General features: G+C 37.4%; 7 protein-coding genes, 1 long non-coding RNA gene and 1 pseudogene across 9 annotated transcripts in view; 5 read left to right on the forward strand and 4 right to left on the reverse strand.

The window, feature by feature from the left end:
• The first annotated feature begins 8,189 nt into the window (after window positions 1–8,189).
• On the forward strand, window positions 8,190–16,798 carry LOC110171594 (melanocortin receptor 5-like). Its single transcript, XM_020937329.1, has 4 exons — window positions 8,190–8,351; window positions 10,127–10,233; window positions 13,880–14,068; window positions 16,228–16,798. Exons 1-4 carry the CDS (start codon window positions 8,190–8,192, stop codon window positions 16,796–16,798), a joined length of 1,029 nt encoding a protein of 342 aa, XP_020792988.1.
• A 6,471-nt stretch (window positions 16,799–23,269) lies between these two features.
• On the reverse strand, window positions 23,270–38,208 carry mc2r (melanocortin 2 receptor). The gene is made up of 3 exons (XM_020937128.2): window positions 38,186–38,208; window positions 28,529–28,887; window positions 23,270–24,184 (listed from the first exon to the last, which is right to left on the reverse strand). The coding sequence occupies exons 2-3, from the start codon at window positions 28,879–28,881 to the stop codon at window positions 23,635–23,637; spliced, it is 903 nt and encodes a 300-aa protein (XP_020792787.2). The 5' UTR covers window positions 28,882–28,887; window positions 38,186–38,208; the 3' UTR covers window positions 23,270–23,634.
• On the forward strand, window positions 38,208–49,766 carry LOC110171609 (palmitoyltransferase ZDHHC3-A-like). The gene is made up of 7 exons (XM_020937350.2): window positions 38,208–38,384; window positions 39,912–40,303; window positions 41,524–41,648; window positions 42,708–42,804; window positions 43,091–43,172; window positions 43,807–43,937; window positions 48,843–49,766. The coding sequence occupies exons 2-7, from the start codon at window positions 39,953–39,955 to the stop codon at window positions 49,047–49,049; spliced, it is 993 nt and encodes a 330-aa protein (XP_020793009.1). The 5' UTR covers window positions 38,208–38,384; window positions 39,912–39,952; the 3' UTR covers window positions 49,050–49,766.
• A 146-nt stretch (window positions 49,767–49,912) lies between these two features.
• On the reverse strand, window positions 49,913–52,773 carry LOC110171421 (transmembrane protein 42-like). Its single transcript, XM_020937129.2, has 3 exons — window positions 52,571–52,773; window positions 51,938–52,084; window positions 49,913–51,734 (listed from the first exon to the last, which is right to left on the reverse strand). Exons 1-3 carry the CDS (start codon window positions 52,724–52,726, stop codon window positions 51,588–51,590), a joined length of 450 nt encoding a protein of 149 aa, XP_020792788.1. The 5' UTR covers window positions 52,727–52,773; the 3' UTR covers window positions 49,913–51,587.
• A 425-nt stretch (window positions 52,774–53,198) lies between these two features.
• Window positions 53,199–55,436, forward strand: kiaa1143 (KIAA1143 ortholog). The gene is made up of 3 exons (XM_020937573.2): window positions 53,199–53,388; window positions 54,077–54,224; window positions 54,558–55,436. The coding sequence occupies exons 1-3, from the start codon at window positions 53,266–53,268 to the stop codon at window positions 54,761–54,763; spliced, it is 477 nt and encodes a 158-aa protein (XP_020793232.2). The 5' UTR covers window positions 53,199–53,265; the 3' UTR covers window positions 54,764–55,436.
• A 186-nt stretch (window positions 55,437–55,622) lies between these two features.
• Window positions 55,623–120,238, reverse strand: stt3b (STT3 oligosaccharyltransferase complex catalytic subunit B). The gene is made up of 16 exons (XM_055163666.1): window positions 119,662–120,238; window positions 79,592–79,700; window positions 76,551–76,838; window positions 74,932–74,997; window positions 72,504–72,603; window positions 66,897–66,995; window positions 65,832–65,978; window positions 63,191–63,239; window positions 61,007–61,161; window positions 60,650–60,861; window positions 59,118–59,305; window positions 58,464–58,635; window positions 57,719–57,892; window positions 57,390–57,503; window positions 56,899–57,108; window positions 55,623–56,798 (listed from the first exon to the last, which is right to left on the reverse strand). The coding sequence occupies exons 1-16, from the start codon at window positions 119,961–119,963 to the stop codon at window positions 56,718–56,720; spliced, it is 2,466 nt and encodes an 821-aa protein (XP_055019641.1). The 5' UTR covers window positions 119,964–120,238; the 3' UTR covers window positions 55,623–56,717.
• On the forward strand, window positions 100,667–100,784 carry LOC129411950 (5S ribosomal RNA; annotated as a pseudogene).
• A 7,923-nt stretch (window positions 120,239–128,161) lies between the features above and the next one.
• Window positions 128,162–129,231, forward strand: LOC129411911 (uncharacterized). The gene is made up of 4 exons (XR_008633499.1): window positions 128,162–128,442; window positions 128,508–128,550; window positions 128,640–128,821; window positions 128,997–129,231. It is a non-coding gene; the product is annotated as an uncharacterized LOC129411911 (long non-coding RNA).
• A 958-nt stretch (window positions 129,232–130,189) lies between these two features.
• ldlrad4b (low density lipoprotein receptor class A domain containing 4b) overlaps window positions 130,190–144,179 on the reverse strand; it is a 332,819-nt gene continuing 318,829 nt past the window's right edge. For both annotated transcript variants that reach the window (XM_055163708.1, XM_055163709.1), the window contains 2 exons: window positions 141,552–141,602; window positions 130,190–136,401 (listed from right to left, as the gene is read on the reverse strand). In XM_055163708.1, the coding sequence (XP_055019683.1) occupies window positions 135,829–136,401; window positions 141,552–141,602 (624 nt within the window). In that variant the 3' untranslated portion in view covers window positions 130,190–135,828. The remainder of the gene's footprint in view (window positions 136,402–141,551; window positions 141,603–144,179) is intronic.

The raw sequence follows: 144,179 nt of genomic DNA on the forward strand, positions 1-144,179 counted from the left end.
AAGAGTTTTTGACTAACTTGAAATTTGACCATGCTGCAGTGTTAACCAGTCTGCACTTTTATCACTTAAAAACCCTGTAGACACCTCATGCATTTTTTATGATACTTGTTAAACTTGGTATTCTGCCAGTGTGATAAAGGCACATTCCAGTTGTCTTTTGAGGTAGTATTTTATGACTTTTTAAAGTGGAAAAAGTTCATAGAATATTACCAAACTTGAGTTAAAAAATCCACACTAGTACATCTTGTCACAGTAAAAAAATATGTAACACTCAGAGAACACTGCAGCAAAGTTTACATTCAAACAAAAGTAAGTTTTGTTGTATCACTCTAGGGTGAATAATTGCATAACGCCCAAACTGAATAAGATGGTGATAAGATAAGTGCAATCCTTTATTCGTCCAGGAGTGGTTCTGTGTAGAGAAGGTTTCAGTGGTGGACATCTGGACACTGTTTTTACAATCAAGACATTTCAGCTCCCATCCAGAAGCAGAGAGAAAAAAAAAGTTGAGTTGAAGCAAGCAAGTAACAGCCAATACAAAACAGTGGCATAACAACCCATAAGGATAGAAAGACAGAAAACAAGGGCAGGTCATTTGGGGCTGGACTTAAACTCAGGCTTGTTTTTAATAAGTCAAATTATAGCTCCTAACGCCTTTTCCTTCGGAGTTACGTCACAGGCTCAACCAAAGGAGTCCTTGGCTGAGAAGAAAAGAAACTTGAACTACGTTTGTAGAATATGACCATCCTAACCAGCGGTGGGAACAACTGAGAAGTCACATGACCCTATATATAAAACTACAACACTTACAAAATGGACAACAATACATCACTCCTCATTCTCCTCTGCAGCTCTGATTTAAATAAATAATTCAACATGGTAGTGTACATTAATGTCATGTTTGTTTGAAAGAAAAGAGTTTCAGTATGATCAAACTGAATATGGCTTCTGTATGGGAGCTGAAATGTCTAGATTAAAAACAGTGTCCAGATGAGCACTTTGGAAATTTTCTTTACAAGCAATAGCATATGTAACAGGAGCAACCAAATTCCTGTCAGCTTGTAAAAGTATCTTTGTAAACTGCCTGAACACCTTTTGCCAAGTTGCTGCTCTCCACAAAACAGGAAGTTGGAGGAAATCCAAGTAATGCACTACTTAGTGAAACCTCTCAAAATTTTAGTGCCACTTGAAAACATTTCTGCATTGAACACTGTGTTATAGTGGCTAAATGTAACTTTTTATATCTAAGGGAATTAGATGGCAGGTAATCTGACCAAATACATCTACATATTTCTATAATGGCATTTGCCCATTTCCATTTGTCATAATTCCCTTAGTTCCTGGACATTTGATTCACTCTTGTTGGTCATAATGTAATAGGTGTTTATATATTTTATTACCCTATGCAACATAAGGCCATCCTCTTTGCTGCAATTGCTAAGATGTTTCTCTCCTACTTTGTGCTGATTCATGCCTACTTGTTCCAGTTTCCATAATTGATTCCACCCTGCTATTAATCAATAATGCTCGGATCACCTTAAGGCACCTTAAAAGGGAAAACTGTGTTGTTAAAAAAAAGTTATCCTGTTTAATCCTTCCATTTTGTGCAAAAAAGTGTTTTATTCCATAATGATTCTCCAACTATAGCACTAGACTACGGGACAAGGTTGTGGTAGTAATGGTAACCTTATAAACATTCAAAGTGCTCAGTTTGCATGATAATGAAGTTACCTATCCATCTAAAACATGTTTTTTGCAAGAATGTATGTAATATTCGACTGTGACCTTTCAATTTCTGAATTGCACAACAGGAAAATCCCCCATATAACCCTAAATCCTCACTTAAGATATGGAGAAGGTCAAACTCTGATTCTGACAGTTTGCCTTTCAGTGGAATTGAGGTATGGTTCAAATGCGTACATAGCACTTTCAGGTTTAAATTCATCTTTTTTAAATACATGAAAATAAAGACACACACATATTGGTATTCTTTAGCTCGACTATGTCATACTAGAGGAAAGTTCAAAGGATCTTATAGAGACATCCCTTCTTTTCAACTCTTCAAAAGTTAACATTGCTCCTGACTCCCAAAGCCCTGTGTGGATCGGAGTGGCATTTGAATTGCATTGCAGAGATGAGAGTGATGGTTTGATGTTGTAGGTGAGCAGAGCCTGCCTCGACATTTTACAAGGAGCAAAACACTGAACAAAAGTCCCTGTCAATAGCAGTCCTCCCTGGGGTATCACCACTGATAGAGGAGTGAGTGAAAGCAGGAGGCGTGCATACACATAAAAGGAGAGTGGTCAGTGCTGATGGGTGCTTAAATAGAACTAAAGCTACAAAGAAACAAACCTTTTTATGCGACAGAAAAGGGTGGATTTTGTTTATTGGTTTATACACCAGACAGAAATGTACAATTAGTTAAAAAGCACAAGCAGTCAAGGACAACTTTATGATGTTTTGGGGATGTTTTTCACTTCAAGAAGAAATTATTGGAACATCTCTTGCTTCTTAGAATGGCAATACAAGACAATTTAGTGCATATATATTAAATAAGAGACAATTATTGTGTTTAAAATACAACATAGTTCACTGATCTCTTATACAATTAAAAGAGTATAGATTCAATTTCATGTCATTAACAACCTTTTTCACTTGCTGACTGAATCTGTGTTTGGAGTCAAGTGCAGCTCTTAGGCATTTATATTCACTGACGGTTTCAAGAGAGGTTTTATTTATCAACACAAGAGGGTTATTTTCGGAAAAAATAATTGTAGAGAAGCATCAGCTGGGATCTCTGCAGCTACTCTGAAACCTTGTTCATTACACATGTGAGATATTTGTGATGTAGTACGCAAATATGATAGTTCACTCCACCCTCCAGCTGGGGCATCACTCAGCTAGTACAAAAGGGAGTTGTGAACTTCCTCTTCCCTCATGTCCTTCTGGGTGTTTTTGTGTTTATTATCTCTAGTGCTGCAGTGCTACAGCCCAGTGCCCTATGACCGGCAGCTCTGGGGTTCTTTATTATATTTGCCATAGAACTGGAATGTAATCCTTTGTTGGGTGGAGTTGGGTGGAATCCTTTGTCGTAGCTGGGTAGGTCATGAAATAATAATAATTTTTGTGATTGTTTCCAGCACACCGGTAAACATTAGTGTTAAATCTCTATCACCTAGTTAATCTAAACAAACCTCACTCTTTTGTCTTATGTAATGTCAGAATAATGACGGTGATAGGGCTGATCCTTGAGGTATGCTCAGCTGATTTCCACATGTTGTTGATGTTCTGTACTTTTATGTTTTTTTGTATTTAATAAAACTGAAATGTGTTTGCATTAGCACCTTCCCCAGACATAACAGAGATTTTTCTGTTAATATTTCTAACCAAACATCCATGACTACAATAATCATTTCATAGAATGGCCTTTAAGGAGGAAACTATTTCTGCATATTCCAATTTTGAGGCAACTTTTATGTTCAAAGAAAGTCTAATATTCACTGTGGACATGATTTCATTTTATTCCTTAAGGTAGAGAGAAAGAGAAACACTTTATTGATCCCAAGGGAAATTAAAGGTAAAGAGGTAAAGGGACACAGAAGCAATTTTTTTCTTTAAATGTGGGCAGACATAGTAATAAAATGTTTTCTCTTTTTGGTAAACGACAGCAAAGAATTGGAGAGTGTTCTAGGAAAGGAAGGTTATATTTAATCAAATAGCTGTCACAACGTTGCATTTCCATGTGTTACTGAATTCACAAATAGAAAAGTATATGTAACCGAGGTACGCAAGCCACTAGTCAGTTGATGGATAATGCTTAGATAAAGGCATATGAATTGCTTGTTAATTAATTAGACTTATTATTGTGATATTTGAAAATGTTAAAGGGATTTATAATCTACAGGGAACAATAGTTGCTTTGACAGATCCATGTTTCAAAAGTCAGGCCTTCCTCTTGTTGTTTATCGTAGCTAATGCAGAGCACACCGTCTTATTAATGAATCACTCAGCGGCAGGCTAATACAAGAAAGCCTGCTTATAGATTTTACAGTTAAGATCCACATGTCTCTGTCAATGGAACGAGCTTAATTAATTGCTGTGTAAAGACAAAATTTATACAGGTCTGTGAGGTCATCTTGCGTCCCAAATCAGTGTAGAAATGTTTAAATGTTCCTCTTTGGTCAGATAATTGCAAATGATAATACATGTATATTGATGGATAACTTTCATTTATTGTTTATATAAATATATATTATACTTAATGGTGCCTCTTGCTAGTGGAATGGAGTTATAAAAGGCTGATGTAGCTGGTGGTTGATTTGAGATGGAGAGATCATTTTCATTTATATCGATTTAGATTTGTATTTGACTTTATATTCTATGAGTTTTAAGTAAAAGTCTAATGGGAATGCCCATGGTTATTTGCCAAGTTTCTCTTATGCAAATAAACACACACTGTTACCATGGTTTTCTTTTTTACAGTGATCTATACAAGACTGAAGTGTTAAGTTTCTCATGGTGGTAGTATTATAGAGAACAATGGTTGTAAGAAGAAAAAACAAGGTGAAGGGGAAAATTCAAAAGATGTAAAGTGTCCTTTTTCTCAGTATGCATTTAGACAGCTAATGAAAGAGATACATTTTTTAATTATTTTTGTCTTTGTCTATATAGAGTTTTCATATCTATAAGCATGTGCATAAATAAAAGTGCTCTGTATCTGCCCCACGAATAAGATGGGTATTAACAGAATAGTTTGGACTAAACTTCAGAAGCTGCGATCTCTTGAGAAACCTGACTCTAGGACAAACATTTGTATAGCTCAGCCCATTAACTTCATCGCTTTTGTTTGGTTTTACATCATTTAACAAAGATTATTTCTTAATGGGTCTATTTGCGACCCTTTCAATTCAAGCCCCATGTTTTCTTGTCTCAGCTATACCTCTTCAAACAATCTTGTGTATTTCAGACCATATAGTATCTAATCTTTTTTTATTAGTCATAATCCAAGCTGCAAAGCACTGCTTCTTGCCACTCCAATAAAAACTTACTTGGGGCAATGGAAGATATAGACAGTCATCTGAATGCATTTCCTGTTTTGGCTTACTATGAGTGGTACATTTTATGTAAAGCTTAATCTAATATTTAGTTTGGGTTTTGAAACCGTATTTCACAGGACTGATGAAACAAGGTCAATCTTGGTGGTTTATGTAAATACTCTAGGCAGGTTTTAAATTTTTTATCTTTTTACGAAAGTTAAATTCAATCAGAATGTTTTATTTGAATAAAAACAGTCAGGAATCTTACTTTAGGATTACATTACATTTTATACATTGCTTCCATGTGTGAACAAGACTGTCCCCGGATAGGAGCTCATAAAAGGCTTACTGGAAGTCTAAATATAGTGTGTTTTGACTCATAATAAGCAGATCTCTTCCAGGCTGGGTTGGTTTAGGCCAGTAAAGGCACAATATAGAAAAGAGAGAAAAAAATGAAGGATGAAATGTCTGGAGAAAATGTTTGGGAAATAGACAAGAACCAGTAATTAAAAGTAATTTATTTATAGCCTATTAAGCAACCATATCCCAATATGTCTTTGCTTCCCCACAGGATCGGCATTGATTTAATCCTCTTACTGAGGTGACTAATGTAACTGATAGATTTGTTTATAACCATATTATTCTAAATAGTCTGTGACTGAATTGGAGGGCGAATGGTTGTTTCCCTGTCTGTGTGTTATGTGTCTGTCCAATGGATATGGCTTATCAAAGGTGATTAGCAAGGGTCCAAGACTAAGCCACATCATTTGCAACAGTACAAATATAATTTTAGCATTTACAGTTATGTAGTACTCACAGACTAGATAGGAGTAAATGAAATTAGCTCCTTGTGTCTGCGTGGGTGCCTCTTTTGAAAGGTTAATTGTGATTAACATGCCCAGTTGCAACATGAAAGACTGATGCAGGGCTGCTGTTTGCCTTAAAGCCCCAAACAATTGAATTCCCATTGGCACAAATAATCCATGCTTCCTCCAATTACTGTCTTCAAAAGTGCATCCTGCATCATAGATTGTAAAAGGAAAAGAAAAAAAACACACTGGCTTTGTGCTTTTTGCCTCGCAGCTAAGGTTAAATATTGTTCCACTCTGCATGGTATAACTCTGTAATGGGATTAAGTTTATAGCATTCAGTCTGAAACAAGACAGAACACTCAAAATACAGTTTGATCTGGACTTTTTAAGCAGGAATTTACTGGTATAACAGGTCCTATCAGGCTATCCTTTCAGATTTCCCCAAAGATTGTAATTTTTTTCTGACATTTCAACCGCATCTACAACTTTCAAAAAGGTCAGGTTTTGGAAGGATATTTCCATTTCACATAATTTTTTTCTATTGGTGTGTTTACCTTGTACCAGAAGTCATCCAATCAGCTTGCATAAAGAGCCTTTAGTGAAGAACCAGGTCAAAGTGACCACACTAAAGTTATTAATTAATTATATAATTAGGGCACGTTTATTTTATTAGACCATGACACGCTCTGGAGATTTCAAGTTCTTGGCCCCAAACTTAAATACCACCTAACTAGCACGTTTATGTATTTACTGAATTATATTTAGGGAATTGTGTTTGAGAATATATTTGTATGAGCTGCCTCATATCAAAAATTTGTGTATTTTTTCATTGTACCATAAAGTTTTATTTCCTGCCAGTCCGTGTGTTAGTGTGTTAGAACCATAAGTCAAATGTCTCCTAAACCCATTATTTATCTGAAGTATAATTCCCATTAGAATACAATCCAGTCAAGTTGGGAATGTAGATGCCCTAAAGTCACTTATCCCCACCTCACTAAGTACATTTTGAAGAATGGGCACATTGTAACACACCCGAGTGTAGTGTCATCGAATGTATACAAATCTGCCTAATGTTTACTGTAAATTACTGTGTGCATAACTTGTGTTCTGTAAACACATAATGTTAGCATTCACTTCCACCAGTCATCATAGAGTTCAAATGTAGAAAGACTTTATGAACATCTGATTTAAAATAACAGGATGTTCCTGCGGCTACCACTTTAACTGCGTGTGAAGTCACTGTAATTAGAGAACATGTGGGGCATCTGATCAAAACAAGTCAAACAAAAAAGCTCTATGTAACCAGGAGAATCTCACTGAGATTAAAACATCTGTTTTTCAAGAGCATCCTGGCCAAGAGGCAACAAGTTTATTATAGGCCCACAGTCACAATCAAAACAGCTTCAAAAGATCAGTTAAACAATTACACAATGGTGTTTCTATTTCCCTATTGTTTAACATTCTTTTGAAAGAAACTAGCTCCTTCAACTTCAAGTCATTATGGTAAAGGTTTCAGCACATGGAGCAGAAAACTGAAAAGCTTTATTTCGAAATTCAGACCTAACCCTAGGGAATGAACAATAAAAACAGGCTATAGGCTGTAGGTTATAGGCACCAGGGTCTTAACAATATGCCTTTGTAGGTAAGAGGGGAGCTGACCAAGAATACATTTGTACATAAGTACAAGTGCTTGAGCCTTCTTGTGTGTTGGTCCACCCCACACTGGTGTACAGCACAAAAGTGTGACACTGAGCACTCAGTGATGAACCACAGCTCCATGAACACAACTGTAAGGCTTTTGCTAAACAAGTCCCTCTCAAATAGAATAACAGTCATAAAGTAGCAATAGTCAACTGTTTTTTCAGTTACTCACACTCACTATTTATGTTGAAAATCAAACTCCGAAGGACAATGAATGCTCGTATTGAATAGAGGCTCCTAAAAATGTGGTGTTTCAATCCATTTGGTATTTTTTCTTGAGTTTACAGAGTATTTTTTAGATGTTTTTTGTCTGGGTTTGTTATTGTGTGTATCGTGTTACCATGGTAACTTATGAACATTCCCCCAATAGAGCTACATGTAGTACACCCCCAGCATGATGTCACTGCAAAGTATCAATAATGAAACAGCACTAACAGCATAGCTCCCACCCAACACACTGACCTCCCTGTACAGGAACTAGATGTACCTCATTTTGTACATAGTTTTGGAGTAATTCTAAAGAAAACAACTAGACAACTGAACTTTATTTTCATTTGCGTTTTCTTCTGTCTTCTCTCAGCCTGTCTGCAGAATGGCCTCTAGTTTACTGCAGCTCTAATCGGGACTGGACCACAGCAGGATGAATGTGTCTGAGGGGTCCCCCTACAGAGAGGAGACGCTGTTGAGTAACTCATCATGGGGAGAGTACTCTCACAACTACACCCTGGTCCCTCCACTTATGTCTGACAAGAGTGGGACATCCAAGCCAGCAGCATGTGAGCAAATGCACATCGCTATAGAGGTAAGTTAAGTCTTATGCACTGAGCAACTTTTTTGGTGGAGGGTCCGCTACTTGCTTGTCTCCATGGAAATGTTATTGCTTTGCCTGGAATGTTCCATGGTATGACATTAAACACATATATTGCATTTATTTATCACAGGTGTTTCTATGTGTGGTTTTCACCCTGGTGACAACCACACAGTGGACCAGCTCTATGTTCTCCATTGGGTGCTCAAGGGTTGATGGGAGTTTGCCCAACCAGTCCACATGTGCTTTGTGGTTCTGGAGAAGGCATTTGACCGTGTCCCTCATGGTGTCCTGTGGGGGGTGCTCTGGGAGTATGAGGTTCGGAGCCCTTTGCTAAGGGCTGTCCGGTCCCTGTATGACTGGAGCAGGAACTGTGTTCTCATTGCCGGCAGTAAGTCAGACCTGTTTCCAGTGCATGTTGGACTCCGCCAAGGATGCCCTTTGTCACTAGTTCTGTTCATTGTATTTGTGCATAGAATTTCTAGGCACAGTTCTAGGCCGGAGGGGGTCCCGTTTGGGGATCACAGGGTCTCATTTCTGCTGTTTGCATCATCAAACCAAGACTTGCAAGATGCACTGGGGCGGTTTGCAGCCGAGTGTGAAGCGGCTTGGATGAAGATCAGTTCCTCCAAATCCAATTCCATGGTTCTCGACCGGAAAAAGGTGGCTTGCCCTCTCAGGGTGGGTGGAGAGTCCCTGCCTCAAGTGAAGGAGTTCAAGTATCTCAGGGTCTTGTTCACCTATGGTCATGAGCTTTGGGTAATGACCGAAAGGACAAGATCGTGGATACAAGCGGCCGAAATGAGTTTCCTCCACAGGGGCCCTGGGTTCTCAGTTAGAGATAGGGTGAGGAGCTCAGTCACCCAGGAGGAACTCGGAGTAGAGCTGCTGCTCCTCCATGTCAAGAGCAGCCAGCTGATGTGGCTCGGGGCTCTGTTCTGGATGCCTCCTGGACACCTCCAGGCATGTCCCACTGGGAGGAGGCCCCGGGGAAGACCCAGGACACACTGGAGGGACACGCTGTCTCTCAGCTGGTCTGGTAACACCTTGGAGTCCCCCACAGGAGCTGGAGGAAGTGTCCAGGGTGAAGAAAGTCTGGAAGTCCCTACTTAGACTGCTGCCCCGGATGCCCCGGAAGCGGAAAAAAATGGATGGATGGAGGTGTTTCTATTGCTCAAAAATAAAATTACTCCTTCTGTGAATAGGGGTGACTCTTCACAGATTTGAATTGTATCAAACCTTAAAGTTTGCGTATTGTAATGTTTTAGAATATATTTACTAGTTATTTGAACAAAACGCAATTGAGATTCAGTGTTTCCTACAGATTTGAATAAATGTGTTTACTACCATTTTTGGAGTTTCAATGTCAGTTAATGCCTCTAATCCACTTTATTTATTTATTTATACTGCCTTATCAAGAAACATTAGTATAAAACATTGCTGCTTTAGATATTTTATTGCTCACCTTTTTTTAGCAGTGCACAGTTAGAACTTTGCCATTTATAAAATACAGTTGAGCAGGGTCTAAGTGAATACTTCATTCTGGAAACTCTTCACCTTAATGAAACCTTTCATTCTTCATGTGCTGTTATCTGTCTGTCTAGACTGTGTAATAGAAATGTTTAAAACTTTCCTTTGTTTAGTTTCTTCTGCACTGTGTGGCTGTGTCTTTTTCCAAAAACTTGAGAAAAGTGCAATATTCTTTCCTGGTATGATTTATTGTTTTCTTGGGATATTATCCACAAAAGTGATTATCTGTGTGTCTGTAGGTTTTCCTGATCCTGGGAATAATCTCTCTGCTGGAAAACATCCTGGTGATCACAGCGATTGTCAAAAACAAAAACCTGCACTCACCAATGTACTTCTTTGTTTGCAGGTAAGCACCAATAACACTGAAACTCTAGGTGACACTCTGACATATTCATAGAAACAAGCAGGTGATGCGCAAAAAGTTACGATGAAAAACAAAGGGTACTCTCAGTACTGAATGACCTTAAATGTATCCTTACTTAAAGCCTCCATACGTAACTTTTTAGCCATAAAAATAGATTTCTATTGCACACATAATTAAATCTATTTTTTGAGATTTCTACCATGTTATAACATTGTTCTCTTATCAAAAAAGTTTTTCGAGTTTTAATTTTAAAGATCTCTCTCAGGCCCTGTTTGAACCCTCCATACAGTTAGCTGTAAGATTCTGTCTAATTAGTGCTCAGCCTACAAGCCTATGTCACCCATGTTCCCACATGACAATTCTCCATAAATATACTGTACATTTAACTGAGGTACACAACAATTTGACAAACCTGATGCAGTGTGCAGCAGTTTCATTAGCGTAATGCACACTGATTGTGTTGTGATAGTGCTCTGAAGGGGGAGTGATTTAACGCAGGGAGCAAAGGAAGGAAATAGCAGTTTTAAAACAATAAAAGGTAACACAATAAAGGTAACTATTTTATTTACATAACAGATAGTAAAATACCCTTCTTTACTGTTGCCTATATACTGTATTATTTCTTAAAGCTATTGCTTTTCTATATACAGTATGTATTTGTATATTTGGACAAATAAAATGGTATATCAACAACTTAAAGTGAGTGATGTTAGTGAAGCATGTCTAAAGCAGCAGAAGACTTGGTTACATAAGCTGTGTGTATAGTAAGGATTTCTGTTTGGGGCTTTAAATAAGACCCACTTACGCTTTTAACCCACTTCCAAGTTTGGTAAACCATCCAAGTATCTTTAAAAGGAAAGATCAAGCTTGTATCCCTGGTTAATACACACCGGACTGCAGATCTAATTTGCCCATCAGCTGTCGTGCAGTAAGCAGTCTGTAACTGCATCGTCAGCTGCCAGTTAAATAGAGGTTTAAATGCTTAAGGTAAACTAAGCTGATGGCCCATCTTCAAGTAGCGGCCGGGCTAAAGGAAATTAGTTTTACATGAACTTATAGTGAACTAGACTTTTCCTTCTCTTTTAATTAATGGGAGCTCTGTAAACAGAATACCAAGGATACGGTTAAATGAAAGCATAATCCTTTTGGTCTTGCAGTCAACATTTTATTTTTTCAGACCAAAGTTTAGTCTTCCTCAGAGGGGTCGCATGGTGTTTCTGGAATGTGAGTTTTTACTGCTGGAGACTTGATGACAGCGCCATCTGCTGTTAGACATCAGGATAGTACCCAAGGTGTGTGAGAGTAAAACGGCCCCCTCTTCCTGGTTTACAGATCGTGCTGTCGTCCAACACTAATAATAATAATCTTTGGGGCTTTATTTATTTGATTTTTGTAGAATCTTATAATAGCATATGTTATCATTATGCCTGTAGTCCACAGTTATAAATTGAAGGATTGTTGCTTAAAATCCCAATCCCCCTCCTTTTTTTATTTTTTTTTTACTGCATATTTCATGAAGATTTCATTTTTGTTCTCCTTGAGGGTTTCCAAGGCCAATTATCTGTACAGTAATGAGTCACTTGACATTTTTTTTGGATTCCTGATTCCTGTCCTGGTGAAGCCTGAGCCATCTAAAGCACATGAGATAATAAAGTCATTAATAAACTACCCAATCAATGTTTTGTTCTCTGTAAAAAGCTCCTGGCCTTTAGACTCGTATACTTCACAACTTTAATTAGTTCTTCTATGGATTATATGTGTAGCGTGTGTGCATGTGCCTGACATAGTCAGTGCAGTAAAGCTGTAAGAGACTGTGTAATGAGTCCCAGAGCCACATTCATTTGCACATTAACAAGTGTCAGCTCTACATGTGAAGGTGGTGACGTCATTCATGCAGGATACAGTATATGAATGTAACATGTGCCATTGTTAATGTTAGTGAGATCTATAGATTCAACTGACAATACGAAGGCATTATTTCTATTGGCAGTGAACAGGATGCACTAACCGGGATTGTGTTTTGGTGATTTATATAAATATCTAACATGTAACATGTATTTTTAAAAATATATAAAATACTATACTAACTAAATGTGAATGCTAATTGTGTTCAAGAGCTCAACTCCAGAGGCAGACAGTTAGTAAGAGTCACCAAAATGTACTAATATTTTTTTTTTAATCTGGAAAAAAATACTTGAGTTAAAAGTTAAACGGTGATTTGTTCACCGTGAGGCAACAAAATTATACATCTGTCTTTCATAACTTTGTGGCTTGTCAACGCCTGATCCTGTCAGATCTCAGAAGCTAAGCAAGGCCGGGCCTGGTTAGTACTTGGATGGGAGACCGCTGGGAAAATCAGGTGCCACAGTGGGGCAGGTGTCCTTAGGCAAGACACTTTATCCACATTAGCTAGTATGGAAGTGGTGTGTGCATCAGTGATGGTGGTGGTCAGAGGAGCTGATGGTGCAGACTGGCAGCCTCGCTTCTGTCAGTCTGTCCCAGGGCAGCTGTGGCTACAGTAGTAGCTTACCATCACTGAATGTGGAGTGAATGAACAATGAACTGGAAAGTGCTTTGGGTATCTTGAAAGGCACTATATAAATGCATTAATTAATTAATACTTGTTTTGAGCTCGAGTGATGCAACAATACAGTTTTGTAACGATTCATTCAATACATATTTCATCTCAATTAATCAATATCCATACAATTTCTATACATTTTAGGCCTCAGAAGAACAACAACATATGTGTCTATATTATCACTTTTTTCTTGCAGTGCTAAAGGTGTCTGGATTTGTACTACAAGTGTATTTAGCCACATGTTGTATTGTGAGGGTTGTATTGAATGACTGAATGCTATATGGGTAATGTTGCATCGATATTACAATTTACATCCATATTACAAGTTACAAGTTATCCAGTTCATTGCTTTACAGACCTTCAGTTAATTTCACATTAGTAGATAATTCTGCTCTGACCACTTCTTATAGAGATCATTTTGCATATCTTTGTGGGTATAGATGCAATGTTTCAGTGTGTGTGTGTGTGTGTGTGTGTGTGTGTGTGTGTGTGTGTGTGTGTGTGTGTGTGTGTGTGTGTGTGTGTGTGTGTGCGAACTTGTGTGCAGATTTCTCGAATAATAAAGCAGTTCTTTTGTGCTGCTGAAGTAATAGAAAATATGTGAAGGCATGACAAAAGGAGAAAATGATTTGAATGGCAGGTCTTTGATGATACCCAAGCCATCCGCTTCTTATATCTTATGTCCTCACATCTAATCAAAGAGTATACCCCCGGGTTTCTTTAACACAGTACCTTTGAACCACCTACATGGCAAACAAAGTTGTCCAGTGTACTTTCTCTCACTTAGTAACCATTAAATGAAGTGCTTTTATGTGTGTAATAGTTAAATTGGCTGTTTTCTGTGTTTTTGTCATGGATTAGCCTTTATACATCCTCAGGGAGTTCATTTTCCTCTAACTCATTTCACCCACCTTGCCTGAGTGAATGTGATTATATTATTAGTGGTGGTTGGAAGGGCTATTCTGAATTTCAATACATGTATTTCTTGAGTAATCTCTTGATCTGTTGAGTAATCGCACTGTCCAAATGTGATCCGTGTGTTTGTAGCCTGGCTGTGGCAGACATGCTGGTGAGTGTGTCCAATGCCTGGGAGAGCATCATTATTTACCTCCTGAACAACAGACAGCTGGTGGTGGAAGACAACTTCATTCGCCAGATGGACAACGTCTTTGACTCCATGATCTGTATCTCTGTGGTGGCCTCTATGTGCAGCCTGCTGGCCATCGCTGTTGACAGGTGAGACTGCTCCAACAAAAGGTTTATGAGAAATCACTACAAATATAAACACAGTCAATCATAATATTTGTCTTTTTCATGCTATTCATAAAAGGGCCGAGGGAAACAAATGCTGTCACATGTTTGTTCTTGTTTCCAGAATAGGAAATCATTTAATTATTGATAAAACAATTTTTAAAATAGTTGAAAATACTGGCAGAATACAATGACAAGGGAACACATTTTTGTTTGTTTTGGTGAAGACTCTTTCTCCTTGGTAATAATTATAATTTACTGGGTTTATAATTTTGTTATTTGGCCCACTTTTTTAAAAATTTCAAAATATTTTTTTTTTCTTTGCCAAGTCTATTTATACCGTAATACGGTGGTGTATTGCTATCACTCCCCAAAAAATATTTTGGCTCAGTATCACGTAATTACGTGATACTGAGCCAAAATATTTTTTGGGGAGTGAGAGCAATACACCACCGTATATTTATTTTTGATTTAACCATAGTAATTAACCATGTTTGAATGTTTAGTGGTTCAGAGTGTTTCAAGATAATGGCTTGCATAATCAAAATCCCAGTTAGTTGTTTCAAATCAGATTAGAGAATATGTATTATTTTGTTGTTGTTGTTTTCAAAGATGTTCACAATTTTGCCTTTTGATATCAACTTTAGATGGGGAAGTAAACAATGGTAATTTTTTAATGAAAGCTACTGTAACCCCTTAATTAAGAACACTGAACCATTCTTAAACAATTTCTTCATTATGAATTAAGTCCTTGTTCATCTGTTAAGGGTTATTAAGGCCATTTTAAAGTGGTGATGAAGTATATATCTGCACCAATGACAGTCTATTCAAATTCATTGCCTTTTACACAACTTCTCCAGGCTCATCACTGCATTCTGTGTATTTGTGTATTTCTGTTTGGAACATTTCTCATCACTCCTCAGGCTCTTTTTAGAACACAGCTCTGATGCAGAAACATCCATGGTCACTGAATTACCTTGTTTTTTCAATACTACAGCCTGTTCTCAAGTGGTTAAGGATGATGGCCCAAACACTGTCACTTTCAATACAGAAATTCAAACAGAATAGCAAAAAACTACAATTTGTGAGCTCCCCAAATCTAACAAAGAAAGGATTTCACACAAGAATGGTCTCAGCAGTGAGTACAAACTGTAGGAATATAGACTAAGTACAGATATCCACACTGTGAGAAGTGTAAATGTTTACATATTTCAGTACACATTTAGAGTTGGTGAATTTGCTATTCCAATATCTTTCAGTTTTCTTCAACATAAACATTTTGGATCAGATACTGCAAAATCTATTTTGTAGTTGATAATGTGTACATTTATATAATGCATTATCAAATGAATGAAAGAGCACAAAAACACTTGACAGTTTTGAATGAAAAACATCTTTTAGCTGAGATGAAATTTTGTTTAGGAAAAGTAAAATTCTGTTTAGGCTTTTGTGTGAGCTGTGTTGCAGATGTCAGTTTTCATTAGATAAATGTGCTTAGATAAATTTGCCAAAGTGATTGAAAAAGAAAAAAAGTATGAACTCAAATGTCAGACTGCATAAACCAGTGATTCTCTTTGGTGACAGAGAGCGGGTCTCAGTCTTCTGAGCTGCACTATCAAGTGAATGAAAGAGCAGAAAAATCACTTGGCAGAAGTTTGAGAGTTTTGATGGTCAATCTGGCTTTTGGGAGATGATTAATCTGTTTTAAAAAAAAATTTAAATGCATTTGCTGAGATAAAATTTTGTTTAGGAAAACTAAAATTCAGTTTGGAGTTTTGGCTTCCAGTTTCTTTTAGAAAAGATTTCAAAATATTATTGTTTGTTTTAAAGTTGTTAATGGCCTTTCCCTCCCTATTTGACTGAACTCCTGTCTGTTCAGAACTCAAACAGGGTCTTGAGGTCAAACAGCCAACAGTGCGCAGAGCTTTGATCTGTTTAAATCCAGGTTACAAACTCATCTTTTCAGACTTTTTTCTTTACACTCAGCAGTGACACTATGCACAGTTTGTTTTATTTCATTGTTCATGTGCATGTTCTTGTGTTGATGTTATTGGAAAGCACTTTAGTTACCTTGTGTGTTGTAAAGAGCTCTATAAATTATATTTGACTGAATAGAGACTGGATCTCTTCTTCTGTTCTCACAGGTACATCACTATCTTCTACGCCCTCCGGTACCACAACATCATGACCGTACGGCGCGCTGGCTGTATCATTGGAGGCATCTGGACTTTTTGCACAGGCTGTGGCATTGTTTTTATCATCTACTCTGACTCCACCCCGGTCATCATCTGCCTGGTGTCCATGTTCTTCGCCATGCTCCTTATCATGGCGTCCCTCTACAGCCACATGTTCATGCTAGCCCGCTCACACGTCAAACGCATCGCTGCTTTACCCGGTTATAACTCCATCCACCAGCGCGCTAGCATGAAAGGAGCCATCACGCTAACCATACTCCTTGGGATTTTCATTGTTTGTTGGGCACCATTTTTCCTCCATTTGATTCTGATGATTTCTTGTCCGCGGAATCTGTACTGCGTTTGCTTCATGTCTCATTTCAACATGTACCTCATTCTGATTATGTGCAACTCTGTGATCGACCCGCTAATCTACGCCTTCAGGAGCCAGGAGATGAGGAAGACCTTTAAGGAAATCATTTGTTGCTATAGTTTGAGAAATGCATGCAACAACGTGTGCGCGCTAACTGGTAAATACTGACAGCGAACGAGAAGGAAAATGGCACTTCAAGTACACTGCAGAACACATGTATCTGTCATGTACTGTATATACTGTACTATAAGTGTGTTGGATATAAGAAGATAAAAAAAAAAAAAAACAAGTGAAGACAAGACTGGACTTTTAAAGGTTCTTGCTGTTCTGTGATTTGTTGTTTATTAAGAACAGCACATTACCATGAAGATCTGACTTCAAGATATGATTTAATTGGGTGTATCTATGAATGTATCATTAGAATGTATTTAATACTTATCTTACCATATTTTTCAATGGCTGGGAAGGAATCTAGTTAACTGCATGTATTCATGTTAGCTTTCTTATGGATTTCAGTTTATATTATGTTTCTTTCAAACAAAACAGTACATGTACAAATAAGTGACAAAAGCATGATTTATGTGGTTAATTAACAAAGCTTTTATGGCAAACTCTGAAATTAGTCATCTTGCATCTTAAAACAAAATTAAATTCAGGTAGAACAAACACCATCATTTAGTACAAAATGCACACTTACTTGAATTATTATGCTTTGATTCTGTTTAAGTGCCAAAGGCCATGAATGTAAATGAGTTGGCAGTTGTCGATGTGCCCTCTGTGCATATTTACAAATCTTATGCAGTGACACACATTAGCATTGAGACTGAGGCCAAATCTGAGTTATCTCTTCTAAACATGATCTATAGTGGGCTTAAGCTGTCTTTGGTGTCTGTAAACACTTGCATCATCCACACAGGGATGTAGTAAATGGCCAACGGGAAAACAATCAATAATTTGCAGATGCTATTTTGGATAATTTATGCACAACTTACATACACATTGTCATTCTGTATTGTTAACACTTAATATCATCACAGCTTCTACAGTTACCATATTTATGTGTATAGTCTATGACAATAACACAAATATTTTTACAATGGTATGATTGGAGGAACATGTAGATTTTAATGTTTTGATATTTGTCAAGAATAAATATAAATGTTAGATAACCAACTTAAAAAATCTAATCTCAAACTTGTGCCAAAAAAGCTACAATTGTTGAGTAGATTCTTGCAAAATGTGTGTGTTTCCAGAATTCTGTTGTTCTGTTCTCCTGTTGTAGCGAGTTCGTTGGCCACACTGTTTACATTCGGGGATAACCTCGTGGCTGGCTCATTTTTCTGTCCATAAAGCACACTTCCTATGAACTTTGGAACACCATCAGCATTACACACTTCATGGACAGACTCATAACTTGTTGTCCTCTTAGCGGGTGGCTAATGAGCTTTTTTGAATGGACTGACACAGAATGGAGTGACACAGTGACCTCTTAAATAACAGCCTCTTTCCCCCAAGCTAAGTATGTCTCGGTCCATGTACAGATGATGTAAACAAACACTTGAACTGTATAAAGAATGTATAACTAGCCTCATGTACAGGTCCATGTTATGTGTTGGTAGCTTCAATCTCGCTTGACTTTTATTTGAATAAGGATGGAAGCTGGCAAAAGTAAGTGAGTGTTATTGGTCATCCATGCATGTCAAAATCCTAACAGTAAACTATAAAGTGGAAGTAAAAATACAGCATTTTATGGCACAAAATAGAGTCTGTAGTTTAAAGTTTTTGTTACTAAAAGCATGCATAGGTAAATGTTTAACCCAAACATCCTCATGGCCAGCGGTAGTTGAGTGCTCAAGCAAAAAATTGGATATACAAGAGTCAACAGTTACTACAGTGCGTGAAAGATTATCTTAATCTATTGCCTACATGTAAAATCATTCTTTTTGGCATGGTGTTTAATCAATCTAAGCAAAATATTTTTAAATCAGCAAAGTTTTCTTGTAGATTGATTGCTGATATATTTTCATGTAGTTTTAAAGCCATTGTGAACATTCATATTGATGCTATTCCTACCTCTCACCTGTGAGCCTGAGAACACTCTGCTTTGATGAAAAAAGTCAGTGTTTATTGACAGGACAAATCAAACCTTTGTGTATTATTTGTACATACAGTATAAAGTGTTAAAGCTGTTGTAGGCAGACCACAGAGATGTTTATTACTTTTGGCAATGGTACAGTTAATCACTTGGTTTTTACTGTAGACTTTGGGCAAATAAGCTATTGGCCGATACTGCTGAGAATCAAGCCCTCTAATGCAAAGTTATGTGGAGTTTATTAGCATAGCTACTTTTGTCGTACGGGCTAGAAATTCAATAAGAATCAATATTGTTAATAATAAGTGTCGGGTGTGCAGATATGTGAATAGGTCTACATGACCTCCCTGTGATCCTTTGGATTCTCACTGTGGAAGAATATAAAGAACTTCATGAGAAATGTGAAGGGTTGACTAATAATAAAACCTCATCACTGTCCTTAAAATTCTGTCTGTGTTGCTATAAAATCAATATGGAGATGGACAAGATACTGCTGTTGAAAAATCAACAATTATATAATAATATATAATGTACAATATGTCTAATAATAATATATATAGTGATAGATAGTGTATTAGAATACATAGAAAATATTGGGCCATTTTGATACCTACTCAAGCTTTAACCCATTATTTTTATGCATATGTAAGTTAATCATGTGATTAATGCTTTACTGTAGCTTCTAAATGAGCTGAGTGTCCAAAAAGTGCTATATAAATAAAATGTATACTTATTATTATTGGCATATATTTTGCTATTGTGAAATTATAAAAAGATTACTAAACAACATGTATCATGCTCTGCTGAAAAAAGTATTTTATTATGAACCTTGCACATTTATTTTTTCTAAGCTGTGGTAAATTGTCCAAATGTTTCATGGTTTTGCTGTACAGTCTGTGCCTCAAACACATGATTTGTCCAAACATATGTCTTGGTACTGCACAGAGAGCTACACCTTGGCTTACATCTGTACATGCTGAAAGTGTTAATATATGTCAGCAAGTGAACTTTAATGTATACAGTGGAAATAACTGTTGTTGCTCCTGTAGCCATTAAATATATACAAAAGTTGACGCTCAAGGTCCTTCTTGTGTTCTTATGAAAATGACCGATTCTGATTCAAGATATATGTTTCTTAGATAAGTGCATTTTAGCCCTTGGAGGTAAAGTGGCTTCTGGTGTGGCATTTTCATTGTTATTGGAATAAAGTATACCAAGTCCTTGAAGTACCTTGGAGATTAAATAAAATATTTCAAATTGCAATAACAGCAGGTTTGGAGTGAATTTATTGACACTGCACTTGTTCAAGTACTAGTATAGTGAAACAAAATGCAGTTTTAGCATCTGATCAGTGAAATATCAGCGAGTACTAAATAAAAATGTACATGAATATTATAAGACAGGTAGGTATAACATAGATGTTTGAGTAACATTTTATTATTGGTCAGTCAACATCTCCAAAGCTCAAAAGGCTCTGTTCCACCTTGTGATGTCATTAGGCAATAGTTTTAACTAACTTTAAGTTAACAGCTACCTTTTATCTATTGTTCAGTGGAGATTGGTAATTTTAAGGCTGAAATCATCCAAATGATTCTGTTGAAGGTGTATGGAGTTTAAAAAGGTGGGACAGAGAGAAGAACTCAGCCTGAACATGTGTGAAAGAAACAAAATAAAACCCCAGGTATGTTTTTGATGAGGAAAGAATATTATAACATAAATCAGAAAATAGCATAATATGGGCCTCCTTAATGAATCTCCATTAAACCTGGAGAAGGACAGTACTAAACCAAGGCTACATCAGATCTAAACTTGGCCAGAACCAAACCAGGACAAGTGAATGTATAAACACCAACTTTGTCTACCCCTAAACCTGCAGATATAAGACCATAATGGATATTTGTTCTCCTAACCTTGATACTGTATATGAATCTCCAACATAACATAAACACAACTTATAAATTGTACCACGGGAAAAGATGAGGTTTCAACAACAATTGAAAAAGCCATTCTGCACGATTTACTGCATGGTTGAATGTAACAAATCATTAAGCAGTAACAGGGAGCTGTCAGTCAAAAGTGTAATCATGTGGACAATATTGTTTTATAGTAGAAAAATCCCAACTACTGGAAGATACAGAATAATAAAGATATGGACTGACAGCAATAAGTACTTCAAATGCAAGAGTGGATTCATTCAAGATCATTACAGGCACATTTACACGTAGTCTATGTGGGGTTCCTGTTATTTTTCCATCTCCAATGAAAGATAGTCATAGAAACAGTAGGAAGTGACCTCATATACTTCCTGTCACTTTCTGAAGTAAGTCACACAGTTGGTTGCTTCCTTTGCACAATTACAGCCTGAGAGGGGGTAAGAGGTGGTCAGGTACAGATTAAAATGACCTTTTCTAGACACGTCATCTTCAAGCGTGAGATTCAATTTTGCCCCCATAGTGGCTAGTGGAAATGAGGTTGTAAAGGAAAGGGGGGTAACCAGATACTAGATTTAATTCATGTTTTTACAATGCCATTTAAGGAACTGTATGTAAGATTTGTTATAATTTGGAGTTTTGGTTCTCAAGAAGGCAGTCCAATCAGAAACAGTATAAGCCTCACATTAGTCTCTCAGTTGGGTTGCCAGATTAAATGCTGATATTAAAAAAACAAACAAAACAAAACAGAGCCTAAACCACAGCACCCGCAAATAATCAATGATGACTGCCTCTACTAGTGCGGCTTATGTGGTCCATATACTAAAAAAAACATGTATGTATGTGTCCTCTATATGTCAATGTTAAAGCACTGGAAACACAAGTTCAGTTGTGATTGTACCTTTTTTTTTAAAAACTGATTACAGGTTGCACACAGTTCTTTAAAAACATTAAACAGCTTATACATGGGTTTCAGAGTATTGTCACCATAGCAATTAACAATTTAAGCAAGATATCTTATTATTTTAATGGTGAAAAGTCTTCAAAATGCATATTACAGGAAGATGAAAGTCATAAATATTGTGCATGTATTTTAGGTGATGTTTAAATCACTTTGAACACTACAATCTTAATATTTCACAACAACAAGAGTATGTGCAGAGAGAATTCCTCCAACCCAAATCAATCAGGACACATATCAGCAGATAGCAGTAAGTGCTGACGTATAGGAATTGAATGTAGTCTATGCACAACAAATTTTACTTGTCCATCCAGAGGCAATTTGATCTCTGCAATGATCAGAATATGTTTAGTGAAAATGTCTGGACTACAAAGATAAGGAACTTCTGAGCTGTTCAGAGGGAGGGAGAGTAAATATGCAGGCTACCTAAAACTTGCAAAAAAAAACTTTTCTGATGAAGATACAACAGCATAATATATTACAATTTAATGATGCATGAGAGAGACCCTCATTCATCATAATTTGTGGTTGACATACATAACAGGTGGTTAAGTTCTCTGTACTTCACCATGTTCTAATTTCTGTACTTGTTATGGAAATTTTATGTCACACTGTTGATGGCTGGGGAAAAAAAATAATGATTTCTTTACACACTGCCACTATGAAAACATTTTTAATATGGACTCTCTTGGCAGCACAGTCAACAGCTAAGGGCAGTATTTAGTCACAGAGTTTAGCCAGAAGCCTCTAATGCCACAAGATCTATATCTTTGACCTTAAGGCCAGAACACACACTCAAATGGAACTGTTGTTACATAACTGTAAAAAATGGGGGAGAAAAAAAAAAACTAAGCTAGACTGCAAGCATAATGCATTTCAATACATTAGCTCTGACCTCAAATTGACATTGACTTTTTATTTCTTTCTTCTGAGGTTTTTTATATGTTCTTATCTAACCCCCCTCTTCTCAAGATGTTCTTACTTGAACATTGAGAGATAATGCCTGAATTATAATGAAATGAATAGAGAAAAGGCATGATGTGCGACTCAACTCCATGAATAAAAAGCAGCTGGGTCCTGCTTACATGTGCAGATAATTCACATTTTAATACTTTTTTTTGTTTGTTTGTTTTTCATTTTGTTCAGATGTACATGGAGCTTGCAACGAAACCATGACAACAGTGAAAGGAGACGATGATAACCAGGACTTTAATTGTAATTTAAATCTCGTAATAGGTCAGCTGCGTGCTGTCTGCATCAATTAGAAAGATTTTTAATTCCAGATAAACAGGGAGTGCACATTACATGGTAGTTGTTGTTAGCTTATACCGTCACTGTAAAACTCACCTCTGACCTCTCAAAGTCGTGATGTTCAGAATGCATTGGTAAGTGAGGAATAACTTTAGTCCCACTGCAAAATGTGTAATTATCCATTTTTATTTTTTCGTGTTTTAAGACTATAATGATATGTCTACTATCTGGCCCTAGTAAAGCAAATACATACTAATACATTCATACATTCATCAACATGTGATAAGGATATTTTTAGCTGTATACATTAGACAGTAAAATAAAAAAGTTGAAATTCTTCCACAAGAAGAATTCATTCATTCCTTAATTCACTGTTTTAGATTTTTATTTTTATCATTCTGGTTACAGCTGTACTGTCAACCTCAACACATTTCCCCCTTTTTTGCTTGTAATTTATGCAGGCTTAAAGGTGCATTATGTAACCTTCTTGTAAGTCATTTCAATGCTTTAAATATTCCACAACATGACATTAAGCAGGTCTAACTTATATTTATTCAATTACAGGTGGTTTTATTGCTCAAAAATACCTGAGCATTAATTGACCTGGTTGTGTCTCCGTGATGATAGAAAGGTTTAAAGCCACACTGTGAAACTTTCCAGACAAAGCAATAACATGTCCATGGAGAAAGCAGGTTGTGGACCTGACCTCTCCACCAGAAATGTTACATAATGCACCTTTAAGTTGAATTTCTTGTCTCTGTCTGGTGAGTCAAAGCAGCGATGAGCAGAGCAGCATCTTCCTGAAGGTGCGCCTGAGTTCGGCACAGCGAAAAGCGTAGATGGCGGGGTCTATGAGCGCGTGAGTCATCAGCAACACCACGTGGAGCTGGAACAAAGATCTATAACATTCACAATATGGGTTGAATGGGCACACCATCATTATAATAAGATGGAGGAAAAATGGAGCCCAGCAAACCAAAAATGCCCCAAACAGAATGGTCAGTGTAAGTACCCCTCTAATGTTACTGCCCCAGCGTCTTTGCCTCCTGCTGGACGTTGTTGCCCCACTTGGAAGGGAGGCAATCTTCTGAGCGTGGATTCGAGCTAACATGAACATATACACGTAAAGGAAACAGATGGCAGAGAGGGAAACCATGAAGAAGACCACAAAACAGATCCTGATGAAGAAGTACTCAAAGAAGCGAATCATCAGCAGCGCAGAGACTCCGCACACTATCCAGATCAAAGCCAAGATGGCCGCCGTCCGTCGCATGGTCATGATGTTGTGATACCGGAGAGCGTGAAAAATTGTGATATAGCTGTAGAAAGAGAAGCTTGATTTAGTTGATTCATATGGGCATGCAGACCAGTGAAAATATGACATTTACTGTTTAAAGGGTTTATATTATGTGTATTTCTGGTCTATGTTATAATGTTGTTTCCTGATCACAAACATACCTGGAGTTGTGTTTAATTCACACATGTTTAACACACAAACCCTGCAAACAAAAAGCACTCTGTTCCTCCTTGTGATGTCATATGATAATACAGCAAGTTCTCCACTGTGTTTTTAAGCTCCATACACTTTCACAAGAATCATTTGGATCAATTCATCCCTGCAAAAAATGGTAAAAGGTAGCTGAAAACTACCACTACATGACTTCACAAGGTGGGGCAAAGCATTTTGAGCTTTGGGGATGTAGACAGACTAATAATAAAGGGTTATTCAAACATTTGTGAATGAAACAAAACACATCTCTTGGTATGTTTTTGATGAGGTAACAATATTATAAAATGGTTTAAAGCATCATAACTGTACATTCCAGTAACAATTAAAAGTGCATATAAACTATAATACATAATCACGTTAAATTTATAAATAAATTCAAATTTAAAGTGTTTTTAAGGGGACACTTTTTAGCAGTTCATTTGAAAACAGTTAGTCAGTGCCACACATCACAGCTCTGCTGTTTTGTGGAGAGATCCCAAAGTTTAAGCACTAAACTGTCACATCTAAAATGAGATTCTGAATCTGCTGCAAAGTGAAGCTGACAAGTGAAGTGAAAGGCTGAGTTTAAAACACGCTTGCTGAGCACTTCTGATTGACAGGCGGAACACATTAAAATACATTTAAGTAACTCAACGGACCTATATAGATAAGAATATTTATTAATCTTAAAGGAGACCTATTGTGCTTGTGTCTGCTATAATCTATGACACCCATGGATCACAATATTTATCTAAGACTATTTAATAAAAGAAACAAGTCTGCTGACTTCCACGTTAGAAAATGATGGTGCCCAGTGGGAGCTAATGTTGCCATAAACATCATCATAACAAAGAGACACCAAGTTATCGTCACCTCCGATGGATAGCTGCATATCACAGAAGCAAATAGTGATGACTACAAGGCATATCACCAATTAAGGAAAAAAAATGGAGAATTGGACAAGTACAAAGCAGTGGGCGTATGCTGGCTGTGGAGGAAACAGGGACTGGTCATCAAAATGGCATCTTGAAAATAAGATAAAATGATTTTAAGATTGCTCAAACATGCAAAAATCACTCCAAACACAACATAAGACGGTAAATGGGAAGGGCAAACAGCTATAACAGTTAAAAGTTCTGAAAAGCTCATTTTTAACGATTGCTTTTTATATGACTTGTATGAACTTTTTAATTTCTTTTTTTCAGTTTGTACGAAGAAGCACAAGGCTTCTACTCTCCCATCTCCGCCACAATTCTTCTTTTATCATCTCAAACCACACTGGCTAAATCAGATTTGTGTGCAATAACTCTCAGTAACACAGGCTCATCTGAGGGAGCAAGCCAAAAATTCTGTTGCAGAAATGTGGGTTTGATTAATTAAATATATAGACTGCGTGCGGGGTTTGAAAACTGTGGACAGGAAGAGAACATCCACCTGAGATAAAAGACTGCATTCCTGTCCCAGAATAGCTCATTAAGAAAAATAAGAAGTGTACATTTTTTCTGTTTATCAACAGTTGAGGTCTACTTTTGTTAAAAGATTATTTAAATACATATTCTGGGATAAAATCATTTTTACATGGCCAGACGCCTTTGTGAACTAAGTCTAAACTTTTTTTTTTTTTTCTTTTCAAATTCAAGTCTAATACTGCTTTTCAATGTATGTACTGTAGTCTCATGGTAAAATCTCCCTTGGAAATCTTGCAGGCTAGTGTGCCCTCTATTATCTTGTTATTTCATCTGAGGCCCATGTGGTTTTGCATAAAGGGATAATAAACACACTGTGGGCTGTGCTACTGATTAATCTCCACTGTTATCGCAGATCATGAACCTGAGGGCAGTTGTTAACCAGCTCCAACTGAAAACAAACAGCATCCCTATGATTTAAAATTTGTTAAATTGTTAAATGAAAAAAATAGCAAAACAGCAATTTGTCCAAAAAGTCCTCTAATTACCTCTAATCAAAGTTCTGCGATTAGATTAGAAACTCCAGACTACAGAGGTAATGCCCTCTTCTACTGTGTACTACAGTCATGGAAGGTCATTGAGAAAAGGAAGTCTATGTACAATAAACAACCAGGCTCACAACTTTTACAGAGTTAAAAGTGTACATTGTATTTAATGAACTGGGAATTGTGAAATAAAACCAGGACATTTAAGACATGTCTGACGGTATAACTTATTTTAAATACTTACTTAATACTTCATTGTTGTATTATGAGACACTGGAACATCAATGCATGTAATTTCACATTGTTCGATTTTACATGTAAGGTTCTTCATTATTTGATGGAAAAATTGACAAAATAAACATTTCTGAAATTGTTCTGTAATATCAATATACACAATTTATTCATTTATTTAACATGCCTTTATTCTTACTGAGGATGACTGTCATTTTGGACTTAAATCACTGGTTGTTTTTACTGTATTCAATCCCAGATATGAGGGTTTATGTATTACTGACATGAGCGGCCTCTTATTGACACAGGTGACAATAATAGCTGAGGTCCATTGTGAATACTGCAGAGCCTTTGGGCAGATTGATTTAATAAAACTTGACTTATCATTTGTGTAATTAAATGTTTGGTCACGCATCCAGATCCAGATCCAGGCAAGTACCACAGACATGAAACTATTCCAAAAACTACTTCATGTGGGTTTAAAAACATCTTTCAATAGCCTACTGATTTTTTCACATGGACCAAAAATCATGTCTCTTTTCCTTTTCATGTGCCAAAGAGGAGTTGCACAGGGGGTGATTATATAGTGATCAATGTTGTACGCGCTCAGCAATTCAATGTCAGAGATGTAGCACCAGTATGGGGAACTACACTATAGTTTATAGGATATAAGATAGTTGAATGCATACAAATACAACTGCAGTCATGGTAACACATAGGTGCAAAGCTCTACATTGGCAGAAAACACAGTGGTGAGCAGGGATAATAATATGTGTGTAATAATGTACCTTCCTGCAAACATACAATTCAGGGAAGTTTAGAAATAGAAATAGAAATAGAAATAGAAATAGAAATCTGAGTCATCTCTTGCTGATGTTAGCCCCACCAATACTTGGTAAATACTGTAAATAATGAATTTAGACCCACTGTTTGAGGTGGTGAGACCAAAACAGTATTCTCTCCTTTTCAGACCTCCATGTATCCTTACACCTTACATATATTTGCAGCTTACATCCTCCGACTTCTCTAAACTACTTCACTTGTACAGTGAGCAGCTCAGTTTTATCTTACTAGTGCGCTGTGTGAAAGATACAGACCTGCATCATAAATTCTATTCTGTCCTCAATAACTAATCAGTTTTACCATAGGATTTGGGGTTCCATTTGAAAAAAAATTTTTAAATTGCACAGAATATAATTGGCTTCAGAGACACAAACAGAGCAGTTCACATTAGCCTTCATTCACTCTGGGAGTTTTCAGTTACATTCTCCTGACACAGGTTTGACATTGGATGGTAGTAGTGAGTCTGCTTGACCGGGTATGTTTTTGAGAAGGATGCCAAACCACATTCTGTGTTTATTCAGACCACATCACATTGTTTTATTGTTTTATTAGGATCCCCATTAGCTGCCTGTGTAGTGGTTGCAAATCACATTAAGTAAACAGCATTTCAGCTACAAATACAGAAAGAAAATGTTGTTAATGCAACAATATATATTTTTATTTCTGTTCTTTGACATTGTAATAAAAGAATAATACTACAACCCCACATGTTTTAACTGCATATCATTATGTAATCATTTTTTATAATACTGCAAGTGGTAGCACTCGAATGTACCAATGGTTCTTTCTTATGGAGGGACATATATATCATATCATATATAAATAACAGTTTGTCTGTTCTGAATAGTGGTTATACCAGCAATAACGAGGACTGAGTGCTCCACATATGAAAGATCTGATGTGAAAGATAAGATCTGAATGAAATATATTTGGGTACCAATTTAAAATGGACATCCGAGTAATAAAGAACCTGCATTGAAAATCTATTATTTTGCTGTCCCTTACATAAGGCTGGTTTAGGGTGGTTTATCAGCCCACATATACTGACTGGTTCACAAGGGAGAAGTACATTCTAGCATGAATAATTCACACAACCACATTCTAACAGAGTAAATGTCCCCGATAAAACTTGTATAAAATTTTACATACCGATCCACAGCAATGGCTAGAAAGCTGAAGATGGAGCCCATGAAGGACATACAGAGCAGAGAGTCCATGAGGTCATCCAGTCTTTTTACAGACAGGCCTGTCCTCTGGAGCTGTCCTGCATCTGCCAGCAGCAGCATCAGATTCTCCCAGCTCTTCGTCAGACTCGCCATCGTATTGAAGGCGGCCAGGCTGCAGATGAAGCAGTACATGGGGGAGTGCAGGTTCCTGTTACTGATCACTGCTATCAATACCAGGAGGTTCTCTGCTAAGCTAACTACTCCAATGATGAAGAACAGGGGCACTGGGACTTTAACTTCAGGACAGTGTGTTTGGTTCAGTGAGGTGGTGTTCATGGTGACCTGAAAGGAGAAAAACTGTTTAGTAAGTGTACATATAGTTGTGTAAGTGTGGTCTCCTGAACTGACTGCCATGCATTTTTACGCATTTCATCTGGGCCTTGAGTCCAGTTCATCTTGGTGAGTCCATATTACATGCTCTTTATATGAAAATTGTATATTACAGACTATGTAATTCTGTCTGACACCCCTGATTGTACCCACCCTGATTTCACTAACCTGAAATCATAGATAAGATCATGGATGAGAGGTCAAATGTCTCTAACATTTTAAATTTAGTTCTGCTGTCTAATATTGAAAGATTTCTGTTATAATCTGCTACAGTCTATTGTTGTATATTTTCTGTATAATTGGTCCATCAATAACCTTAAAATGTAATTAATTTCATTTGTATATTTCTGAACTTGATTAAAAGTAGAGCCTTGTGTTGTAGAAAAGGTATGCCAATGTAATACTGATACTGAAATAGGCCTCTGCCAATCTGTTGTAATGATCACTATAATTATGACAGGCCTTATCCAAATCCCATGCTTCTCCACCAGAGCCTCTGCTCATGTTCAAGGCAAAAGGAGCAGTGTGAAGCCTGTTCATCAAAGTCCAAAGAGTTTTTTAATGTTAGCTTTTGTTAAAGTAATCATTGTGTGTCTGTGTAAAAATGTACTGAGTGAGATTTAATGTTAAATCAAATGTTCACAATAGGCATAATCATTCGCTTATCGCTCTGGCAGACAATGTACTCATACTTGAGAAATGCTAATTTGAAGCTCAGGGTTGTTGCTTACTTGATTATCTTTACAATCAACTGTATGGCTAAATATAGACAGGTACCAGGCACACACAGCTTTAATGCACTATTTCCTTCCTTTACCTAAAAATAAAGAGTTTTGTTTATGTCTTTAAACTGTGTAATGAGCCCCATTACTGCTGTGGTTAGGGGCGTGCCTGAAGAAACTTGTGTTCCTATAGCTCTCTCTATTTGCCAAACCCTCCCTAAGGTCCTCTGCTGTACTACAGTGTACAGAGAGAGATGAGCCAATGCACGCACAAATCTTGAGATGCTCCAGGAACTCAAACCCACCACCTGCTCTGTAGACTCCAATTCCTCCCGTTAGGATAATGAAGGATTAGGTAATTGGCATAATCAGCCCTTGTCTTGTCATAAAAACAAACCAAATGTAATAGACGTAATAGAGACTTGTTTTAAGTTTTCAAACAGTTTACCTCCTACTTCCCAAATGGAGCCATTTCAGTTACTCTTACAGGAACTAAAGCTGGAAATTTTGCTCAAACCCAGCATAAACATATTTTCTCTTTTGTGTCAGTCAGTGTTTTATGTACATTGTCCATGATAAATAAACTAGTCTCTAAGACAACTAAACTTTTTTATATTATTATCTTATTATTTCAGAGTGGCACTTGCTCTCTATTCTTCAGGAATTCCCCAAGGCTCAATTTTGGGTCTGACTCCTTTCTCACTGTGCATGCTGTCCCTGGGACCAATCATTTCCAGACACAACATCCATTTTCACATCTACACTAGTGATGTCCAACTGCACCTGTCCTGAACACAGTATGGGAATCACTTGGGGTGGGACACAACTACTTCCAGCTTACTTTTGCTGTCAGAAACTAGCTGTCACAAACTTCCCTGGTGGTATAGGCCTGGATATGAAAAAATATGCTTTTGGCTTCAGTACACAGTGTTGGGAAGAATACTTTGAAAATGTATTAAGTTACAGAATACTGAGTACCTGCATTATAATGCATGTATTTTGTATTGTATTCTGATACATGGGACAATCAGAGTAATGTATTCTTGAGTTGCATTGAAATTATAGTATGAAGATGCAACATAGTATTAAAAACAGCTTTATATTTGTTTCATTATGTGTTGTGCATTTCCTGTCACTAATGGGAGATGGAAAAATCACACATGCACTCACCACATGAGCAGAGTGTTCTGTTTTTCACACTGATAACTTGCAGTTTGAAACCTAAATTACATGGTGTATTCCAGTGATTTTAGAAACGTCACTGTATTCTGAATATCACCAAATGAAAAAGTAACTGTGCTGAAATACAGGTACTCAAAATTAGTATTCTAAAAACGTATTCTCAATGCATGTATTCAGTTACTTCCCAAAATTGTCAGTACATAGCAGTCAAAAATTGTCCAAACCATTTGCTGATATGGCCTTGTTTGATCCCCACATCTATTTCTCATCTCCTCAGAGCCTCTCTTTAAATGTCAGAGTGATCAAAGAGCAGCTCCTACTCCTGATGACACACTATCCCATCAAGTTTTAATGTGTTAGGTCAAATTATGTCTTTTAAACTCCATCAGAGGTCCTTTGAGTATTGTATGCATTTTAAGTAAGCCTGTTTCAGTTAGAACAGGCTGTGGTAATGTAATTTGCATCTGTCTTGTGTAAGAAATTATGTGATGTGCACTAACAAAAATGTACCAACAGTTCCATTAATTATTAAGCTTTTTCTTTTCATGAGAATATAATCAATACACAAGCAGAAATATTTTATTTTATTTTATCAACTGGACCTAATGTTTTAAAAGTCAATATGTTTTGCCACACTCTAGGTGAGCAGGATCAACAACTGTCTTTACTTTTCAGGCAAATATTCAAATTATTTACCATAACCAGAACTGAAGCAGCTTGAATGAGTGGTGATGTATTCACTTTTAAAGGTCCTATATTACATAAAACTGACTTATGTGAGCTTTAATACATGTTATAATGTTACTGCCTCAAAAAATAACTGTAGTTGTGTTTTGTTTCATTCACACATGATTGGCAATCCTTTATTATTAGTTTGTCTACAAAAGCTCAAAATGCTCTGTTCCATCTTGTGATGTCATGAAGCAGTATAGTTTTCATGTTAACAGCTCATTTTATCTTTAGTTAAGAAGGGACTGGCAACTCCAGGGCTGAAATCATCCAAATTATTCCAGTGAAGGTATATGGAGTTTGAAAACACAATACTTCCTGTATGGATACATGACATCACAAGGTGGAACAGAGTGTTTTCTGTTTGAGAGAACTCGGCCTAAATATGCAGGGTTTGTGTTTCAAACATGTGAATGAAACAGAACAAAATCTCAGGTATGTTTGTGATGAGATCAGAAAATAGTGTAATATGGGTGCTTTAAAAACTTTTGTTTAGTTGATAGAATTCAAATTTAAAATTACTTACTATCTATATTTCAGCTGAAACTATAAAAAAAAAAATCAAACAAACATTTTACATAGTAGTTTGTAATCTTAAACAATTACACAGTTTGATAGATATCTATGTCAGCTATAGTCAGTATTAGATATAAATTATTTATTATGTACATTAATGATGTCTTTGAGGCAGTGGACAAATTAAGTTGCATTTTATTTGCGGATGACACCAATCTTTATTGTTCAGGAAAAGACCTACAGCATCTTCTGTCCACAGTAGAAAATGACCTTACTAAAATAAAGGATTGGTTTGATATTAATAAACATTCAATAAATTTGGAAAAAACTAATATATTATCTTTGAAAAATCAGTAAGCAAAATAATATTAAAATTAATCACATAGAAATTGAAAGAGTATCAGTTAAGAAATTCTTGGGCATTCATATAGATGAAAAACTTAACTGGAAAAAGCAAATAAGTATAGTTCAGACAAAGTTATCTAAAATTGTTGCTATAATGAGTAAAATGAAAAGACTTCCCGAAGAAAAAATCCCTTTATTTACTGTATAACAGTTTATTCCTTCCTTACTGTGTGGAAATATGGGGGAATACTTATGAATCAAATATTAATACAATTGTTCTCCTCCAAAAGAAGGTTATTAGGATTATTAATCATGTGAATTACTATGCACCAACAAATATTTTTTTGTCAAGCTAAAAGCACTTAAATTTTTTGATCTTGTTGACCTGAGTACAACCGTAGTGATGTACGAGGCCTATAATCATCTGCTGTTTACAGGAATTATATGAGCAGAGAGAAAGTCAGTATAACCTTAGAGGAACAGGTATCTTTAAAAAAATGAAGATACGAACTACAAAAAAGTAAAAGTCTAATACTGTAGAAGCCCTTAAAAAAAGAGTATAAAGCATTATGTTTTGAAAGAAATAGAGTTCTGGAATGAATGAATTATGCATTCAATTTTGTTAGTTTTAATTTATATTTTGTTTCTTGTATATACAGTAAGTCGTAAGTGAAATTGTAAATGCAGACTTGCTGTTCATATGCTGCTTTTTTGGAATTTTGTGATTATTTAATAAGGTTAGGCATTGTAAGTACCTTTTACTTCAGCCTAAACCCTTCCGGTCATGATCTATGAGTTTGCACTCTATGTTTTGTTTTGTTTTGTTTTGTAGTGCTGCAAAATGACCAAATAAACTACTACTACTACTAGATGTAATGTAATCAGTGACCAAATACCAAACTTCTTTAAATGTTATCTGTATCCATGATATTTATATGTGAGACTTAAAACAACAAGTTACAGCAAATGGTGTATGTTGTGATTATAAAATTAAATAAGAAAGAAAAAAACAGAAGACACAGGAGCTTTAATAGCTTCACTACCATGCCCTTTTTCCTTTCTGTTGCTGTAACTAATTGCTTTCACTAAAAACGGAACTGTAGGAAAAAGACCAAAGCTGCCCTGTCCAATATCTGTGCCTGTCCATCATCCAGCCTAACTAGCTTTCTTGCAATCAACAGAAAAAGCCCTTCTCTAATACACGCATCTTTAAGAGCCTTGGTCTGTACACAGCCATTTGTGACCCTCTGAAAATGTATTTTTCAACGCAATTTATTCCTGCAAATGTATTTAAGCCTGAATGTTGCCCAGGTAATGTTCATTTACAAAACAAATGTGAGTTTACTGAAAAGAGCTTTTGCCTACCTTTGTCATTACATGAACACCTTCCTGTTAGTCATTTCTAGTTGATGTTTTTCTGAATAGGATCCCAATAGAAATAGAGTAGATCTGTGTCGTAGCTTGTCCGTAATACTGTGAGTTTATTTATACCTCTGCTGTTGTTGTAGCCTTAACCTCACCATGCTAAGGTTACAAAAGGAGGACAGCTTTGTTTTGACTAAATGTTTATAATCTGTGAACAAGGATGGGTCATGAAAATATCTGTTTCATTTTCCAAGACGTTTTCTTAAATTGATTTTTGGTAAAATTCATCTTGTCTTCAGTGAAATAGTTATATTGGATTTCTTGTAGACAGACGGCTCTGTTTGGGAGATGTATTCACCTTGACATGTTTTGGCTGCTAGCTGAGAGCCATCTTCAGAACTGGACAGCTCTAAATGGACCTTGTTGTTTGACTGAGTATAATGGTCTTTGACTTTTTGCAGTTTTTTAGAGATAACAAGAAGAGATGTCTATGATCTATTAACAAGCCTAACTCCCACAGTGGAGCAAGCCTGGCATTAGTACAGCAATGAAACCCTTTAACTCCTCACACACCAGGCGAGTACACAACGACAAAGACAAGATCCAAATCAGGAGGAGTATACTGTAACTGCATATACACTGGTGGAACAGTTATTTGGGAAGCTCCTCTAGCAACACGTCTGCTGGTCTTAACTCTGCAGTACCTGCACATGGGGGAAATGGGCCACACTTACAAAAGTCATTGCTGTTGGACCAAGAACCTCAGTATTTGAAAGAAGGGTGAAGGAGGCCAGACACTGAGCACTGTGTTTTCAGCTCTCAATACTGACAGCTGAAAGCTAATGTACAATAATGATACAAAATAGTGTAAGGGGACATTTCTGAACGAAACAGTGCTCTGCTGCATTTCGAACAATGGGGTATTTTAGGAAAGAATGGTGAGCCTATTTATGGTATTCTGACATGTCCTTATCCGCAAAGTCTTATAAACAATTAATTTCAAGTATGGCTATTGCTCAGTACTATAACATTTATCTTATATGAAAAGTGGGAGGAAAGCCTCCACATAGAGAATACATTCTGACAGGGAGCATCTTAAACTCCAAGTTTTTATTTTGCAAAGTCTGCACAAGATATTGAGAAAAATAATCTATAACAATACATCCGCATCTACTGTCTCGTCCCACCCTAACTCAAATCAATACGCCTAAAAGCACATGAACTCCACACAGAATGAAGAAGAGGAAAGCTCCTTAAGCAAAGAGTTTGTTATAAGCAAAGTCACCACAAGTAATTAACAGTTAACCTGTTTTAGTTGTTCTTGTATTGTGAAGGATACTATTTATTCTGTCTGGTTTTGCAGCTTCTGGTAATTAAAAGATAAATTGGTCATAATATTTGTTCATCTAGCTTCTAATACAGTTGCTCTCTGGCTGCTTCTAGGGCATGGCTCCTAACAAGAAAGTAAATGTTTTGGGAGGCTAAGGCCGAGTACATTAGATTAAAAGATTTCCTGCACATTGGCTATTCTTTGTCTGCTCACTTTCTGCCCTTTGAATACACAATGTTAAAGCACAGCTTATTTACAGCAAATTGCAAGATTGTTAAATCGTTTCTCATGTTAAAATATAATTCTAACATGTGAAATAACTAACCCCATAATGTAAGCAATGGTTATATAAGAGACAATTATGTAGTGTTTCCAAAGTGAAGTGGTGTCTGGGGAACTGAACAAGCACTATCTGATTTATAATGCCATGTGGAGATACCAAGGAGATTGTAAATATTAAACCCAGGGGAAAGAATAACATACAGGGATTAGAACATAAATGCATTTTATAATCTCACAACCAAAGCTCTAAGATTTTTTCTTCTTCATACATTTTTAAATTGGATTTTTGATCACTGGAAAAAAAAAAAAAAAAAAAATAAATAAAACATAATGAATGTAACTCCAATACTTCTGAAGCCACTGTTGTGCATAATATATGCTTTAACACAGTGTGGGATGGGGACATTTTGATGATATCTGATATTACTGAGAATAATGAATTTAATTAACAACAACAAAACCAACAGGAGACAAAGCCTTCAAAATTCTCACTAAGTGTCTATAGGATGTTTGATAATGATGCAGAGGGAGGAATAAAAAAGAAAAGTATCCTGTATTCTGGTAATATACAAATTATACGGATGATTAAATAAGCACACACTCCCATATCCAAGCTTCAAATTAGTTTGACTCATGATGTGACTGTGTTAGCTGTATGTTACTGCCCTCTAGTGAACACTGTAGGGATTAAATTAAGAGAAGCTTCTTTTGAATGGTTTAACTCCCGAGGACTGGGAACTGGGAATGAATTATTTAATTGTACTGTAACTATTTACAAACATGCAGACACATACAACACGGTTTATGTTACATTCACATCTTGGAGACTGATTCTATTGTAGCCTTCTTGCATATATAAAAAGAAATGTAGATGCCACCTCCCCATTGTTGACCCTATTCTAAGCCATACTATAAATGTACAAATGGTACATAAAAGTTTTGTAATAAGTGTTATAATAATAATCTTAAGTTAACTGCCATGACAGTAATGTGTGAAAACGTAACTGAACAACCAAGCTCAAAAGAAATGATTGATTGAGAACAGAATGTCTATTTCTAGTGGTTAGTCTGTGCTACATGTGCTGACAGACCTTTTCACAATTAGAAATTATTGTCTGTTGATTACTAACAGGATTCCACGAGAAAACAGCAATCTCAATGATGTGATAAAACATCTAAGGGCTGACAGACATAATAGACAATTTGCTTTGTTGACAGCTCCTACTTGTATTGTATTGTATTGTATTGACACTGACATGGGTTATTTACACATTTCATAAATCTGTCCATTTGTCTGTGCTTTTGACAGCTGCTTCAGACAGAGCTATGAGCAGTTTTGCCTTCAAACTTTGGAACTTACAGGATGAGGGGAAATTTAAGAAGTATACAATATGCTTTATTAGATTATGTCTAGATTTTTCACTTGTTTGTGTGAGTTTGTCTGTGACCAGATTGGTCCAAAACAGATCAACAGTTTATCAGAAAACATCAGGCCTTTTAAACAGAGAATTCCTTCTTCTGCCTTTCTAACTTACATACAATATGTAATTACAGGCAACAAACTGCATAGGAACCGGCTCATAGGTCAAGTTCCTCAGACCAGTAGGCTACCAGGCAGTCTTGGGGTATTATAACCTACATTTTTGTACAAGCCTATTTTTTTTTTTTAATTGATTCTAAACTCCGTTCACAAAGGAGGGCTAGTCACTCAGCCATCACGAAAACATTACAAAATGATAAATCTCTGTAGTTACTGGGCCAACCCACCTGAAACAAAAACTGTTACACAGTTCAACATCTTCTCTGACAGGATAGCCTAAAAACTAAAAACATTTGATTCAAACATGTATCTGAACAGGAACATTAATAAGTTCACAGAGTTCTCTGCCTCTTTCTTACAACACTTGACACAGTTCTCATTCACAAACACCCATGAGCATTGAATTCACCTAGTTTTAATTATTTTTTTAACACTACAGGTCTGTTCTCATGTAGTAAAGGATGACGGCACAAACTCTTTCAATGTAGAAACTCAAACATGACAGCAAAAAGCAACATCTTTCAGTTTTCTTCAGAACATTTAAGTATTGAATTAAGTATTTTGGATCAAATACTGCAAAATCTACTTTACAATTAGTAATGTGTACATGTATATTGTACATACAATACAGACAGGTCCCAGACAATAAAGTCAGGCTTTTTCAGTCCAAAATTCATGTGTGTAACCATTTGCCAAAGGTACTAAATCAGTGATTTTCAGTGTCATGGACAGGAGGACTGAAACTTCTGAGCTGATCTGTCAAATGAATAAAGGAGCACAGAAAAACACATGAAGAGGGTTTGACGGTAAAACTTTTGGGAGATGACTGATCAGTTTTGAATGTAAAACTGCTGAGATAAAATTTTCTTGAAGAAAACTAAAAGTCTGCTTGAGTGAGCTGTTTTGCAATTGGCAATTTTCAATTGGTAAATGTGCCAAAGCGACTGAAAAAAAAAAAAAAAAAAAAAAAAAAAAAAAAAAACTTGAATAGGCTGTGCCGTGTTTGTGGAGCCAATCCCAAACTCTAGAAGGCAAAAGGGGCCTATTGTGAAGATTTTATGCACTTTAGTTTGAGTGTGGTATTGCTTGTTCTGAAGTCCATTTCATTAGGCACAGTCTATCTGGGCAGAGGCTTTTCATAGCCTACATCACACAAACATACTTAGGAAACAGAGTTCCGTCTCTGATCCACATTCCAGAACAGTAGAAAGCGGTAATGCCCCTAAAAAGCCAACTAACCTTACATGCAACATCAAGAAGAAGCAGACTGCACCGGAAGTGCACGCGCAGGTCTCTCCGCCGAGCCGCGGTGGCATCATGCTCACAGCTAAAGGCGAGATCAGCGGACAATATGTTTGATTGTTTCTTAAATACTTTCTGGGGACCTCCACTATCCACTGACAGAGACCCGACCAGGGTTATTCTTTTATAAAAACAGGTCAGTAAACGTTCACTTTTCACACCCAGCTAAGCTAAGTGGCTAAGCTAATGTCAACTGCAATGAAGGCAATTTGCCGATGTTTCCCTTGTTATTGTGATGCAGCTCATTTAGATTAGGCCGCTTTACATCAGATAAGCTTCAGTGGAGACATTTTTGGTCAGTGTCCATGAAAGGGAGAGGGCTATGAGCAACGTAAAGTTAACCTTCAAAGTACTAAAGGTTCACAATGAAATGAACACATTCTGTGTTTTAAGTGAGGTGTCGAGAGCATTAATGCCACATCGTAGAACTAGTTTAGCTACTTTCAATCATACAGTCAGCCATATCAATGTAGGTAATTAGTTTGAATTAGTTAGTTAATTTCATTAAGTTCATTATTAGTAGGGCGTTCACACTGTAAACGTAAAGAGTACTGACATTTCAGAGAAAGCACTGGGTCTTTTGTTCTTTGAAGGGGACATTATATCACCCAAATAATCACAGCTTTGACCTATGAGCCAATTTAAGCTGTGCTCACTCCTCAAGCTTAAACAAGTCAAGTCCATATCAGGACTAAACACAAAGCTTCATGATTTCAGAATAGTCATTTTATCTGATGATTAAATGCACAATCTTTAGCTTGTATTTGGCGTGTTTCACTCCAATGACCTTTAACCTAACCTCAAATAAGCATTTAATAGATGGTGTACTTGATCCACAAATTGTAAAGCATTTAATAATTAAATAGTTTCTTTAGAGTAAACCATGCAGTCTATGGAATAAACTAATGAAACACAGTCAGGGACATGTGGATGAAGCTACATCACACCCGGGTCGTCCTGGTTGAAGTATATACAGACAAAAAATGTATATTATATGTTATATGTTATATATTATATATTATATATTGATGTACAATATTTATTAGGCCCTATATTGCATCCATCTTGGTTCTGAAGGTGTAAGCATTAATACTGTGACCAGTAAATGAATACAAATTTATATTATACAACAATTTCTCAGATGTTTTATTTGTATATTATATTTGTATGTAACTTTTGTACTTTTGTATCTGCTTATGTCATGTGACAATCTATTGGAATGGGTGCATCTTATCCACTTGGTGGCCCCTTGGTTAATGTGCCTTGGAAGCTCCTTTCCTTATTGAAAAGAATAAGGGAAGGAGCAATTATCCTTCCTTTCATATCTTTATAACCTACTTTTTGCTTGTGCTTATATCATGTTGGAGGTTGCCGATATTTTCACGGCTCATTTAACCAATTCAACAACTGCATTTCATTCTTTCAGTCATTAAGTCATTACCATCTCAGACCTAGAAAATTTACTCAAAAATGTAATCAGTAAAGAAATAATAGCCATAGTTACACCACAATGAATGCAAATCACTCTTCAGGAAGGACTTTAGACCAGAAAAAGTACGGTAATTGTGGTGGCATGGCTGGCAAAAATATAGGTAGTCATGTGTGCTACAACATGGGAATTGAATCTACCATACTTTAAATCTCTTGCACTTAATATTTTCAGCATGCGGTGACTGAGCCTTGCCTGTTGGAGGCCGATGAAGGATGAAGAGCCCAGTGCGCCGATGCAGAGATGTGGAGCACGGCCGCAGCCGGTCCTCCTCCAATGGGACCGGCCATGGGACAGACCTCCTACAGCCCGAGCAGCGCATCCCCATCTCCAAAGATGTGATCACAGCATACTCAGCCCCTGGCATGTGGTTCATCAAAGACGCTTGTGGGATAGTGGGTGCCATCATCACCTGGCTGCTTGTGTTTTACGCCGAGTTTGTAGTGCTGTTCGTGATGTTGCTCCCGGCGAGGAACCTGACTTACAGCATTGTGAATGGACTGCTGTTCAACTCATTGGCCTTCCTCGCCCTCGCCTCACACCTCAGAGCCATGTGCACTGACCCGGTGAGTATTAAAGGTCCTATATTTCACTAAATTGACTCTTGTGAGCTTTAAGCAACGTTAGAATGTTGTCACCTCATCAAAAACATATCTGGAGTTGTGTTTTGTTTTTGTTGCACATGTTTGAGTAATCCTGTATTATTAGTCCACCTTGTGATGTCATAAACTGTTAGTTTTCTAATTAACAGCTACTTTTTACCATTTGTTCAGTAGAGATTGGCAATTCCAGGACTGAAATTCATGTGATTCTAGCGAAGATGTAAGGAGTTTAAAAACACAGTGGAGCACTTCCTGTATTTTCACATGACATCACAAGATGGAACAGAGTGTTTGCTGTTTCAGAGAAAAACACAGCCTAAACATGCTGGGTTTGTGTGTTTAAACATGTGTGAATGACCAACAAAAGACAACTCTGGCTATGTTTTGACAGGAGAACAACATCAACAATACAGAAAATAGCTTAATATGGGCCCTTTAATAACTGGCCAAAATGATGATGTTGGTTCCTTTTGCAATGACCAAAGTAAGACTGGTAGTTTGTCTTATCATAGAGCTTAGGCCTCATTTTCACTGGTCCTCATGTATCAAACTTGCGATGGGTGAAAGTATAGTCTTAAATGCACATTAGAGGTGTTCCATGAAGCAGTCTTAAGCCATAGATTAAATTATTGGGGAAATCCAGGCTCACAAAATTGTCAGGTTTGAGAAGGAAAAAGAAGAACTTAATCTGCAGAAATGGGTGCTCCTGTTTATCCATAAATTTGTTCAATGTCTGGATGAAGCACAGCAGTCTAGCTTCAAGCTGGCCAGACAGATTGCCATACCACACTGTAATGGCATATTTTATTAGACATTCAAGCACAATGTGATAGAAGATCAAGATGATTTCTTTGTGTATGATCAAAGTGCTTAATTTGCCTTTGGGGGATCGTTTAATTGACCAATTTTACGTACTTGAGTGCTTTTGAAAATCTTTCAAAATGACACATCAAGCTTTGGGTATTCTTAAGAATAAAATGGTGCCATAACGAAACTACATATCTTTTTAGAATCTGCTTGGGTACTGCTTGCGGCACAAAACCCATAAAAGTCTAAAAGAACATTTTGAGGACTAACTCTGGTGATCACATCTTTATAAAACAGTCCATTAGCCTTCATTCTAGTTTACCCCAAAGATCATTATGGTGCAGGAAATGCTTAAAGCTCATCTGTTTTGCCTCCAGGGGGCTGTGCCAAAAGGTAATGCAACCAAGGAGTATATCGAGAGCCTTCAGCTGAAGCCTGGACAGGTCGTTTACAAATGTCCCAAGTGCTGCAGTATCAAGCCTGACCGAGCACACCACTGCAGGTACAGCAAGGACACAACTGCCTCACTGTGACTATCAAGCCTGAAAAAAGAGATTTAAACTGACTGTTTTATTGAACTGTATTAACACACATCATGACATCAACAGGAAAATGCACTTAGTGAGCGTTCATGAGTTGACTTTTGAGCAGAATTACGTATTGAGTAAAAATGCAGTTACATGGTTTAAAAGTATTCAATTTTTCTACTAGTACTGCTGCCAAAATTGCTTAATTAAAGGGAAAATTACAAATGAAAAGTACTACTAAAAGTACTAGTTACTTCTTAATCTAGTTTTAGAAGCATTTTAGATCATATTAGGTAATTTGTACAACACTGCTGTTTGTAGATGTAGAAAGAAGCAGATTCACTGGTGAGACAACCGTGCACTCAGACAAGACAGAGACTTGTACAGTAGAAGTTCATGTTTGAAAATCTACTTTGGAAAAAGAGTAGGAGAAAAATTGTAACTCAGAAGTTAATGCATAGATTAATAGGGACTATGCAATAAAATATTGTCAGTTCAGAGTGTAAAATTTGCAGTGAAAAAAATGAGCAGGAAAGATGCAAGATGCTAAGGCCTACGCAATCTATCCAAAGTGATCCAATCTAATTTAGTAACAAGCAGGAAATGGTGAAGTGAACCAATCTGATTCGTTCACTTCACCATTATTGAAAAATTAGCCTCATCAAAACCTCATCTCTTTTACTACTTAAGTGTAAACTCGCCCACAGATGAGAACAACAAATAGGAAACAGCCTCTGTCCTCCTCACTCACACATGAACGATTGCTTCTGCCTTGGCATCTTGGATCTTTGCTGTGAAATTCTCTCCAAATTTTACTCTCCAAATTTAGTTGAATTTGAGAGCTTGGATATATACGTGCAGAATAATTAAAAGGTAAATTTTTTATTTTAAATTTGAAACATATTGAAAAATTGTACTTAAAATTTCAGCAACTAAAATTCAGAATAAAAATAATTAAAAATTTTTTTCTCATCGGTATTTAAAATTCAGAATCTGATTGGAACAATTATCTTACGAATCTGTTTGTCTTTTAGTGTTTGCAAACGGTGTATCCGGAAAATGGACCATCACTGTCCTTGGGTCAATAACTGTGTAGGAGAGAACAACCAAAAGTACTTTGTACTCTTCACAGTAAGTACTTTGTTTGGATTTCATCAAGATGGTTGGGTTTTGGAGATTCCTCAATTTACAATTTGAATAGTTCAATCAATCCCAAGGCTAAAAAACATTTATATATGTAAGCAATGTATTCTTAAATTTAGAGTTCTTTGAAACCACAGAATATAATTTTATGGATATGTTGGGCAATTTACTAATATTATAGAAACTCATGTATTTTTTCCACTATTTTCAAGTAATTAGTTTACCCCACCCCCTCTAATGTGTGTGTTTTTTTGTTGTTGTTATCTTTCACTAGATGTACATTGCACTCATCTCTTTGCACGCTTTAATCATGGTGGTCTTCCATTTTCTTTACTGCTTTGAAGATGATTGGTCCAGTGAGTATCTATCATCTACAGTGATTGATCTAACATCTTTCCCCTTTTCATCCACTGATAGAAATATTACCACTTGTCAACATACCTTTAACAAGACTTTATGTCCAAGGCAGCCACCCACAGTCAAAACAGAACTGTGTGAAAGGCAGACAACAGTGAGCACAATTAAAGTCTTAGACCTGTGTTAAAGAAGTCCCAAGACTCACATAAATAACTCATCAATGCATATGTCATACAAATCCACATATTTTTGCTGAATGTACTCTGCACAATACACTTTTCTAGACAGAATTGCCGTGGATTATCATACATTCAGCACAAAACATGTCATTTTTGTTGTTAGGTTTATTGTATATAGATGGTGACTAGAATTAATATTTAAACATTACATTGATGGATTTATGAAACAAAAAAGTCTGTCAATTGTTCACAAAATATTACTTTCAGCTTTAACTATTTAACTTAAGATTCTATTAGCTCATAATCTTGCATCGCATTATTGACAACAAACTACTATATTGGCTGTTCTTACATTATGTGCTGCTACACAGTCACAGTAGTGTTGTGGTCCAGATTGTAGTTGCTCCTCTCATGCTCTTGTTTTTGCCCTGTCCCTGTATGTCCCATGTCCCAGAGTGCAGCTCCTTCTCTCCTCCAGCCACAGTCATCCTCCTTATCCTCTTGTGCTTCGAGGGCCTTCTCTTCCTCATCTTCACTTCTGTGATGTTTGGCACCCAGGTTCACTCCATCTGCACCGACGAAACTGTAAGTTCCCAACACAAAATCCCTTCCTCTAAACCTCTGATCCCTGTTTCATACTCTGCTTTTCCAACAAACTGAACTAAACCTTTCAGACTACCCTTTCACACTACCGCTGTCAAGATCTATTCAAATTAATAATTTTTTATCCCTGTGCCTTGTTAATAAATTAAGTAAATAAATACATTTTCTGGGTAAGCCCAATGCTAAACACACTGTTAGCACCTTTGAGGGCTGAGCTGCCTCATGGAGAGTGGAGCGATGACACACAAGCCGTGAGCGGAGAGAACTGGCTACAGCTGCTGCTGGATGCTTTAATGTTGTTATATTATTATTTATTTTTATTTGCTTTTTTGCCTTTGCTCTAAGGATTTCAAATCCTTATAGGAGTGTGAAAACATATTGATGTTCACTGTTTTAAGATATGTTGCTGAAAAGGGTTGAAAGAAGACTTTGCGGGAGCAGTCTGGATGGAGTCCAGAGTGGTAATGCCATAAATTAAGAGTTAACTTCTTTTTGTCTGCAACTCCAGTTTAAGTCCTTAAATTCTAGCCCCTTCTTCAACTTCACTTTATTTGTGTTCCCTTTGGGGCAATTGATTTTGTCTACCTGCAGCAAAGAGAAAAAGATACACATACACATATCCTGAAGAGGCTGGGCCTCATTGGACAGGATGCTCACAGCCTGTCTGACAGAAGTCTGCTGGGCTCCAGCCTCCCACTATCTTCTCAGCCACATTCACTGTTGCTAGTGATATTTTTGTGAACTTTTTGACCTAGCAGTGAATAAAGATGAAGATTTCAATTATTCATGTGGTCACTCACTTGCACTGTGAGACTGCTGGATGTCTCAACCACGGGAGAGGAAAGTTCAGAATGTTGTCTCTGTGTTTGACATATTGCTCCAAGAAACTGTATCTGTCTTCTTGGGTTTGTGGTGCCAGATTTATCCAGGCTGAAATTCCTCTACTTGGACAGTAGAGAAGTATAATTGATTGATTAAATCGTGATCTTAATAATGAGCCAAATAATTGTGATAATTTTTGCCATAAACAAGTAGTCCTGTTTGTGGAACCAAATTTAAAGACTCACTCACATTTTAATGAAGTGTCAATTATTTGGCTCCTTATCACATACTACATCATGTGTATATCCTGTTCTATCTAGGCACATTATAGTAAGTTTTAATTCACTCAAAATAGAGACTTATGAATTGTGCTGGTTGAAAATCCAAAATGTGCACGACAGTCGAGTGATTTTTTTGTTTGTTTGTTTTTTGCTTTAGCTGCAGTATTTTACTTTTTTCTAAGTATGGTCATTCATGTTTTTCATACAGTATTCTAAGCAACTGGTAATGTCTAGCTTATCAGCGTCATTTGTCTTTAGAGATACTTTACTGACACACCAACTGAAGCTTGGTTGTCTCTCGTTTGCAGGGCATAGAGCAGTTGAAAAAGGAAGAGAGAAGATGGGCTAAAAAAACTAAGTGGATGAACTTGAGGGTGGTTTTCGGACATCATTTCTCCTTACTATGGTTTAGCCCCTTCTCCCAGGCCTGATCCAGGGGGCAAGGCTGAGACCTATCAGTATGTGGTCTGAGTCTGGCCTACGTATCATTCCAGCGCTTTGTGTTACTTATTCAAAAGACGATCTTATTATTTCTTTGAGTTGCAGAGAAAAAGAAACTTTCATAATATTTGTTTTGCGATCACTGTGAAAGATATGTGAGATTTCAGATGAATGCAATGTTATCTTCTCCTGTTTAACTGACAGTTGTGTTTAAAGGGTTAGCTCATCTAAGCCACACAATAGGTAAAGGCACGGTACATCATTTTTACTCTCTTAAACATGTGGCAAACGGAAAATTCAATTCTGTCAACTGGAGAAAAGTTGAAGACGTTTCACCGCTCATCCAAGTGGCTTCTTCTGCTCAGAAATGTCTTCACTTTAAAACTTTTGTCCAGTTGACAGAATTGAATGTTTTGTTTGCTATAGATCATACCTGGACGACTAATAAACATGAACTAATTCATTGCAGTCCAAACTTAATCCTCTCGTTTCTAACCTATTAATTTATAAGCTTGTTGCACATTTTTATGCAGCTAGAGCATAGTTTAGGTATCACACACCTAACTACAGTCTAGCCTGCTAATGGAGTTGGATTAGTCTTTTTTGAACCTTAGAGCTGCTTTTTTTTATCTGTACTGGGCAAATGTTTATGTTATTGCATGAAATAAAATCTGGTACAGTCCAATAGCTGTCTTATTTTCCAGACATGACCAACATGTGGAAAGTTAGAAAAAAGTCCAAATGTCCTGGAGAATATCTATTTTGTCTATGAAAGCTGATGTGTTATTGGGGAAGTAATAAACTTTCTACCATCACAGTAAATGAGCAGTTGGGATTTTGGAAAACCTCTGAAAAGCCTCTAAAATGCAGGAATTCACACCTCTTTTGTACTTAATGTCTTGGGAGAACCCACAAACCCCCCACCCCATTCTTTTTTGTTTTTAATGACCTTCTGCAGGCATGATTTTGCCCTGATTTATGTTCTCACATGTGCAATGATTTGTTTTTATTTTACTTGATATGCATTAAAAAAAAAAAAAAAGCCTATTGAAAATCACATGCATTTGGACAGCTGTAGTTTTAAAACTGAAAGTTTGTGATCTGATCCCATAATAATTTTTATTACTTTAAAATTTTAAATGAGCAGTTAAACTTCTACCACTTGTGTGCTCTTAGATGTTACTGGCCCTTTGAGTCTTGGATTACCAGACTGGAATCAGCCGTATGTTCCAGACATCAGTCATAGTGTTAAAAAATGAAAAGATATTAAAAGTCCTCTTACATCTTACATCTTACGTCTTACATGTCCACAGAGAGTACAGCCATGGTGAATGATGCTAAACACAGCATCTAGACTTACCAAATTTGGAAAGGGCTTCATACAGCATTACATTACATTTGTTACATGAGAGCCTGACACTATACACTTAATTACATTATGTAACAGGCGGGCTACAACTAAAAATAAAAATATGAATTTTCCTCATATTTGAAATCTACATATTACAAAGGAATAAAATAATTAGTGGCATGAAAGACGTATGTCACTGTTACCATATAGTCATAGCTCACGTAGCATTCTTAGTGGCTGTAAAGTTTGTGTGGAACATGCACTGTTACCTCTCTGATGCTCTCTTCATTCTTTTTTTTTTTTTTTTTTTTGCTACTGAACAAATTTGTATTTTGTTATGGGGAAAAAATGCCATACATTTTGTGTTTTGTGCCAAATGTTTGCAATATATATGTGCCAAAATCATTCCAGAGCCTTGTTTAAGTGGGTTGTACCTGGTCTACTGGCCCTGATATAATGGCAATTACATTCTGTGAGATTTTTTATTTAAAATTTAAACAAAACGTTTGGAATATGCAAAATTAGAACCAGTAGGTATTAAACACAGTGTATTTTATTATTTTGATTTGGGATTTTCAAGCTTTACTTACGATGTTCAAAGTTAAAATGTACTTGTTGGGATTTATGCTTTTAATTGACTATTAATTTAACTTATTTTATATGTCATGTAGCAGTTGACCAAATGTATTTGGTCAACAGGGAAATGACTAGCAACTTTTAATTAATGATGGTATGACCATGGTATGGATAATGCAGGGAAAAGTGCTTGAATTAACTTTGTGTGACTTGCCCATTGCTGTATATTTATTTTAGAAGCATTTATTTTAAATTATTATTTCTGTATTGCAGTTTCATGTTTAAAATCTGCAGGTGTGTTTTTATAGAACTTCCTATGAAAGCTATTTCAGCACATATGTGTAGAATAAATCTCTTGATGCATAAAGATGTGGTTGTGTTGTTGGTCCAGGTTATACTTCCAGTTCTTTCTTTGGCCTCTACTTTTCCCCTTCACATTTACCTTTTTCTTTCTCTCCCTCTACTGTCTTGTCCACACTCATCCATTTGCTTTGGTTGTTAAACTCTTTGCCCAAGTCTCTCTGAAGCCTTGTAGAGTCTCCAGAGGTAAGCCTGCCCCCTAGTGGTTAAAGCATGAACATTTTACTGCCAGCTCAAAGTACATTCAGTACATGGCTTTTCTGTGTTTTTGTACAGTGCAACCAAACATTGTGAATGAATGAGTGAATTCTGACCCACATTGCATGTGTTTTATCTTATGTTTATTATTAACATCATCAGAGCATGATATATTCTGCCATACACGTTTACTGTAGGTTGTTCAATTCAAATATATATTTAGATACACTATTGTATCTACAATGGCATTGCACACATCTAGTTAATTGTTTCAACTCAGTTTCAAAATGATATTTAAAACTATTAAAGCAAACTATAGTGTTGCTTAATTATTTGCTACATGCACATTTAATTTAAGCAATAGAATTTGTGATTACTTTACAGAGACCCTCCAGTTCAGGATTTCTGTTGGGATATGTTTGAATAATGCTTTTTTTTTTTTTTTAAAGAGAACCTTAAAGATGCACTATGTCACTTTTTGGGTGGGGGACCGTCACCTACTTGTTTCCGTGGATATGTCATTGCTCTGCCTGGAATGTTACACAGTATGACAATGAACAGCTCTACCTTACATTTACAGGCGGTTTTATTGCTCAAAAATATCTAGAAAAATAGGCATTCTGACTGTGAGTGGGTTTATCTCTCCTTAAATCGGACCTGTAACTTAGTCTGGTTTAGTGTCCATGAAGATAAAAAGGACTAGTGCCATACATTAATCCAAACATTTCAGACTAAGTAATTACATTTCCACAGAAGAAATGTATTTACAGACCCTCAACTAGAGAAGCCACACAGTGCACCTTTAAGCCCTGATTTAATGCTGGCATAATATCTAAATGTTGTACTTATTTTCTTCAGGGCATCGAGCGCCTGAAAGGAGAGGTGGGAAAATGGGAGAAGGTCCCATGCTGGGAAGCCATGCAGACTGCGTTTGGAGGGCCCCTGTCTTTGTCCTGGTGCAGCCCCTTCTCTGGACTGACCTGTAAACAGACACCACAGGAGCACATCCCCGTCCCACAAGGAGAGATCATCAAACAGGACATTATCGAAATACCACTCTCCTAAACCTAACCTTAACTTGTCTCTAAACGCTACACAAGATGTCAGCCAGGGCTTTCTAACAGACAGGAACCAGCCATAAGAGATGCAATATTTATATTTTTATCTTCTGACTTTAAACCACTGTTCAGGCTCTGTAAATCTTCCAAGACAAATACTGCATATTACTGTAGGTGTTAATTGGTCTGATGAATGAATGCACAGATGAGAATATTTGATAATTGAACAACTTTTGGGCAGTTTGTTTTACTTGATGCTTTATATGTTTGTATCACAAACTGGGAATTAGTTTTGGTTGGTACCTTTTGTCAATGTAGTTAGTATAATAGCATGTGTACAAGGTTTTCGGTATCATAAAGAACAACTATATCTGCAGATAGAAATTTAGAATGATATTTTGATTCCTTAATAAGTCTTGTGAGAATTAGCCACAGTGCAGTTGTAGTGTGATATAGTTACTGTTGCAAATCGACACTTAAGTTTTATGTTACTCATTATTTATTATTACGTTACGGAGAATGCAAGAAGGCATTTCCAACCATCTGGAAGTTATTCCATTGTACTGTATTTTTCACTGTTTACATCTTTAATTAATTAGCACTCAAAATCTTTCTAAAGCATGAACCACTTGCCTATTGCCTTTTTAAGTGTTTTAGATCACACTGTGCCTTAACTCCTTCTGTGTGTGACTTTGTGGGGAAAAATATATTTCCTATATGTTTATTTGATCTGTCATTTTTGTCTTTTTGACTGTTGAGATGTATTGTCATGTATTTAAGCTACAGCAGATCCATTTGAAGGGCTTTTACCACTGAAAGGAGCTGTAGATTCCTGTGTTGCATCTTTATGTGGGTTTATTTTTAATAAATGTAAGGGTTCCCTATACAAATGTGGTGGCTGTTGGCAGAAAATCCAATACATCAAAACATTTATTTGTACAGTTCAGAGAGAATAAAGTTTTACGACTTTTCAAAAGCTAGAGAGATCCCCACAAACCAAAAATAGACATTACATATTAAAAAAAATTATATATATATATATGTGTAATACTTGCATAAATTATGTAAACTGGCATTAAAATATGCAGTTCTCCTGTTGCTCCTCATATACTCTACCAGTCAAAAGTTGAACACATCGTCTTATTCTGTTTTTGTTTTGTTTTTTAACTTATTTTACTTTCTACCTTTTTTAATTGTTATTATTACTAGTTATTAGTTACTAGTTAACTTTTTAACTCTTCATATATCACTATGTATGCAAAATGTAGAAAGTAGTAGGAAAGGAAGTAGAAAAAAAAAACACTAAATGAGATGGTGTGTCCAACTTGTATATGCTCCATTTCTTGAGCCTACCAGACCAGTCACATTCTTTCCAAACTGGAAGAGCTGGTGCTGCTTTGATTAACATTTTTAGTCCTTCAGCTTTGGCAGAAGTTTGCATTGTTCCAGCGTGACTCAACCTTTTTCAGTCATGACCTCCATAATAAGAGCCGTTGGCATTCAAGACACCCAAATGTTAAATCAAAATGATAAAATCAAACAAAAAATGTACTTTATTTTTAGTACATGGTCTATTATTTTATCTTGGCCTAACAAATGGCAATCTATAAATACTGCAAAATGTTGTTTAAGACTAATTCATACACTTTAATTTTCCTAATTCCTGATTTTTTTTCCGTAAAATCATATGGGAATCCCTGAAATCATTTTGTGACCTCCATGGAGGTCCCAGGTAGGCAGGCTGGCGCCCCCTACTGCCTCCGCTCAATTTCATTTCTCTCCAGCGACTAGGTCAGAAATCAGAATACGCTAAACAGTAAAAAAAAAAACTGGAAATGCAAATTTGGGCACCAGCCAATCAGCGAAGAGCCATATATTTAGTGTTGTCAACGATTCCTGAGATCGAATATTTAAAGTCGGAATAAAGAGAATGTTTGGTGAATTTCATCAAGGGGAAAGACGTTATTGCCGTTCTTCTTACAGGATTTGGGAAAAAGCTTAATATACGAGTTAGCCCCGTAAGCGGTGCATTACATACATGACTACCAAATAGCAGCAATTGGTTAAATGATATAAAGTACCCGCCTACCATCGAGCGAACGAATCCTAATGCTGCGAGGTCAGACACTTTCCATGAAGTGAAACCAGCTGATGAATCAGACTAGCTCCCAGGTCCCCAGGTTGAAAATCACTGTTTCTGGGGTTTTTAACTTTTCTCAAAGGGCATGCAAATTTCCATGTTTGTCCTGATGTGTTTGAATTGGTTTCTATCAGTCCTAGCCATCAGAATTCTAGGGGTTTGATGAATTAGAAAAGTCTTGCCAGGCCAGCTGATTCTTCTTTTCACACTCCTTCAGTAAATATTTGGCTTTTTCATTCCAAAATAGCCTACATGAAGTAAACCAAGACTAAACTAGATCTAGTTTAGTCATGTACACGCTTCTGTCTAAATGAAGGCCAACCTGAAGAAGAACTCCACCATTACATATTGGGCCTCTTCTCCAAAACCTTCATACTCGTGAGTAGTATGTGATAGGCATGTGGGTCATTGGTCCTTTTTGTCTTCCTTCTCTCCTTGTAGACTAGGAGATGTAGACCCATGAAGCAGCAGCAGTCCACACAGAGTCAGAGAGAGGCCAATCCACCATAAAGTGTCCTGGGTCTCCTCAAAGATCACATGACCAAACACTGCCTGCAAGTACAAAAGTGTTTAATATAAGTATTGGAGGCAAAACTAAATTGACAATTGAGGTATAAAGAATTACTTTCCTCCATAAAGCCAATGTCATGTTTAATTCCCTGGTTTATCAGGCTATTAATTATTAATTCCAGTGTAGCTGCTTTGTTTTTGATGGTTTCATATAGGATCTTTTTGTCCCATCTGTGTTTTCTTACCGAGGAGATGAAGTTGGATGCTGTTGTGGTGACCGTGACTCGAGCTGAAGAGGAGGAGTGTCTCAGGGCTTTGGAGAAAAATGTCCACATCACTGTGTTACAAACCAATAGCAAGCCTCCACAGAGCACACGCAGGGGGATATCCAGCTACAAATATGGAGAGAGGTGATAAAGCAGTTTAGAATGAATAGGTTATTGAATATACTGTGTTCAGAATTGGAATCACTTTTATTCATTATTCAACGGGAAAATCTATAATAAGGTAAGGTAAGTAAATGTGCAATAAGCATTTACATTTAAGCAATATGGTATTTGATTAAAAAAGGCCGGTAAAGGTCTGAGTTTGTGTGGATATTTGTGATTTTTTTCATGGAAATTATGCCATGCTAGCATTCTGACAATTGAGAGTGTGTGTCTAAAATTTTAGATTTGCATACTAAATGATCTTACAATTTATGGTTTGAGATATCCATAAAAAACCATATTTCCCACAGTGCACAATTAATGTAAAGTAAACTACATAAAAGCAGGTATAGGGGAAATCATGTCAACCCCTCAGTTTCGTGCATATTCTTGTAATTATCAGCTTATTACAGAGAGATGAGTCCATATGTAGACAGTGTGTTTGTTTACCCAGTCACACGCGTCCTCTACCCCAGGTTTCCAGTCCTTGAGTCCAGATGCACACATTTGTTTGAGGACACTAGCGCCCAGAGATAGTTTAGCGGAGAGTGAAGCCGCTGCACCACAAAGACCCGCTAATAACGCGTAAAGAGAGCCAGAAACCATTGTTTACAGAGGGTAAAACTTATCGGGAAGCGCCTTTCATTCACTAATTCAAGTGTGAGGAAAAACCATAACGCCCGAAACACTGACCGGAATAGGTCAAGCTAATGTTTCAAAATAAAAAGCGAAAGAGGGTCAGTCTTAATCACTCGACTCTAAAACGTCACATTGGTGCATATGAGGACAATTACAACATTGAAACCATGTGATGAAGATGCTATTTTAAGTAGTTAGTCGTGTCAGAAATCAAAAGAAACATGTTAAGATTAATTTATGTCTTGTTTCCCCGACATGTAGGTCTGATCACAGCGAAATAACCAATATAACGTCTTATCATTCCTCATTTTATAATTTTACTGCGGACCCAGAACATGAATCTGACTCAAAAACATTACAATTTTGGCAGCTTGACCATAGACAATTTCAACCAATTAGCTCAAGTTTTGAAGTCACATGACTCATTCACGGGCGCATATTGATTACGTCATATTGTTTTGGTACGCGCTGCCTTTTTTCACATTGAGTTTGTAGCCTTCTATTTTATGATCAAAATGAATAAAGGTAAAGTCAGTGGTGTGTCCTGGGTGAAACCATCAGAACCATCGTTTTTGAAAAAGTTTAAGAATGATGTTGGATACAAAGAAGGACCGAACGTAGACACAAAGGTGAGGATTAGCTTTACATTAGGCTAAAAGAGCTAGCAGCGAGTACCTTTTCGTCCTGTTGTATGCGTTTGGGTGTATTTAGGTTTAACATTTAGCCTTAGATTAATCGTAACATTTGAATGAGTTTTTGACGCTTTGAATGTGAAATCAACTTGGAGCCGAGCATGGCCAAAACTGATTCCATTGACTACAAAATGTAGTGTGTAGTGTAATCATTTCAGTTGTGGTGACTTTGGGCTAGATGGACTCAAAATAGAAAAACACAGTTTATTCGTAAAGGTATTAAAATCTTAATTATTATAATATAGCAACAGCTAATCTGATGAATCGTGATCCATTGTTCATTTAAAAACTTCTTAAAATTAAGAGGGCCGAATTTTTCTCTACATATTCCTTTTTGTCCATCATCTGATTAAATTATTCAAGCTCTTGGTTATGTAAAGCACAAAGGGAAATCCACTATGTCATATAGCAATCATCAGGATAGGTTTGCACTCCAAGCTCCAGAAAAACTATCCTAAAAGTTTAACAGGCCTGTGTATAATATAATGATGTATAATAGTTTGAAACTACATACAGACTCTAAAGTATGCTGTTTACCAAGATAGTTTAATTGCCATGCTAATACGGAGATCGAGTTAGGCAAATAGTACACAGTACATGATGTGTTTGATATTGTCCCCTTTAGCGTCAGGTGATGCCGACTCCAGACGATGACAGCAGTGGCAGTGACCGGGAAGACGAGCAGCCACAGGTGGTGGTGTTAAAGAGCGGAGACCTCTCTGCAGAAGAGGCAAAGATCATCAAGGACCAGATACAAGGGGACAAAGACAGTGGTACTAGTTTTTTTTGTTTTTGTTTTTCTAAATAAGATGAACGTCTGAGGCAGCTTCTCCAAATGCTTGTTTTAGATTTATACTGTTATACTGTTGACATTTTTGAATTGGGAGTATTCCAACCACGATTAAATCAAGAATCCCTATTATCATCACAGCCTAATTTATAAATTGTGTCAAGAAAGTACTACTGCCTACCAAGATCTCATATGTTCTCATACGCTGTGAAGTCCAGAAGAAAACATTAGTGTTTAAGTTCAAGCAGATAAACATAACATTGAACATTTTCACAAAAAATATGTTAATCTTCTAATCATTGTTTTTTGTCCACAGATGACAAGCCAGCTGATGGCAAAATCCTATTCAAGAAACCGGCTAAACGCTCCTCATCAGAAAAGTTTCAGGGCATCACTGCGAGCTCCAGCAAAAGGAAGAAAAATGTAGATGAGGAAACAAACAAGAAGGAAGGCTCAGGTAAAAAGGTCAAAAACAACAGTCTGTTGTCATTTGGAGGAGATGAGGATGAAGAGGAAGACTGAGTTTAACCAAGTCAGAGGGGACAGGTGCTATCAAATTCAATCATTTTACACAAAGAAAACAGCACTCACTTCTTCATAATGAAACCTTTGTAGCAAACAAACTGATAAAATTCTGTGAAATGCAAAACTTTAAAAATATACCTTTCATGTCCATATAGCAAGTTGTTGTGCAAATAGTGAGAGGCTGGAGTGGTATCTGTTCTTCAGTTGTGAAATACTGAGGCTGATTTTTAAACATACAGTTGGCACAAAATAATACAGCGTGTATCATCAGTGTTTGCCAGCTCCTACTTTTGTACAGCATTTTGAAGTTTCAAGTCAAGTAAGATTTCTTTTGACCCTGAACTAAATATTGTATAATGCTGTTGTAGATGTTAATGCATTTACATTTTTATGAGGTTATCGAATCATATTTTTGTTTCCTAGTCAATTTGAACTTGTGGTGTGTTAAACTCAGTGTATATGCAAGTTTGCTGATAATTTAACAGTATACTGTACATTCAGTACTATACTGAATGTATAAATATATTTTGGCTTCGTCAAAGGAGCTGTAAAACATGATGTAGACAATGCATTCAGGGCAATGCAGTTTTTATGTGAGTATGATTTGTGTACGTTTTTATACACTGTCCATTGCTTAAACTGAACATATTAAAAAAAAAAAAAAGTAGAATATCTAGTCTGTCAACTTTTTTGTGTTTAGTTTCCCCATGTTTATGCCACTAACACAAGATAATTAGACCAAATGTTCACTTGCTATCTTAATATAATAACAATGTGTTAGTGGGTGGGTTAGAACAGTGATAGACTGAATAAAATGTGCATAAAAAATATTTTGAATTCAAGTCATACAAAGCCATATTATTTTAACCTCTTTATTCAAAAAGGCATATTTCATTCTCACACCTGCATCCAGATCATTACAATTGATGGAAGAACCCTTTACCTAGAAAAATCACAACTTAAAATCTCTGCTTCTTCGCGATCAGACGCTGGTTCACTTTCGTCTGAAATAAATATCCTTGCTGACTGCCCTAATTTTGGAACTGAATTTTATCACACTTAAGGCCAATGCTTTTGGAATAGTACGAGAGAAACAGAATTCACTAATATGTTTTGGATTATTAGAAAAATTTATTGATTATGAGATTTCAACCTAAACTAATAATTAGAAACATTGTTGCAGGTTCACAGGTTCAAGATAGCAATTGGCTTGGCATTCTAATATTGAACAATGAATCAAAAGTATTTTACTGAGAAATTGCAATTTACTATCTATTTGCAACAAGTAAAAGGCAGAAATGCAGTTTAATAGATGACAGTGGGAAGCATTCATGTTCATTTACCAGAAACAATCCAGTATCACATCCAGCATGTTTTTGAAATTGTTTAAACTCATCAGTTAAATTAGCCACTGGGTTGGCTATCCTCCTATATTCTGTTAAACACCAATAATTTCACCTGTTGACAATGTAATGTTCCAAAAGCAGATAAAACAAGGCCATAATTCTGTTTCTCTCAGACCACTTTAATAACAAAAATGCATTCATTAATCTATCAGTGTGAGCAGCATTTCCCTCTGAATTGAAACCTGTTAACCCTCGGTACCTTTAATGACGGATGCAATTTGAAGTGTTCCTCCACTTGGGATGTCCTAACCCCAGCACGTTCAAGTACAAAAAGAAATGCCAGTCAAAGATTGCAGTTCCCCAGGTTTAAACCAACAGTGGGAGCGTCCTGGGACTAGCCCATAAATCTCCCATATATTCTGAGCCCTATCACCCCTTACATCAGGGCAAAGCTGGAGTCCAAAGCACTCTCTGGTTTCCTGGAGTAGGGCTGTTTCAAAGTTTTATGATGCTCTGGTTTATTTTGATTGGTGGATTTAGTTGATCGTTTTATTGGCGTCCTCTCTTCAGTCCAGTGGGCACTTCTGACTGAGGCTGACAAAGGCCTATCGAGATTTCTTAGTGAGTTTTTTGCCCTTTTTCAGGGTGAGCTTGTTCTTGACAAACCCACGCTTCCTCTTGGATGTCTGTGAGAAGAGAAGTTAGCATAGTAAGAAGGACATAATGAGGTTTTATTGACATTGAATAATGAAATGGGATCATTGTAGAAAACTGACTAATTCATACCTTCTTGGAAGTATACTTCTGTCTGTTGGCGTCAGTGCTCCTGAGCTTGTGCTCCAGTCGGTCCCTGTTCTCCAGTTTCTTCACTTTGTAAATGCGGACGAGCCAGTGCTCTGAAGTGAAGGCCTCCTCCAAGTGCTTCAGCTTAATGTCTTTGTTCCCAATCTCTGCATTACGGGTCCGGTCGAAACCAGGTGGTGTCCGGAAATCCAACTTAAAAAATAGGAATGAAAAAAGTTTAAAAGTTATAAAATAAATAACGCAATAACCCAACCCAATAACTAAATGAGGAAAATCTAAGCTTCAGCTGCCACACAGTACTTTGATTTACCTTCAGTCAGGTAAAATACAATGGTTACAAGCAGTCATAAAAAAAAATTACATGCATTTCCATTAGGCAAAACCTTGTAAAATAAAGTGTTACATCAGAGCAAGCATTGCTAGTCTTAGTTTGCTTGTAGTGGCTTGTAGTAATTTGCTTTAAAGTTGCAAACCTGCATCTCTCCAAAGCGATAGTAAGACATCTTGTACATGAGGCAGTTGAGGAGTGTTGGGGATCCTGCTTTGTCCACTCTGAATTCTCCTTGAGGGGTGAAGTAGTCACTTTCCTTTAATAGGAAAAACAGTTGAAATTGAAGCAAGCTTTCAATGACACTTGAAAAAAACTTTTTTTTCCACCCTTAATAATGCCTAAATTAATACTTAAAGATTTTGTATGTGCAAAAAAAAAAAAATTTCATACATTTGAATTAATACAAGTCAGAAGTGGGTTTAGACAACCTTGGTAATCCATTAAGATTGCTAGTAGGTGGTAGTAGCTCACCCTTATGTCTCTCGGATGCTCCCCTTCTGCGATCCGGACCATCCACAGAAACTTGTTGATGTCATCTCCAGAGTAACCAATGACTCCTCCAAAAATGATCAACACATAGTCCACATCCAGAGACCTCATGATCTCATAGGCCGCTGTCTCATTGGATGACATGGCTTTACCCACCTGCAAAGTACATAAGGAAGGATTGTTTTTTTTATTGTAAAAAATTTAAAAGTGTGTACAGTAGTCATTATCGAATAATAGTTTGGCCTTTCACATTACTCACTTCTACTTTCAAATTTCAGGTTAATTTTATCAAAGATATTAATGATAAAATAAAACCCTTTGCGTTGTGAACTTTGCCTGTTTACCTTTTAAATAAAATCTAAGAATATAAATCTAAGAGTGTTAAATATTCCTTTTGAACATAATCTGGATTTAAACTCGGACAGTGCATGTAAAGTAGTGTTTGTCATGTCCACTAAGTGGCGCCATACAACAAAGCAACAGCAGCTAATTCCCCCCATCAATTAAAACATTGGAGTACTTCCAAAGACATTATACTGCTATATTTACTGTATTGTGGTGCCATTTTCATACATTTTTAAGCTTGGATACAAATGTCTTATTTATTTGCTCTAGAGTTTGAAGAGGGAATTATTAATAGTTGTTTCTTTCAAAGACTTGCCACTTCTCATTTGGAGGACCCCTCCCTAAAAGGAGAATTATTAATATTACATTATAAGTCTGTTACCAGAGCGATATGACTGTTGTTCCAAGTGTTATTGTCCACCAATGTGGTCCTGTTGGCCATCCCTGCGATCTGATAACCATAATCCCACCAGGACATGACCCGGGCATGCTCGTCTGTGTTCTGCCTCAGCCAATAGTACGCCTCTCTGAAGTCATCCAAAATGTTACGAGACCTGGGAGGGAATGTGAGACAAGATTTCAGAATCTACACATTGTGTACATCTATGTCTTTAGTATACATTATGAGGTCATTACGAGTAGAGGGCAATTACAAAATGTTCCAACAATTTATAGTTTATGAGTTTATGTTAACTAAAGGCCAATACCACATTTAGTTATTATCCAGTAGATATCAAATTGTACCATAATGTAAATGAGAATAGAAATATGTCCAGTGTTTTTTAAAGCAAGAGCAATCTTGGAATAGAAGAATCAGCATTATGTTGTGAAACTGGTGAATAAATGAAAATTGAATGTAATATACTATACTATATATTTGAATTGTACTATATTAATAATATAAAGGGTAAGGTCAGTTCAACTCATTCACCAACATTCCTTAATTTAGAAAATGCAGTCATAAATCTCTTTCATACATGTCTTTTTTCAGGGCTAAATAACTGGAAAGATTACTTTGTTAGTTGTGTATTCTCACCCGTCGTGGTTGTATGACGCTAGCACCACACTGGGGCTGGAGTAGGCATTACTGGTGACCCATGTGCAGTGAACAGCAAACATCATAAGTAACATCAGCATCAACATCGTCACTATGGACTTGATATTCGGTCCAAGCCCCTCCTCTGCTTTCTCCTGCTCAGACACGTGTTTCCGCACCTTTCCGGCCTGTAAAATAAACAAATATGTCATACCAGTTGTTCTTATTGGCTATTAAACCAAGCTTAAGTTATTCAGTTTATTTTAGGTAGTGCAAAATAAGGTGCATTCTGGCAACTATTTGTCCCCATGGAAATATAATTGTTCTCCCTGGAATGTTCCACAGTATGGCATATAATACTCATCTATGTAAATAAAGACAAACATCAGAGGAGAGGCGTGGCTGCTCACAGTAAGAAAGAATGTTTTAACCAATGTCATTTATATCAGCTATGGTCGACAAGGAGGGACTGACTTGACTATACAGATGAGTTGTTACTGCAGTGTTAATTGTTCCCATTGATAAAATTCACAGGTTCAGAATCAACTGCTAGAGTCATTTTACACAGTTTATTCATTCACCAGCGCCTTTCAAGGAGACCCACAATAGGTTTGTAATTCATTGTTCTCACTGCATAAATTTGAAAGAACAGGCAAAAATATTGCCAATGCACACATTTCTACCATACAAAATTGATATATATTTGTTTACTTGTCATTTCTAGGTAAAGGTGGACTCATTTGAAACCCGGTATGTTATCAAAGTCCATCTTCTTACCTATTTATCCATTATAGGCACTACATGATGGATTTTTTGAGGTAAAGGAGACATTGTGTGTGAAGGTCAGACATGGTCCAACCCTTTGGGCGAGACACTCAAAAAGGAAATACTCTAAACTCAATGGTCCTTTGTGTTTCATAGAGGGTTTGAAATCTGTTGTTAAAATGGCATCTGCTTCATGCTCACTGCCAAATCCCAAACTATAAATATGGAAATCAGGATTATTATTCCTGAACATCAACAGGCTGCAGCCTCACACAGAAGTTCGAACAGCTTTATATGTGCACACAAAATTATAGGACACAATGAAATTATTACTTGGTTTAGTGAAATAGTACATGTTGTTAATATTTATCTTAGTTTTACATCAGTCAACTGACAGTTTGTGGAAAAAATACAGGAAGTAGCACTGAGTTCTTTGCAAGAACAATTCGCTATTTACAATTAAAATGTATGGTTGCTAGATTACAGTACCTTTTTTATAAACAATATGGCCAATTGCTTCAAAACTACATATACTGCCCACCTATAGACCAGAGCCAGATTTCAAGTTTTGATGCTTTTCATGAGAAATATCCAAATGAAAAATCTATAATTTTTGAAGAAGATCATTTACATAAGTAAGAAAGACCTGTCTGTTATATACTGTTTATCCAACCACTCTCTAAAATCTGCACTTTAGACACCAACCTTCTCCCAACCTCAATTAAACACCGTAAGATTAGAAGATTGTGGGTTCTTCTAATTCTCACCTTGTCATAGAGGTTCCCTGCATTTTTCTTGTCGTCTTCGTCACTGCTGTCTTCAGCCGGTGGACTCTGCCGCTTCAGGTCGTCTCCCAGGTAATGCTCAAACACACTGGAGAAGGCCACAGCGGACAGCATGCACACAACCGGGGTAAGGGTCAGCATCAGACGCACCATGACTCCAGCAAAATACACTGCACTGATGGCGTACAGGGCCACTGTAAAAGACAAGTCGGCTGAGGGTTAGGAAAGAAAGTTAAATGGTAAAGGAGGTAATTACAGTTCCATGTCCAAGTTTTTATATTCAAATGTTTTAGTTAAAAAGAAAGAAACCATAATAATCTTTCTGAGTGCAGGCCTCACCGAACACTCTCTCGTCATTGATGTTCTTGATGCAGAACCAGAGTCCCGCGGGGAAGGTGCAGACCAGGATGTGTAGGTCAAAGAAGAAGGAGACCCATGTGGTGGGCTGGTGCTCTGATACTGAAGCAATGATCGGGATATGGATCTTTGCATAACTAAGGACACAAGAGATATGAAAGTTTGAGTAGGTTGGTCAGCAAAAGTTAAAGGTTCAATATTACGCAACTGACACTTGTGAGTTTTAAGACATGTTAGAATGTTGCTACCTCATCAAGAACATACCTGGAGTTGTGTTTTGTTTCAGTCACACATTTGTCTTCATGTACCACACGAAAGTGGTAGTTTTCATGTTAACAGCAACCTTTTTACCTTTAGTTCAGTAGAGATTGGTAATTCAAGGGTTGAAATTATCCAAATGATTGTAGTGAAAATGGATTGAGTTGAGAGGAACACAGTGTAGCATGTATTACCGTATGACATCACCTTGTGATGTAAGAAAAAAAAAAGTGTTTTCTATTTGAGAAAGGAACTCAGCCTAAATATGCAGGGTTTATGTGTTAAACATGTGCGAATGAAACAAAATAAAATCTCAGGTATGTTTTTGAGAGGAAACATTATAACATAGATCAGAAAACAGTGTAACACTGGCCCTTTAACACTTATCCTGTTTAATATAATGAAGTTAGTTTGGAGTCTTTCTAATAACAAATCCAGATACGATTGCAGTTTAACTGAATGACAAATATACAGATTGTAAAAGGCTTGTTATTTTTAGACTTTAATCACACGATCAGTTATTCTTCTTATCTCACAGTGACATCTATAATCCCATTGAAGTGTAAAAACAATGAAACCCTCATAGAGAGGGACATTAATAATGTCCAGAAAAATATAATGAAAACTAGACATAAAGCATAACTTTATATTAACTACTGGTTGACAAAATATATTGCATCTGTATAAAGGTTGTGTGGCCAATGAAATATAGTTGATTACTGTGAAAATTCTTGTGTATAAACAAGACGGCACAGACCTAGATGCAAGGGATGTCTCAGTGATGCATTGTTGATCATTTCTTAAAATCCTTGACCTTGCCACATATTTTCTGAATGTATTCTCATTGTAATTCATTCTCCAACTGATGAAACATGGCATAAAAATATAGCATAGTCTTCAATAAGTTATAAAGCTTGATAAAGCCTGTCTTGTATTTCAGTTTTCCAAAGCATATACTATGCTAGGCACATTTACAAGAAGCTGCATTAGTTTAGTTGATTAGTTTATTTACCAGCAACTATGTGTGTTGCAACACAATCACAAAAAAAAAGATGTTTTACACCAGATTTAGTAAGAGTCTCCATCTGTAGTCCATCTGTGTTTACGGTGAGATTCTAAACAGCGGTTAATATATCTGCTCATTAGTCTCAACCAGCGAGTGTTTATTACATATGATGCCTGAAGCCTATTGACGCTGAAGCTGTGGGAAAATGTGTTTTGGCTGATGTCAGTTATCTGGTGGATGACCCCTTCAGTTTTACTGCACTGCAGCAAAACTCTCCTTTCCTTCAAACCTCTTCAAACACAGACAGTTAAAGATACTGAGGCGTGGCCCTAACACTCACACAGTATGCACAGAGAGGGCACACAGCGTCTTATTTTAGTGCTAAAATTATTGGAACAAAACAGTTTTACAACTGACAAAAAAATGTAGGTGTAAATTGCTGATGTGAATATACTGCCTAAGGACACAAAGCAGCTGTGTTCGGGCAAACAGCCTTCCCAATGGGCAACTTAAACTTAACTTAATTAACCCACTGAACCACCCCCTTATTAAAGTATTTTTTGAGTTATATAAATAAACATGTATGTATACTCATAGATGTCTTCCATACAAGAAAAAATATGAGTCTAGTCTACAAACAATGCCCCTTCACAAAAAGTACAGAGAACAACTTTTTACATAGCGCTGAGTGGCTGTGCAGAGCTGGACTTCACGCTAAATGAACCGGCAGACGGGGGGAAATAAATCTAGCATGGGACAGCGACTGCTCCTCTCCTCAGCGTTTTATCCAATACACTTTTGGAGATTTATGCTACAGCTGTTTCGGAGTAGCTCATTTAAAGCCCATTAATTACCCCTGTCCTGTGGTGAGACGGTCCCAAACACTGGTGGCAAAGACTTACCCAGTGTCCCACAGGGAGTAGAAGCGCCCACTCCACGGTGCAATGTACCCTGAAGGAGAGGTAGACAGATGGGAGTGGTTAGATTCTAAGAGATTACAAGTACATTTAAACAAACATAGATCATTGAGTACTCTTCACTGGTGGCATTCCTGATAAAATGTAACATGATGAACTCAGGTGAGATCCAATATACTAATAAAGCATCCTTCTGACAGGGTGTTGGAATGAGACAAATGCCCTTCTCCAGGCTGCTGGTATGGATGAGTTCAGTCTAGTTGCTATTGGGGCTGTACTCAAAATATAGATACAGCAATATATCATTACACATTTCGTGGCAATACGTGATGGTAGATTGTGATACTGAGATGGTAGATTGTGATACTTTTAAACAGTGGCAATTCATTATAAATTGTCATATACTGCAGTAAGACTGAATTTGCATAGCTGAAAAAGTGGGGCATTGTGAATATGAAATTCCAGAGTATTTTATCATTTTAGATGATAAAAATACACATTTTGTGTATGATTTTTTATTTTTTTTTTAAATTGTATCCTGAAGTACTTGGCAATACATAGCCATAGTTGCTATACAAGTAGCAAGTCAAGAGTGTGATTAATACACACAATACAGTAATTTTATATTAACAAACATTTCATGATACAGTACACTACCATTTTAATAATTTAGTAATTTGATGAATACAGTCATTTAAAATACATTATATAACAATAAATAACCAATACAATATATTTACTCTTCTGTGTATATGTATGTATAGAGGTGAGGATATAATGCAGTCTAATGAGGTTTCTCTGGCCGGCCGCAGTGACAAAGACACAGAAGCTAATGGCCAGTGTGGACATGCAGAAAAGGCCTCCCTGTGGTTTGTGATGGATGTATGATGTCCACGCTGAGCTGTACTAATCATAAACACCAATAGTTTTTACAAGTCACGCTTCAGACACTGTTAAAACACTAATTAATCTTTTAATTACATGCCCATCAGAGCAGCTAAGTGTCTGCCCAGGGCATGCAAGGACAGAGGCCCTGAGGTAAATACATGGAATATATGTTCACTTTGTTCATATTGTTCTTATTTATATTTAAGATCAAACACTATTTAGCTTCTCGATTCAATTTTCCACATCCTTGGTTGTTGCCACCAGTTCAATCAATTGCCTTGTACAAGTGTGCTTTTTCTTTACATCTTGGCGTTGCTACAAATAAAGGCTTAAGAAACAAATCCATAAAATTAATTACAGCTTTTGCATATCTACCCAGTGGGAGAATACTTTTCAATAAATGTGCATTATGTGTGGGTGCATGTGAGATACAAGCTGCATACAGGGTCAACAGCTTTGTGCAGTTGTATATTGTAGTAGTAATGTTCACAAGTAACTCAAATGTGCACATTTAGAGGTGCATAACTAGGATGTAAAACTATGCAAAACACCTGCTTTTTATTTTTAATATCGTATAGGGCATTCATGAGGAAAAACATTTACATATCAGTTTGAATATAGAGAAGCTGGGGAACCAATAAGGGGACCTATTTCATGTCTATCTATGTAAATGCTATGGTGTTAGATCAAACAGTACATTTATGGATAGTAACAAGGGACCGCGGTAAACACATATTTTAGACAAAAGAAACTATAGTATGAGAGTAAAAGCCCACAGTCTCTTTCCTTGTTTGTTGGCTGTGCACTTCTCCATTCCCCTGGCCCCAGTATATAGCTCAATATAGGACAATTCAAACCCTCCAGTATGAAAATGCTATTATCAGTAAGTATGGCTGTCTGTGTCTGCTAGACAGATGTATTTTGCATCATAATACAATTGTCCCTCCACAGCCTCCATTTAAGTAAAGCTGCATCAATTCCCAGCTTATTGCACCACCATCTTAAAAGCTTTCTCATAAACTGAATGTAATGTCCATTGTTTTGTTTTTATTCCTTTTAAAAGCTGCTTGTGTGGACTCTTTGGGGAAATTCAAAGCAAAGAACAGACAAAGTTTAGTAAACAAAAAACTATTTGATGATTTCAATCACGCCAAAACTAACAAATTAGATAAATAGAATTAAAGTCAAACTAGGGGTCTCATTTATGTAGTATCCGTATACATTTTTTTCCATGTTAAAGGTCCTATGCTATGCAAAATTGAGCTTTAAGGCCTGTTAAAATGCTGTTACCTCATCAAACGCATACCTAGAGTTGTGTTTTGTTTCATTCACACATGTCTGAATAATCCTGCATTATTAGTCTGTCTACATTTCCAAAGCTGAAAATGCTCCGTTTCACTTTGTATAAGGTTAACAGAGCTACTTTTACTTTTGGCAATTCCAGGAATTTATCTGAAATTATTCAAATGACGCTAGTGAGAGTGTTTTCTGTATGAGAGAGGAACTTAGCTTAAACATGTGTGAATGAAACAAAAGAACTCCTGGTATGTTTTTGATGAGTAAATAACATTATAACATAAATCAAAAAATAGCTTAGTATAGTATTGTATTTGTAATGGGCTCCTACAGTGTCCTATGGATGCTTTTTTAAATTTGCTATCACTGTCACTAACTATGTTGGTATGAATTAGGCCATCCCAGTCATGTTTTCCTCATATATAAAAACAAAAACGTGTACCTGTGTAAGTCAAGTAAATAACTGAAAGGAAAACGACTCCAGCAGCCAGAGCGACTCCAAGGAAGAAGAGCGTCTGAAACTCCTGCCGTGTAAGCCTGTCCTTCAGATACTGGAGGAAAGCATAGACCTGCAGCAGCACAAATACACCTGCAATATACAACACAGGAACACAATATGTTTTAGGAAGAGTTAATGTCATTTTCAAGGGCAGTGTGTAGGTCTAGAACTCTGTATCTTAAACTTTTTCATGCCTTGCACCATCTAAGATAATATTTGGCTCTACAGTTACCACTAGATGTAAAAACAGATTTAATCAGGCCTACATTAAACTATACTTAAATTAGACTAAACTATGAAACTTTATGTATTTAGATTCTAAGATAGAAACTTCAGGGGTATGAAAGTAAGACAAAAAGTGAGCATTTGTTTTGTAAGAATTCATATTAATTTAAAGTACTGTTTGTTTACACTAACATGTTTTACTTACATATATCTCTTAATGCGTGCCCATATTGCAAGTCAAGGTAATGCACATGGGGGTGCGGGTCTACCTTCAAAATTGTAAACAGCAACTTTACTTTTTACCTTAATATTTTGTTACTAATGTATTTTCATCTAAATAAGTAAGTGAAGTTTAGTTATATAGCACTTTTCACAGACATAAGCCATAAAGTGCTTCACATGCAAAAGTTAAAAACAGCATAAATTACATTTATAATCACATAAAATCATAGCAGCCCTAAACCTAAGGGGGTAGGAATGCTTGCTCAAAGAGTAACTTTTTCAGCTGCTTTTTAAAAGCATCTATACTATGTAGAGTGTAGGTGAGGAGGCAGTTCGTTCCAAAATTTAGAAGAGACGGCATTAAGTTTTGGACAGTAGTAATAGTAGACCTTAGGCTACAAGCGGAGGTACACGAGTATATATTGGAGTGTCATGTGTCAACTAGTCATGTGAAACAGATCTACAATTCAAAACACAGTTTGTAGAGACTTGCACCACTTTTTGGCTTGTCAGTTTAGAATTACTTTGTTTCCCTAAAATTCAAGGTGACAGTTTTCTGACCTGCAGCAGCCATGTGTTCGCTGGTCCTGATTGGCTGAAATCCCACAAAGGGGATTTGCATGGAAAGGACCAGGCCAATGATGTAGAAGGTGCTGTAGGCTGCAAGAGACAGAACAAAATAGGTTACAAAACAATTTGGGTCAAACATTGTGAGTAAATCTGAAAATTAGGTCGTCATGCCCTGTTAAAGCTTTCACCAAAGAGGACAAAACAGCAAAAACTCTCACAGTGCAACTTTTACTGTCCTTGTTGCTTCATACAAGCAGAAAATAGCATTTGAGCTGAAATAAAGATTGACAGTTGAAGCTTCACAGTTCAAATCATTTACACACTCCAGTCCCAAAACGACTAACAAAGCAAAGACCCCAACTAGATTTGACAACCGCTTCTAACAAGTTCATAAGGGTTATTCTGGAAAAAAAAAAACAGGTACACAAAGACTCTCTAACAAAGCTTTAGCAATCCAGTAGTGGTGGTAGCAGAGCAGCCAATCACTGTTGTAAAGCTGCAGCCTCATTAGAAAGCACAGAGACAAGCCTGGGAAATAAAGGCGTACAAAACCTGGCACCGCGAGCTACATTTTCACTTCATTGGTTTGATGAGTTGGCACCAAAAAAGACCATGCATGTCTTTCCCCAGCGTTCACAGCAGGATTCATGGCTGCGGAGGTTCACCATTCTGGTTAATGAGCAGCAAATAACACACTGCGATTGGATGGAAGGAGACCGAAGGGAAAGATATGGCCATGTTCTCCGATTTCAGGCATTTCAGAGCTTTCTAAACAGCGAAATATTGGAATTCAGATGACATCACGAAGTCCCATTGGTCTGGATAAGTTTACTGAAGCTTGAATGTAGCTAAAATGTCCATTGCTCATTAGCAGATTTAGTGGAGTAGTTGGGACAGCTATAATAAGCAGATATAGGATGATTTTTTTCTCATTTCCCATTAAAATATGACAATGATTTGGGCAATGCACTTCTGACAGATTTGTAGGGAGCATTTCAGTGCTGCAAGTGCAATATGAAATTCTGGATGATGGTCCGCCACAGTCTTGTCTCCATGTAGATGTTATTGCTTTGCTTGACATGTATCCATCTTGCACTGATTCAATAATAGGTGCTTTCATAGATAAAAATACAAAGTATTAATATACGGAAGATATGCAAGTGGCAAATAATCCACTAAAAAGTTTGTATAGTGCACCTTTAAAAGCCAATCTCAAATAAAATCTGGTAAGAAGGCACTACAATGGAAGTTTTGAGAAAAAAATACACTTCCAACAAAATAACATTATAAAACTACAAATAGAAAACATAATTTTAAGGCTTTTGTGTTCCTTAGGAATCTTGTTCAACAGAAATTGTGGGATTAATAGAACCAATCATTCTTCTAAAGTCACTCCAACACTCACTGTTTATCTGTGTCTATGCCTAAATCATTTGAAACCTCACCAAACCTCAGTATGAAAACTCTAATGGGAACATGGATTTGCCCATTTTTTCTGGGCAAAATGCCAATGTATCACACTCGTCTGTGCTGCCGCCATTACCACGGACATGATGTGTGTTAATATTCGTCTAAATCATGAGCAGAAAGGCTTGCCATGCAGTTTGGAGCATGGTTATCTCATCTTCTGGTCAATCAAGGAGAAGATTGTGTCATTTTATTTTTCTAAGTTTGTGTATTTGAGGGTGACTTTTTAAACCAGGAAGTGGTTTTATTCACAACTGAAAGAACCAAGATTAGAAGGTCTTTAGCGGTCTTGTTTGTAAGCTGCTAACTCTAGGGTACAACAATGAAATATCATTTAATTCCACAAAAGACAAGTTAACACATGTTTCTAAGTATCCCATATGGGAACGTAATGGCACGGCAGCAATTAATTTGCAAACATAAAAATGAGACACAATAGAGGGTAGGAGAAAAAGGATAATTTCAATAATGGATCAAAGAATATGAGGGATTTTCATAGCCTGGCTCCAAGAAGTCTGGCTACAACAGTATTGACTTCTGTCCTTCAAGTAGAACAGGTAGTAGCAGTGGCACAGCAGTACTGTATAGCGTTCAACAAAACTGAAGGTCAGTAAAACGCATATAACTGAATAAATGTAAGATAGATATGTTTAAAACCCTACTGTGGAACATTCCAGGCAGTTTTAACATCTTAAGAACAAGCTGATGATGCACCCTCCACTCATAGCCTGTATATATAAATGAACATAGCTAATCCAAAAGCCGCCACATTCCAAATAGGAAGTGAGCCTGGGGGCGCTTCCAGCTCCAACGACTTTCAATTGACTTTACATTGAAAAATTGTCACCCCTCTATCTGTTTTGGTTTTAAAATGTTCGTAATAACTCATTCTACATGCTCTTGGTGTTTTTAATTTGCTATTTACGGTAGTCTGTAAATAAATTCCTATTCCATATATGCAACTGGCTCTAAATAGCCTCATAACTTCTAGCATCCTGAGCTTCATTTGACTGGAACCAAAAGCTATGGGTGACGTCACACTCCCTTAGTCCACTTCTTTATACAGTCTATGCCTCCACCAGATGAGTCATTATAGTGCATCTTTAATATTTAAAACTAGAGAACACTTCAGCTTGATAGATCGTAACATATAGTACTTTCAATAACTAAAGCCAGACAAGATCATAAAACAGTGTTACAATAGGGCTTGTAGGGGCTGCAAAACTCAAAGTCAAAGTCTGACGTGTGTCCTTGTGAGAACCCTGTGATGTCGAGCCTAATGAGTTTTGAGCTGGCAGAATGACAGGACCATCCCGTAACAGAAGAGGCAGACCAGAGAAGATGGTTCCCGGCAGGCGTCACGTTAATACACCTGCTTCATACACACTCTGCTATGTGAGGGCCTGGGAATAATACAATCAAGGCAGACATGACCAAAATATGATAAAGGACTCAGAACTTAAAGGTCCTATATTACACTAAACTGACTCTTGTGAGCTTTAAGCCATGTTATAATGTTGGTACCTAATCAAAAATGTACCTGGAGTTGTGCTTCGTTTCATTCACACATTTGAGAATTCCTGTATTATTGGTCCGTCATCTCCAAATCTTAAAATTATGTGATGTCATGGAGCTTAGTTTTTTTTAGTTCAGTACAGATTGGCAATTCCAGGGTTGAAATGATCCAAGTGATTCAAGTTAAGGTGTAAAAACACAGAGGAGCACTTCCTGTATTGCCACATAACATCACAAGGTGGAGTTTTTTTTCTGCTTGAGAACTCTGCCTAAAAATGCAAGGTTCAAAATGTGTCAGTGAAACAAAACACAACTCCATGTACAGTATGTTTGTGATGCGGAAACAACATTATAACAGAGTCCAGTGTAATTATGGGCCCTTTAACCAGAACTAAACCAGACAACAAAGACTCAATATCCAACACTAATTAAACCCCAGAACCATGTTATTTGCAGTACAATAATCCTCCAAAATGCAAATCCACTCAATTTCTGTAAAGGTGTATGGAGTCAGTGTGTCTGCCCAGGTGTTCAAGAGAGACCAAGGTGAATGAGAGAGCACAGCGAAGAGCAGCGCATGCTAAATTATTCATGTAGCCGATAGTGTTATTCAGGACTCTTCTTTTCCGCTGCTTTAGACCGGAGCAGGAGCAGGTTTAGATACTGCACACTCTCTTTGATATAAGACTTCATAGACTTCCTCACTTCAGCCATATTGTAAATTTTAAAGAAAGAAAGAATAAAGAATATTGTACAATTAGAATAATTCTTTGAGAATAATTTTGCTTTAGGGATACTGTGTCAGTTGTATAAATTAGTTTCAATATTATTGTTTATCTTTTATATTTTGTTCAAAATAATGTGCTTCAAAATATGTCATCGTGACAGGCTTATCTCAATATATTGGATGCATATTTTTGCCTATAGGATCCTTAATAAATCTAACTAAAAGATTTTTAGTTATTTCTCTACAAGTTATTTTTTTTACTAATTCAAGAGCAAAGAAATGGACATTTTAAATATCGTCACCATCAAGTACTGGCTGCACTTTGTGTCTACTAGAAAGGAGGTTGTGGGTTTGATTCTGGGTCAGTTTCAATCATCATGAACAAGTAAACATTGTGGCTGAATAAGTCATGGTTCTGAAGTTTATGTTTTAAGCACGAATACAGAATTAAGTGCTAGTAAGAACTTTAAGAAGCCAAATGTCTAATACGCCACACAAAAATTACAGCAGTCTCCAATGGTCAAAAACTCACATCCACATCCTGATTCTACGGAAACATATGCCTTAAAGTTGCATCATATGAAGTCCAGCTTTGTGCCAAACAATCAATGCAGCAATATACAGATTTAATCTTCCAAAACAGCACAGCAATAATACAGCTTGTATAATTGGACAGAAAGAAAAGTATAATTTTGCCAGTAACTACACTTAAAAAGACAGAAGTTTCTTAAATGTCTGCATGGTGGGACCCTGCTGTGGCCCGCTGGCTTACATGAGAAACATGGTGAGGTGTTGCAACATTGGCCCTGAGTCCAGACTTCATGAGTGGAGCACTACAGAATATGTGAAAGCTGAGCTCTTTGAAGGACGGCAGCTTTAATCTTTTCTGCTTCTAGGTTTTTCACCTGCTTTTTCTCACCTTCCCTTTTAGGCTTTTATTGTGTAGTCCAATTTTCCTCTCTCTGGTTAAGGTGTGCAGATATCACACTGAGTACATAATGGACAGTTACAGATAGCGCAAATTATTCAAAGTGAATTATTCCTACTTTTGTTCAGATTTTTAGATAGAACAGCGTCACTGTGTTATTACCTGTTCCCCTCTTAGACAACCTGTAAAAGGGTATCAGTGTCAGATATCAAGTGTTAAAATGGTTCCTGCTTGAGCCAATCTGTAAACATCCTACAACTAATAAGAACACTTAAAGCAACACTTACTAACAATATTGGATATGGTATGTCCTGCATGTTTACATGTAAAAAGACCGCAAGTCATACTTTTTCTATGGTGACAAATACATTTTATGACATACTGTGGAAGATTATAGCCACGGGATTTTCATGGAAACAAGCAGGAGGAGATTCAAGTCCATTCAGAGGAAGAATGCAAGTTTTTCAGTGGATTTTGCATTTTGGTTGTGCTTATGCACAATAAAAATGAAAAAAAATAATAATAATTGGGGGTCTAAAAGTCAAATGTTGGGGTTTCAACTACATTAACAGCAAAATGAGCCTAAAATGTATATGGTTTAATCAAGCAAAGGAAGATGTACTTTTCTCAGATTTAAAATTTGCTGTTATTATCTACCTTCAACAAACATTATTATTATGTATTCACAACATAACCATGCCCAGACACTAACAAAACTTTCGGTTTTATTCCTTTATCTCAGTAAAACAAATACCTTAAAGTGCAAAAACATATCAGAGAAACCCATGGCTGTTGACTAAGCAATTGTTTTGTCCTCTGTACTGGCCCTGCACTTCCTGGAAACAGTATTTGAAATGAGCATCATTGTAAACCTCCAAAGTTGTCCTCTTATGCCTGAGATTTAATGTGGCCATCAAATATTCACATTTGTGCATTTAAGCGTGGGAGAGCAGTGCCTCACCTATGTACACTCTGCGGCTGAACCTCTGCATCAGCAGCAGCACAAACACATGCAGCGGGATCAGGTTGATGATGAAGACATAGCCGCCCCAAGCAGAAACCTGAAAATACACATGAAAAAGTCTTTATGAGAAGCAAAAACCTGAAAATACACATCACAAACTGTTAATGAGAGGAGTTTCTGGAAAGAAAGCTGCAGTTCAAACTTTTCTTTGGTGCAATTACAATAATACATTTTGAAATGGAATAAAGTGTTACATAAATATCATGATAATCTAAAAAAAATACTTTTCCAATTATGTAGCAAAAATGTACATACTTTGGTTCTGTTTGTAAATTATTTGATACTGTGGCTGACATAACAGAGTTCAAAGCTGCAGTCTGCTGTGCAGTGTGTTAAAAAAAATACATTTTAATGTAGGTATTCAGTATTCTGTGACAAAATACATTTTCAAAGTAGTCTTCCCATCACTGCTTGTGCACATTGTTTAGTTATAATTTAATCCACTGCATTTGATACACAACTAACAACACAGTGTTTGTTGTGGTGTGATCACTGGCCCTTTCAGTCTTCCCAGGATTGGAAAAATGACTCCCTGACATTTTTTGGTATTAAATGGCACCCCATTCTCCTCCAAACAAAAAGACATGTGGTCTACTCTGCCGCTTTTCATCCATCACAAGGAGCAACAATTACACCCCTTCAATTCTACTACACTTTACAGCTACAAAAACCTATGTTACTTCTACAGTAATTAATGCTTAGCTGAGATATATTTGTATTACTGTATTTTTACTTCTACGTATATATTTATATAACTATTCCTTATGTGACACCAGTCTCTTATTATTTCTGTTTCTTATTTCTATTACTTATTTTGAATATATTATTGCCATTTATATTTCTGCTCTTCGTTATTATATTATGTTGCAATGTGTGAGCTACTGTGTCCAAATAATTTCCCTCGTGGATTAATAGTTTGTCTACGTCCTATTACAATTAGCAAATCCATAATCTTTCCTGTCATATACCAGTATCATAATCTAAATAACTTCTTGCCATCACAGTAATTTATGAATATCAATATCCAAGCAAATGGTGGTTTTATATTTTTATGCTTTGAGATCATAATGAAATTTTGACGCTGGCTAAAACAGTAGAGTTTCTATGGTGGAGGAGATAATCAGCGTTGTAAAATTCCCGCTGGTCCCTGCTGGCTGGAGCTGGATGCTGCATGTGTTTTGTCACTTATTCAACACACAGCTCTGTAATGAGGCAGTAGGCAGCCGCAGAAGCCCACCTGAGAGCTGTACAATTATTATGAGATGCAATATTCAAACAGCCATTAAGTTTTGTGCTGGAGGAGAAAAGCGTGGAGATTTATGTTATGTTACTGCCATGCCCTGTGTTTTGAGGGAGTACCTTTTGCTCTAAGCTTGTGATTCAAAAATTCACACAGAGTCACTTTGGCAGGCTCCTACTGGTTTGCCAGGGCTGGAAACTAGACCAATCACAGAGCAGCCTTGTGGTTTTGGAGTAATCCAAAGGTGAAACACCCAACTGTTGTAGTCAGTTTCTTTAAGACTAAAGGACATTAAAAGGCTGAAATTAGTGCGTATAGGCTATAACACACCATTAGAGAGGATTCTTAAAAACAGTCCTGGAGCCGACTATAACACGTCTATCCCTGGCCCATTGTTCTCTGTCATCATGTGTGCATTCTTAGCCTATAATAATAACTCAGGGTTTTATAAAGCGTATTGTGTAAGTTGTGTGTACTACTACAACAACTATAAATTGGGATGCACTGTGGGGCATTATGTTACAACAAACCCCACCAACCTCTGTCTCACAAAGAGGTCCTCACAGAAAACACACTGTATGCAAGCTTTGTGCCTATTGTCTCCAAGTGTCTGGGGTTGCCAAGGAGGAGGCGTCATGGCTAACAATGATTCATCCTGGAGCCGTCGGTGGGTGAAGCAAAACTGTCCAAATTATCCATTTGTCTCTTAATACACTACAGCTTTGGTTAGAGCATGTTTAACTAACAACTTCAGCAAATATTTTCATTTGTATTGTGAACTAAAATATGTAATGTTTATCTCTCAAATGTAAATGTATATCAAATGTATGTTTTGTGGTATAAAAAGAGCGAACTCCATAGATGGCTATCCTTAATAATCACTGCTGACTGTAACAATTGGTAGTTGTACTGCAGATTTATCAAGAAGCTTTAGACAATATTGAACTGCACTATCAACTTACCATGTGTTATCACTGTGCTATGAGATTTGGATATTGCTTCATATATGAAGTGTATTATGCATTATTAACAGTTTGTGTGTAAAGCTTGTTTTGGCCAGGAGTGTTGCGCTGTGGAACAAATGTCTTTGGCAAGAATGTAGGGCACAGAAAAATGAAAACCTACCATGTAAAAATAGGAGAGGCAGCATCCAATGGTCCAAAAAATGGAGCCCGTCTTCACTGACTTGACCTGCACAGATAGAAGAAAATCATCTTTTTAGTCTAGTTACTTAAACTGAATTAATCTGAGTTAATTCTTTTTTGTTTAAATATGTGTTTAGTAATGTGTGGAAGTGAAAGATATAACCACCTCCAGTTAATAAGGTAACTCGTCATATCCTATATGACCTATACCAGTGGCTTTCAAACCTTCGTCTTTCAGAGTACCATGAGATCTAAATCAAGTGTAGCAGGACTATTTCAGGTTTAATCTAGGGCTAGGTCAAAGTGGACTACTTCGTCACTGCAGCTGTAAACAAGAAATTATCCTCACAAGGACAAAAAATAGATAAATTCACTCTAAATTAAGCAAACCCACAAACTGAAGAGCTGTCCAAATACCACCTGAAGGAGCTTACATATCACCACCTGACCTATAATATCAGTGAAAACAAAAATCTTTTTGGTTATTTGCTATTTTCTATGGAAATACTAGTTGTAGAAGTTCTTAGTTCATGGTAAAAGTAGGTTGTGCTTTTTTCTATATATCTTGGGACTAGAAAGCTTTATAATTGGGACTGTTGCTGCTTTAAATCTCAGTTGCCTCAGCTGTGTACCAGAAATGTGAATTATCGTTCTCTATGAATAACATTAGCCTATATACTGCACATGCAAAACCACAAAGGATAACAAAACCTAATGCATCTTATATATCTATAGGGGCAACAAAGAGACCAGGGATAATGAAGTATAAACTGCCTCTCACTTGTTCCCTAAGTAGTATTTAGCACCATGTTTTATTCAACCATGCGGCCAGTGAAGTAGCACAAAGGTCAAACACATTACTCACCTTTTCCCAGCTAAAGTACTTTATAAATTAGCACTGAGGTGTCCCGGGTCACATGAATGTCACAGGAGAGGGGAAGTATTATTGCAGCTCACACAATGGTTTTATGTCCAATTTAAGATTTTAAAAAGTGTATTCTTAAAACTGCCTCTAATGAGATAACCACGTTTATTTCCATACTGTGAAATATTCGAAATATTCTCCATGGAGACAAGCAGGTGGCAGACCCTCCACTGGAAAAGTTAAACAGTGCAGCTTTAACCTTTAAAAAGTTGAAAAAAACACTGAGATCAAGATTTTGACGTGGCTATTAAGAGGGTCATGTCTAATACAAAAAAATTATAAATAAAAAAATGGGCAGAGGAAACCAATAATGAGACAATTATGTTTTACAATTTTGCTCTAGTCCCCGTTTTCTGCTTTAAATTAGTTGATGTATTCATGTGAAAAGTTTTTTGGGGGACTATTGCACTACTGAAATTGACTCAAAAATTTAAAAATTAAATATTTCATTATGAAACTGCAACAAAAATATTTGGAATGGACCACTTCATTAATTAAGCTTTAGTAAATAATTTTGTATATCTAATGTTAAAGTTTGTGCGGTGCTTTTGAAGAAAAATAATCAAATAAAATGGATCTTGTTTAGACAACATACAACATACAATCCCTCTACAAAATATAGGGGCAAATTGTGAAATAATAACTGTAAACACTGAACTCTTGAGAAAACTTACCCATAGATAATAAGTGAACTGCAGTGCAAAGATGGCGATGCCTTCATTATCAAAAGACCCAGCCACAGATCTGGAGATGTATCCTGGGACAATGGCGATGAAACAGGCTGCCAGAAGCCCCGCCCCCTGATTCCACAGCTCTCGGGTCAGCAGGAAGGTGGAGATGGACGTGAGCCCACTGAAAACTGGGGCCAAAAACACACACACGTCCCGTATATGGACAGTAATATGGAGGAGGTTTAGGACATAGTGTATGAGCCCTGCTGTCACCATCAACCCGGGGTAAACCTGGAGAAAGACAGAGAAAAAAGATAGTTTTCAGATTCTCATAAAGAGAAAAATCTACAAAAGAAAAAAGTGAAATACACTGTCCTGCTAAATTTATCCAGCTATGCCACAAAATTTGCACATTTGCAATAATTATTACACTATTTTCTGATATGTGTTATAATGTTGTTTCTTCATCAAAAACAGACCTGGAGTTGTGTTTTGTTTTATTCACACATTTTTAAAACACACAAATCCTGCATATTTAGACATTGAGAGTTCTTCTCTCAAACAGAAAACACTCTCTTCTACCTTGTGATGTCATGTGGTCATACATGAAATGCTCCACTGCGTTTTTAAACTCCACGCACCTTCACTAGAATCATTTGGATAATTTTATCCCTGCCAATTGCCAATTTCTACTGAAATAAAGGTAAAAGGTAGCTGTTAAAACTACCACTACATGATATCACAAGGTGAAACTGAGTCTTTTCAGCTTTGGAGATTTAGACAGACTAATAAAAAAGGATTACTCAAACATGTGTGAATGAAACTCTGGTTATGTTTTTGATGAGGTAATAATATTAGAATATGACTTAAAGCTCATATGAATCAATTTTGAGCAATATAAGACCTTTAATTCACATTTTTAAAATACACTATGAGCCTTTTGAGTGTAGAATATAATTTGAACCCCAGTAATAAAGACTTCAACAGCCCAGCATAAAGCTTTGGTAGATTTATTGAAGAAGAAACTAATATTTCTTCCATCACTCACCGCTAGAATATATTTAATATGAAGCAAAAAGCACAGCCAGTATTGACAAGCTGCACAGAGCAGAGTGTGAACAAATGAAAACGCTGTTCTCTGCAGCTTTCTCTGCCACAGGAGCAAGATAAAGTCATCATTGAATGGTCAATTTACTAACATTGTACATTGGTGGTTTGCAGAAAATGGTGTATATTGTGTAAGTTCACTTGATAACAGTGTTTGAAAGAGCACTTTTCGTAGTAATTTTAATCCGCACCAAGTTGCTGTTATTTTGAAATGTCACTGCAATGCTAACATATAGTGCCAGACCCTGACAGCAGATTCTAAATAGTGAGTGAAGAAGAAGAAAACCTAAAATAGAGGCATTGCAAAGTAGAGAATAGTTAGCAATATAGCAAACTTAATAGGTCAAACACTCTGGATGCACTGATCTGATACTGTTTAGATACAATACTGAAAGATTTGCTGGATCAGATATCAGCTTCCAAATATCGGTTCAGTTGGTATCCTGGTCGGACAGAAAAATTTATGTAAATAGGACTTTTTACTGGTAGTTGGCCCAGAAAGTCTCAATGTTTGAACTTTTTTTTTTTTTAACACAAAGCTGCTGTTACCGCAGAAATAAATCACAGCTATAGAATGGATTTGGAGAAGCTTTGTCTTATTTTATTTTTGTTTAAAGGAAATAAATGGTGTTTTTAATAGTCCCGATACCATACTTAAAGCAATAGTATCGAAATCACTAATGGAACTGAAAAAGTTGGATCGAGTGCAACTATCAAGCCATTTTTTTATTTTTTTTTATCACAAAGTATTAATAAATGGATAATCAACAACAATCCATATGACCTATATATGAAATCACACTATCCCACATTATGGGACCCCATCTAACTCTGCATGTTAAACAGTGATAAGTCATTATCTTCAATACACAAGAAGAGAGTCTTCAAAGTCAAACTACTTAAAGCCACTGTTTAGTCCACTGATATTAATGGTTCCAGTAGAGCTCTGGAGAGACGATTAGCCCACAACATTAATTCTCGTCCATCATCCTCTGCATAGAGATAGTGCAGTACAGAGAAGAGGGGAAGCACTGGAGATGAGCTGGTCTAATGACGTGTTAAAATGACCGCTCTATGTGTGTCCTCTGGATAGTATGAAGACAGATCAGTTCAATGCTTCTCATTCACACACTGTTCCCTACGGACTAGTTTAACCGTCCAACAAAGCAGCACTGAGAATGTGTGAGTATCCAGTGAGGGTAGACTTTAACAGTACACAATACAATATCTCTTCAATGACACTGATGAATATTGATTGCATTCAGAACATTTTTACTATTGCAATTGCTACAGAATTTGGTAAATAATGTATCAATTGTCTCCACTTTCACCACAACCAATGTACAGACACAGGTTTGCTTAGTTGCATTAAACCTATCTTTTAATTAAATTTGCTCAAAGCAGTACCAAACTAACTTATATAGAACTTAAAGGTACACTGTGTAACTTTTCTGGAGGGGGTCCGCAACCTGTTCGTCTCCATGGAGATGTTAATGCTTTGGTTTAAATTGTCCACAGTATAGTATTAATCCACCCTGCATTTATTCAACTACAGGTGTTATTTTTTGCTCAAAAAGATCTTAAAACAACAAATTCTTACTATGAGAGGGGTCACCTCTCCACAAATCTAACCTGTAATCTGGCTCGCATGTCTCCATGGAGATTCTAAAGTTTATGGCCATACTGTGTAACATTCTAGGCACATCTCCATGGACACAAGCAGGTGATGAACCCTCCAGCAGACAAGTATAGAACATGGAATACAGCAAGTCAAAATGGTGTTCAGACTAATCATAAAATTTTGGGTAATTTTCCATTATGTTGTAAAGAATAATTATATCAGAAGTAAATGAAAAACACTTGCAGCAGTATAAGGCAGTCCAAGAGCTAAATTCACAGTTATATGGTGCCTTGTCAGACCAGAGAAGCAGACTTACTGTGCCTCCTACGATCCTGCCCAAAGGGTACCATGCTCGCTCATCGAACCAGTTCAGGAATTCGTAGAACCCATTGGTGGTGAGGTGGTGAGTCGACCTGTAGTTGAACCTAAAACAACAAGAAGACAATGTAATCAGTCAAAAGCTTTCAATTACGTGTTGGTACTTAAATGGAGAAGTGAAAATGAGAATCACTAACATTGATTCAAGTTTACACAACTTTTTGGCAGGTAAAATAAACTAGACAATACACAATGCACTCTTGACTGCATTAGCTTACTGTGAATGACTTTGTGGAGTTTGTTTGAGCTAAAATAATGACTAATCCGAAACAATCAAGCCTCAGGACAAATCCATAAAAAATAATCCGGCTACATTTAAATCCTGCAGCAAGACAACTTGAGATCAATGCGCACTGCCTAACTCAATTTTAAAGTGTTGGAACTAAACTAATATGGAGATTAAGAAGGAAGTCACGAAATTACTGAAGCCACAAGAGCTGCCAAAATTAGTCGAAAACCCCATTTAATGAGGGGATCTACTGTGACAATCATGAAATTTGTTAAAAAAGTTAATTATAATTGGTCCTCAAAGGTTTCAAATGGCAGTTTCTATTTTAGAGAATTTGTTCCACTGACTGCTCCTACAGAGTGACAAATCAAAACCCAAGGCACAGCAGGGTGAACTTTAATATTCTGCAAAGATGGTGTCAATTAATATCTTCAATAATATACGTAAATAGAAATTGAGCTATAACAACAGCTATTCTGCAAAACTGTCATGTCCTTAAAGGTCCCATATTATGCTAAATTAACTCTTAATAGCTTTTAGCCATGTTATAATGCTGTCACCTCCTCAATAACAAACCTCGAGTTGTGTTTTGTGTTCACATGTTTGAGGAACCCTACATTATTACAGTATAGTCTGTCTACATCTCCAAACTTCAAAATGCTCTGTTCCACCTTATTGATGTGATGTAGTGGTAGTTTTTCAGTTAACAGCAACCTTTTAGTTTTTGTTCAGTAGAGGTTTGCAATTCAAGGGCTGAAATCATCCAAATGATTCTAGTGAAGGTGTATGGAGTTTAAAAAGAGAATGAAGTACTTCCTCAATTACTACATCACAAACTGGAACAAATTAGGACATATTGTTTTTGTTTGAGAGAAGATCTTCATCTAAATATGCACTATTTGTGTGTTAAACATATGCGAATGAACACAACTCAATGCATATTTTAATGAAGAAACAACATTATAACATAGATCAGAAAATAGCGTAACATAGGCCCTTTAATCCTCATCAAATTTGAACCATTTGCAATACAGCTCAAGACATTTCTAACTAAAGGTAAACAACAGGGGACTAAATATAGACTAGGCACCAGTGTTGTACGGCTGTCACAGATTTCCATTCATCCCTATAGAGAAAACTTGCTTTGTGACGCGGGTGACAGCACCAGCTACATCAATGTTGACAGAGACAGGTAATGTATTGCACAAGCACAACAATCCCACGGGCAAGTAACATCAGAATAGAAACAGCAAGAATCCGTGTCCTACTGAAAGAGTGGAGCGTCCAACCAAACCACAGGGGAGACCCACCTCTATTCTCTCCCATTGCCTTCATCTCAGCGTCCTCTCAACTTGTATACACCTGCTTATTTTTATGGAGGGAAACAATGCAACATGTACAGCTTGTAGTAAACAGACTTTGGTTTTGGCACAAGCTAGCTGTTCTCATTCACAGCAGTTAGTCTTTTGGTCCCCTGCACATTTCTTGACGCTCAACACAAACTAGTGGCCCCCCATAAAAATAAACACAGATTTGATGAGGGTTTGCAGCATATGGCTAGCTCAGGCCCCTAAAGAGATGGAGAGGGATAAAGGCTACATACTAGAAGAGCGATTCTCTGTAACTGTGGCTGTGTGCAGAATTTTGCTGTTAGTGCTTATTTTGCCTTGGTTTAATTCTGGGAAGATTCTTGTTTAGACTTTACAGGCACTTAATAAAATGTATTTATTTAAAGAGGGGGTGTTACACTTGTTTGTATGGGTTATTAACAGTTAGCACATAAAATATTTAGATCACCATGTTTTATTATCATTATTATTATTTTGAAAACTCTATATTAATCAAAATAGCATTAATAGTTTTATTTTGCTAATGAAATTGCTAATTGAAATGACATCGCACCAAGTTTGTGAAGTTGTAGTATATTGTTTTGAAAATTGAAATTGAAAAGATTATTGCAAGATTACCCAAATGTGTATGGATGACCTACAAAACCAATTGGAAGAGGAAATAAAAAAATTATAGTAAAGGTAGAAAGCTCCAGCATGTTGATTTGGCATAATAGTCCCTCTTTAAGATAATGACTGAACATTAACACTTCCACTTAACAATATGGTGAAAGACAACACAAGGGCTGAGTTCAGAAATGACCACTGCATCAAAAATCAAAGAAAGCAAAGAGTATTTTTTATGCATGAAATATTGAATTAAACAAAGACTTTTCCACTTACACTCATCATCAAGTGCCAATTGTGAAAAGTTATGTGGTGTTGTTCTAACGCAAAGCTTTTGTCCAATCTTGTTCACAATAACGGCACACAGACTGCTGAAATCTGGCTATGAAAGTAAATAAGGCAATTCTGAATTCATTTGGCCCAGGCTTATGTGTCTAATAGAATCAAGGCCAGAGCAGAAACTCAAAATGAAGTGAGCAAGGCAGAAAACTCCTCCCTAGTCCACAGATGGCAAACATATTTAAACACTTCAAACTCATTTTAACAGATTAGACATGGACCATAATGACTGCGACCACTTGTAATGCTGCTCATATCCCTGTGCAAACACGCTGAACAAGTGAAACAGCTGTCATCTTTAAATGGAAATTGAGAGATACGGTAGTAGTTGAACACCAAACATGAATGTAGAGCTAAGCGATACAACTATACAATTTATGATCTGATCTGAGGCTGAACCATTTTGGATGAATAAGTAATTGTGATTTTTCAAACAAGCATAGAGATAAAAATGGCAATTTATGGATTGGTTTAATAGTAGGATTCAGTTCACAGTGCACTTTGTAATGGTTTTTTGGTCGGCAGGCTTTATTTGACAAGACAGGACAGCGTGAAAGGAGTGAGGAGCACGGAATTGCATTATTTAAAGTGGGAATCTGATTTTGTCCAAAATGTGAGCAAAATGTCTAACCTGCCCCTGTACCATATATAATAAAAGCAGAGATCAAAACCATAGATATATTGTGATTTTAAATTCTAACATGATGATCCACAGTTGTCAGAGGCTATAATTATTTAGCAGACACAAGAGCAGTACATCTTCTTTACATCAAATATTAGGTTTAATATTAGAAAAGATTGAGGAATTGAAACCCCAATGATCAGAAAGTGAATCTATCAGGTGTTAACAGTCCTAGATAGCCTTCCTCATAGCGCTCCCAGCTCCTCGTGCTTGCTACCTTGCTGACATACCTTTTGCATCGATGTTTGTGGCTAAACTAATAATGATTTATGCTGGTGAGGGTGCCGGTTGAACTGGGCAGATTATGCAAACTCAAAGTTAATATGTTTAGAACCTGCAGGGATTTGTTCATAGTATACATTCAGACCACTAAGGCAGAAAAAATGTTTACCATTTAGCGCAAGTGCTGCTATTGAACACAACATGTTAAATGGTTCCTTTAAAATAAAAATAAAAAGGATACTATGAGCTTGGACTTAATTTTTGTAAGTAAGTTGGGTTTTTTTCTTTCAGCTATACTGTAGAATATAAAACGACACATTGAAATGGAAATGTTAACATCTTAGCAACTGGTCAAGTTAAGACTGAAGAAACCATTACAGTGTGTCATTCACTTACTTGGCATTGCAGACTGAAGTAACTAAATAATCAAAGTCACTGAGATTTATTGTATTGTAAATCCCAGTTGCCTTTTATCAGCTGTGGGGCTTACTGTAAAATCCCCCGAGGTCCAACAGTGATGCATGGAACCAAAACAAATATCAGCATTCAATCTTATATTATAGCGAGTCTGCTTTTCACTGGGGCTGCACAATATATCAAAAAAATACTGATATCACAATACTGGCTCAATATCGCAAAAAATAAATATAACACAAGAACACATGTTCAATTTCATCACAGTGTACGTTTTTTGTTTAAATGGACAAAAAGGCAGATTGTATTCATGATTTCTCTTATCAAGTCCTACAGTAGACTTGGGTTTGTCCTGGTTTGGCTTCTGTTAAGTTTTTTATTGTGACCCAGTTTGACATATACATGAAGGCATGTGTAATTTTTCTGTGTTAAATCAATTGAACTTACTGTGTTAAAAAGTATATGCATTCAAAAATTGTAACAATATCGTTACCACAATACTAAATATAGTTATTGAATATCACATTCATTTCTCATATCATGCAGCCCTACATTTTACATCAAGTAGGAAACTTAAATGAGTGCTAATAATGAGTAACCAGCTCTAAACACAAAAAAGTCAACAAAATCCAAAAAGGACAACTCTTTAAAAATGTGTTTTTGACATTGATGAATACGGTTATTCATATTTCTGTGCATAAGTTCCTCCTGGTGAATATGTTATTTTATTTTGACAGGAACCTTAAGCCTCTGACAGCAAACCTCATGGGACCTGAAAACATCTCAGCATTCACATAGAGGTCGAGGGGCTGGGCTTCCAGAGCTCAATGCAATTTAATATTCACTGATTCAAAAACAAACAACTATCTGCTGCCTTTCAACAAATGTCTACTTTATGTTTGGGGATCAGTGACTCACCAAGAGGTTGTCATAAGAGGTTTCATCTTATTTACAAACATAAGGGGTGGACAGATCAACTGTTTTTTGGCACGATCAAACTTTAAAAGGGCCTGCACATTTTTTCCTCTTTCCGCAGTACAGCTATATTATATAAAACAAGTCTTGAGGTCAAAATAAGTCAGCTACTGTCTGCTTCCAATTAGAAAGTATTTGTCAGAGAACCAAGAAGTGCATGGTTAACATGCTTGTTGTTGTTAGCTTTACCGTGACTGCAAAACTGTACTCTGGCCTATGAAAGTTGGGAACAGGGTTTATAATCTCATCATGGTGAACAATTAGGATGCCTGTAATCCATAGGGTAAGTGAGGAATAACTTTGGACAACTGTAAACTGTTTAAAATAAACCATCTAAAATGACTAATGATGTTTTTTTAAGAGTTTAAAAAAAAAAAAAAAAAAAAAATGGAGAGTGCCTTTAAAGCTTCATCACACATCATTTTAAACAGGCACAAACCTAAATGGTATTAGTAGCATCATTGTTTTCTGATCAAACCACAAGCCTCTAAAATCAAAACAAACCCTGAAATAACAAGAGTGGACTGACAGATTCAAATCCCTACAGCAAACATACCAGATTTTAATCTACAAAAGCTGTAATATGACTTCAAATCCAATATGCCAAAATAAATGTCTGAATAAACAATGACATCACCTAAACGTAGCCTATATCAACAAGCAGCAGCGCTCTTCCAGTCACGACTAGCAACTGTGTAATGTGGGTGAGTAATATCAGCAACACAAATAAATTACTGGCAGACATCTTACAGCAATCCAAGCAATAAACACATCCTTGCTTCTCCTTTAGTAACGCTTTGTCTTTTTGTCCTACATTTGGAACACAGAGGTATAGTTAAATCTGGCGAATGTCCAAACAAGTGAAGCCAAGTGAGTCAACCTTTAAACAGGCCATACAGTGACCCTTTCCAGCTGACACCAACTATAGTGAAGCCTCGTTCAAAAAGAGAGCATCAAATAATCAATTTTTATTTATAGAGCCCTCTGCAACACACAAGGTGACCAAAGTGCTTTCCAATAAAATCAACACAATACAAAAAGATGCAAAAGATACATAAGTGGACAGAACAAAAGAACAAACAACAAGTGGGATAGGGTACAACAAACAACAAACTATGTATGTACGGTATGTATGTATGTATGTACGTATGTATGTATGTATGTATGTATGTATGTATGTATGTATGTATGAGTAACAATATGGCATCAAAAGTTTATCAGATATTAAGGACCCAAAAATGCATTGTTTGGTGATCAAAAGCTGTGCACCATGATGTTTTGCAGCCTTTACTTGCAATGAGTACTTATTATGGATATAAATACACTAAAATACAACTTTTAAAATGCATATGATTTTAAAGCAAGCAAATTGTAAGTACCAGTGCATTTGTCTTATTACTTACACAATTACAACCCCATACAAAAATTAAAGCCGACATTAAAATATCTACTCACTCCAAAAGCGATGAGTGAGACAGAACATTAGTACACTATATTTAGACTAGGCGGTGTAAAGTTAGTAATAAAAACCATCGATCACTTTGTGTTGAATCTAGGCTCACAGTTTATTTAAAGACATGACAAAGCAAACAAACATAAGCCTGATTTATGAACAGTGCACATGCAGCTGTACACGGCTATGGTTTGTAATAGCATTGTGTTATGACTTATGTTTATCCAAAAACACCGTACCAACAACTGCAACCTGAACATAAAAGAGTATCTTTCACAATCATTCAGCATAGGATGACATCTACAGCCGTGTTTCCCGACCAGAGATATGGGAGAACTTGCCAGGGTAAACTAAGAATGTACAGATTAAAAAGAAAGATGGCATCGAATGGTATTTGAATGTAAAATTGTATTACTGTACATTTTTCTTCTGGATAATGTTGGCATACATTTTATTAAATCAAATGAAACAGAAAACGCACACCAGAGTCCTTGTACAGGTAAGGCACAACAACTTAAAAGTGAAAAAATGCATAGTTTTTTTTTTTTTTTTTTTTTTTTTTTTAGATGAGGTTTTGGCAAAAAGCCTTTGTTAGATCATTTCTTTCTTGGTTTGGACCACAGTACAAATTAAATTCTATTAAAACCAGAGAATATATCCGTTATAACTGGCAATGTACTAGTGAACTGGTTTATTTTAAGAAACTCCGGCACTGTTTATAGGGGCTACCCAGAGTGTGAGACAATGCTTAGGGGGTACTTGAGACTAAAAAGGTTGGGAGCCACTGATCTACAGCATAAAGCAATATTTGTGTAAAGTGGCAACAAATAAAGCAGTTGCTATGTGGGAGCTGATGAATTGCTTCCTCAGATAAGAAAATCTATGAGTAATAAGAAGATCCAGATCTAATGCAGTGAATGTTGTGTTAGTGATGCCTGGTCCTGTGTCCAGAATTATATCTCACTGTATTTGTTAATACAGATTGACATCAGTTTGGTCCCCATGTCTCTGTTGCGTCTCAAGCCCGGTCAAATGTGATCGTGGCTTCAGATAAATCTTTTCAGTGACGCAAGTGAAACGAAGCAGCTCATTAGTCACCTATGACTTATAAATACAATCAAATGTATCTGATCTTAAATTAAAGGCTTAGTGCTTCGCTCACTGATTCTGCAGAAATCCACCAGAGTTTTCAGCCCCCTGTGATATATTTTTCCTTTATGGATCAGGTGTGACCCTGATTACCTACACCTGTCAATCACGTCCATTTGAAAACGAGGAGGCTCACCAGTGATCAAACTCACGTCAAGTGTGTATTCTGGTTCACAAGCTAATATTATTTTACTCTTCATGGATCATCGTGGAATTATTATTATCAAAAACTACCACCAAACTAGGGGTGTAGCAATATCCAAGTCTTAAGGTACGATATCATTACGGTATGAATCTCATGGTATGATATTTATTGCGATATTGTGGGAAAGCTCAAGATATGGTGGGGAGGTTCACAATTAGGGATCTAACGATATACAAATATCTCGGTATGATATTTTCACGATATACATCTCACAGTACGATATTAATATGCTACTTTTTCCTCTTAAAATGCCTTAAAAACACAATCCAAAAAACTAAAACTTAAAAGTAGAACTGTCATTTCTTCTTGTAGTCTACACTGAAATGGAGCAAAGGATCATGGTCTATGTAGTTCCCTGTCTTTTTTAGCTATTGCTGCACCATAACTCTTAATTTAACCAAAGAGACTTGTAATTCGATATATTGTGATTAGGGATGGGCATTCGATGAAATTTTCTTAATCGATTGTCGGGAGAATTAACGATCGATTATAGATTAATCATTAATGTTTTTATATTAAAATTATCATCATTATTATTACTATCTGCACTACTAATCTGCATAAATAAATTCAACTTTACGACATATAAACCGTAACGACTCTAGAGCCACATCAGTCCGTTTGAGATTAATGTGTTTAATTCAGTTTTGCGCAACTCTCACAGAAACGAAACTTAAAACCGCACGGCTAATGTGCATAAACTCAGCGAAGATAAAACTACAGCTCTTGTGCGCTGATGCGGTCAGTTTCTGTCGGATTAAAAGACACGACTCAGTGGAATACAGGTTAGTGTGACCATCAACATTGAGCTACTCTCACCTGGTAAAACTTTTTCCCACTGGACACCGAAACACATGTGCTGCTTTGTACACTGTGCACATGGACTCCCACTTGTCCCGAACGCAACGGAAAGCGTGGAATTTCTTGTACAAATCATCACATTAAATACGCATTTGTGCTTCGGTACACTGCAGGCTGACCGAATGTTTGTGTCTCGCTCCTTCTGCAGTGCAGAGAGCTACATGTCCGGACCCCCTGTACGTACAGCGACCTACATTCGGTTTGTCGATTAAAATTAACGTAATCAATGAAATTCTTAATGATCAATTATCGATTAATCGACTAATCACGCCCATCCCTAATTGTAATGGTTCACAATATTATTGTGAGAACTTTAACAATACAATATCACGATATTTCGGTTATTGTTACATCCCTACACCAAACATATAAAAAAATCATGACAAGAGTTTTCAAGTAATATTAGACACAATACTTTCAACTTGCACAATATATATACAGAGTAGAAAGTTGAAAAAGACATGTGAATAAAAAAGTGGGCAAAAGTATAAGATGTGAAGGTCGTATTTGCTTTAATCACCACAGCGAGATTGGTTTGCAGCAGACAGCTTCGCCACTCCAGACCCTGACTTCTTCGACCCCTATGACCCCAACCATGGCTGCCTCGCTGTTGTATGAGGAGATAGAGGTTATAGAGGGCATTTTGTTTCAGAGATTTTGAGTTTCAAAGCCTTTTGGAGACTGGCAGGAGCATGTACACAAGTGGGCTGAGGTCAATGCAGCCTGGGGTGAAGTAGATGGAAACTATAATAGCCTTCGTCCACCTGTCTTTCTGTCTGTCTGTCAGTGGCATTACCATGTGGTGTAACCTAGAAAGTGCTTTTCGATCAGCAAAGTGAAACACATCTCTCACCTCCTACCTTTTCATCTGTGTGCAATGGCAAACAAGCTCCTAAATTACTATCATCATCTCCAAACTGTGCCTCCTGTTTTAGGTACAAATCTAATTTCACAGTCCACGGGAAAGAAAAGAGGCAGCTACTCGTCCTGTGATATTTCATTGTTTGGCTTTGGTTTGAACGCATGGCTGAAATCTGAGAGGCAGTTACAGCAGGAGATGGAGGAGAAGAGGTGGGATGTTAATGGAAATGGCAGCAGGTGAAGTATAGAGGGTTGAGGCTAAAAGGGGGGCAAAGGAGGAAAGATTTTGCAACTTGTACCTGCTCCCAAAATTACATAATTACCTAAAATGTAAAATTAGTTTGAATGATTTCTTCAGTTCTCCAAGCTAATATGAATTTGAATTTGCCTTTCATTTGCATATTACATCCCAGCATTAACAGAATTTTCCATGTATGGTTTTAGTGTGCATGAACCGTGCAATGCAGCTAATACTTTGATAGCTATTAACTGGAGGCTTGAAAAATTACAGCGGGGAGTGGAATTAACTTAAAGGTGCATTATGTAAAACTTTTGTTTTGGGGTCCGTCACCTGCTTGTTTCTATGGATATGTCATTGCTCTGTCTGGAATGACCCACAGTATGACATTATTGAGCTCTATCTTGCATTTATTTAATTAAAGGTGGCTTTATAACTCAAAAGTATGAAAAGTGATGTGTGCAGATTGGCAGCCTCGCTTCCGTCGGTCTGCCCCAGGGCAGCTGTGGCTACAATAGTAGCTTACCACCACTGAGTGTGGAGTGACTGAATAATGAACTGTAAAGTGCTTTGGGGATCTTGAAAGGTGCTATATAAATGCAATCAATCAATCAATCAAACGTACCTAGAAAACAGGCATTCTGACTGTGAGAGGGGGTTGCGTCTCCACAGATCTGACCTGTAACTTGGTCTGGGTTGGTTTCCAGGATGATAGAAAGGTTTAATACCACACTGTGAAACATGGCAGACAGAAAAATAACATCTCCATGTAGAAAAGCATTTGACAGGCCCTCCACCAGAAAAATTACACCTTTAAAGCACAAATATTGCATTATTTTGTATTGTTATTGGCCTTTAAACATGCTCTTGAGCACATTTTAGAACTGGCTATCTACAAACAATAAACACATTGTTTCCACAGACGCATTTTCTATACTGGGTGTGTTAGCAGGACGTTGAGGACTAGCAGCAATTTTACTATTGAAAAAAAAGCATGAGCACAATTTGATGGAAGAAATCCTGGGAAATAAAAAATGCATATTACGTTGTGTGGAGGGTTTAGAAGGACTGGACTTCTAAAAATGATTCATCAAATTAAATGTGATTCTAAATAGATCTCTTGGTATGTTTTTGATGAGGGAGCAATGTTATAAAATGGTTAAAAGCTGTTCCATAGTATGTGTCCTTTAAATATTAGCCTGCTAAAGTAAATGTAGCTGTAAATTTGCCTAAACCTATCACATATTATGATGAGTTATTGGACTATATTAGAAGTATTAAAGCCAAAGGCAGAGCATGGAGAAAAGTACGCTGGTTTGGCTTAGATCAGGACTTGACACAAAAGCTTTTAGTCAGATCTTATCAAATTCCCCTGAACCCACCACCGCTGTGAACTAGAGCCCGACCGATATATCGGCTGGCCGATATTATCGGCCAATATGGGCACCTGGAGACATATCGGCTATCGGCCGATATGCTTGCTGATATGGGCCGATATTTCACGTGGGCATGTTATACCTCGTTATAAAGCTTAGACTCTCTACATTATGTTAATTTAATCCAATTTACAGACAGATAAATGTCCTAATATGTGGCTCCGCATCAGTATTTATCTGCGGTGTAATTTGTCTGTGTCCGTACTGTCCCTGAACACACCACCAGAGTGACGTCACTTCACTCGCGTGTGTTTGTACCCGCAGCCGTGCGCAACATTGAGATTATATTCTTTTTCGGACTATTGGTTTGAGTCTGGATTAAAAGGACATTTTTTAGTGCAGACTTGTGATGTGAGGAGGAGCCTGTGTGAGCGCTGAGTGTTGGAAATACATCGACTTTGAAGCTCCCACACATAAACAGGCTGTTTTCTATTGGTCTATTGTAAAGTGACTACATTGGCCGTATATTTGTTACTGGACCTGCACTGATATGTAAATGAGCTGTGAATAGACGTGTGAATGATCCACATTTATGCATATAATTAACTACCGCGGTGCGCAGCATTTACAGCTAAAGGCTAATAGCGATAGTTTACTAGCTAGGAGTTATGGGTCGGTCGCGATCGAAGCGGCTCTTAGAGCGAACAGCGGGAGCCTACTTCTTATTGGGAGCCGTGTTTTCTCTTTTTCTCACTTTTTCTCTTCATGCTGCATGTAGACCCGTAGTTTGACAGCAGCAGCAGCTGAAAACGAAACTTGCAGAAATCTGCGTGTGCATAGGATTAAAAAAAAAAAAGTACATATTTGGCTGCAGTTCAGCATAAAATAAATAAACCAGGACTAATCTTGAGTGCAGGAGAGAGATAGAAACCGAGTCCTGACACTCAGTCCTGGTTCAGTTCTGGTTTAGTCCTGCTTGCAACAAAACAATCTCAAGAGTCGCTTGGGAGCCGAAAGAGCCAGCTGCTTTTAGTGAGCCGAGCCAAAAGAGCCAGTTCTCCAAAAAAAAAAAAAAAAAACTGGAATACCCATCACTAGTAGCTAGAATGTGATGCAAAAATGCCATTAGGCCAATCTACTGTTTGTAAATATGATGTAAAGAGTCAAAATAACAATAAATGTTGCCTAAATAAACCCAATTTAGAATACACTAGAGCCAAACCTAAGTTTTTTAATCAATTCAAGATTTACAGTGAATTTTTACATCACTAAATATATCGGTGATTATATCGGCTATCGGCAGCTCCAAACTCCCATTATATCGGTTTCATATCAGCCACAACAAAATCCATATCGGTCGGGATCCACTGTGAACCACAACATGCATGGGGGGATGATTAAAAAAAGGTCACAAAAAGAGGTTATGAAGGTGGAACAGACAATTGCATAAAACTATTAATATATATTTGACACTCAAACAAGTTCAAGTCATGTGCACAAAGTCAAAAAGTTCTTAGATACGCATTTAAAAACATACAATAGAACAACAATATGATTCAAATCCTGTTTCTTTACAGCACTTTTGCCTCCAAAACTTTGGATTAAAAACAAAGGCAAAAGATGTCAACGGTAACAGAGAAAGCCGTAAATCAAGCTTGCACTACAATTCAAAGATGACTTCTAAACTCTCTAACGTTATATATTAAAGCTTGTCAGTTGCACAGTACTACACAGAAACAGAATTGTTTAGCTGATGGAAATTTTTTCAGGTACAGTGAGAAATTATCACATCTTCAGTGTCAGTGACATGACAAAAGAGTTAGAGAATATGGAAACACAAAACAAAAAAATAAATAAATACAAATACAGTGGAAACTCAGCTGTGAGGGAGAAGCATGTGTCAGCCCAAAGCGCTTACTTTGCTGATTGCTCAGAGCCAGAAATGTGAAAAGCCTCTTCCCTGGACAGACACTATACATCATCAAATATACATGAACCAGGAGTTTTGAAGCTATAGGGAAAAAAAAATACTGAATAAGCCATCAGCAGCGTTTGGGAGACTGGGAATTTAGCACAACAAAACATACAATTCCTGGACTTGTCTGCCCTGTCAAGATTCTGCTAATGGTACAGATTTACTATCAATGTAATTTTAGGCCACAATGTTAGAGATATTTCAGTTGAATGCAGCGTTTGAGCACTGCAATAATTGACCCTGTTATCCTATTGAAATTAGCGATTTCAGCATTTCCTTCACCACACGAAATCATTTGACCTTTAGTGTCAATTGCTTCACATGCTGAGTTTGGCCATCAGATGTTTTTGCAACCACTTAATTTCTCTGAGCATGGTGCTGGCAAGAAAAAGCAGACTGACATGTGGCAGTATCACCCAGCACATCATTCAAGGCAAACTATACACAAAGTAGATCATCGCCAAGTCTTAATTAAAACTACATTTTGACCTTGTCTGTCTTCACCATAAAAGTTTAAGAGTGCACAGTTAAATGAATGTGTCAAGATCAAACTCCAAACCCCAGGATGAGAATGTAAGCAAAACTTGTACGCTGAAGCAACTGTCCTCCATACAAATGTTCATCTCCAAAAGCCCTGTAAAGTCAAACAGTTAAACTGAAAAGTCAAAAGAATGCTGTTAAAAGAATGGGTCCACAGCACTTTAGGTTGGAGGGTGATACTAACAACCCAACAACAACAGTGCCTCAGCCCATTGCAGGCATGATGATTATTTAATGAGCACTAGCGTTGCCTCTCCAGGCAGCTTACTGAGCATCACAGTGGATAGTAGGGGGAGCGGGGGCCATTCAAAAGGCAATGGGAAATATAATCAAGATTTATGGAGTGTACAGAGATCAGCCAGGCAAAACAAATCACAACCAGATTCAATCCAATGCCTTAATTGGTCAGTTTTATTATTCTATAAGGACAGTGTTTATAAAGCAACTCCCTTTTCCTTTTAGGTGTGTCAATGTGACTATAATAAAATAAAATAAAATAAATATTTATAACCTGCCCCTTAGATGGACACTGTCTGCAACTGGATACATTTCTTTGAAATGTAAGGAGGGCAGTGGTGTGAATGTTACAATAACGTTGAACAGAATATTAGAAATGCAATGAGTCTGAGTTTGTACACAATGTTACATTGCTGATATTGAATGGAATGGTTTTTTTTATTAATTCAATTAACTCCAAATAGTTTAAAGTGGCTTTTGCTAATTGAGCAGCGAGACAGTATATGTTGACTGTTCTTACAGTGGGAAAAGTAAACCGTGTTCACCGTGTAAACAGTGTGGTGCAGAAAGTCTGTAACTCTCTGGTTTTGACAGTAATACAGTCTCTTCTCAAAGCTTCTATTAAATACGTGCATTAACAATGACCTGAAGCCCACCTCCATAAAACCAGAGCAGTTAATGATGACAAAGTACTTTTCCTGCATCTAGCTCTACAGAATCTCCAACAACATTTACTACTTGGGGGAAAAATGCCTAAAATATGGGTCATTTGTAAATTATCACAAACTTTTCAATGATATATTGTGAAGAACATAACAGTACATTTTGATCCCAGATCTTTGCATAATTGATTTGAATGAATCACTGTTTGCTCTTAGGCTCTTTGGCTTTAAGACTCGAATTTTCAAGGACAGCCAATTAATTCATGGTGCAATTTCCATTATGCAATTTTAAGCGCAGATGTACTTGGAGATTTAAACGGCAAATTAGCTAAATGTGAAAATAAGCAAAGCAAGGTATCTGCTTCAGGAAATAGACTGGGAAAATATACCATTTGAAAATCATAATTTTTTAAATGCATATGGCAATGTGGCAATAATATTCTACCAGAAGAACCAGACGAATTTTGTACATTACCTGGAACTGTCCAAATCTAAAACAAGTTGACAGATAACACTTGCCAAAGCAGACCTCCACTTAGCTTGTGGCGAGAGGTAATTTCTCAGCCAAGCTTGTCACTGCAGGTTGTTAGGTGCTTACTTAGAACACAGCGGATGCACAAAGTAGAGAGAAATAACCAGTAATAAAAGTACTTCTCTGAGCTTAAAATTCAACAAAACACAATTTCCTTTGGGCTCTGTGGGTGAACGCTTATCACCTTAACATTTGAGAACATACTTTGAGAAGTTTTCCCCAAGGCAAAAATGGTCACACAAGTTCAATTTCCCCCAAGTTAAATGACACCAAACAACATTTTCTGTTCAAAATGTCAGCAAGATACTCTCTAAACACGCTGCTCCCAGAAAATACAGAGCTTTGGCCATTTGTGTGAGGTAAATTCTGATACATGCTCAGATTGTGTTTACAGTGGTTCCTAGACAGCAGAAGTGGAATGTTATGTTGTTGTTTTTTTTTTACTTCAATAAGCCAATTTCGTTTCAATCTCACAGAATTTGTCAAAGGGCTGCTACTTAGTAAAGTACACTTACAGGCTACAGCTACTGGGAATATATAAGGCAGGCACATCTAGATATTTAGAGCTTGAATCTGAACAGCCTTTTTTGTTGCCATACTAATTTGAGAATATAAAATAGCATGTTACTAGCAAGTGTACTACAAAATGTATTACTCAGTACAAATTCCAGTATCATGATAATAAAAAACAGACTGTCTTTAGACAAGAGAATGTGATTTTCAATATTAAATAATAGGACCTTCTTTTACATTTCTGTGGCTTCATATCTGTGTAATCCCTCAGTTGTCCAGGTATGTTCCATATTGGTCCATGGGTGTATACTTGCTCTTATACTTGTTCTGATATAGAACAGAAGATCATTCTAAAGATTCAGGAAAGGTTCAGTTCTGTTTTGTGAATGTGACTTTTATTGTATTGATTGTATTGCTCAAATAAGTATCTAGTCTCGATATTTATTAGAATCAGATTTTGGATAATTCTGACCCTAATCAAGACTAAAATTACATCATAGATATACAGTCTAAACCAATGCTAAATTGACTCCAAAATTAGAAACAGACCTTCGGGCTCTTAAGTCTTAGGATGGTTGTTGAGTTTTAAATTTGAGGTCACAGAGAGAATATGCATTTGTAGTGAAAATGATGTGTGATAGAAATTTAGATTGTGGAAAGATTTCTCTCATTCTGTCTTTGTGTAAATGAATGTGATTTCTACCTGAGACCAGACCCCCACAGCAAAATATTGATTATGACTGATTACATTAAAATAGTGATTAGTTTATATTTTAGAAAAAACATTTGGTCTTGTAACTAAAACTAATTTGGTTGGTTAGAAAGACCCGTCAATGTAAATACTTCTGTTCTCTTTTGCTTGCTAATCTTGTCAGGAAGTGACAAATGCAGGATGCAAATACGATCAAGCACATCCTGCCACACCTCAGTAGGAGTCGTCACCTTCTCACTTTGAAATGTATGTCTTCTGGTCATCTCAGGCTATATAAACTTGGTGCTTTGTAACATTTGGAGGAGATACTTGGGAAATGGGGCAAGATGTGGTACGGACATACTGCTGGTTGAGAGAGGCTGTTGGGCTCTGGCCAGGCCTAGGCCCTGTCCATATCTGCTGTAACAAGAATAAACTTTGGTCTATATTCCAAAAACTCACCGGGCTTCGCAAATGGATTCATTCTTTATCTTCAAGAGATACATAATTTTTTCTACAACAGATGAAAGGGACAATATGCTGAGGCCAGATATAGTAACAATACAATAAGCAGCCTGTAAAGAGTGGACAATTTACATTGAACAAAACAGTGCTTGTGCTTCCTGGATTACCTGAAAACAAACAATCCAATGTAAAGTAAATTCATGAGCAAAATTTGAATATATATTAAAAAATGAAATAAAAACAAATCACTGCAAAAAAACAGCCATTTTATTACTGTATCCAACTTCTAGCTCCAACACTCCTCACTGTATTTGGATGCAGTTTCTATGGTTACCTTCACAGTTTGTTAGTTGGGACTCTTTTCCCACACATTTCATTTCATTCAGATGTGGCTAGTATTTACTTTAAGCATTAATGTTCCCCATCTTGTCAGCATCTGTCACATCAGGATCCTTGTCCAAGGTAAGTATTGTCCAATCTAGTCCTAAGCAGTGTGTCCACGGTGACGTCCAGTGACTGCATGTTTATGTTATCTGAGATAGTCTGTGTGGGCCTGATGCAAAAAAGTAGACAAAACAACAGAAAGCATACAACCCTCCACCATCTGTAATCTAGTTTTTGATCAGATCGTCTTTTCTGCCCATACCAGTTTAAAGTTGCAAGCCCTGAAGAAACAAACATTCAAAAATAAAAAATACACAAACAAAAATCTGCATAATCTTGAGCACATGAGGCTAGCATGGCATACCTATTACACAATGGATCAGAGATCGATCGAAATGTTTTTTTTGTGTGTGCGCTGTGTTTTTTTTTTTTGGGTTTGTTTTTTTTAAGAATCCAGAGAAATGAATAGTCAATAAACTCTGCTGGTATTTTTGAGCCAATATGCAAGGCTGTCTGTTTTTTTTCCTCCCAAAGTATATAATTTAAAACTCATCCATAAACCTGTTTTACTGCAAAGTGGATAGGAGAGCAGTGTAGTGATGTTTTGTGCAGTGTCCTCTTCACACTGAAGTGAAGTTTATGCAGATTCTATGGGCATCTGGTTAGCCCAAACAAAATATCAGCCTCCGCAAGAGATTTAAGGCTGATAGCAGATATGATAAAAAGTAGAGTTGGCCATTTTTTTGCATCCCCTGGACAATTGCGACTCTAATTTTAACCAAAGTCAGAGCAGGGACTGTTTGTCTTTCAAACAGTGAAGCTCTTTACATTCTTCATTCTTGTCCTATGCTATTATTCAAGAGATTGTAAACAGCCATCAGATATGTTTGTAGAGATATCTAACTGTACAACTGTACCTGCACAATAATCTTCTTTACAAGTGAGGAAATCAGGAGTAACCTTTATAATAATCCTCAGTTTCATGAATTTGCAATTTTTCAAAATCTCATTTATTAAAAACCTAGAATTCCAGCTCTACTAAAAGTACAAATATTGGCACGATATATTATCGTTATAAGCTTTAAAAGATATGGTAAATAATAAAAACTAGTAACTCTCAAAATGATATAGCCGCAACAGCACCGTTTTTTCCATTAGAGTGTAATTTATGCAGCAAATTCTCCGATCTCCATGTTACATCAGTCGACAAACATGCTCTTTTATGTGTTGTGAGTTACAAACTGGGACAAAGGCTGTGTTCTCCTCCTGCTAAATATTTAACACAGATCAGCCCTGTTTGTTGTCACATTAGAAGATTCATCAGCTGTGAAGTGAGAGCACCGCCATTATGTTAATTTCTGCCTTTGTTTGTACATTTAATCAGGATAACAGTGCAGCTTTGATGAGGAGTTAGTGGAGCAGACAGTTTTCTGTTAACAGCTTTAATGTGGATCTGATGAACAAGGAAACCAAGGGGGGATTGGTGAGGACCTCAGTTACTGCTTGTAAGTACTAGTAGGCTAATCCTCCAGCAACGTAGTTTTGACTAAGATCCTGGCTCACAATCTAGAAACAAGGCCTACACTATGCCTTTATTTACTAGTCAAGCTTTGTTACAGTAAAAAACTAAACCAAGACCAACCCAAGCCAAATAAGGAAAATCATGAATACAATCTGCTACTTTTGTGGCTTTACTGTCCTTTCATGTTTTTTCAGATAATTGAAACACAACATTTACACTTTTATACATTTGTTAAGATGATATCGGCTGAATATCATCCACCCTATCATGACCATAGCATGAGCGTCCATATCATGACCACCCTAGCGTGAATAAAACTTATATTTTTTAGCATTAGCATTATGGAACATCCCACAATATCTTCTCCTTAATCCAACAAACTAAAGACCAACAATAAGAACAATAACACGTAATAATCAATAATGAAATGCAAACACAGGAAACTGGGATTTCCTCTGGACTCAGCAGAGCTCAGTTTTATGATGCTCCTCCATGACACCCAAAGTACACACAGTGCCAGAGCATACTGTAGCTGGCTGACCCACTCAAGTGTGGCTAATTTATGAATGCCGTGTTTCTGCTTCAAGTGAACACTCCAGCATTTTGCATAGTGACAGGGAAATATAGAACTCATTCAACTAGCAGATATAGTACATTTTAGGGAAAATAAAATATTGGACAGAGTGTTTTAGAGGCTTAAATGTCCAATAAAATAAAAGAGCTAAGTGTTCAGAGATAAAACAAAGTCTATTCTGCTTTGGGTTATTTTACATTTACTCCAATATATAGTATGTATGATGAATTCCTTCTGTGCAACTGTATTGTGCTTTGTAAATTTGTACAGCAGCAGGCCATACTGTCCTTCCAACAGAGTCGATGGCGTCTACTTAAAACTGTTTTTGTTTTTTAAACAGAAATTCTTGCTTTACTCAGTTTTGTGATCAAAACAATAACTTTTCCACAGTTGAGTTTCTCACATAATTACATCAACACAAAATCAGTTTACCTCAATGCCAGCGACAAGTCCTTAGCACAGTGAGGAAGGAAAAAAAAAAAAAAGAACATACTTTGGCTATGTGACGAATCAAATCTGAATCAGAAAGTGATCAAATTGTTCCCAGATCAGCTTGGGACTTTTAAATGGCCATGTTCCATCAGCCATGTGGCGTACAAGCTTGCTGTGTGACAAAGATTCATTTATTTTTATGTCCAATTTTCCCATGATGTTTGGGTTTCCTGCTCTCAGATAATTTAGCTATTTGTATACAATTTACAGAACCATCTCCTGCATTTGCAATTTATGCGTGTGCTAATACAGTAAACAATAAGAAGTTGACAGTGAGATTGATAACAGGTGGAAATAGTGGGAGCTATAACGGAGGCCTAGAGGCGGGCCGCATATGTTTACTCACCAAATGAACTAGAAAAAATGCTCTCTACACTAACACACAGTAGGCCACTTACCAAGCTCATATGAACAGATAGAAAAAGGTCTGAAATGATTACACATGACACTTAGGTTTAATAAGACAAAGTGCAAGCACAGCAAATAGCAGATGTAAAGCTGGCGTCTGATAGGTCGCTCAGAAATGGGTGTTATTTATGATGGGGAAACTACAGGCATCAGGGAAATTACACGCAAATGAGAATGTACTCAGATAAGTCATTTCTGTATGTAGTACTCTGTAAAATAAACATACCTAACAACAAAGAGACATCTTCATGTAAAACACGTATTTCATGAATAATTAGTACATTTTGAAAATGGCATCGACATCCTATCGTTCTACTGAGGTATTTTGTTTCACCAACCAACACAAAAGTTATCACCTCAGAGTAGGGCGATTTTGGATTTTGGAAGTGTCGATTGTTGGAAAAAGTTAAATTTACCAGCTATCAGCTATCTCAGTGTAAAAAATGTAGAATAAATGAAACGTTTGTGAATGTTTGTGTGTGCGTGTGCGTATGTATGTACGCATGTATGTATGTACACATGTATATAACTGAATATTATCACTGTTTAGTACAAAATAAAAATGTTTTTCTAACTATGTGTTAGAAAATTGGAAGACAGACATGGTGGAACATGCATCTACTGTATGAATCCATTTCAGATTCGCAAAGTTTGCAAGGGAGGTCTCACATTTAGTAAAAAGTTTTGCAAGTGAAAATAAGAAAACATTTGCATTGCATGCAGTGTCACTTATCTTTTACACAAAATTAATTAAAGAATTTGTACGCACACAAGGAAAACCAGAAAACCAGCCAAGTTCAATTTAAAAAGCTGCAAAGTTTTAGTGCGTATGCTAAATTACTACAAGCACCTGAACATCTCGTAGCCACCTGTTCACTCCTATTCGGTCATTTGAGCTGCATGTAAACTGGGACAAGAGTGGTTTGGATGGTTTTGGGGAAAGACTAGGTCTGCCACAAAAACACATTTTGAAGAGTGATACATTGCCTAAAAGGTGCATTGTGTAGCTTGTTTGGTGGAGGGTCCGTCGCCTTACTCGTCTCCATGGAGCTGTGCCTAGAATGTGGCCATTCCAGCTTGTAAAAGCCTGATCCCGTCAGATCTCAGAATCTAAGCAAGGCCGGGCCTGGTTAGAACTTAGATGGGAGACCACTGGGAAAATCAGGTGCCACGGGAGGGCAGGTGTCCTTAGGCAAGACACTTCACCCACACAGCCTCGCTTCCATATGTCTGTCCCAAGGCAACTTTGGCTACAATAGTAATTTACCACCACCAGGTATGGAGTGAAAGAATAATACTTTGTAATGCATCTTTGAGTGTCCAGAAAAGTGCGATAGAAAACCGATGCATTATGACCATCAACTTATGAATTACAGGTTACATTTGTAAAGCGACGTCCCACTCACAGCAGAATAGATGTTTAAGATATTTTTGAGAACTTAACTCTGGACAATTTAAATCAAAGTATTAACATTTCCATGGAGAGTAGTGAGTGCACCTTTAAGTAAATATAGATGATACATAACAATATGGAAACTAACTTCTGCCACCAATACTATAACCCTAAAGCAGTATTATCCCAACAAAAAAATATTCTAATTATAGTTCAAAATTTTTCAATATTGATAAGAAACACAAACTGAAAAAATACAAAATACCTACTAAAGTGTTTCATTCTGGTAACTAGAATGGGTCAAAAATTGTATTTATTCTTATTGTAGCACAGAAAAATAACAACAACAACTCTTGCTCACTAGTGCTAAAAAAAAAAATCCACGATAAATATTAACCCCCAAAAATATTGTTCCAGTATTCATGTATTGAATGATAAGTTGATATAGTAATTATTGTGATAGGCCTAGAAAAGACAAGCATTCGTTTGTTTAGCGCACTCAGATTTCTCTGTGCATGTAAATATATTGAGAACTGTTTACATTTCAATTGTTTTCCTTTCTAAGATGTAAAGAAAATATGCAACAAACTTCTCATTTGAAACGAGATGAGCTACAGTCATATCATCATTTGTAAAAACATATTTACATAAAAAGATCTTTTCTGACTGAATCTTTGATCATATCCACATTATTCCAACATTTGGATTCAACAGTCTGATGTGGACTCAATTAAAGATGATACAAATCCATATAAACATCACTGTAAAGATCTGAAGCAAAAACATGGAATAAGGACGAAGCTGCATTTTTAAGCCGCATTATTACACTGATGTCGAGATATAGCTAGGGAGGCTTTATTTGTGCGTTATGCAGTTAATTAAGATGTCTTAACAGCTCAAATATAATCTTAGACGTTTATGGTTGGAAATAGTCCCAGTGCATTCGAATTAAAGACCTATCCAATTACTTCTTATCTATCAGTGTCCGGTGGTGATATGGTTTGTATGTTTATCTATAAAACACTGTCGCATCTTAATTGAGTTTTATAATGCAAAAGATTCAGCCATAGTCCACAAAAGCACTCTTTAGATAGTTGTTCTTGAGATGTGCAAAAAAAAAAAACTCAAATCCACAACTTGTGTGTGTGGGTTAGGGCTGGGCAATATGGAGCAAAAAAATATATCTTGATATTAGAGCCCGACCGATATATCGGTTGGCTGATATTATCGGCTGATATGAGCACCTGGAGGCATATCGGCTATATGTTTGCTGATATGGGCCAATATTTCCCGTGGGCATGTTATACCTCGTTATAAAGCTTAGACTCTCTACATTATGTTAATTTAATCCAATTTACAGACAGATAAATGTCCTAATATGTGGCTCTGCATCAGTATTTATCTGCGGAGTCATTTGTCTGTGTGTGTAAGTACTGTCTCTGACACACCCCCAGAGTCACGTCACTCACGTGCGGTTGTTTACACTTGCAGACACAAATCCAAACACTGAGATTATTTTCTTTTTACAGACAATCGGTTTGAGTCTGGATTAAAAGGACTTTTATTAGTAGATGTGAGGAGGAGCCTGTATGAGCGGTGAGTGTTGGAAATATGTCGAATTTGAAGCTAGTTTTGTTTTTTCTCATTAGTTAGCTATTAGCTGCTGTAGCTCCCACACATAAAGAGGCTGTTTTCTCTTCTATTGGTCTATTGTAAAGTGATTATATTGGCCGTATATTTGTTACTGGACCTGCATTGATATGTAAATGAGCTGTGAATAGATGTGTGAATGATGATACTTGCGCATATAATTAATTACCACGGCGCGCACGTATTTACGGCTAAAGGCTAATCGTGGTAGTTTCTTTACAAGCTAGTAGTGATGGGTTGGTAGCGAACGAAATGGCTCTTAGAGCCGGCTCTTTATTGGGAGCCATGTTTTCTCTTTCTCTCACTTTTTTTCTCTTTACCCCACGTGCAGACTCGTGGTAGTTTGACAGCGGCAGCGGCTGAAAACGAAACTTTCAGAATTATGCCTATGCATAGGATAGAAAAACGTGCATGTTTGGCTGTAGTTCAGCATAAAATAAACCAGGACTAATCTTGGGCTTGAGAGGGAGAGACATAGAGACCGAGTCCCGATACTCAGTCCTGGTTCAGTTTTGGTTTAGTCCTGTTTTACACATGGGTTAGATCCGTTTTAGTCCTGGTTTAGTCCTTTTTCAGCCCTGGTTCAGTTCTAGTTTAGTCCTGCTTGCAACAAAACAATCTGAAGAGCTGCTTGGGACCCAAAAGAGCCAGCTGCTTTTAGTGACTCAAGCCAAAAGGACCAGTTCTCTAAAAAAGAACTGGAATACCCATCACTAGTAGCTAGAATGTGATGCAAAAATGCCATTAAGTCAACCTACTGTCTGTAAATATGACGTAAAGACGCAGAATAACAATAAATGTTGCCTAAATAAACCCAATTTAAAATCCACTAGAGCCAAACCTAAGTTTTTTAAACAATTCAAGATTTACAGTGAATTTTTAAATCACTAAATATATTGGCGATTATATCGGCTATCGGCAGCTCCAACGCCCATTATATCGGTTTCATATCGGCCACAACAAAATCCATATCAGTCGGGCTCTACTTGATATATGATATATATCTCGATATCTCTACAGGAAAATCCCCTAAAACTACTGCAAAAATAAATACGTCAAATTCCACAAGGTCTTTTTTATTGACGTGCAAGAGGTAGGCTGTTCATATAGGAGCAAGTGCTACAAAAAAAATCCCTAATTACATAAATAATAATTTAACTGTAAAATAAAAGATATAATACATATTGTCTTCTTTTCATTCATAAATAAAACAACTCAACTCAAGGTCATCTTTGCAATAACTCTGTTAACCGTACGATAACCATGAGCTCCTTTAGCAGAGGAACCTAGGGAGGTTCCTTATTTTAACAGATCCATGTTCCTATTCAGCAGTAAGGAGCTGTGAGGTATCCCACAAGCCACTGTGCAGATCAAACCAAATATTTCCAAACACTACTGTATAAGTTACACTGCAGCAGATTATTAATTAAAATCTTCTGCATAAATAAACTTTACATTACTAAACTTTACAACATATAAAGCATAACGACTCTAGAGACACATCAGTTCATCTGAGATTATAATTTTGTTTAATGCAGTTTTGCACACATGTGTTTACTTTTTACAGAAACAAAACTTAAAAGCGCATGGCTCATTTGCATAAACAGACGCTCCTTGTGCTGCTGATGCGGTTCAGTTTCTTTCAGACTAAAGGACACGACTCAGTGGAATATGAGTGTTCTCTCTGTGACAGAGGATGTGCTGTGTGGAAAAGGTTTGTGGTGCTAGAAGCTTTTCACTGTACCAACTTTTGGCATTCACGGCGGTAGTGAGGAGTGAATGAGACACAAGCGAGCAAAATCATGGAGTCAGGGGCGTGTACACAGAGAAGGCAAACAAGTGATGCGGCGAAATCAGAACTGAATATAAGCATTGTATTGATATATAAGATATGTCAAAAGCCATATCTTGTTTAAAAAATATCTCAATATATTTAAAATATCAAGATATCGCCCACCCCCAGTGTGGGTATAGGATTGCTGATTGCTGATGCCAAAATACAATTACATAAAGCCATTTAATTGCGCTGCTTGTGACTACTTGTAAAGATTGTTTTAAAAATAGTAAGATGGAGCTGGTCAAATTCTAATTCATCATAAACAATTAAAGTGCTTATGGTATGGTAGCTTTGCAGGTCCTTTCTGAGAGTAAAATTTGTAATATGGGTGGGTGGCAATACACTATGGAGTTCAAAGACATGATATAAAAAAAATGCATTAAAGGTGCAATGTGTAACTTTTCTGGTGAAGGGTCCATCACCTGCTTATATCGCCATGGAGATGTTATTGCTAGACCCCAAATAAATAAAAGTGCAAGTGCAGAGTAGAGACAGGACAGACCCATAAAGGACACACACACTGAGCTGCTGGCAACATGCAGGATTATGTTATTTTTACGGAAAATCGTTTTGAGTCAGGATTAAAATGACATTATTTGTGATCTAAGAGGTGCCTGTCTGAGCTGCGAGAGTTGCAGATGTGTTTAAAGGTTTTGAAGCTACTTTTCGTTCTTTCTCTTTGTTTAGCGATTATCTGCTGTAAGATACCACACAAACAGCCCAGTTTCGCTTACATTGGCCTATTGTAAAGTGACTATAGTGGCTGTACACATGTTACTGAACACGCATTGATACACACATTTATGATAAACACTAAAGACTAAGTGCTAGTTTACTTATTTTGGTTTCAAAAATGTCATTAGGTCTACTTATTGTCTTAAAATATGACTGTAAAGAGGCAAGATTACAGTAAATTTAGCCTAGATAAACCCAACTTAAAATCTAATAGAACCAAACTTAAGTTTATAATCATTTATAGACTTACAGTGAATTTTTACATCACTAAATATATATCGATTGTTATACCAGCTGTTGGCATTTTTAAAGTCTGTTTTATCGCCATCATATTGAATTTTTAAAAATCCATATTGATCAGGCCTAGTGATTGCTTTGTATAGAATGTTCCACAGACATAAAGCCAAATTACAGGTCAGATCTGTGGAAAGGTGACTCCGCTTACAATAAAGATGCTTTTTTTCCCCTCAAGGTTTAAGCAATAAATATATGAATATTAGAGCCCGACCCGTCACTTCACTCACGTGCTATTGTTTACACCCGCAGCGGTGCGCAACACTGAGATTATATTCTTTTTACGGACAATCGGTTTGAGTCTGGATTAAAAGGACTTTTATTAGTGCAGACTTGTGATGTGAGGAGGAGCCTGTGTGAGCGGTGAGTGTTGGAAATACATCGACTTTGAAGCTAGTTTTGGCTATTTGTTATTAGTGATTAGCTGCTGTAGCTCCAACACATAAACAGGCTGTTTTCTATTGGCATATTGTAAAGTGACTATATTGGCCGTTTATTTGCTATGATTGATATGTAAATGAGCTGTGAATAGACGTGTGAATGATCCACATTTGTGCATATAATTAATTACTAATTACTGCTATTACTAATTAATAGCTGTAGTTTCTTTACTAGCTAGGAGTTATGGAGTTATGGGTCAGTCGCGATCGAAGCGGCTCTTAGAGTCGGCTCTTTGAAGCGAACAACGGGAGCATGTTTCTTATTGGGAGCCGTGTTTTCTTTTTTTGCTCACTTTTTCTCTTCAAGCCGCTTGTAGACCAGTAGTTTGACAGCAGCTGCAGCTGAAAACGAAACTTTCAGATATCTGCGTGTGCAAAGAAAAAAAAAAAAGTGCATATTTGGCTGCAGTTCAGCATAAAATGAATAAACCAGATCTAATCTTGGGCTGGAGTGAGGGAGAGCCCGAGTCCCGACACTCAGTCCTGCTTCAGTTCTGGTTTAGTCCTGTTTTACACATGGTTTAAATCAGTTTTAGTCCTGGTTTAGTCCTTTTTCAGTCCTGGTTCAGTTTTGGTTTAGACCTGCTTGCAACAAAACAATCTCAAGAGTCGCTTGGGAGCCGAAAGAGCCAGCTGCTTTAGTGAGCCAAGCCAAAAGAGCCGGTTCTCAAAAAAAAAAAAACTGGAATACCCATCACTAGTAGCTAGAATGTGATGCAAAAATGCCATTAGGCCAATCTACTGTATGTAAATATGACGTAAAGAGTCAGAATAACAATAAATGTTGCCTAAATAAACCCAATTTAGAATCCACTAGAGCCAAACCTAAGTTTTTTAAACAATTCAAGATTTACAGTGAATTTTTACATCACTAAATATATCAGCTATTGGCAGCTCCAACTCCCATTATATCAGTTTCATATCAGCCACAACAAAATCCATATCGGTCGGGCTCTAATGAATATGAATAAATATGACTCTATATCTGAAAAGTTACAAAATGCACCTTTAATGAATCACTCTTGTAGCATTACTCTATGGATTAGATATTGGACATGCTTAGGAGTAAGTAAAACCATACATTTAGACATTCCCATTAGAAACTACTAACAGCACTGACTGTTTTAAGCACAAACCCATTTCCTCAGTACTGAAAAGTCAAACCTGCTCTGTAAAGGTCTTGGTGTTCACTTCCAGCTGGAGGATTTTTTTTGAACAGCAAGGTTGGACCAGCTCACCTCCACACACAGAGGCAGCCTAAAGAGGGGCCAATTAAGAGCTGACAGAGCACACAGCACAATAGAGGGAGAGTGGGTGGTAAACAAGAGTGCTATAAACTATAAAGTGTCACAACTACTGCTCCTGCCTCCTGATACAACACCTCAGAGGTCAGATAATGCAGGGAAAGAACGTCCAAGTCTGTTAAACACCACTGGATCCATTTTACAGGAAAATTGTAAGGGAGAAGCATGCGGGAATCAAGGCTGCACTGTCATGGAGCGGAATATTCACCTTATTTCGAAAGTTGCCGTGGGCGTCGCCATTGTCATTTGGGGTGTATAATTTTGCATGGGGCTGCTGATCTTGACAGAAAATAAGTTCTATGTTGAGTAGAAAGCAGTTTTGAAGTCTCAGAGAGACAGGGTCCTATAATACACACATTTGACTCTTGTGAGCTTTAAGCCATGTTATAATGTTACCTCATCAAAATCATACCCGGAGTTGTGTTTCATTCATGTTTGAGTAACCCTTTATTATTAGTCTATCTACACCCCAAAAGCTCAAAATGCTCTGTTCCACCTTGTGATGTCATGAAGCGGTAATTTTAGCAGCTACATTTTAACTTTGGTTCAGCAGAGATTGGCAATTCCAGGTCTGAAATCCAAATGATTCTAGTGAAGTTTAAAAACACAGTGGCACACTTTCTGTATTACCACATGGCAGCACAAGGTGGAACGTAGTGTTTTCAGTCAGCCTAAATATTCATGGTTTGTGTGCTAAACATGTGTGAATGAAACAAAACACAACTCCAAGTATGTCTGTCTTGATCGATCAGGAAACAGCGCAATATGGGCCCTTTAACTGCAAATGTCACCACAACAGTCGTGCGGTTTAGTAGCATTTAGAGGGAAAAGTGGGCGGAAATGCAATAAGGCCAATACAGTTTTTAGTTTTCAATACTCTTTTTTGTAAACTGTGCTAATATAAAACAAAACATCTGCATTTGAGAGAGAAACAAGAGAAGTGGGGGAGAACATAAGCCTATTTTCTTCAATAAAAATTCTTCAGTTAATGCTGTACATCAGCTGATTAGCATATTTCTGCATGCAATGAACGAATTATAGCACATAAATGCACTGATAATTCGCTATGAAAAAACATCGACTTTCATGTGTTCTCCACTTGTATATCTTAGCATGGGCTTTTCAAGTACATCGATCCAAAAAGGCAAGGATCTAGATATGTAGGATACTGCATACAGAATGAGGTCATCATGAGACTTTATCTCCCTCAACAACCACAGAAAACTTTCCTCCAATCACTTTGTCAATCAGTCGGAGCAGCACAATGTAAAGGAAAGACTAGAGCCAAAGGGCGTGAAAAGCAATTAGAAAAGACAAGATGCTGAAAGTAAACTACACACAACTATAAACACTGCACTGCCCCAGGTGTCGTTTGCACTAAATAAAGAAGAGGCCCGGTATAGTACAGAATCAATCTGTGACATCAATTAGTGTCCTCATTATATGTGGCACTATTTTAAATCATTAAAGTTATGGCTTGGTCATGGGTTTTCAGTTTACCAAAAGAATCTCACGTGCTATATCACCAGTGTTTAGAAGGAGATTTGTCATCGAACATGGCTTTGTATGCATTTCATTAATTTTGGCCTTAAATGTGCAAAATTAGCTACTTAATAGAAGAGAAATTTGGTAGGAAATTTCTTAGGATAGAGTGCTTCATGTTTACTGGAGACAAAACATTAAAGCCGAAGACAAAGTAGACGTTCAACAGGAGCACAGCAGCAGACAAGAGTATAAAGTGCAGGCTGTACGGTGCTCAAAGTACAGTGCTAATGTGTTGTGCAAGGGACAATGTTGCTGGGATGACAGAGCTTATGCTTTGAGGCACTCTCAGCTTCCTCCCTGATGGCAGCAGAACATATTCTTTGAAGAAGGGAAGTTTCGGTCAGTTGTGCTGCTTCTAGACAGCCTCATGTTGGGCATCTGCATAAATGTCCTATATGGATTTGCATTCTATAAGTGAGAATATTTTCATGGCCATATTGTGGATGCAGGCGAGCTTTGTTTCTCAGTTGGCCTGATAAAACGCACCATATCTGATATGGCTTTCCAGTGTGGCTCAGGGGAACACAAACAGGATGTTGGTGCCCACCTCATAAACAGCCTCAGCTCCTTAGACAAACTCAGTCAAACTCACAGCAGTCAAATGGCACAGTCCATGTGGATCCCAGGTACCACCTATAATGACAGACTCTGGTCCCCAGTGTTCCGCATTTCAAAGACAATTTCCTGAGTCTTCTTTATATTTAAAATGAGACCATTCATGTCACGCCATTGGGAGAAGAGCTTTGTTTTAATAATAGTAGAGGATGAGAGGTCCATGTCTGTGTGGAAGACTCACAATGGCACTGTCATCTGCTTCATAAAATATTAAATTTATGTCCAGGTTTGCTTGAATTCCCTGTTTATGGAATAAAATTATGCATTTTTTTGTTTTTAATATTAACTTCATATTCAAATATTTAAATTTGACCTATGTAACACAAGCTGTGCGGTTTTGGGTAATAATTAAAAGAGTAATATTATGTTAATACTGACTCTTGTATATTGCATGCTGTATTTAAATTGTCATTACATTTGTAAATTTCTAAAAATATATTAAAATGTCAACATTGACACAGACCCTGTGATATTTTGATGCAAGACAGCAGTATCTTCAAAATAGCAATAAGAAAGACAAAACAAAGCAGCCAAACTCAAAGATCATAAATCAGGCTAAAAAGAAAACAGCAGGGGATGGTTGCAGTCCAGTTTCATCATTTCGCTTTGTCAGATTGAGTAAACTCCTGTAATTGCTTTTTGGGACATGGTGATCTGGCCTCGGGGTCGCCATCCCACTGTGTTGTATTGCAACACATTATAAAAATCACTTAAAACACTACAGGCATATTCTTCAACAGGGATTTGTGCTGCAGATGAAAAAGTACCAGGGGAAAGGCGATAATGTCACACACACACACTTCGTGATAAGGTTTCCGTTTCTGTGAGTACACGGTGCACAGATAGAGGCCGATAAACTAGAGAAAGAAATCGTAGTTACTTTCAAGACAAACTATGGTCAAAATATCAAACTGCAGATCAGATGCAACTCCTGCATCTTTTTAGTACATGAAATCCAAAGTTACAGATGATGAAATATGCACTGCTTGGTGTTTTTACTATTGGGAAGGAAAATATCAGGGATGATGAAGGGTTCTCTACTTAGATAGTTTAGCAAAATTCAGAAAGACTTTAGTAAAGTCCTTTAAGCTGCAAAAACTTCTTGAAATAATTCTGCAGTGCTTATATGGAATCATCTTATTTTGCAACGAAAAAAAAAGACTACATTTACACTGACAATGCTTTCTCTCGCTCTCTGTCTGCTATTGTGGTGACAGTGATTTCTTGGCAAAAATGCTAAGCCTTTTTTAACTGAACAGAATTTAGTGAATAAAATGATCAGACTTGGACTAAAGAGAGTTACAGTAGTCAAGTTTAGTACCACCACTGGCTGCTGCATTATGAAAGACTAGATTAAGTATTATGTAAACTGAACATTGGGATGTACCACATGTAATCAGTGGAGCGATTTCCTCAGTGGAGAAACAGACATGCTTCAAAAGTCTTGGGTAGAATTCAATTATCAATTTAAGTTAACAGAAAAAGGAATGTTTGTGTCTTCCAAAACTTCTGAGGGGAGAAAGTGGCCAAACAGGGTTGCACTGACATTGGTGAATATGGCACGTAGATGTGATGAGATAAGAGGTGACAGCTTCCAGAGTGAGTTACAGTTTAATAATAATTGAGAGACAGAATGCAAAACACACACATTTTAAAAAGACAACGTTTTTACTTTAAAAAAAAAAAAAATGCCTTTGACCTGATGAAAACATACTTCTACAGAGAGTCAGATCTGAAAAAGGCTTAGAGCAGGTCTCATTAAATATTGCATTTTTATACGCTATTAAAAAAATAACAGACAAAAACCTCCTTGTGGTAAATTTGACTAGCTTATATAACCAACATGGTTTTAAAGTTTTGGCCAGTTTAGGGTTGCTTCTGGGATTTTCCAGGCATGTCCCACAGGAGGGCAGGCACAGGGCTGATCCATGTTACAGGAGCTAAAGACTAACCTGGCAGTAGTCTGGGCATTTCCACTGAAACGAAAATTGCTGTAATAATTAGCTTTTCACAAAGATTACAGTTGTCACTGTACTGCACTACAGGCTTACTTGGAACTGGGGGCAATAATAAACATAAATATTTGGCTTTGGTTTTGGGTCATCTGCCCCTTCTTCATTCAAGTAGATTTAAAGGTTGTATGGAGTTTTTTTTTTGTTTCAAATTGTCAATGATAGCATTATAGAGATGCAGTAGCCTTGTAATTATGATGACCAAAAAAAAAAAGAATAAAAATTCATCAACTCTGGACGTGGTGGGGCCAGCTAAACATTTGCCAATAGATAACGACACTGCCTCATTATCTGTTAGCTGACAGGCTGTCAATCAAACTCCCTACGTTTCTAGTAGGAGTAACTGACCTGCCTGTGCGCTGCCATTACGTGGTTTACGTACGCCTGTCACGCAGTCCACAGACGCACAGACGCTGTTTACTCCACCAACGTAACAGTTCTTAGCTGCTTTTTTGACCTATATCTTCCTCGCAGTTCGCACAAAGTTTGTTGCAATGGCAGACAAGAATCCAGGAGCAGTTAGCCGCAAAATAAAGTCAGTTTTTGAGGTTGCTGAAAGAAGAAGACAAGGGGAAAAGCAGCGAAGCCACACTAAGCTGACACTAAGGTCAAGACTGACGCATTGGTCGCCAAATTACTCCTGGACAGGTCACTTCTGCTTATTATGAAAACGTACTTTATTTCCAAGAGCTACACAAACGTTTTTCAAGCCACGAATGTGATATCCTATGTCTGAAAACGTAATTTTCAATGCAAAGAAAGAGTCCGCTTGCAGCTGCATGTTGTAGTAGTAGCTTCATTTGCACTAAATCTCTGCACACCCCTTCTCTGCACCCCTTTCCTGCTCCTCTCCCCGCTCCCCGTTTCATTCTTCTCCCTGCTCCTCACTACTTCTCCGCGCACGGAATCTCCGCGCTCCTCCCTCTTCCCCTCTCCTCTCCTCGCTCCCGTTTCGCTCTTCTCGCTGCTCCTCACTACTTTTCCGCGCACGAAATGTCCGCGCACCCCCTCCCCCCCCGCTCATTACTTCTCCGCCTTGCCTAACCAACACTGTAGTTAGTTGTTTACAAGTCATGTGCAGCGATGAGTACTTGTTTTCTAGAAACAAACCTGTTTCTGGCGTAAGGAGGAGGAGGGAGGAGGCGTTTCTACGTAGGGAGCTGTGGGGGAGGGGGGGTGGTTTCACGCATGCGCAACATTTGAAAAAGGACAAACATTCGCTGGATTTCTCGTTCCTTGGAAAATCCTCTATACAACCTTTAAGACTTTAACATGAGCACACCGGTACACCTTATAGTTCAATTACAGGATTGCCTTAGTGGTTTTGCTGGCATATTACAAAATATTCGGTTAATACAGTTTTATTATCAATAGTCAATATGGTTATTTATTAATGTAACATTTTGAAAAAAAATAAAAGGTGAGGACACAAGTGACACATTTTAAGGCCATTCCTGGAGGTTGTATCAAAGTAAAAATATTTTACTGTTCACAGTCTGTATGGATTTTATGCTGTGGGTGCTTGTGTGCAAGTGAGTATTCATAAGAAGTATTTATGGTTTTGGGTGTAAATGTTGTGTGAAAATGCAAAACGAGCAGCGTGTGCGGGAGGAAGAGGATGAGAGGAGGAGCATGTGCTCTGGTTTCCCTGGAAAATCCAGAATGACCTCTCTCTGTATTTCTAAAGAGAGGGATATCAGGCCGATCTCCACGACCTCTGCCGCATCTCGAACCAGTACCAAACATGATCATGCACTCAGATTTGTTTTTTTTGTGGGGCATGTGAAACGAATGGAGCTCACTGGTAAAAACTTAAAAACGCTGAACTTCGTCATAGTTTAGCTTTGCTCATTGAAACCACAGTAATCCACGATGTTTTTCAGTCCCCTGTGACATTATACATTTCTTTCTTTTTCCTCATCCATAGTATCCATGTTTATTTTGATACAGATGGACCACACATGTCACTGATTCATCACTGACCTTACCCCTCTATAGTACAAAGCTGCAGTCTTCGGGCAAGATTAGAAGACACCGTAATGTCACAATAAAATTGTTTTTTAAAGTAAATAAATGTTGTTCATTGTCCTTTTGCTGCATAATTACCTTAGTCAATAAGAGAATTAGTGACACATTTTTCAACTTCAACTGCCAAAAAACTGCTGCTGACTCAGAGACATAAATGGGATTAAATTAGAGCAAGGAAATTCAAGGTGAAACTTTCAAAGTGTGTTGTTTATAATTAAGAGTTTGCGATAAGGCAATTAGGTTTCACACTCTTATAGCAGATCAAAGTGTCTTAGAACAAAACAAGGAGAGGCTGAACTAATGACACGAATTAAGATCAACTACAGCAAGATTTATACTACAGAAAGTGCAGCAGAAAGTAAAGGAGAAAGTTTCTGTCTATATGCATAGCACCACCAGAATGAGAATTTTGAGTTGGCCAAATCAGACACAACACAAAGGTGCATTGTTTAACTTTTCTGGTGGTGGGGGTCCATGATCTGCTTGTTTTTTGGATTTGTCATTGCTCTTCCTGGAATGTTCCGCAGTATGACATTAAATAGCTCTGCCTTACATTTATTAAATTACAGGTGGTTTTATAGTTTTATAGCCTCTCCACAGATCTGACCTGTAACTTAGTCTGCTTTGGTCTCCATGAAGATGGAAAGGTTTAATACCATACCATTCCAGACAAAACAATAACATCTTCATGGAGAAAAGCATTTCACAGATCCTTTACCAGAAAAGTTACAAAATGCATGTTTCAAACTAAACCCTTGTTGCTATAACCAGAGTGACATGCTTGCAGTGTACTGTAGTCCTGTGCTGTGTGGTTACAGTACAGTGGTGGTGCGGAGTAATGTGTGCACTATAGACGTTCCAGTGTTTTTACTGTACATACATTATGGTTTCATCAAAGGACACATAAGAACTGCTTGATTTTATTAAATAAAACTAAACCATCTTAAATGCAATCTCACCCAAGGGTCTAAACAGAAAGTTCAAGGCACTAATAAAGTCATTTTTGATCAGCCCCTATGAAGACTCGAAAAAGTTGTTTACTTGAAAAAATGTGGTATGTTTTGACCAAAAAAATATATATATATACGAACATGGGTTAGACCTGTAGCCCTCAGCAAACCTTGACAAATTAAGCACTTTAGTTTACCAACCAAGTAAAAGTGTGCCAAGGTCGATTCAGATCCAGGTTGGCTCTTTCTCACAGAGACAGGCTGGTAGAAGCTAGGAGATAGGGTGTAGGAGATAGGAAACAGGAGGCATTTGGCAGTGGCTCAGGTCAGGTCCACTACAGCGTCACATTTCAGAGTCCAGCTGAGTGTGTCTGCAGATCTGCCCAAAAGCACAAACCACTGTGACCCCAGTGTCCAGGGCTCACTGCAGCTAATAGCAACTACAAAGAGCTCCCGGCCACTACAACAACACAGCATTTTGTCAAGCTATAGCTATACATTTCAACAATGCACATTTAACTAGAACATATAACACAAGCAAGGGAGAGAATCAATGTATTGACTAAGCTGGCTCCTGTGCCTATTGATTTACTTTGCCACAATATAGGTGAACTTCTTTCTTATTCAGTCTTTGTGAAAAAGGTCAAGACAACCAAGATGCAATTTAGCTTGTGTAATAATGGAATGCACTATACATGGTCAAAAGCACACTGACCAGCTAAGGAAAATATATAGACTGGCATATGAGCCACTTTAACCATGCAAATGCAAAGAAAACACAATGCAAAGGTCCTATATATTACTCAAAATTGACTCTTGTGGGCTTTAAGCAATGTTAGAATACTGTTGCTTACTCAAAAACATACCTGGAGTTCTGTTTTGTTTCATTCTTTATCATTAGTCTGTTTAAGCTTAAAATGCTCTGCTCCACCTTGTGATGTGATGCAATGGTAGTTTTGAAGTTAACAGCTACCTTTTACCTTTAGATCAGTAGAGGTGAAGTCAGGTGAAATCATCAAAATGATTCTAGTGAAGGTGTATGGGGTTTAAAACATACTGGAGCATACCTGTATTACCACATGACACACAGTGGAGCACTTCCTGTATTACCACATGACATCACAAGAAGGAACAGAGTGTTTTCTGTTTTAGAAAGAAACTCAGCCTAAATATGGAGGATTTGAGTGTTTAACATGTGTGAATGAAAAGAACCGACAACTCTGGACATGTTTTTGATGAGGAAACAACATTTTAAAATGGATCAGAAAATAGCCTAATATGGGTCTTTGAATAAAAAAAATAAAAATAAAAACAAAAAATACATGTAGCAGAAGCCTCGAAAGATGTGAAAAAGGATTTAGCTGTTTCAGAAACCGAACGAGACAAAGATTGATCTAAGAAGACAGGCTTTCTAAATGAAGCTCACAAAGCTTGAGATTTGTTTCAACATTAACATTTCCTCTGCAGTTGAGAAGGCTGTGTATCTTTTGAACAGAAGTGGGTGTAATGCCTGTTCAAAGACACATATTTTAGTGTAACTTTTCTACAAACAGATGAAATAAAAAATATTCATCACACAACACTAAGGCAGAACCAGAGCAGAAAATTAGCTCACAATAAAAATCCATGTCAGCAGCCATGAATGAATGAAAGATAAAGTTCAGTGACTATCTACTCACAACCCATGGCAAAGATATCACTGAATATGCCCATTTACTGTTTCCAGAACTTTTATTCCAGAAACTGATCAGCCTGTCATGATAATTTTTTGGGGTCAGTATTTATCATGGGTATTCTTTGTGTTACCAGGAATTTTTCGATGATGTTTCGAATGAGATTTGAGCTGTAGAGAGTAGAATTATGATCTTCTATGACTCATTACAGATACACTGGAGCTCACATTTTTAACAATATTGTACATTTAGAATACTTTTTGAGGGATAATTCTGGTTTGGTTATGGTTTGGTCTCAATATTATCGTTTATCTTCTATATTTACTTCAGCAATATTAGTAACATTGCATTTCAAAATTAGTTATCGTGACGGGTCTAGAAACTGAACTTTCTACCTCTTTGCAAGCCTCTGAGCTGGTTCTGTATTACCTGATTTATCACCAAAAACCTCTAATTTCCCATATTAGCTCCCCCATAGCTCATTCTTCATTCTGGAGACAGCATATTACCCATCAGCCCACTGTAGCCATGCACGGACAGACACCTCCATATTCAACCACTGCTGCCTCTATCCACACAGAGCAGAGGGATTACAGGCTGGAACTATTTTTCAAATATGATGTGAATTTTATGGTGAATTAGTTCCAATGTAACTTGAGGCCAAGATTTTCCAAAGTTGCTGAAGCAGGGTTTTACAGCAAAACACATGGCAGAGTTTTGCTTTAAAATGTGCAGTTTAAATGCATTGAATATTTGTTGCATTGAATAAAATATTATCGTTAGGGAACGCATAAAGTATTAATGGTTTATGGAGTAGTAATTATCTGAGAGTTTTATGCTGATTGCTTGGTTTATATATATTTGGTGTAGGACATTTCTGTAGTATAATTTGGGTTACTGGGTTAGAATGAACAAGGTTTTCATGACACAGAAGGGAAGGACAAAAATATGCAAATTAAAACATTTCTTCATTTGCATTTGTTAGAGAAAGTGTTGCCATGTTTGTTTTTGCTGATGTTTAATCAAACTTATAATGATGACATATTTTTGTCAACATTTTAAGAAAGAAACTGCTTGGTAACAAACTGATTTTGAGAGGCTTTGGGGGTGTAGAAACTGTAATTATTGTAGCAGAAAACAAAAATGGCTTGAGACCCCTTGAGGTTTGTGAAACTAAAAATAAGATCAGAGACAGAAGAGAAAATTGTACAGATTTAGAAGTCCATTCTCTGGAAACATACAATTGTAATGCCTCATTTACACCAACTTGTCATATCACACGAGCATCCGCTGCTAGGCCATTTCATTCCATTTTACACTATGTTCATCGGGTATGCAGCTGATAATTATAGGGCAATAAAAATATTTTTACTAAATGTTTCATAGATAATGCAATGAAATGTGGTTGTGCTGCACCTAGCCTATCTGACTGCACTGTAGAAGAAACACACAATGAATTTTTAAGGCTGGGAATACATGTTGAATGTATTTCATTCCCATTTTCAATTTTTAGTTTACAGAGAGACCCGACGATAACATGAGTAATGTAAAAAGCAGTGGGGTTCTCTTAATCATTAATTACCTCAACCTGAAAATCATTACCCAAAGTAAGCTGCTTGATAAAGTTCGCTGTCTGCACTTTGCTGTCAACCCCAACAGCTGTGTCTCACACTAAATATTTGTGTAGGAGTAATAAGAAATCACATAGAACAGAATAGTGGAGCGATGTGCCCGTTGGACTTACTTTTAGATACAGCCTTAGACCATGACAGTAAATGTGAGTGAGGGTCAGTAGGGTGGACACAAGGGGGCAGTGCTGTGATCAGAAACCTCATAGGGCTTTATAGTTTGACAGCTTTGATGTTTCTATATCATGACCTCTTTTAAGCCTGGCACAGTCCACAGAAGAAAAAAGCTGCACGTCTGGTTTGTATCAGAAGTTACAAGCACAGCAAAGGTTCTGTATCGCTTTCAGCTAGTAGCTACACGTGTTTGTTTTTAAATCTATATGTCAAACTAAACAATATTCCCAGTGTGTCCTTTACAAGATGCACTACAGGCCATCATCTGACATCTACCTATAGCCCATGCAACAACTGGATGCATTTCCAATTTGTTTTCCCTACAGTCTCCAGCCTGACACCACAGGATAAGATGAACCATGAAACTGTGTGTGAATAGATTTTAGTCCTTGTCATGCCATGTTACATTTTCACATCTCGCCAAGCAAAATCGTCCCAGTCTGGTGGCCCTCTTCACAGACGACAGACACGGGGCTGGCAGCTTAATCCTCACTGTTGGTGTCACAATAATCATTAAATGTTTTCACTGATGCAATGCAGGCTTAGGCCAAAGCAATAGTCCCTTTGAGCTTGATCAAAGCTTGGACATCCTTGGGTCCGTGGGGAATTTTGAACAGCAGCCACCTCAAAAAATACTTAATCTAAAGTGTTTTTCTGTCGTTACGATCTTAAAAGTCACAGGAAGCCTAATAGAAATATAAAAAGGTGACACATGGGCCCATCTTCTGATTGCTTTGAGTCCTTATCTTAAACCACCCAGGACAATCTTGAAGCTAAATCTAACTGCTGTTACTGCTGCTGTCATCTGGAAACCTTTTAACGCTTATACAGTCACTATGCACAACATTTAAGATTCAAGATGATTCAAATTAAAGAAACAAGGAAAAAAGAAAAATAGAAGTAGAAACATAAAAACTAGGTTAAAAAATGCAATTAGAGCTAAATCAACAGCATTCACACAACTTGAATAAAACAATAATTATTAATTGGAGGACTGCATTGACAATTAGAAATCTTGACACATGCTTGCAGTGTTTTTGAGAATATTTTTTACAATATTTCTGCAAAACATGCTTCTATCCCCGCCATTATATAGTACTGTGCATCTCACCTATGTGATATTTAGGTGGATGAAACAGAAAGAAGTGGGTTGTCGGAACTATGCTTACTCTGTTGAGTGGTGCAAGGTTGAGGTCAAGGAAGCTGATCCACAGATTTGGCAATAACTCTGGCAGCAGTAATGGAACAATTTAATATGATGAGGACCAAATACATAGGGCACATAAAAATAGACCTTAAAATTAGGCTACATTTTTTTCAAAGGGCTTAAATCTCATTCAATCTCTGAACTTCGGCTGTTCCTTTTACGCGCGCGTCAAAACAAGCTGTCACTATTGTCCTCGTTTATTCTACTTTGACACCCTCCTCCCCCACCCTTTATTTACAACGTGCTACTTCATAATGAGTTAAAAGTGAATGAGAGGTGGTAGCTGCGGCTTTCTGGCGAGTAGCCCGTGACTTTGCCTATTTGAACATGCGCCGAGTTTTGAGTCGGTCACGTTTAAATCGCCAAAACATAACAAGCGACTACAAAAACCTGAGGCAAATCCACTTAGCAACAATAACACAGATTCAGGCTATAAATCATTTGAAAGTACATCTGGCAAGCTACAAAGCACTTGAAGACCAAACTTCCTTAGGGCGCAGAGAGTAGCCATTCGTGACAAGACCACTCTCATTACCGCTGCAGCTTTTACGCACAAGAAAAACACTTACCATGGGTCAAACTCGTGAATGATGCTCTCAAAGCGGATGACAGCAAAAAGCCTGGAGCTGAACCCTGCCAGCCAGGCCAGAAAGAGGATAGTGAATGACAGCAATGACTGCCACCCGGCCGGCTGCGACAGGCCGCCCGACAGCCCGCCTCCTCCCGACGGCCCGCTGCTGCTGCTGCTACAAGCGCTGCTCGCCCTCTCCACCACGGCCGTGTTGCTCCGTCCATTGCCCGAGTACGAGGGCCCTCCAGAGTTCAAAGAAGACTTGTGTTTGTTGTCAGAAACCGGGTGATGCTCCGCCATATTCAATCCTGTCGTGGCACAGCAAGCAAGCGAAGCTATCTGGTATCACACAGGAAAGAAAAGCTCTCCTCTTCTATCCCCAAACACAACACAATCCCCTTCTCTCGCTCCAAAACGTCAGATGGGATTGCTAACTTTCAAACCGTACGTCCCATCGACCGCAAAATAAGAAAAATATCCCCGAGAATCACATAGCAGCACGGTTTTGCAGCATTCAGCCTGGAAGTGACACATGCGACTCGAGCAGTTCCTCCTTCCTTCCTTGGAGCTGGATGAGGGGGTGGGACAAGTGTCCAATCAGGAAGCGCAGCCAGCCTCTCACAACGGGACAGGTACAGCCAAGTCAGGAGGGAACCAATTGGCAAGCAAAAATAATTGACTGACAGCTAAAGCAACTAATCAGAGTAGAGATGCGTGACCGTCGGTAAAAGGCGAAAGAAGGACTTGATGGACGGCGGAGCAAGCGTATAGCGTGTGAACAACACAGGGGCTTCTAGGGTCACACCAACCAATAGAATAAATGAATTTCTCATCGCCTGTACAGTAGTTACAAGGGTAGGACATGTAGGTTGAGGCTTACCAAACATCCTCGTAATGCCATCTTAAGATCTTTATCGGGATTAAACTATTTTTTCTCATCGTAATCATATTTTGAAGGAGGTTCTTTTTTTTTGTCTTCTTCTTCTTATTTTTATGCTTCATTGGCACTTTCTGGTTAGGTTACACACTATAAATTATTCTGAAGTACATGATCATTACACATGTTACTACAGGCACTGCAGCTTTAAATGTAGGCTATAATTTGTCCCAAGGTGCATTTGCAAAAGTCAGTTCTCTCTTACACCTGAAGGCCTGGAGCTGCATATTAGTCTTACAATTGTGTCCATTTTGAAACAGTGTAATGTATTGTAATAAGACCTGTTGAGCTTTACACCTGTGTGGCCATTGTAAGCCCGTGCAGTCCCACTATGCTCTGAGAGAGTTGGAGCCTCTAAATAATATAGAGAGAGAGACTACAGGTGCAGTGTCAGCTCTATAGCTTGACACTAACCAGACTTTTAATAATAAAAGTGTTTATATTCATTTCAAATAATAGTACTTTGCTGCGTCACAGTAACAGAAGGTTGTCAGTGGGCCAGACCTTCAACTCTCCACTAACATATGCAAACTACCCCAGAGACATTTGACTATGAGTTAGATTTTTCCAGAGACAACTTTGACACAGTCTCTTAATATTTTTGCTACTTAACTGGAATTCATTATTACCATTTATATTTTTGGTCTTTGTTATTATATTATACTGTGATGTGTGAGCAACTGTGTCCAATAATTTCCCTTGTAGATCAATGAAGTTTATCTAAGTCTAACTATGTCTCTCTCAGGCATCACAGTGAGCCTCCCATATTCTATATTACTTACTTTTTGAAAGCTGTTCATCTTCATTGATCCACAAAGCTCAATTTTGTTCACAGTGTGCAACCTGACACCATAAATATATGTCTTTATACAGGCAGAGAGAGGCAGAGATGGCTCAGTTATAATCTTATGGGGAGAAAGAAACCAGATGCCTGCAGTGGAGGAACTCTGTACAGCACAAATCAGGGAAAGCCAAGGGGAGGTTTTGATACAACAGCACTAACTTTTGAGGTTGAAGGCAAAATGTAATGAGCTTCACCTTTCGCGATGCACTCTCCGGAGAAACATCACCTCAAAGTTAATAAGGCCAACGTGGCTGCAAGGCACAGAGACAGACAGCATCCTGTAATATCGCTCCCACTGCACCAAGGGAGTATATGCACATGTCTTATTGTCAAAGAGTCTCTGTTTCTTTCTTGTATCTCGGCCTCATTTCAACCCTTTTTGACACTGCATAGAAAACAGCACCCATAGAGCTCCACTGTGCTTGTTTGTATGCATTTCACGCCTGCGTCAAAATAAGCTTCTAAATTTGATTTTGGTTATGAGTCATGAGTTTTAGATTGATTGTATTGAATATATTTGTGTTTGATGAACGCACTCTGCTGTGATTGATGGGAGTTTTTAAAGCTTGTTACAAATAATCTATAAAATTAAAGGATTATATTTGCTTATATTTTCACCCTATTGCATAACATTATGAACTCAGTGGGTTGGTCGATTTAATCTGAGCTGGTACTGGGTGTTTTTTGTGTATTCACAGTTTGTAGGTAAAGATTCCCTTTTGTTTAGCTCTCACTTCAATAGCTAAAGCTGAGTTGCATTTAATGTAAGAATCATTTTTATGTTTTCATTTATTTTTTGTTAGTTCAGTTGCATTAAAATTTGACCTATCAGGTACTCTCAGTGGTGTTAAACTAGTCCTGCTCATTTGACTCATCATTTTATTTCTTTGAGGCAACTTGGAGCAGCGAGTAACTACAATACACAGTGATCACAGTGATGCATCTGAAACAGACTTCAACTAGGTTTGCTTTAAAAATACCTTGGATTTGACTGTGAAGCTGAGTGTCAAAGTTAATGAGGGAAATGGAAAAATCTAGAAACCCACCTATACACAAGAAGGACATGCAAACTCTTCAGTGTAAGTCCCATCCAGGGACTTAGATCAGAGGCATTATTGTTCTGAGCCTTTAGCGACTCAGCTTCTGCCTTGCCAAAGATGTAGCTGCCAATATGTGTATACAGCCTCTCACAGTAACTTTAACAGTTCCAGTTCCAGCTCCAAGGACATAACAATAGCAAACAAACAATTACCAAATAACACAAAAGGGTAAAAGGAGCACTAAGTAACCTTTTCTGGTGGAGGTTTTTTTTTTTTTGTCTCCATGGATATCTTGTTTCTTTGCCTGGAATTTTCCACATTATTGCATTATATTCATTCTATTGTAGGTATTTTTATGGCTCCAAAATATTTTGAAAAGCATGCGTAGATACAGTGAGCAGGCTTGCCTCTCCACAGATCAGCCATGCCAGTCATAGATTAAAGCCATGTACTGTGAAATATTGTAGGCAAAGCAGTCACATCGCTATGGAGACATACAGATATAGGCCCTCCACCAGAAAAAGTTACACTGTGCACCTAAAAGACAAAAAGCCATTGTAATGAAAACTCTTATCACACTAAATTTACCACAGTTATTAGAGCAAGGAGAAAATGCTATGTATTTTTATCTAGTCTTGACATCTTTATTTGGTTTCACAAATCCAAGCTATATCTTTTACAACCACTCAGTAAAACACACGTAAACAGTTAGTGACCTTGGTGTAAAATCTGAATAAATCACTGCGACCATTGCTTTACTGAGAATCATGGCGGTAATAAATGAAGAAGTAGACGCTGACCTTTTGGTGCGTATGTCTCAGATTCATTCATTGTTCACAGTTTTGCTTTACCTGCTCCAGGAAGAGACCACGAGAAAGTGTTTGTGGTTGAACAGTTTCCTGCTTCTAGCAGACGACTGCGTAAGAGGTGAACTAGTCCAAGAGGGTTATAAAACTGTTTTCAGGTCAAATTAGGTTGTTTAAATATCTATGATAGTGATTAAAAACTTTTGTATATACTTAGATGCAGATAAAATACTGTTTCATTAGAATAACATGCAAAAGGGTGGGTAGAATAGAGTCATTTTTTTTTATATATTTGGTGAAAATAACTATTCAAAAAGTTGAGTGATTACAGCTCATCCCTAGAATTGTAAGCGAAACATAACCGTAGCCTTCAGTTGTATAGGTAATAGAGGGCTATTGTTCGGTATAATAAGGTAGTAGATTAAATATTAATCTGGGTTGCTTCCTGTTTTTTGTTTTTTGTTTGTTTTTTTTTGGCCCATGCCCAAAATTGCCAAGGTAGAATGAATATTATGAATATTAAGCCAAAGATGAAAACAACTGAAATATTTTCATCAAAGACAAAAGGTTCAACATCTTAGAATAGTTTGCACTGAGAGTAGTTGAGTAGTAAGTAATATTGCTGCTGACTAATTGTATTAATCTGTGCTGCCATCTACTGGAGAAACACAAAGTTACATAATTTTATATTCAAGCCCAAGACCAGTTTTGTTTAGTGTGTAAATAAAATATATATGTTGCATGATGGAGAACAGAATGATAAACATGCATTATATAATTTTATTTGTGCATCGTGTCATAAAAGGCATGATATAGGTAAAGAAAATTGCTGGTATGTGCTGCCATCTACTGGAGTAGATTTATTTATTTATTTATTTATTTATTTATAGTTTCTGTGTACGCCCATTTAGAAACAAAATGCGATTGCAAATATATGTAAAAAAAAAAAAAAAAAAAGAATCTGTCCTTGTGCATACAGCTTTAATTTGAATGCCATCTCTTCGTGGCTTATTATATTGGTAGATGATTAGCACCGAGATGATAAAGGAGGTGTATATTGTTACTAAGGTTGATTTTTTTTATTGGTTAAAAAAAAAAATCTGTCATTCTCCTAATGTGTTTGTTAATGGTTGCTTCGTTCCTTTTTGCAGTCTATTTATGTATAAATATGTAAATGCTTCAGTACAGTATGCAGATTAGGAGAGCAAGGCTGACCTCTACTGTCCAAACTAATGAACAGATGTTTATGCAGTGCCCTGTACACCTATGGGACTGTCCCACAGGGAGAGGGATGTCCTGTAACATCCTCTGAGAGCATTCAAAACAACAGCTCATGTCAAACACATGCTGCTGTCACTGAGGGAGGAGGTCATGGGCAAGTCACAGTCACTGTCACTGTAGAGCAGTGCTTTTCAAACTAATCTAACGAAACTAGCCTATAGGTAAAAGTTATATGACATTAGGATGACAATGACACTGAGTCATTTAGAAGAAGAAAAAATCTCTACATGGAAAAAACAAAACCATAAAAAATAATAATGTTGATTGTAATTAGAATTAGAACACATTTTAAAAACTAGATATTTGTAATTACTAAACCAAAATGTAGAAATTAAATAAGGTCAAGTCAAGAAAATAAGAATTCAAATTGAACATCAACCAAAACACAGGTTAAACGGGCCTAAACCGTATAACAATAATAGCAAATAGCTGTCACCCTCCAGGGAACTGTCATCACACTACTCATGCTGGAAGACATGATGGCAGAGAGTACAGAGGACTACTGCAGGACTTTATGGACACGTGGAAACACTCCTCATTAACAGGGTGAAGACCAAGGACATGGTGCACTATCATGTGTGTTCACCTAAACAATAATCTGACCAAGACTCACAGATGCACTCTAAGGGCCACTGCAGGACTTTCTGTGGCATCAGCCATCTCCTGAGGACTGTCCACTGGGAAGCTGTGTGATCATAGGGTCCTGTTGTAAATTCAAAGTTTTAAGTATATAGTTTATAAGTTTAAAAACATATATTTATATTAGTTTATATGTAACACATGTTACATATAAGCCTATGTTAGTAGCAGCTGTGGAGTGTATATCTGCATAAGTGAGAGGGGTGTATGAAGTGCGTCTGCGGATCCACAGACAAACACTTCAGACGTGCTTTTATAAACACTCAAGAAAGAAAAAGAAAGTTGCACCAGCAGATGGAGAAAGCACTTTAACATGCCTTAAATCAAGGGCGTCTGCAGCCTTGAGGAGGATATATGAGCTCCAAAGTTGGGTAACTATTTGGATTATTGACATATCTATTCTATATAAGATTTCTAAGAAAAAACTACAAAAGGTTTAATTAAGGCTTTGAAAAAATACAAGGAATAGCAATGTTGGTTCTATTTGTTTTCAATAAAAATACTATACTGCATTATTATTTTATGATGCTTTTCAAGCAGCCAAAGTCGCTTTAGGATACTGTAGCTACATTTAATCTAGGGTGGACTGACGAAGGCTATTAATCTGCACCATCAGCATTTTCTACTTCCACCAATCACTCTCACACACACACACACACACACACACACACACACACACACACGCACACGCACACACACACACACACACACACACACACACACACGCACACACACACACACACACACACACACCACACACACGCACACACACCCCACACACACACACACACGCACACACACACACACACACACACACACACACACACACACACACACACACACACATACACGCACACACACACACACACACACACACACACACACACACACACACACACACACCATGTTCATACATAGCAAGGTGGCTGAAGTGTCTTGCCTAAGGACACATCAACAGTTTGTGCTGCTGTTGTTGTCTAAAAGAATAAATAATGCATAATATAAGGTATTTAATAATGTAACTTCATCATCATTCATCGTTTGTACGTTTGGGTTTGTTTTTGGTGCTGTGAGTTTGATTATATCAGCAAATGTCAAAAGTTATAAATGTCACTGGGTGAGTCAGTGCTCAAAGCCTGGTTTAGGCAAACACTTACATAATGGATCATAAGTCATTGTTCCAAAAAAGTGGAGTTTCTGCTTTTTGCAAAAATGGATGAGGATGACGCTTATGGCTTCCATTTGTTCAGTGTCAGCTTTAGAGTGTCTATAAAGCCTAAATAAATTCAAGTTTAAAGGTGCACTGAGCAACTTTTCACTTGGAGGGTCTGTTACCTACTTGGAGATGTTATTGGTTTGCCTGTCTCATGATAGATAGGTTTAATGTGTACTATGGAACATTCTAGACAAAACAATAATCTTTCCATGGAGATAAATGTTACACAGTGTACCTTTAAATTCAACCAACATTATATTTATATTACACTATATGCTTTCTCTTGCCTCTGTGTCTCTAAAGTCATATAATGTTGTTAAGTATTTCTGTATACAAACCCATTTGACTCTCCTTAAATTATGAACTGCCCCTCACTGATTTATCTGTGTTAAAGCCACCTATTTGAAACACAACACAGTTTAGCTCCTCAAAGTGGAACATAACCAGCACCTGCATGTCTCTTAAACTCACAGTACTGAGAAGTAAAGTTTATTTAGGACTACTGCAGATAGATACAGTTGGCATGGAAACAGCAGGGTCCATTTTTAGATGTTCAAGTCAAAGTTTGGACCTCTGGGTTACTCAGTCCAGACACCAATGTTTCATCTGGTCCTGTGAGTCTGTTCTCTAATTACTGCTCCCCACAGCTACAGTGTGTAGGCAAAGCATTTCCTCAACTTTTAGAGTTCAAGTTAGAGGAGAATGTACACAAAAGTGAAATAACTGAATGCAGTCGTACATTCTCAGACACAGAGATATTTAAGATAGAGACTTTGTTAATTTGCAATTAAACATAGTCAACACACTCATATAAGACTATTTTACATATTTTAAATGAGTTACTGTTTAATATTATATTATGTCTAATATAATATTGAATATTATATTAATTTTATATTAAATTATTATATACAATTTGAATATATTGTGGCTTTCTTTTAGTCTTTTTGCAAAACCTTTAACTTGGCCAGTGTTACAATGTTATATTGCTATAATGAGATAATTGTAAGTTGTTGGGTTTTTTTTTCCTAAACTTAAAGGTTCTTGGCCTTTATTGCCCAAAATGGTTTCTTGTGATCTTTAAGCCTTGTTAAAATGTTGTTACCTCATTAAAAACATACTTGGAGTTGTGTTTTTTTTTCATTCACAGATGTCTGTGTAACCCTTTATCATTAGTTTCCACCTTCTGATGTCATGTAATGATAGTTTTCAAGGTAACAGTTACAGTGAAGGTGTATGGAGTTTAAAAACACAGTGGAGCACTTCCTGTCTTTACACATTTATGTATTTTCACAAGGTGTAACAGTTTAAGAGAAGAACTCCTAAACCCTAAATATGCAGGGTTTGCACACTGAAGATGTGTGAATGAAACAAATTGACAAAGAAACAAAATGATAACATTGATCAGAAAATAGCACAATATAGGCCCTTTAAAACATATTTGATGAGTGAACCTAATTGGGCCAGCAGTGATAGGCCTATAGCTTCCCCAGTCTGATATACAACAACTTACATTTATTATTACTATGAATTCGGTTTTTGTTTATTGTTTTTTATCAATTAAAATAATTTCACTTCCAGTTATGCAGAGCAGTTCCTCCTTTGCTTCTTTGTGATGCTTCCTCTTTAGAGCGCATCACAAAGAGGAGGAAGGAGGAGAGGAAGGGGGTTCAAGTTGCGGGCAGGGGGCGGGGCTTAGATCCCTGTAAGCGAGGCTAAGTGCTTTGAACATTAGCTTTGTCTTCCCGTGTCTCTGGATGTTATGACAGGTTTCCAGATGGGCCCCGTTCGTCTATAAATAAACTGCTGTTCCCGCCGAAAAAACACCGACTCTTATGTTTAATGCATCTCATTAGTTTGCAGCGGATCTGTTCCAAAGACTCTCCAACAAAGAACTGCAGAGGGGAAGACACGTGTGCAACCTGCGTTTGACCCCCGGTGAACAGGTGGGATCTGGGCTAAAAACTTGTTTTCCTTGAAAGCTCCGACACTGATCTGAAGAGAGTGAGATTTCCAGTGAGTTGATCCTGTGCAGATCAGCAGTCCCCAACCTTTTTACTTGTAACATACTACTTTTTCAGGGACCAGTGGCAAAAAATCTTAATAACCATGCTTGCTGTTAAGGTGAATTTGCACTATATTTAGGTGAATAATTTGCAGAGTAGCCTAAATATGGTGATAGACTGAAAGGATTTCTTGTTGTTTTTATAAAGATACATAATATTTTTACCTGGGGTCCAGTGCCAGATGGCTCACTGTCTGCTTTTGGGCCTCGGACCAGTGGTGGGGGACCCCTGGTGTAGATGTATTGTACCCCTGGTGCAGACTGAAACCATCGCTTTTCAGTTACACTGGTGTACAGATTGGCATCACTGTACAAATGAACTGAGCTGAGGTAAAGCCTGTGTGTATGAGAAACCTAAACATGACCATTCCTTGGACTTCTTGCTTGCTTTTAATGTAATAATAATTTTAAAATTGCTTAGATATATTTGCAAATGCTTATGATATCCAAATAAATGTAGCATTTTCAAACATGCAAAAATCAATTCCATTTGTTTTCCCAACAGGTATATTACATTAATTCGGTGGGAAGTCTGTTCTCTCATCCAAATGCCAATGAGGCAACCGGCCAGTAACAGTGGATGACCAGGACCCCTCTTCAGCTGCTGGCAAGGTTCTTGAGCAGAAGTGACTAGGATTGATTAGTCCATAACCATTTAGTATTTGAGGTCAAAACAAAATCAAAAGGATACCCATGAGGAGAACATGAAAACTGCAGACACAAATCTCCACATGATTAAGAAATCACACCCTAACATTCTTGTGTGCTAACCTCTTTAACAGATGATACTGATAATCTATTGTTTATTAGGCACCAAAATTAAATGATACATTAGCATATCCATTATATTATATGCCTAAAATATGCTGGACCACTGGACTGGCCTCTAGTGGCTGGTGGGGCCCTGTGCAGTGGAATATTGTACCTATGCCAGGAAGATACATTATTAACATAGTAGTGGTCAAAGCCTTGGTACAATCTGAACTTTTGCACATAATTACTGTCCTAAAACATTTGTGTTGGATCCTTGGACCTTGGTTAAATGGAGTCTGTATAATAACACAACAAAATACAATGAGTACGATCTTCATTCCTCATTGGAAATGTATGTTGCTATGGGAGTAACTAACAGTGGTTCTCAAGGTGGGGTCCGGGATCCCTGGGCCGGGGGTCCCAACAAAACTGTGATAACACTGAACAATAATTTCTTATGATATACAATTCCAAACATGTATTGTTTTTGATTGAAACAACTACACTAATAGAATAAAATTATGATAAATTACTTTCATCCAAGCATGGTTATAAACATGGTTTAAACGTCTGAATTTTATTATGACATCCTGAGGATCGGTAAGGGGTTCTTGGGCTATTTTCATACCGATAAGAGGTCCCTGAACTAAAAAAAGTTTGAGAATCTCAGAGCTAGATAATCAAAATCTTAAGGGCCTATTGAAGCCATAGACCATTGAAACTTTCTAGCTCTAAAGTGTAGATAGAGGCTAAAATGGCCATTGTGTGATAGAGTGGTGTTATTTAGCCTGATTAGCACTTTACTGCAGTAGTTCTTCCTGATGTGTTTCTCTTATCGTCTGCATCACAGCACTCTGGTAAAGGCCAATGTGCCACTGCGTCCAAATCGCCCCCCAACTCCTCATTATCTACACACTGGGCACAAAACACAGCACACCAAAGCACTTATCACTTTTAAAGTTTTATTTGTTACGCTGCAGTTTGACTACAGCATAAGTACAAGCATAAAATCTTTGACTACAACAGCACTTAGAGCAACATTTTTTCATTTTTTTCTTCTTTTCTGTAAAAGTATTGCAATAACAGACCTTAGGCCTAAAACCTATTACATCACAATTGCTTAAATAAAAAGAGGCAAAAGATACACAACGATTTTTACCTCCGCGTTTTGGATAGCTACAGATTACACGTTTGTATGGTCGTGTAGATATCCAAGGTTTTCACGCAGAGGGGGCAGAAGAGAGGGGGGTTGACGAGAGGGGTTGTAAATAAAGCAAAATAATGTTACAAAATCCATGATGGAAGCAGTCCTATGGTAACTGTCAAGACAAGAAATACCAGACTGTATAGACAATTTTTGTATTATTCATTATTGACAAGAATAAAATCTGGAACAATAAAAACAGCTACTTGTCATCAGCGGTTGATTACGGAGTTTTAGAAAGAGGGAGCGCGCTGTAGAGAGAAAAAAGAAAAGAAATAAACTCAAATTAAATCAGTCTGAGCCCAAGTTAGTTCTTCAAGCTAGTGCAGGAAAACCAAAATAATGTTAAGTAGACTCTCCGAAAGAAAAGTACACAACTTCCACTTATTTGGTGCTTTTGAAGAGAGAATGGCGCATTGCTATGTACATCGTCTATAGTTAAGAATGAACATGCTCTGCGGATATTGTACAGTGGAGTTACTGGGTACATACTGTAAATAAATGACTGCAAGATTAAGTATCAAACATGATGTCCATAATCATATACAGAGCCACAAATAACATCTGAATGTATAGAAAAAAAAAAAAATGATGACAGCGTTACTCATCCTCACTTGGTGCAACTGTCTATTGAAACATATGTATTAAAAAAAAGAGAGAGAAAAAATAATATATAAGGAATGACCAGATTTTTGATTAGGTTTCTAGAGATGAAATGCTTTGAAATCCAGAGTCAGGCTGTGCTAAACATGCTAGACAAGCTTTGGCAGATTAACCAAACTACGACTGGTAGAAATACTAAGTCCTATCCAGGAAGTGCTCTGGAGGGTGGTAGTCATGTGATCACACGGCCAGTTATCATAAGACAGTAGAAAGTAACGGACTAAAGACCAAGTTTCATTGTTGATTTGGCAAAGTCAAGTTATGGGCCATGTTTATAACTATACTAGATAAAACTAGTAAAGCTAATGGCTAAAATAATGCAATTTCATAATGCATTAATGGAGCTTATCATAGGTCTAACTTTAGAAAAGGTTAGAATAATATGGCAGGTTATCAATTGAATTAGTAGCAGGGACTACATAGAAAGGCTGACCTTCACTGTCAAGATGAATAGTAAGAAAAAGGGCTTTTGATAATACACTTCAAACACAATAACTGCTTTAACGTCAACGATTCCTCAGTCTGTTATTTTCTACAGTCTATGACAAAGGCCAAGGCATGTGAGATAGTACGTGACATTTTTACATCACCATGACAACACACCCGTTAGACTCAAATCAGAAAGTCCAGTGAATCCTTTCTCACCAACGTCTTTAAGCCACAGGTTCTCATCTTCTCATAACAGACTCATATTCATAGCAAAATATTATAAGTAGTAATTTGTGTTGCAACCATATTCTAAGCATCCTTTGCAAACCATGTTTTCTCATAAAAAAGACAAAGCACGTTTTTAACTGTAGGCATTTTTACAAATTTGATGCTGCCTTTCTTAAAATTCTTATATTGTCTATACATTATATTACAATATTCACAACTTTTGTGGTGTCTACCCATTGGGTAGGATATGTGCATAATATATTCAAGTTATATACAGCACCTTACAAACAAACGTAAAGAGAGACAGACTACTGAAAAAAGCACCGTTGGAAGTGAGGCACAACGAAGGTGGGAGCTTTGAGTGCAAGTGGGTTCCTATGTCTGCTCCACACATGGACAAAATGTCGGTCGGGAGGGCATCAGGGGCAACTAGGGCCTCTGTCCAACGCATAGAAAAGAATATAACGCAGTACAAGCTAATATAATCAAAATGTAAGTTAGATTCAAATAGCGTCTTTAAGAGCAGGTTAAGAAAAGTGTGACGCTACTGAACTTTTGTTAGCACTGTGTGGAACAGTAAGTGCTAGCCTCTGCAGCGATCCCAAGCAACAGTTTGGCCCCAGTGTGGTCTGCTCAAACATGAACATTAGGCACCTTATTTACTCACATAATAGTAACATGCAAACCTCCTCGTAGAAAACATAAAATTCATCTTTATATCCTCCATTTACAAGCTATGACTGCACAGACAGGACAAGCCAAGGGAACGGAGAGAGAGAGCGAGAAAGAGAGGGGGAGAAAAGGTAAAGCAGGACTGGACGCTGTGATCGAAACTTATTGAGACTTGTAGAAGAATGTCAATGTTGCAAAGTATGGTTGAATTTGAGTCTCAATACATTGGAGTTTGACCCCAGCCAGTTTGGGATTATCTAAAAAATGTACGGTAAATCGGGAGTAAGATGGCGGTTTTTGGAGGGAAGAGCAAAGGAAGCATGAGAGCTTTAACAGTAGCAATAATAGTAGCGATAGCAGCAACAGCATTAGCAGCGATGTAGTAACAAACACACAAACATATAGAGCAGTACGGGATAGGGATGAGGCATACATTCAAATGCACTGATGATCCCCATGCGAGCAGAAAAGTATAAAATGGGTTCTCCTTGTATAAAAAGTAAGGGTGGGAAAAAATGTGACTAGCAACAAAGAAAACCAAAATTGTAAAATAATCAAATTTTACATGAAAAATGAATCCATGACCCAGGATATTGAAAACTGCTATATGCAATAAATGATCGACTTCCTACATCCATAAATATTCTGTGTCTCAGATCTGCAAGATATGCAAAAAGTAAGGTTTTAGGGTAGTCATTAGTCAAAAAAAAGTAGCTAAAGATGCACAATTTCATGGAGATTAAAGTTGCCAAAAGTAAGAAAACTCAGAGACGAATCAATTCTAGCCACCAAATCTAGTATCAAAATTAGATACTCATTCGATTTTGTTGAAAATGGCATTCTGCTGTGTAAAAGAAAGTGATTTTTTATTGTTATTGTTGTGCTATAAAAAGAGGTATGGATGATCAATTTCTTTCTTACTACTGTAAGTGAGTTTTAGTAGAAAATTTAGTATTGTTACATTGGAGAAATATTTTCAAAGGATCTTACTGCACATCACCAAATTAATATATTGAAGGCCAGATTTTTGCTTAGAGATTAGAGGGATGTGTCTGAAATCATCTAAAAGCAAATCAATAAATACTAGGATGCAGAATATGTTGAGTTGGGAAAACTGGAAAAGAAAGATCTAACTATCACTGGGTCTTGGCATTGCACGTAAAGGATAAGAACAATCTCTTATGATGAGTTATGACATGACGGCATAGGCTTTTGTCTTAACAGCAAGGCCAAATACGCATCTCCCCAATGCATCTGTGTGGCTTTTTATACACAGGTCCAATTGTAAAAAGACAGTTTAAGTGTTAACATATAAACGCCATTGAGTCTTCACAAAAGCTAATAATAGCGCACATACAAAAAACACACTCAGACGGTACTCTAGTAGTCTAGCAGAGAGTTAAGTGCTTTTCCATGTCGCTAAAAGGGCTATAACCACCGGTACATAAACAAAGCCAAAATCAGGTCTCCAGTCTCTATACTCTTAAAGGGCTTAGCGGACTCACACATGCACGCTTTGACTGTGCACTGCTAAGAGGCAAGAGCGCAAGGGAAGTGCAAAGATGGCCAACAAGATGGGGAGACAGAGACAGAGCAGTGGAGAAGGCAACAATGAGCAGAGAAGGCTTGTTTTTTCAAAAATTCTTACAAAAAAAGGACCCTCCCATAGCCCTTGACTTCGACCACGTTTTTTATTAAACCTGATTGCTGCGCTGGCGAATGCAGACAGGAATCCAAACTTTTTTGTTGTTTTTGTTGTGGCTTTAGAGATGTGAAGCTTCTAGTTTTGCTTTGTGTTTTTTTTTTTCATGGTGTTTTGCAAGGGGTGCAGTGTTGGCAAAATGCACTGTGCAGATGAGGGATGCAGGATTTTAAGGAGCTTGGAAACAGAAACTTCCTCAACTGGACTGGATGGACCCTAGATACATTTTAAGTATTTTAAGTGAACAGAGAATGAGCTATCAAATTGACCAGTTATTAGCATGTTAACTCTAAACAACAACACCGAAATGAAAGTGTAGTAGATATAAATAGCTATTTGATTTTCTTGTTATCGTGATCAACCATTTTCCTGTTGAATGTTTGGCTGGTCTGCATCTAGATATAATTTTAACCCTGCATAAAGCATGGACACACATTTTGTATGGCGTTATATTAAGATGACTTCAGACCATAAGGCAATTTGTATATTTTTTTAAGAGTTTAGAACAAAAGGGAGTAAAAAATGCATGGTCCACCCAGTCGCCATGTTGGAGGCAGGTCTCCAGTGAAGTGTACACAGGTGAAAGGATATTCTCTTACTAAGTCTTACTGTGCCTGTGGAATAAGCAGACAGGGATCATAGGCTGGGTACAAGTTTTTGTTGCGGTTTCAAAAAAGGAAGGACATAAGCTTATAATACTTGTTTTTTTGTTGTTTTTGCTCCCAACAGTTTAAATAAAGTTTGGAGCCAGAGTTCAGTCAGTCCATTCATTCATGAAAAAGGACCAAAAAGAAAGAAAGAAGAAAAAACTACAAAGACATTTTCATCACAGAGCAACGTTTCCCTCTTCTCTTTTACAACAAAAAGATAGTGCAACTTTAAGATAGCGTTTTCTTGTTTGTGTTGAATGTTGAAGTTCTTCCGTTTATTTTGCTTCCTCATGAACCTTGGCACTAAGATTTGGGTTTGGAGTCAGTTGTTTTAGTTGTGATCTCTAGAAGAAGTAGTCCTTGATTCTCGCTTTGTGCACAGATCCCGGTCCAAAATGAAAAGAAAACAAAATGACAATAAAGTGACCCTCCTCAGTTCTGGTGACAGGAGGACGTTAAGAGGAAAGCATTTCATTCTGTGCTGCAGTTTGTGGCGTGAGGGAAAAGCCTCTCCACCCAGTGCATACGTCCAGCCAGCGCTTTGGACTCCAACACAGGAAACACAAGTCTGCGCTTGCTTCCTTACTGTCCTTTGTTAACTTGTAGCTAATATTTATTTGTGCATGGGAGTGTGGACAGAGGACATGAGAGAGACAGGTGCTGTGTGCCAAAAAACACCCCCACTCACCATACAATGAACAGTACATTTGAAAGAAGTTATTCTAGCCGTTTAATGTCAGGGCCGACAGCTGTGGAATGCTTAATGCTAATATTTAAGCTCAACAATGCAACATGTGGCATTATGAGATTGTTAGCCAAAAACACTAAAAGCCACAATTTACATTTGTTTGAAACAGATGCAAATGTGCATGTTTTGCAGTTAATTGTCTGTAATATTGAAGCTTTTAAAACACAGCACAATAGCGCTGGACTGTAAATTCATTTGCCTGTGAGTACTGCTGTATGAGAGCAGAGGTGATGTTGGCCACAGCAGAGACAGAACAGAGGACAGAGTTCAGTCCGGGCCTCAGGCTCCTCACACCAGGTCTTCCGGTCGGCCGTCCTTGGCCTTGGCAGGTACTATTGTGCTTTCTGATTGGCTCTGCTGCTGGATCGTCCTGCTGCCAGGCCCCCCCACCCTCTGGTTATTGCTGTGCTGGTGAAGAAAGAACGCAGCTCCAGGGTAGTGACCCATCACCTCACTGTAGGCCGGTGGTGGGCCCTCCATGCGCCCGTGGGTGCTGGAGTTGGCTGCGCTGATGCCCGAGTTACTGCTAGGCGGTCTGGGTCCACCTGCCCCGCTGACCCCCCCACCCAAAACCCCACCCCCTCCCATGTCAATCAAGTCACTGTCGTAGATGGTTCGGTTGGGTGGTGCCCGCACCGATTCGCGGTTCAGCTCCATCTGCTGTTCAGGGTCTCGCAGCTGTAAGGTGCATGGGCCCTGGTATGGTGGGGGCTCCTCTCCGTCTGACAGGGAAATGGTCGGGGGCAGGTCGATCTGGTGCTGCAGGTACGGGTACGTGGGCTGGAAGCGGCTGAATCGGTCACGCTGCATGAACGAGGGCGCCGTGAAGCGGTCCCGGTGAGCCTGAGGGGCGTACAGCACCTGGACAACACACAAGGAAGAGATCAGAACAAGGATATATAATATGTTTGTAAACTTATACATAGATTATAGTACATCCTCCATGTTGGTTAAGGGGGTCATAGTACTGTCTCTAGCTACCATCTGTGCAGTTGTACTAAACCTTATGTGAATTTGACCCTGTGACATTTTGAAGCCGGCCACATTATAACTGATCACATCCAAGAGCCAAGGGAGAGACCTGTGAATTGGTCCATCCTCCTGCATATCTCTTCATCCTGTATCTTTTGTGGCACGTCTTCTCCACAATTAGCTCTTCAGACGGTGACAGCATGATCCATTTCGCACATTTTGGTCCCTTTCGACACATTTTGTTCAGTGGCAGCAAGTCGTTATCGCAAGGAACCCATTTCAATTAGTGCAATGTGGCTCTAATGGCCTGCCCCCACTGATGAAGAGCCAGACGAGATGGAGAGAGTGAGAGAGAAAGAGCAATAGAAGAAGAGAATGGACAAAGTGCAGTGGCAGGTGGGGTAACAAGTAATGAACTGAAAACCATTGTTACTCCAAAACAGAGCTAGACCATAGGCCGATATTTGTACTTTTTATCACTATCGGCCTTAAATCTCCTGCACAGGCTGATATTTTGTTTTGTCCAACCTGCTGCCTAAAGAGTATATAAAAAACACACTAGTTTAAATCTTTAGCTTTAACTGCATAAAACATAACTACACAGTTCTCTTAAGGCGGGGTCTCCAACCTATAACTCTCTGGGCAACTTGCTAAGGAATTTCTGAATTATACGTATTGTGCTAGTAACAACAGTTTGATTAATAAAATTTAAGGCTTGCCCTCTTTCTTACATTGACTCAATTTCCTGCGACTGCTAAAACTGTTAGCTCTCTGGTATTTTTGTTTTGTAAAGGTATCTCACCAGTGAAAAAAGGTTGGAGACCCCTGTCTTAAGGCTTTGTGGTAAAAAGGGCTGGGGATGACTTAAAAACTGATGAACATTTTGTGGAAAAAATATTCAAAATTGGCCATACACACAGGTCCAAAAAAGAGCCATTAACAGCCATCAGTTGCTCTGGATCAGCATTGACCATGAAAAAAAAACATTATGGTCGATCTCTGCTTCAGAACAAATACTATACTTCTGCTGCAGCATAGCATTTTTATATTATTAGTATTGCAAATACTACTACTACTATACTGGTAGAACTATCACTATAAAATGCTGATAAAGAAGTTGGGAAGGCAGAAAAAAGGAAGAAAAAAGCGCTGGAATGAGACAGGTGGATGGATAGATGAAGGAGGGAGGAGGAGTGGAGGTGTGTGGCTGCACAGCGCACTGGAGCAGGGCAGCTCTCAGACGGCTGTCTAGACAGTGTCAGGGGAGGCGCAGCTGATTAATGACGCACCAACCCCCCCTCGCCCCCTCCACCGCCACACACACACAGGCAGGTTTCGTGTCTTTATAGGGACACGGGGACCATAATGAATTCAGCCATGATTTGATCTCCAGCTCCGTGACAGGTCTGGAGTATTTCAATATCATTTACAGCAGTGGGGACTAAAGGCTGGACTCAGAGTCACAGGTTAGATCTGGCTAAGAGAGCTCTTAATAGTTTTAAAATGTGTCAGTTAGGGCAGGGCAAAATTATCTAAAAATGTCATCATGATATGAAAGTGAAAATGTGTTACTGACTATACTTATAGGGTTGCATTTATAATATTTGTACATACTTGTTTTGGATTATTTAAGTTATAACTAGAAGTTCTTCTTCTCTTTTATTATTAGGTTTTTATCCTCTGCAGAGCCTCCCCAGTCATACTATCTTTTATAGGTAGCAATTAGCCACAATCTCAATCTGCCTCCCTTTGCAACTGAGGAGAAAATCTACTCCAATGCACTTGTAATTATATATACCCATATAATCAAATTTTAATAATCTCCATAAATACAAGAATATATCACCAACCCAAGTGTCAGTTTCAGTAAAAAGAGAATAACTACTAGAAATCTGTGATGTTTAAATGGGTGAAGAAAGTATTTAGAGGCTAGTCAACTATGTATGGATAATTTAGCACCATCTATACAATATATCTCAAGTACAGACTGCTAATATCACTGAACTTGCTTATGATTGAGAAGTTTGTAATAAAGTATTTCAAAATCACTGGCAGTCTGGCAAAAAGATCATTAGGTAGCTCTAACTAAGACTTCAAAGATTTCTTGACAAATCCAACCATAATTCAAAAGAGAGAAAAAGTTTTAAAAGTCTCTCTAGTGCTTATGTCTCCCAAACTCTCTTCTTAAGTCTCCAGCTCTGGCTTCTCCCCATGAGTCCATCTCCTTGTGGTCTCTCTCTCTCCCTGCAGGTCTCCGCTGCGGTGTTGACACTGCTTTTACCTCTCTCTCTCTCTCTCTCCCCCTTTTCTCCAGCTCTCCTCCTCCCTCCCCTCTACCTGTCTCGCACTTGGCCTCTTTTAGTTCTGTTTACATATAAGAAGACATCTAGAACCCTGCGCTGTCTATGAGGCTGCCAGGGCTCGCTGTCTGAAAGCAGATTCGGTGCATCTGTGTAGGCAAAAGGGCAACAAAACAAACAGTATTAATTGGCTTGGATAAAAGTTCACACAATGCGCTCCGTGCCAAACTTTTTACCTTAACAGACTATTGTGTTTTGTCATGTTTTCCTGAGTGCCCCTTCTATTTTTCCCAAAGAGCACACTTCTTCATAAGATTCACCATCTGCTCTATCTGCCATTATCCAAATCTAGCCTTTTTTCTGTCATTTTTGGTCACTGGGGTGCATCTACGGCACTCTGGGGAACGTAGCCAGATTGTTGTTTTAGTATATAGTGCCAGCCACTCACCAAACGCTCCCTACATAGTTTAATTGTTGTCATTATTGGCTGAATGTGAGGGTGCACATTTGCAGTCTGAGGGGGGTTGCCAGATTTGCCAGACTTTTCTTATTTTACATGGCTTTAATGTTTACAAGCTTATGAATACAAAATGTAATGATGTCTTTGCCTGGTTGCCTTCATATTAGGGATGTAATGATATCCAAGTCTAACGGTACGATTTTTATTGCAATATTTTGTGGAGTATAACAAAATTGTGAATATGCTTCGTTTTCCTTTTAAATCACTTGACAACTTGATGACTTTGGTTCTGTCATTATCCAAAGAATTCAGATTTAAAAGTGCTTAATACTAGTTATTTCTTCATGTAGTCTGCACTGAAACAAACCAAAGGATCATGGTATATGTAGTTCCCTCTGTTTTTTTTTTACTATTGCTGCATCATAGCAATGAATTTAAGCAAAGAGACTTGTAATTCAATATTTTGTAATAGCCCAAGATATTATTGCGATATTTTTGTTGATACGGTATCAGAATATTTCCTACTTCATATTTTTATTTCAACAAATTGATTTATTTAGCTGACATTTGTGCATTTTTCACATGGCATAACTTTTTCGTAGTGCCATCCAGACAGACCCAGCCTTCCCTACATGGTTCAACATTTGATATTTAACAACCTAACAAGATTTTTTCCAATATTTCTTGGCTGCGTTGGTTACTGCCCATTCGCCATCTTTGGAAAGTTGCCATATTTGTGATACCGTGCCAGCCAGCCATACCCATTCCATCTTCCATGGCTCAATTTCTGTCAAGATCAAATATTTACAAGCTTATGAATACAAATGTTATGATCTTTGAGCATTGGACTGTGCAATTGAAACCACATAGCAATTACTGAAGATAATGCACGAGGCACTAAGCTGCAGACAAAGCACACAAAGAACCATTTTACTCCCTACATTTGTACATTTTTTCCTCCTCTCCACTGCATTTCAAATAGGCAACATTAGCCAGTAAAACTTATCGATGAGCAGTTGCCACACGCCGTCATTTTTAAGGGTTGTCTTGTTGCAGCACATTGAGCAAAAGACCACCTCCTGTCTGCGTTATGGTGTTCCGAGTTCATTTAGTTTATGGCACCAAACAGGAAGCAGGAAACTCTCTTAAAATACAAATGGCCCGGGGCGAAATGTGTAATAACGAGTGGAGAGATGGAGGAAAGCATCTCCAGCGGCTTGAAAAAATATCACACTTATGAGACTTGTTTCGGGGAGGAAGCAGTAAATTAAAGTAGTCTCTCTCCTGGAGCTAAATCACACATCGGGTAATAGTGAATTTCATACTCTGTGAAGTTTGATTTTTTGTGCAATGATATATGTAATCCTTTTCACTCAAACCTGTGTTTTTTGCTAGCGTTATACCTTGCTTTTAAAAAGTTGTAACTTAAAATTTTAGTAGCACAATGATGGCATTTTTGTAGGCCATAATCATGATTTTAGTCTTCAATAAGCCATTTACATTTATTTATGTTGTGTTTATGTGTGATAATGATGCCATGTTAAAGATGCATTGTGGAACTTTTCTGGTGGAAGGCCTGTCAAATGCCTTTGTCCATGGAGTTATTGCTTTGTCTGGAATGTTTCACAGTATGGCATTAAACCTTTCTATTTTCATGGAGACCAAACCAGACCAAGTTACAGGTCAGATCTGTGGAGAGAATGCATGTTCTTCTAGGTATTTCTGAGCTATAAAACCACCTCTAATTGAATACATATAAGGTAGAGCTGTTTAATGTCACACTGTGGACCATTTCAGGCAGAGCAATGAGATATCTGTAGAAAAAAGGAGGTGACTGACGCCCAACCAAAAAGTTACATAGTGTCCCTTTAAGTATGGCATATCATAGAAAAAAAAATATTTTTTTAAAGTAAACAAAAAGTCTGTTCCACTAAGTTAAATAGTAAAACTTAATTAATGATCTTTAGAATGTTCTTGCGAAAATTTTTAAAGCTAAACTCGACCATGCATTTCCCCCTAGGCTGTTTCCTCCCTTTTTTCTGTCTTGCTAGTAAAATAAATAAATATGAGTCATTTTGAACTTCCTGTATTATGCGTCATTTGCTATTTTGAGAATTTTGTTATTCAAAATTATACCTGCAGCTAAATTGTATCCATTGAGTAGTCTAGCTCATTGGAAGGCAAGTCACACAATATATTATTAATGATTTGATCATTTCCAACTGAGCTACAGCCCTGTTCAGATCTTCCTGATAGTTCCATATCATTGTGACTCTTACCTCTGAAGCTCCTTGTCGAGATCCACTGTCAGAAGGCCACAGACACCCATCCTGTGAATAAAACACACATGAGTTTAACACACGCACTTATTTCACTCATCACACACCATCACACACACCATGCATATTTAAACTGAGTTCTTCTCTCAAACAGAAACACTGTGCTACCTTGTGATGTCATGTCGTAATACAGGAAGGACTCCATTGTATTTTTAAACTCCATACACCTTTACTAGAATCATTTAGATCATTTAAGCCCCGGAATTGCCAACGTCTACCAAAAAAAAAAAAAAAAGGTAAAAGGAGCTGTTCATTTGAGAAATACTGCTGCATGACATCACAAGGCAGTACTGAGCATTTTGAGCTTTGAAGGTGTAGACAAACTAATAATGCAGGATTACTCAAATGTGTGTGAATGAAACAAAACACAACTCCAGGTATGTTTATGAGAAGGTAACGACATTGTAACATGGCTTAAAACTCATGAGAGTCAATTTTGCATAATATAAGGCCTTTAACACCTGAGCAAAGCATGTAGAGATAAATCCATGTTTGATCTTTAATCACTGGGCATGTTAACAAATACGATAAGCGTCTGTTTTTTATGCCGACCAAGTGATCAGTAATCTTACATGGTTAAGTGTGTATCTTCTGCCTAATTTAATGCGGAAACTCAATGCTGCTAATAGCACTGTGGATCTCCTGGCTTTGATGTCTGCAAGTCTGGGATGGCGTTTTGATGTGTGAGACCAAAAAGCGGCTGATAAAAAAAATAAAAATAAAAAATCTAAATAACTTTCTTCCTTTGCAGAATAAAAGCGAAAAGGAGGGGGTTGAAAAATAACAACTTAATGAGCAGACAAAAGATAAAAAACAAGCCCGGATGCAAAGTGAAATTGTGCTGTGTTTTTGGAGTCGAAAGGAGAGACACAACAAAGAAAAAACTACCGTCAAAATAATTGCCCGCTTCCTTTTTCTACATTTGACTTTGGGAACTTTCATAAGACACCACAGTCAACAACATTTAGTTGCGAAATATAGCACAAAAGAACATGAAACAGATGAACAAAACACTGCAATAGCGTCTTTGTATGGATCTGTGAGGAGCAAAAGGGCAGCGGCTGTTGTCTTACCGCACAGTTGCTTTGTAGCTTCCTGACGCTACATAAGCAACATACATTTAGTGATTTAATTATTTATTTAAGCTTTGTGCGGCCACTCTGCCCTCCAATCAAAGCTGAAATTATGCAAAGAGCTGCAGCACAGATGAAAAGGAGGTGACATCGAGGTTAGCGGCTGTATAATTTCAAGTAGAGCAAGTATCTACCAGAAATCAACACCCCAACAACTCGTTCCTTGGTCTTTGCCTACGCGTGAAGATTTTTTACATATATTACATTTTCCTTATATATTACATATTTTTTCTGAACTATGTTATAATGATTCCTCATTAAAAACTACCTAGAGTTTAGTTTCATTCACACATTTAACACTTGAACCCTGGATATTTAGGCTGAGTTCTTGTGATGTCATGTGGTAATACAGGAAGAGCTCCCATATTTTAAGGAGTTTTCACTTGAATAATTTGGGCCATTTAATCGCCTGTCACTACTGAACTAAAAGTAAAAGGTAGCTGTTAACTTGAAAATTAACATTTCATGACATCACAAAGTGAAACAGACCTTCGGAGATGTAGAATTAATAATTCAGGATTACTCAAACATGTATGAATGAAACAAACCACAACTCCAGGTATGTTTTTGTTGAGGTAACAACATCATAACATGGCTAAAAGCTCACGAGAGTCAATTTTATGTAATATCAGACTTTTAATGGTGTCAGATTGATGGAGTGATGTTGGTAATGTTTTCAAGACCTCTATTCAATTGTCCATGGTAATGACTTTCAGTTTAGTTTTTACAACAGCAACATTTTTTGACATTATATATTATGCTAACTAACTTGCATATCTGTGTATAAGTAGGATTTTGAGACTTAATTAGATAAAGTGTAACACTGAACCTCAAAGGCGCTGTACCTTATTTTTACTGCCTGAAATACAGAACAAATTAATGTGCAGCATTCATGCAATCAGAACATTGTAATTATTCACACCGATGAGTTATAAGCTTATTTATGGTATTTAACAACAGCAACTAGCATGCTAACTGTGCACTTGCTGATTCTCAGTGAAGAAAATGCTGCTTATACAATATGTAATGGGGCAAGATCAACAGTGATACAGGGTAAAAAATTCAGATAAATGACCTTAAAATTGTATAAAAAGTATTTTTTTAGATACATGTAAACCGTTGTGCGTAAATGCACAGAGCATATTGTGTCACTCTTTGACACATCTGTCTAGACTGTGTTGGTGAATTAAACATCAAGGGCCCCCGTCTGCCATTGAAGAAAACATAAAATACTGCTGCTTCTCCAAATCTGGGACATGAGGAGCGAGATAAAGGTTTTCATTCAGCCCAGCGGCAATGGGACGAGCAGAAGAGGTGCTGTGTTTGTCCTGCTTCGGAAATAAAGAGAGATCACAATGGCTGCTCCGGGACAGGCCGTACGCACAGATGACAAAGGGACACACAGTTTTCATTTGATGCAGGAAGGGAGACGCTG

This window comes from Boleophthalmus pectinirostris, unplaced genomic scaffold (assembly GCF_026225935.1).
Source record: "Boleophthalmus pectinirostris isolate CB_2022bp ecotype Guang Dong unplaced genomic scaffold, ASM2622593v1 HiC_scaffold_6, whole genome shotgun sequence".
NCBI lineage: Eukaryota > Metazoa > Chordata > Actinopteri > Gobiiformes > Gobiidae > Boleophthalmus > Boleophthalmus pectinirostris.

Excerpts from the sequence above, each read along its gene's own strand:
- LOC110171594 (XM_020937329.1), top strand. The coding sequence starts at position 8,190 with ATGAATGTGTCTGAGGGGTCCCCCTACAGAGAGGAGACGCTGTTGAGT. Across the intron at positions 8,352-10,126 it reads AAATGCACATCGCTATAGAG|GTTTTCCTGATCCTGGGAAT; the intron begins GTAAGTTAAGTC and ends GTGTGTCTGTAG. Across the intron at positions 10,234-13,879 it reads ATGTACTTCTTTGTTTGCAG|CCTGGCTGTGGCAGACATGC; the intron begins GTAAGCACCAAT and ends GTGTGTTTGTAG.
- mc2r (XM_020937128.2), bottom strand. The coding sequence starts at position 28,881 with ATGAACACCACCTCACTGAACCAAACACACTGTCCTGAAGTTAAAGTC. Across the intron at positions 24,185-28,528 it reads CTAGCCATTGCTGTGGATCG|CTATATCACAATTTTTCACG; the intron begins GTATGTAAAATT and ends CTCTTTCTACAG.
- LOC110171609 (XM_020937350.2), top strand. The coding sequence starts at position 39,953 with ATGAAGAGCCCAGTGCGCCGATGCAGAGATGTGGAGCACGGCCGCAGC. Across the intron at positions 41,649-42,707 it reads GACCGAGCACACCACTGCAG|TGTTTGCAAACGGTGTATCC; the intron begins GTACAGCAAGGA and ends TTTGTCTTTTAG. Across the intron at positions 43,173-43,806 it reads CTTTGAAGATGATTGGTCCA|AGTGCAGCTCCTTCTCTCCT; the intron begins GTGAGTATCTAT and ends CCCATGTCCCAG.
- LOC110171421 (XM_020937129.2), bottom strand. The coding sequence starts at position 52,726 with ATGGTTTCTGGCTCTCTTTACGCGTTATTAGCGGGTCTTTGTGGTGCA. Across the intron at positions 52,085-52,570 it reads TAGAGGACGCGTGTGACTGG|CTGGATATCCCCCTGCGTGT; the intron begins GTAAACAAACAC and ends CCATATTTGTAG. Across the intron at positions 51,735-51,937 it reads CATCCAACTTCATCTCCTCG|GCAGTGTTTGGTCATGTGAT; the intron begins GTAAGAAAACAC and ends TTGTACTTGCAG.
- kiaa1143 (XM_020937573.2), top strand. The coding sequence starts at position 53,266 with ATGATCAAAATGAATAAAGGTAAAGTCAGTGGTGTGTCCTGGGTGAAA. Across the intron at positions 53,389-54,076 it reads GACCGAACGTAGACACAAAG|CGTCAGGTGATGCCGACTCC; the intron begins GTGAGGATTAGC and ends TGTCCCCTTTAG. Across the intron at positions 54,225-54,557 it reads ACAAGGGGACAAAGACAGTG|ATGACAAGCCAGCTGATGGC; the intron begins GTACTAGTTTTT and ends TTTTGTCCACAG.
- stt3b (XM_055163666.1), bottom strand. The coding sequence starts at position 119,963 with ATGGCGGAGCATCACCCGGTTTCTGACAACAAACACAAGTCTTCTTTG. Across the intron at positions 66,996-72,503 it reads CAGCCGCAGAGTGTACATAG|CCTACAGCACCTTCTACATC; the intron begins GTGAGGCACTGC and ends TGTCTCTTGCAG. Across the intron at positions 65,979-66,896 it reads CGAACACATGGCTGCTGCAG|GTGTATTTGTGCTGCTGCAG; the intron begins GTCAGAAAACTG and ends TGTATATTGCAG.